Raw genomic sequence first — 110,362 nt, 5'->3', positions numbered from 1 at the left:
GTAGTCGACAAGTTCGACAAGAGGAGGCTGAGCATAAGAATCAAAACTGTATTTCTTATCACCGTCTTTATACCAGCATACCCAATGAAACCCATCCGTGCTTGAATCTCCCGTATTCACAATTCCACATTCTTTTTTTCTTGTCTTTTTCGGTAACTCATCCCTCACAAAAACACCTCTAAAGTTTTTTAATTTTAACTGTTTAGCAGACTTTATCAATTGAAAGTTAGTTAAAGCTTCATTAGGTAAAACAATTCCTTCTACATCAATCCATTGAAAGTTGATCATTTTTTTAATTTCTTAAAAAGTTTATCCGAATTTTTTTAACAAGCGATTTTTCATAGAATAGCGCCTAAAAAGGGTATACTATTAAAGGGTGAGTTAGGTCCGAGTAATAAACCAGCTCCAACAGATTGATAGCCTTTTCCAGTTTTAATGAAGAGTCCTTCACCAATAGTAGGTTTTACCCAAGGTCTTAAAAAGACTCCTGATCCCGCAGCAGTCATTTTCATTCCATTTCCATTCTTTTTCAAGTAAACGATTCCTCTTCCGGCAATTTTATCAACCATAGCAGAGCCAGCAGAAGATCATACACCTGCTAACAATCCTGTGGCGAGAGCAGGAACAACCTTTGTGGCAAGTGTACTACCTAACATGCCTAATAACGGTAAAAGAGCTCCGATGAATCCGCCTTCAATGGTTGAGTTGTATGCAATTTGTCTTTTGCTCAATTTAAGAGTGACTCCTTTACCAGCTTCATACGCTTTTCTAATTTTGTTCAATTGCGAATTAGTGATAGCGAGAACATGTTTACCGTTCAAGTCTTGATGAGAAAGCTTAATGCTAGTATCGGTTTTATCATGCATAGCTTTTTTAATTTTATCAGATTGGCTCTGCGAGATATTAATTTTGATATTTTGATAATTGCTCATTTTTTATGTATTAAAAATTATTTATTTCACTTCTCGAATATGATATCGCATTGTAATATCCTCTCCACGAAAATCAACCAAATCTCCATTCTGATCAATGATGCGAGTAACCATTGTTGAAATTTCAAACAGTTTAACAGGAAGATAAATCAAATGCATTGGTCTCTCGATGATTTTATAGCCAGGACTAACATTTGGATAAAAGGAGTAAATGCAATTTAATTGGGTTCCATTAATATAGGATGATCCGATAACGGTGTTAACGATTCTGATGGTGTTAATGCTTGAAATTCTAACGATATGATCCGACTCGTATTCGGAATTGGAATTTAATTTTCTTTTAGTAAACCCTAAAACTGAAGAGATGCTATTCTCCACATTAAAGTCAATCAAATAATTCAAGCCAAGTTTAATGGTTGATTTTAAAGTATTAAGATTGATTCCAATTTGAAGGTTGTTTGGAGAGTAATTAATTTTATTTGCAATAATATAACTTCCACGTTGAGCTGTTTTTATTGTGTTTAAAATAGACTTTTGCAAATACTCATTGATGCCTTTAATCTCATAGTTTCCTAATGGAATGATAATGTTCTCCCAATTAGCTCCATTGTTCATGCTGTATTTGAAAGAATTGTTTTTACTGTTTACATTTGGAATGCTGTTGTAAGTCTCAAGACCGAGAAAAGCCATTTCATAACTTTTTCCTTCGTCAAAAACGATTTTATCCAAAAAATCAGTGGTGATAACACTTGATTTTCCATCTACATCGATGATTATACCTGACATTTTTTAAATAAGAATTATTTTTTAAATTGTTTTAGAAAAATAAAAAATCGTCAAATCCGCTTCGGTACTTTCCCTCGTTCTTTTTAGAAGAGAGATCGATGACGGCAAATCCGTGAGGTTCATTCCAGCAATGATTGCAAAAGGCTTTAAATTCTTCTATTTTCATATCGCAGGAAACGTGATCTTGATAAATGTGATTAACGCTTTTTTGGTCTTGTTTAAAGAGGCAAATAAAGTTAGCATTTTCTCTGATGGTATGTCTTGGAATCTCGAAATAATTTTGAGCGAGGTAAAAGCAGTCAACGTTGGAATGTCTTCCTCGGATGTAATATTTTTCACACTTGTTTTGATTGGTCAATTGCAAATCGTCAAAGATCATCAAATTGTTTTTGGTTGAGTCTAAGGATTCAGGTTCAGGTACATCATCAGCCGTTTCAAAGAATTGACACTCCATATCATCATTGTCGGAATATTTTTTTGAAATTTCCTCAATAACATCTTCAGGGTTTAAATTCAATTTTTCCATTTCGTCTTGTACATCATCCGTTAACAAATCAACAATATCCTTTTTAGGAAGTTTATTTTCGAATGATCTTTTGAGTATTTTGTATTCAGGTTGAAAAAGGGATTTGCCAAAGACTTGCAAGCGGCTGTAATCTAGCCAGCCAGGTCTTAAAAGTAAATTGAGTAGTAACGTTGTTTTTCCGCAACCAGACTTTCCAACGATGATTCCTGGTATACTTCTAGGTAAAAGCGCGCTGTTGTTTCTTTTGGTTTTCCCAATTTTACATGACAATTTCATCACTTCCATTTTTTATATTTAAAAGGTTTTTATATATGTTAAAAATGTACTGCGTTAAGTGTAGAAGAGAGACTGAAACCATTCACTTGAAAAACGAGATCACAAAAAACAACAGACCTATGTTGAAAGGGACTTGCAACTCTTGTGGGATAACAAAATGCAAGTTTGTTTCATCGCATGGATCATCTTCGCATGCGCTTAGCGGAGGAGACTTGGTGGAATCGATCAACAATTTTTCAAAAAAAATAAAGCTTCCATGGGCAAAGTTTCCAGGAGAAATGCACGTTCCAGGTATGAACTTTGCAGGACCTGGTACCAATTTAGATAAAAGACTCACTTCCACGGACATGTATCAAGAGTGGAGCAAACCGGTAGACAGAGTAGACAATGCAGCATATCACCATGATTTAGCTTACAAGTATTTTAACGACAAGCAAAACAGAAATTTAGCAGATCGAATGATGCTTGAAGAAATGGATTCTATACAAAATCCTACTCAAAAAGAAATAAGCGAGCGAAAAATCATCGTTCCCATCATCAAAGCCAAAGCTAAATTTGGATTGGGTGTGAGTGATTTGAAATGGACGGATCAGCTTGCAGAGGAGCTTCATAAACCGGTGATTCATCATTTTAAAAGAAGAAGGGTGATTGTGAATGACATTGATGAAATATGGGCCGCAGATTTGGTGGATATGCAATCGTTTTCAAAATTCAACAAGGGCGTAAAATATTTACTCATGGTGATCGACGTGTTTTCAAAGTATGGATGGATCGTTCCGTTAAAAAGCAAAACGGGTCTTGAAGTGGCAGAATCGTTGAAAAAGATTTTTGGTGAAAGAAAATGCGTCAAATTGTGGGTAGATAAAGGAAAAGAGTTTTACAACAAGCACGTGAGAGCGTTGGGTGTGCAATTATACTCCACTGAAAACGAGGAAAAAAGTTGTGTTGTCGAGCGATGGAACAGAACGATGAAAGAGAGAATGTTTAAATATTTTTCAGCCAACAATACCAATAAATACATTGACGTATTAGATGAGATGGTGAAAAATTACAACAACACAAAGCACTCTTCTATCAAAATGACACCAGTGGAAGCTAGCGATGAAAAGAATAAAGGTAGGGTATGGTGGAATATGTATGGAAAGGATCAAACATTACCAGCAAAACCGAAATTTTCCATGGGTGATCAAGTGCGAATCGTAAAAAAGAAGTCTCATTTTGAAAAGGGGTATACACCGAGATGGACTGAGGAGGTTTTTACAGTGTCAAATGTTCAGCATACGAATCCGCCTACGTATAAAATCTCTGACGCTAACGGTGAAGAAATTCAAGGCACCTTTTACGAGCAGGAGATGCAAAAGACGCATCAAGACATATTCAGAATTGAAAAAATCATTCGCAAAACAAAGAGCAAGTCGTTAGTCAAATGGTTGGGATATCCAGACTCGTTCAACTCATGGGTAGATAATAATGAATTGTTAAGTTTGCAAAAATAGACACGTTGTTTTGTATGACAAGAAAAAAAATTTGAATTTTGAGTTAAATAAATTTCTTTTCATATAAAAAATAACAATGAGTATGTTAGATAATGAATTTTTAGAAGATCAGCGCGATGAAATATATGAAAGCGAAGACGATGATGTGAATGCATTAGACGAAGCTATCATATTTAGTTGGTCTAGTTCAGAAGACGATGATTCTGATGATGATAGTTCTGATGATGATTCTGATGCTGAGGATATGCCTTACAATAGGTCTATGTTGGCTGACCCTGAAGATGGTGATCCTGAGGATTTACCTTGTGATCATTACAATGATCCTGAAGATTTACCTTACAATGAGTCTATGTTGGGTGATCCTGTAGTTTTAGATTACAATTCGATGAGTGTTGAAGAACAAAATGAATATGATGATTATATATATAATGAATTGTTAGAAGATATGCGTAATGAAACGGGAGGAAACAACTTTACCATTTACATCGAAGATGATGAAAGCGTAGAATAGATTAAAGATTAAAGCGTTGATTAAAGGTTTTAAAAAAGATAAATATAGAGTGTACGCTTCTGCTGCTTAAAAAACGATAATCATTTTATTCTTTACATGTGAGGAATAAAATGATCTAAAAATTTATTTTTTAATATGTAAAAATGCATGCTCCTCACAAGTTTTTTAGAAATGTTGTATCAGCAGAAGTCCACAGTTTGGATTTGCAATTAAAAATTTTGGAAGAGAGGGTTAGAGAGTTGGAGGAAAGAAGACCAAACAACATTATTGTGTCTACGAAAACGTTAGATCATCCACCTTATTTCAACGTTAACGAACAATATGAGATTTTTGCTCAGAAAGACATTAAATTTGCTGCTCTCTCACATACAATGATAGCTTTATCCATTGGGCTGAATTTGGAGAAAGGTGTTGCAGTGATAACATTAATGAATAAAATTACTGATCAATTGAATTATAGAAAAAACGAAGTTATTATTTCAGAGTCTGTAGATGATGTTATTATGGACGTGAATAGTAACAGCAAACAGGACGTGATTGTTAAAAAAGGAGAAAAACTTTGCAAGATTAACTATATTGATTTAAAATAGTTTTTTTATTGATAAAAAAATGGAAATATTGAATGAAAAACTTTATCCAGTTCTTCCAACAGCTCCTGCAGATGAAGGACATAGTTACCGGCTTCAGAAAATAAGCGAGATACAAAAAGAGATAGAGAGTGAAAAAGCAAAAAGAGTTCATCTAAGCAAAAAGTATCATCGCGTGTTTAGGATCATTTCTAATGTAGATAATACAATGCAAACCTTATGCATTGCTTTGGGTGTGACTGGAATTGGTCTTTTATCAACCATCGCTGCTGCCCCTGTTGCGATTGCGTGTGAAGGTGTGGCTATTGGAATGGGGTTTTTATCCATTGTGGGAGGACAAGTCAACAAAAAACTAGCATTAAAAGCGGAGAAGCATGAAAAGATCAAAGTGTTGGCAGAGTCGAAATTGAATACGATTAGCGAGCACATTTCCAAAGCGTTGATGGATGGAAAAATAAACGATTCAGAGTTTCAATTGATTCTTGATGAGCTTCAAAAATTTAAATCCTTGATGGAGGAAATACGAACCAAAACCAAAAAGGGAATAGATGAAGTTACTAAAGAAAACTTGATCCAAAAAGGACGAGAAGACGCGATTCAAACGTTTAACAATTTGTTTAAGAAAGGATCAACGTAGTCGTAAAAACCAATTTATGTATTTTTCCACGTATTTTAAGAAAGGATCAACGTAGTCGTAAAAACCAATTTATGTATTTTTTTCAACGTATTTTAAAAAGATGTTTTTCTTTAAAATACAAGACCTGAATAAAAGGGATGAAATTGTGAAAGAAATTAATGACAGACGAAAGAGGATTTATCAGAACAGCATGAATGACAACATTTCAGATACGAATTTTCAAGCTGATGTGAGCAAGCTATTTAAACCCATCATCGAGAGCAATGAAAAGATGATCAAAAGCCTGTCAGTCGATCAAAAAAAGAAAAGACCTTTCGAAGTGAACAAAGTTGAAGATAAAATGTACATTGGAAAAATGGAGGTTGAAATAGATGGAAATGATATCATTGTCGGTGAAGAAAAGTATAATGGAACAAAAGGTCTTTGGGACCTGATGACTGAATTAACAATACCAAAGAGCTATACCGATGAAGATTTGCAAAATTATGAAAAAATTTTAATGGATAGTGATGCTATAAGATCTGATTCGCAACCGCATAAACCGAAATCATCAAGAAGACCAAAGTATCAGCAACTTATTGCTCCTATTTGGGAAAAAATGATGCGTATTGAAAAAGGTAAAAAAGGTCGTGGTGTTATTATTCTTCCAGGTGATCCTAATGCGTTGGTGGAAAAGCTTGAATTGAGCATAGCTGCATGGCATGCTGGAAACACAGCTTCAAGAAACGAGGCTGTTGCTATTTGCGATGAGCTGTTGAGACAAGGAGAGATTAATAAAGAGGAATATAAATCGTTAATGAGGGCTATTGATAAAATTATTTAAAAAAATTGTTTTATTTAAAAAAATGCTCATTGTGAACAAAAGAAGATATGTGAAAAAGAACGTTGTTGGTGGAGGTGGTATTGTAGACATGATTAAAAATTTCATAAAAAGAGCAGCTGCGTCAAGTGTGTCAAAAGCAACAGTGAATTTGCTTAAAAATGCTGCAACAAGCAAAATTGGACAAGAAGCGATTACAGCTGCAAAATCTGCTGGGACAGAGTTAGCCCTTTCAGCCATTTCCACTGCTAGAGATGTGGCTATTGACAAAGGTAAAAAGACCATTGAGAAATTAAAGACTGGTTCATCTATTCAAATTAAGAAAATGTCTAAAAAGAACGCGATTCGAATCCAAGACCTGGTGAAAATGGGACAGGGCATGAAAATAGTATGAAGATAGCATTTTGTTGCGATGACTTGCAATGAGAGACATTTAAATGAATTAAATAATTTTTTTTATTATATAAAAAAATGATAAGTACTGAGCGATTAAGAGTTACTGAGAACCCAGAGTATGATATTGGTATTGAAAAAGTTGATTTTTTTGAGTACCTTCCAACCAATCTCGATTTAAATTCTTCAGACACGATTACTTTTGAGATTGACTGTCAATCGATTCAAACAGTACCATCAGAGGCTTACATTCTTATTGAAGGAGTGTTGAAAAAGAGCGATGGAACCTTTTATGATGCTAAAGACAACATTGCACTGGTGAACAACGCTTTGATGTATTTGTTTAATGATGTGACTTATGACTTGTCGGGAGAGCAAGTGGAAAGAGTGATGTATCCAGGTCCAGCCACCACCATACTTGGATTGATGAAATATCCTTATGGATTTCAGTTTGCTGATGGATTAAAACAGATGTGGTATATGGATACGTCAAATCTTGTTGGAAATTCAGGATTCAATGTTAGACGAGACCACTTGTTTGCAGACACTACATCCGTTGGAGCTTTTTCGTTTAAAATTCCGTTGAAGCACATTTTTGGATTTTGCGAAACCTATGACAAAGTTGTTTATGGGTTTAGGCATACCATCACCTTTACAAAGAAAGAATGTGATGATGCGATTTATAGAGCGGAGAGCGTTAGTGGAGGAATGATCAACCTTAAAAAATTCAGACTTTATATGCCTCGCGTTGAATTGGATATTTCGAAAAAGACTGATTTCATGAATTTAATAGCTCAAAAAATCCCCATTCAAGTGGCTTATAAATCAAACAAATGTGAAAGACAGCTTATTCCAGCCGGTCAAACAGAATTTACCTGGTCGCTTGGAAGAGTTACTGACAAAAGCATTCCAAGATTTATCTTGTTCGGACTTCAGACAAACAGAAATTCCAGTCAAACAGTTAATCCATCACTATTCGACCATTGTGATGTTAGCAATTTTTACGTGACTGTTAATGGAATAAAGTATCCAAATTACAATTACGACTTGAATTTTGGAGAAAAGAGAGTGGTTATGGCTTATTCAGATGCGTTCTCTTTTGATGAAAAATATTACGGCACAAATGATCTTGTTTGTCAATCTGGGTTAACCTTGCTTGAATATATAAAATTATATCCGTTGTTCTTTGTGGATATCAGCAAGCAAAAAGAAAGAGTGGCGTCGGAAACAGCTGAATTAGTGGTAAACCTTAAATTTCGAACTTCAACTATTGCAAATACAGTTATTTTTGCAGTGGTGATTTCTGACAAACTGCTTAAATTTGTTTCAGATGGAACCAACATGACTGCTGTTTATTAGTTTTTTATCTGAATAAAAAAAATGGATAGCAAAACGGTAAAAGAATTGCGTGAATTAGGTAAAAACCATGCGATAAAAGGTTACTCGGAAATGAAAAAGGATGAGCTTGTGAAAGCAATAAAAAACACAAGACCAGTCATTGGAGAGTATTCTAAAGAATCATGATTTTTGAATTGACTTAAAGAAAATCTTGGTATAATAAAATGAGATATACAACATCGTATTTGAAAAATTTGTTGAATGAAAACGGCGTTAGTAAAACAGCAGATGATTTAATAACGTTGATGATGCTTGCGGTTGAAAATAATTTGATCAGTAAAGATGAGATTTTAGAAAGAGCAAAAGAAAAAAAAGTAAAGCCTCCTCCAAAAGAAAAAAAACCTGTTGATCCAAAATGGGAATGGCTTAGTTTAGTTAAGAAAAAGCCCATCACTGTGAGAATAACCAACATTGAAACGGGTGAGGTGACTGAATACAAGTCTCTTTACAAAGCGATGGCAGGGACTGGATGTGGATGGAGATATTTAGAGCGTCGAGATGGAAAGGTGGATGATGGAATCAAGATTGAATTTTTAAATTCTGAAAAGCTTGAAAAACGTAAAAAGCAGCAAAATTGATTTTTTAACTTTTAACATGTTAAAAAATTGACTTAAATAAAATTCTTGGCATAAATAAAAAGATGGAGAGGAAGTATGTGATTGAATTTGATACCATGGGTCGTGCGCATCTGTTTGATGAAGAAAAAGAAATTCATGCGGCTGGATACGAATTTACTGCACATGACGAGTGGGGAAGAAAGTATACGATTAGATTTGATGAAATGGGTCAAGCACATGTATACGACTCAATAAGCGAAATTTTTGCCAATTATCTTGTTTCATAAATTTTTAATTCTCCCGCGAAAAGAATTAAAAAACGGTAAAAACTTTTCGAAGAAGAAAATATGCTGAAAGTGTGCCAAGATTTAAAAAAATTGAATTGACTTAAAGAAAATCTTGGTATAATAAAAATGAGTATCTATTCTTCAAAACCAGATTTAATTGCTAAAGAGCGAAAAATTGAATGCACCGAAAAAAAATTTCTTTCCCTTAATAAAATGGGTGATAAAACTGATGCTAAAAAGCAAAAAGCAAAAACTACCGCCAAAGAGCGAAAAATTGAAAGTGGCTTAAACAAAAATCTTTCCGTAATAAAAATGGAAAGTAAAACTGTGAAAGAATTAAAAGAAATTGCTAAAGAGGAGAAAATAAGAGGATACTCTAAAATGAGAAAGGAGGAACTTATAATGGCTTTGCAGCCTCCTAGAGTTGTCTCTGCTCCTGCTGCTATTCGTAGACGAACGACTGAGGCAAGACCTTTGCCTGTTAATGCTACCGTGGTGAGGTTTGTTCGACCAGCTGTAAAAGTTTCTGTAAAACCGACAAAAGTAAGGTTTGCTGTTGGTTCTGAAAGACCTGTTCCAGCTCCAAGACCAAGGTCTAGCGACTTGATTTCATTCGAGCCTTCTACTCTCTTGCAAAATCAGGTAACAAGAGATGAACCCTCTATTCTTAACACACCGGTTGTTGATTCAACAAACGTTATTACACCTATACCTGTTCCAGCACCAAGACCTGGTTTATTTTCAACTCTGACGAGAGTTACAAAAAGTGTAGCATCCTATGTTAAAACTAAGTTTAACGATGTTAAAGAATGGATAGAGCCTTACGTTCCTGAAGTAGTCAAGAAGAATGTGAGCGAATCAGCAAAACAAATCGATAAAAAGATACAGTCTATCAAATCTCTTGTATCAAAAACAGAGTATAAACAACCCTTGCCAAAGCCAATTATAGTAAAGTTTAAAATGACTGAACATTCAGCGGAGAGTTCTGTGAGGCAATTTTCTTATAGACCTTCTTCTCGATATCAAGACATTGCATCCTTTTTTAATTTGGTGAGAGAGTCCGCCATTCAAACCATGGAAGGGGAAAGAAACACCAGAGTAAGAATTATTTTAACGTGCAAAATGAAATCTGTAAGCATGATGACTGGTGAAGAAGTGACTCGGGAAGCAAGCTTTTCATCAAGATCGGAGATTATTCTAGCAACTACAAATGTAAGAGAGCTCATGGGTGAGATGGAAGAAAAAGTATTGGAAAGTAGTGTTAAATACAATGCGTTGGGGTCTAATAGTATCCTGTCTAAGATTTTAAGGATGGATATTAACTTTACTGATTACGAGCCTCTCAGCGGTTCTTCCTATATTGAACTGTCTAAAGAGCTGAAAGACAAAAAGGCGATCATTAACATGGAAAACAAGGACAATCAATGCTTTAAATGGTCAGTCGCTCGAGCGTTGAATTTAAAAAATACGCATAACGAAAGAATTGACAATGATCTTATTTTAAAATCAGAAGAGCTGAATTGGGATGGAATGGAGTTTCCTGTCAAGATCGCTCAAATTAAAAAGTTTGAGAAAAATAATCCAACTATTAGCATTAACGTCTTTGGGTATGAAAATAAAAAACTTTATCCTTTAAAAATATCTAAATTCGCAGATCGAAATAACTGTGTTGATTTGTTGTTTATTTCAAACGAAGACGCTGACCATTATTGCGTGATTAAAAGTATGAGTCGGTTATTGTCAACACAAACATCAAATCATCAGCATAAAATGTATTATTGTAGAAATTGCTTGCAAGGCTATGACCAGGAAGAAAAGCTTCAACAGCATCAACCTTATTGTTATGACAACGATGCAGTAAGAATCGAACTTCCTAAAGAAGGGACGACTGTTCAGTTTAAAAACTATAACAAGTCTATGAGGGTTCCATACGTTGTATTTGCTGACTTTGAAAGTTTTATCAAACCCATCGAGGACAACACTGAATATAATAATAAAGAGTCGTACACCAAACAATACCAAAAGCACGTTCCAAGCTCCTTCTGCTATTATATCAAATGCTTTGACGATAGCCTTTACAAAGGAAAACCAGTCATGTACACAGCTGAAAGCGATGACGATGACGTAGCTCAAAAGTTTATAACCATGCTTGAATCAGATCTTATAAAGATTCTTGACAAGATTGATATAGTAAAAAAGAAAGTGAAAACGGATGAGGATGAAAAGAATTTTGAGGTTGCAACTCTATGTCATATTTGCAATAAAGATCTTAACGATGATAAAGTGTGGGATCATTGTCATTTGACTGGAAAGTATCGTGGAGCTGCTCATAAGAAATGCAACTTGAATTATAAACTTCCAAAATTCATACCCATCATTTTACATAATTTGTCTGGTTACGATAGTCATTTGTTCATCAAGAAATTAGGTGGAAAGCTTAATTGCATACCCAACAATGAAGAAAAATATATCAGCTTCTCGAAAAAAATCAAAGTGAGAGAATTTACTGATAAGAAGGGTAAACTAAAGGAAATATGGAAAGAGCTAAGGTTTATTGACAGCTATAGATTCATAGCTGGTAGTTTAGACAGTTTAGCTAAAAATCTAAACAACGATCAATGCAAAAACGTTGCTCAATATTACTCTGGAGAGAAGTTTGATTTATTAAGAAAAAAAGGTATTTACCCTTATGATTGGGTGGACTCGATTGAAAAGTTCTCCGAAACGCAATTGCCTCCTATTGAAGCATTCTATTCCAAACTGAATGATGATAGAATAAGCTGTGAAGACTACGCGCATGCAAAAAACGTTTGGGATGTATTTGGATGTGAAACGTTTAAAGATTACCAAAAACTGTACAACATGTCTGACGTCTTGATACTTGCCGATGTCTTTGAAAATTTCAGAGACACTTGCATGGAATATTACAAGCTTGACCCTGCTTGGTATTACACCTCACCTGGTTTGGCTTGGGATGCTATGTTAAAGCTAACTGGAATTCAGTTAGAGCTTCTGTCTGATATTGATATGCTTAATATGATAGAAAAAGGGATACGTGGTGGAATTTGCATGATCAGCAAACGTCATGGAACTGCTAACAACAAATACATGCCAGACTATGATCCTTCAAAACCTTCTAAATTCATTCAGTATTTAGATGCAAATAATTTATATGGATGGGCTATGTGTAAGCCTCTTCCCGTTAGAGGATTCAGATGGATGACTGAAGATGAACTCTCCAATTGGAAATCCATGCCTTGCATTCTCGAAGTCGACTTGAATTATCCTAAAGAGCTTCACGATTTACACAACGACTATCCTTTAGCTCCTGAAAGACTAACCATTGGAAAAGTAGAAAAGCTCGTTCCTAATTTAAACAACAAGGAGAAATATGTCATTCATCACGAAAACCTAAAACTCTATGAACGACTTGGATTGATCATTACCAAAATTCATCGAGGTATTACCTTTGAAGAAGAACCTTTTATGAAACAATACATTGACCTCAACACCGCATTAAGAGCAAAAGCTAAAAACGAGTTTGAAAAAGAATTCTTCAAGCTTATGAACAACTCTGTCTTTGGAAAAACCATGGAGAATATTCGAAAGCATGTTGATATTAAACTGGTCACCACTAAAAAAGAAGTTCTAAAATTGTCAAGAAAACCTAACTATGATAGAAATACCATTTTTGATGAAAACCTTGCAGCGGTTCACATGAAAAGAACAAACCTCTTTTACAACAAGCCAGTTTACTTGGGACTGTGTGTTCTAGACATAAGCAAAATTCTCATGTATGAACATCACTATGACTACATGAAACCTAAATACGGGGATAAGCTGAAATTACTCATGACTAATACTGACTCGCTCTTTTATGAAATCGAAACAGACGATTTTTACAAAGACATTGCTGATGATCTTGAAACCAAATTCGACACGAGCAACTTTTCTAAAGACCATCCTGCTATTGAAAAAGTTGGGTTTAAAGTAGGGTTAAATAATAAGATTATCGGCATGTTTAAAGACGAGGCTGGTGGAAAAATAATTAAAGAGTTTGTTGGACTAAGACCGAAACTCTACTCCTATAAGCTCTTTAATGAAAAAGAAGAGAAAAAATGCAAAGGGGTTAAAAAGAAAGTTGTTGATAAACACATCACTCATCAAGACTATTACGACTGCTTAATGAATAAGACAGAAAAGCATGCAACCATGAACGTTATACGATCACATGACCATGACATTTACACCGAAGAAATCAACAAAGTAGCTCTCAGCGCTAACGATGACAAAAGAATTATATTAGATGACGGAATTCATACCCTAGCCATTGGACACTACAAATTAAAACCGTGCTTTACATTTATGAGCTATAATCAACTCTTTGGTCTAGAATAAATTACGAAAAAGATACAGTTTTATACTTCTTTGCAGGTTCCGGAATGATATTAACAATGAGATGGAAATCTAATAACATCTTGAATTCCTTAAGTATGGAAAAGTATCAATGAGCCACTGTCAATGCATATAAAAAAATGTCAATGTCCCAGAATCGGCATTGTGTAGTAGTGCCATCACAAACCATCGGAAAATATCGGAAAATAAAAAGATTAAATCACATCGGAGTCACCTTTATAAACTATTTCTCACATCGGAATTTACGCATTTACGCAATTTCCGATGGCGGGATGCTCTAACCCTTATTAGAAATTGCTTAATTATATGTTACAAGATTATTGAATTCACAAAGATTTATAGCTGATTACATGATATTGATAAAATAAATATTTCTTTTTTGTATGCCCTTTAAAATTTAGATTTTTGGACTTACGCGTTTTGCTTGCGACAATGACGATATGTTCTTTAGAGTAGGTCATGTACTGACAAATTCATGAAAAACCATGTTTGTTATTTTATTTATAATAAAGTTCAAGAGAAAAAAAGATCAACAAGTTGATCAGCTTCGACAAGCTGAAGTTCTCTATCGTTTTTATGGAAAAATTTAAAGTCAAAAATATAAATGATGCCATTTGCAAAAATGTTAGGCGATTAATTTTCTTCTTTTTTAAGAGTTTTTCAAATAAAAAAGCTTCTTTTTAATCCACCTTATCGTCCAGTTCTACGTCGAACGTCGGATGTCGGACGATGCTTTTGCTTTATATGTGGATGAAGGATTGACTATGGCATTATACTCTTATGTAGTCTGGTGCTAAGACACTGTTCTAACATATATCTATCGTATCCTTTCATAACAGTTGCATAGAAGAAACGTTATCCAAGCGATCTCACTTCAGTATCAAAGTTTTCTAATTTGTTTCAGTGGTTATAAGTTGATAGGAAATAGATGTAAGTGGGATTAAAAGAAGAAGAGTTACAGTCAACGGTTCATCTTTTTCATCATCTAAAGGATGACTGGGCCACTGATGTCCATAAATCTATGAAAGAGATTAGACATGTTATTTAGGGTAAGGTTGCCGATATTGTACCGATGCCTATATTGTACTTTTACCATAACTCGTTATTTTTACAACCCACAAGAAATTTTTTAATTTGTTTTTTATCTTTGCGGAATGAAATTAAGTAGTCAACTGTTTTTTTTGTCATCCGACTGCATTAAGTCCAGAGTAAGCTCTTGTTGGATTGTTATTGGAGATTTCTTTTTTTAGGGTTTTATGACTAAGCGTATTTCACTAAAGAAAGTAGAAGATAAGATTTGTTCAGTGTATTTATGTTAAAGCATAATTTATCTAAATTGGAAATAACTAGCTAGAATTTAAATCACCTTATTATCAGTTGTCAAATTTTTTAATTAACTGAATGTCAGATTAGTTGCGTAAATTGTACCTCAAGGCAGATCCTAAATTGTACCGACAATACCATTCTGACTGCTAAAAAACGCGTGTAAAGTTTAACAAATTTCATTTTGAGATTCCAATTAAAAAAATATCCAAACTTACAGTAGGAACTTCACATCTTAAATAAAAAAAGAAAAATTCCAGTAATACTCTGGTGTTGACAAGTAGTCCTTATAAAGATGGACTCTCTAGTTCAGGTTTACCAATATCAACTAAAAAGATAGAACAGGGCAGAAGTTGTGTAAAAAGGTTCAAGCATGCAAATACATCTCTTCATAGTGAAAGCTGGTTTTGTTATCTTTGTGAAGAAAATATAAAAAAGAATAAAATGTCTTGCTTGTCAAGGCTGGTCTCATGTTGACTGTGCAGGTGTTAATCAAAAACAGAAACAATATATCTACAACTTTTGCCAAAAATAAAGTTTTTATGTATTTTATTTTGCAATATTTAGTTTGATTGTTTTTAAAACAGATATAGTATATATTGTTTTACATTATTTAGTATAACTATCTTTAATACAGAATATTACCCATTGCTGATTTTATAAAAACCATTCGTTTTAATCAGTTCTTTTAATCTCTTAAATCTAAAATCTTAAAATATTTGCGAAGTTGTAAAGTAATTGAAATCAAGAAAGTGGTACAATATTGGATTACAATAGTACAATTAAGGATCTAGTTTCCTTAATTATACTCTTGGCGCTATTTTTTTAATTTGATTCTTCGAGACTTAACGCTTTTTAAATTTTGAGTTTTTTTAACATCTTTACAACAAACAATCCATAAATTATGAAATACAATTGAAAACCCATGTTTTTCACTCAGTAGATTGCCTACGTTTTTAAATTTGCTCGTAGGGGGTACAATATCGGCAACCTTACCCTAGTCATGAAGATTTTTGCTAGTGAAACATTCGTACATGAACCAAAACTTTGTTTCCTTCTCAAGCCTCTTCATTGGTAAGACCAATAGGTAGCACACAACTTGCGGCAATTATTTCACAACCATGCTTTAAGATTTTCTGTAGAGAAAGAATGACTGGATACCATTAATACATTTTTTCAACCATAATTTTTGAAATAACAGTTAGTTTTTTCACAAAATAATCGTTTTTTGGAATGAAGGGCCATTTTGCGCCACTAAAGCATACTGAATATTAAAATTTTTTTGCAATCATAGATTGACTTACTTTGATCTTTCAGAAAGGTAAAAGTTTCTCACTGAAAATGAGCCTTTTTTAAATACCTAAAATATTTTAAAAATTCAAAAAATGGTTTTATTTACTTTGAATATATTTGTTCGTGTTAAATATTTACAAATTTTAACAGTCTTATGTTTGCGATAACTTTTCTTTTAATGATTTGTTAATTAAAAGTTTATTATCTATAAGAGTGTAAAATTGGCTAAAAAATCTAGTTCTACATAAGCTGTTAACTTGTTGTTGACTTATCGAAACTGAGGGCAAATCTCTACAATTGTAAAGTTTGACCTTTTATCTTTCCAATTTTATAAAAAAAAGTTTCAAAATTTGCCAGCGACAAAAGTTTGACAAAATAAATTTATTAAATATTCTCGATGAATCACACAATAAACTGGAATAAACTCTGAATATTTAGGAACACTTTTCAGTAAGCCAACATGTTTGCCAACGATTGCTCTTGGACTTTCTATAGCAATATTAACAAGCTTGTTGATAGATGCATTATTTTAACCAGTACTATTTCAAAGGCTTTCTTTATATCAACTCCAGGATTTGTTTTTCAATTCAACTAAATCTAGTAACCATTCTTTCACAATTACATCTGTCATTAAATTTTTAACAAATGTTGTCATTTGAGATTAACTTAAATATCTGTCGATTCAACCAGAGCTAAACTAAATGCTTTAATGCTTTTAAAGTCACTTAACAATTACTGTGCATCTTCAGCACTTATCTCAGATATTCTTCTTTTAGTTGCATGTCGAGAAGTAGGAAGTTGTGAAATTAATCTTTGGATTTTACAATTTTCAGGATCTAAGACTGAGAGGACATGTGAAATATTTTGATTTACAAGCTCTCCATCACTTTAAGAATGATTTACAAGCTCTCCATCACTTTAAGAATGATTTACTTATATGAAAACTTATATGTTAATTATTGTTTTGAGAAATTCAATTTTATTTTTCCTGTGATTTGAATATAGAAGAAAAATTCCTTAGAAAAAATATTTTGTTTCATAGTGGCTTTTACAATAGCCAGTTTATTGTTTGTTTTCTTTTTCAATAAATGAAAATATTCTGTCCAATCCTTATGAAATATCCTTTTCAAATTTTCTCTTCTTATTTTTGTTGCGAAATGAGTTTCTGTGTTTGCTTTATCTATTTTGAAACAATGGGTGTTGCGATAAAGTTAAGTTAATATTAAGCTAATATTATTTCCAAAAACAAGAGCCGCATATGCTCGTGATTCACCGTGCCTGCTTTAACCAATCAACATTTATATTATAAAAATCGCAAAAACAAATAAATTTTAAAAACGCTTTACATTCGTTTTAGGTATCTTAATTGAAAACCCTGCTTTTCTTGTTTTTATATTGTAAATAATCGAATACTATCTAAAAGTGATAACTATATCAATTTATATAAGAAACTCGTTTTGATTAGATAAAATAATTTGTTTATCATTTTGCTTAAAATTATTCGTAACAAAAGTTTTGAACAAAATAAATCCAACCCTCCTATGTGGTAGAATCAAAAAAGCGTGGTGTATGAGCCAGGGTTGCCAGATATTTTGCGATACCCGGTAGCCAGAAATATAAAATAAGGTATCCAGAAATGGCCAAAAGTGGCCAAAAAGTAGCCAAATTCTCCGTGATCGCATTGGTTTAATTTTCAAAAAGTAAATCTTACTGGCTAAAATAAGACAATCGGATAAAATTTGTCCAATGATTCTTTAGATCATATCAACATACCGTAAAAACTGTCGTAGTTATATAAATAAAATAAAAAGTTAAGTTTATTAGCTAAGTAAATAAAAACTTTTTTTATGTATTCTTAAATTATAAACTCTTTAATAGAAAACAATTATTATTATTATTATATATTTTTTATCAAATTATCTAAAATCTATAACAATAGTTTTTATTTAATTTGATTAAAAAAGGCTTTACATTTAAAACATATAAATTATACTCTCCCTCCCTCTCTCTCTCTCTCTCTCTCTCTCTCTCTCTCTCTCTCTCTCTCTCTCTCTCTCTCTCTCTCTCTCTCTCTCTCTCTCTCATATATATATATATATATATATATATATATATATATATATATATATAAAGAGAGAGAGAGAGAGAGAGAGACTGTGGCTTAGGAAGGTCAAGAAAATTAAGGGGGCTAAAACAAAAATTAAATGGGCATAAACAGCCAGAATTAAAATTAGAATAAAAAAATGATATTTTGACGACTTGGGGGGCTTTCGCCCTCCTGTTCATACCCCAGTATATAGCTTTTGCCAAATACTAATACTGACATAATCATCCATTTAATTAAAAAAAAATACTATTTTAAACTTGATTCTAATGTTATTGTCGTTTCTAACGTAATAATTCCTTTGTTAAAATATTGATAAAACATTGATAAAAAATTATTTCTTTTCATGGAATAATGCCATGTAAGTTTTTATATTGCTTCTTTTTTATATTAACTTGGGGTAAACACATTTATTGAGAGAAATAAAACCATTAGCAAAATTTTTTTTTTTAATTTTTCATTACACAATTGTTATATATCATCTTCAAAGTCATCAACATTTTCTGAAAATGAAGAGTCTTCAATTTCAGATTTGTACACTACATCTGAACTAAAATTAGTCAGCATTTTTTTGAGATAGTGAAATCTTTGCAGCACTTTCCTGAAAAAATTAGTTCTGATCTTATTCTTATAACAGCATCTAACATATTTAGTGAAATTCTATTTCTGGCTTTTGTTTTAGTGGCAGATACAAGAGAGAATATCCTCTCAACTACAGCATTGCTGACAGGTGTTATCAAACAAGTTAAGGCATAGTTTGCAAGGTTTTTAAAAGTATTATGCTGGAGTACACCTAGCCAAAACTGCTCAGTATCAGTTGGAAAGCCACCTACTTTAAATGGTTCTTCTTCTTTCCAATCTACAAATGGAATTTTTCGATACTGTTCTTCTATTAAACCCAAGTCATCAATTACTAGATGTAAAAAGGGCAGTTCAGAAACGTTGGGTCTTGATTCTTTACTTAAAATTATATCTGGATTCAAGTTCGATAAATTTTTATATGTCTCCATTGATGATGGTAGTCTAGATGTTACTTGACTATAAGCTTCATCTAATACACACAGGCATCTTTCTTTTACATTTTTTATTTTGATACAAGAGTCAATGCTATGATTGGACTTTTGTAAAAAAGAATCACATTCTTTTATAAATTTAGCACCAAAGTCAACATTATATATATTCTTTTTGTTACTGCTAAAATCATAAATTCTGTGCTTAAGGCTCATTTGAAACAAATTCATTTGTTTGTAAAGGTCACAGGGATCAGCTTTTGTTTGCTGAAATAAACTATTCATTCTTTCAAATTCCTGAACAACAGGTGTTATAAAGTGAAAAAATAGAAAATTTTCAGTGTCTGACATCAATTCTTTCAAAAGTCTTGCTTTGAATCTGGACCTAAAATTTGAAGGTGATAGTTCAGCACAAATAAAATAGGCTTTAAGCTCTTCCCAATTCACTAAAATGTTAAACATCACTTTTCCATGAGCAAGCCACCTTGTAAATGAAGGTTTTTCAAATGGAAGAGGGGCATATCGAGCTGTCTCAGATTTGGTAGCAGCATTCATTACATTAAATAAGTCCATGTAATTTTCACGTCTCAATGCACTATTATGAAACCAATGGGGTATTTCTGACAATAAAAAAGCAATATTAGAAGGCAATTTAGACACTGCATTTTCAATGCACAATTCTAATGAATGACATATGCACTTAAGTTGGATACAGTTAGGTGAAACATTTTGAATTCTCGTCCAAACAGAATTATTACATCCTATCATGTTTGATGCACCATCTGTGGCAAATCCTATACAATTAGAAAGACTCTGACCGCACTTTTTAATTTCTTCATCAAGCAAGTGAAATATATTTTCCCCTGTAGTTTCATGGACTAGAATTAATCCCAAAAACTTCGTCACAATTTCATTTTTTAAAACACTAAAAAAACGAACTAAAATGCACAAATGTTTATTTGCTGAAATGTCAGTAGATTCATCTATTATTATGGCATATTTTTTGTTTTTAAAGTCTTTAACAACATCATCTTTCAATGAAGGAGAAATAACATTTTTTATCAATCCCATACATTTAGTTCTATGGATTTTTACATGTTCTAGTAAACTTCCACGTCCATAAACAACAAAAACTTCATTCAAGTGGTCAACAGTGTGCACAGCACAGTGGCATGTCATACTTAAAGCCAAATGAAGTTCTGCTTTTTTAATATCTTCTGATAAATTTATATCGGTAACACTCTCAATTAATGGAGTACTTTGGTTGTGTTTCAAAGAGTTGTTATGTGTGACAAGATTGGTCATTTTAGGCTTAATGATGCAGTGACACCATTTGCAATATGCTCTATGAGTACCATCTTCAACCATTTGAACCCATGAAAACTTTTTCTCCCATATCTTTTTATATCGGCGATTAACATCATAAGAAGTCTTCCACTTTTCTGAAGACATAGCTGATTAAAATTTAGATACTAAAAATAAATAAAATCAAACTGTTGTTCTTGTTTTTTTTTTACTAGAATTGTTATTACTTCTTTATTTACTTTTACTATTACTTCGTTATTACTTTGTTATAACTTCTAATTTAGAAGTTATAAAAAAACATTAAACATATTCAACTATTTATATTATAATTTTTATACCTTATACCTGCATTAATAAAAATAACATTTTAAAATTTTAAAAAATAACATTATTTTACACTTAATAATTAAGTTATCATAATCAGCCTACTATAATAATCATTTTAAGAAATAAAATAATGGAATAAAAAAACCAAACATAGCTAAATTGCCGATAAGCCGATTATTTTTTGCGGTGGCCAGATTCACGGATTTGGCCACTAAATGGCCAATCTGGCAACCCTGGTATGAGCTACTTAATGGTAATGAAACTATCACCGCTGTTCGTTATCGAGAACAATTAGCCAGTTTTAATCAAACTTTAAAAGAGAAACGTCCTAAATATGTCAACAGACACGACAAGATGATTTTTCAACATGATAATGTTAAACCACACTTTGCTAATGTGGTTAAAGAACAGTGGGTTGATGGATAAATAACTTCAAAAGAAACCAATTTTTTCTGTAAGGTTAACAAAGTTCTTCAAATATTTCATATAGTAAAAAGCATCCGTGATGAAACTTGCATACTGAAGCAAAAAGAAAAATCAGGCTTTACTTAAATATGATTAAATCTACTTCGTTGGAGACTTCAAAAGAATACTTCGAGGCCGATTAAAAGTTCTTTCTGAGAATAAACAAAAGCCAAAAGGCCTAGATTAAACTCTTGTAAAGGAAGTTAAATCATCACATAATTAGAAGCAAATACTACTTCATCAGTTTTTGATGAACTAGATAACATCTTTGACTATTCTTTTACTAATGGACAACAATATTCTTACTGAATATATCCCTGTGTTTTTTCAACGTCTCGTGACATTATGTATGTAAAAAACTAAGTAGTAAGGATTTTCAGTTTTATCACCTATTAATTTATCAAAGGAGGAGGAGGGGGGGGACGGGGACGTCGAAATAATCAGATTTTTATATTTATGTAAGCTTTGAGGTTATCTTGTAAAATAATGCTTTGATGATTCTAAAAAACAATATTCAGTTATCCATCCTGATTGAATAAGTATGTTGTTACTTCACGACTATTTTGTAGTCTATAGGATTTAAAATGAACCCTTAGAAATAAAAGTAATGGAGGAAAGTTTCCTAATTCATTTGTAAATGAAATCGTGAGTAAATAACCACGTTCTGTTGAGCTAATCTGACCTATTCGGTTGACAACATATTTAGTAAGAATTGGTGATTTTTTTTTTCCCAATAACTTTATATTTTGATTGCAAACTTTCATTTTTTCAGAATAATCTTGACAAGGATCACTAAAAATAATGCTAAGAATCAAGTTAAGTATTTTTAGGATCCATGTAGAAAAGCAAACTTAAGTCTAATTCATGACAAGCTTTTCTGTCTCATTCATGAATAAGATAACATTCCATAAGATTAGATAATTTAAATAACCCTCTTATAGAGATACACATTTTATATGTTCGTTTTAGTAAAAACTTTTATATATGACTTATATTATCATCATAATATGATTGGAATAAACAACAAAATCTTTAATTTTACACTCAAAAAACCTTTAATCATAGTTTATTATTTTTTAAGTTTTATAGAGAGTGATTTGCTCCTATTGAACATCAGTGTTTTAATAAATCAAAGAAACAAATTTCGTACGAAATGTGTCCAGTTTTAAAACAAATTGATTCTGTTCATAACTCGCTTAGTTTATATATTGTTTGGATAATAATGTATTTATAACTTAGTATATTTAAAATTTTAAAAAACACAAATTTCTCTCTTATAAACGTATTTTTAAAAAAGTTAAGAATAAGAAGATAAAAACAAAACCAAATAATTAAAGAAACCAACAAAACCAAGACTAAGAGATTCAATCCCTCGATTATGAAATACTTTTATCCCTGATATATAAAACCAAACAATAAATTTTAAAAAAATCACTTTCCTATACACAGGCTTACTTCTACAAAATATAATTTTCAATATAGAAATCTCTAAAAATCTATTGTGTAAGAATCTAAAAATAAAATCTAAAAAAATTCTAAATAATACATATTATTATATTATGACATAATTATAATATATAATGTAAAATCTCATATTGATTTTTTTAAAAAATACTTTGAAAAAACAATTAAAATGAAAAATGTCAAAAAAGTTACTTAGTCAACCAGATCATTTGTTACTGAAGCCAAGACTGGATAATCAGACTTTCTCTGTTACCTTAATGTCTATAGCTCCAACTAAACTTAAAGGTGTTTTCTAATAACTGAATGAATTTTATTTGAATTAGCCACCATTTCTCAAGTCAAGTTTCATAACCTTATGCTTATTTTACTTAGGTGAGTTTTAAAATCTTGAAAATAACCTTTCTCATCTACAACTTCACCGACACAATTGTCTTCAAATAAATGGATTCTTTTACCAAGAGATGCAATAGGTACTTACACGTAATTAACTGATTTAGAAATAATATTACTTTAAGAAGCATTTTTAAAAAGTCTAAAGCAATGGCGCACTTTAATAGAATTATACATTTCTTACAGCTTTAACAAAACAAAAACTGTGCAGTTTGAATAAAAGGCCATTAAGTGCATTTAAAAATGAAAAAACTTTTTAGATATTTAAAAACAGAAATCTTTCTTTATTTCCCTTATTTATCATACAAAATAACAGCATAAATGGTAGTAGGTAACAAAATTTTGGTAAACACCTAAAACAACTCAACTAAAATATTTTTTATAATTCAGATTACATTTGATAAAAAACTTTTTTTAACATTTTAAAGAAAACAATAACTACCAAAATAAAAATGCCTCATATAGGTGGATCTGAACAAAACAGAAAAATAGTTTATGTAAAACATACACATACAGATATATATATATATATATATATATATATATATATATATATATATATATATATATATATATATATATATATATATATATATATATATATATATATATATATATATATATGTTTATATATATAATACAAAATCAAAATTAAAGTAGATATTACTTTAACATATGCACTGAAACTCAGGAGAAATATTGTTTATTAACTTTGTTCAAGTATATTTACTTTTCAAAAAGGAAAGAAAATGCAAAAACTTTTTTTGCAATGAATTTTTTTTAGATATTTTGGTAATGAATGCAAAAATATCTAATAAAATTCAATCTTGAGTTTTATCATATACTTTTGAATTTTATCAGATTTGAATTCATTACCAAAACATTTAGGTACAATACACACCACTAAAAAAAGAACACTGGTCTGTTTAATTGTATCCTTAGAACTTTTTTTTTATTAAGACTTTGTCCTTTAGTTGGATTAATGATTAAGAAAAGACGGTTTATAATACAGATCATAAGAAGTAATATCACTTTCGTTTTTAGCTAAGCTTTTTATTTTGATAGCTATCAAATAACACTGCAAAACACAATAAGACTTTAATATGTACTTGTTTCATTTTCGAAAGCCGAAACTTATTTGGCAGTTTCGTCAGAGCGATATAACAAATTTTAAAAGTTTAATCCGAAGTTTCGTTTTATGTTCAAAAGGCGTTTAGAAACAAGCTTCGCGATTTGTTGTGATTTTGAAGTTATATTATGTCTCGAAACCCAATATGGGAATATTTTTCCAAAATTGAAACGGATTCAAGCAAAGCACAGTGTCACGATTGTCGAAAGCTGTATTCTTTAGGAAGCAAAATCCCAAGAAAACAAACTACTCATGGGCTCAAATCTCATCTAGAAAAATGTCACAACCCTGAATATGTAGAATACATTTCTAAGCTTGCTAATCGTGAAAATGGAGCAAAAAAGCCTCGACTGGAAGATTCGTTTGGAACACCGTCGAACTTATTTAGTCCACAAAACATTTCATTGATAAGGGAAAAACAGAGTGTTTGGTCAGATGATCACCCTTCTGCAAAAAGGATTGATAAGTGCATCATGGATTTAATTATTGTAGAAATGTTGCCTTACACTGTGGTTGAGAGTGAAGCCTTTAAACGCTTGAACATCTCTGATTCAGCAGATTCTTATCGCTACAAACTTAAATCTGAAAATTATTTTCGCGCAACGCTCATGCCTGACACTTATAATATGGTTGTAGCCGACGTTAAAAAGCTTTTAAAAAAAGCAAACTGGGTCAGTCTGACTATTGATGAATGGACCAATAAAAAAAAATCCAGCTTTTTGGTTAACTTTACAGGTCACTTCATTAACCAAGGTGAACGCCATAAAGTAGTTCTGAACTCAATGGTATTTGATGAAGACCATTCTGGCATATACCTAAGTACAAAGTTGAAAGAAGCAATTAACTACTGGAATTTGACAGGTAAGGTTCATCTTGGAATTAGAGATAATAGTGCAAGTATGATACGTGCTATGGAAGCAGCTGATATTTCAGATCTCCGTTGCATGTCCCAAGTATTGCAACAAGTAATACACGATTCTATATTTTCACATCACTTGGTAGAAAATCTCATTACAAAAGCTACACAGATTGTAAATAATTTCAGACAAAGTGATGGAGCTCATAAATCTTTGGAAAGTTATCAAAACTCCAGTAACTCTTTACTGAATTCTCAGATAGTGGATGAAAATGTAAGATGGTGCAATATATATATGATGCTTGAATCTCTGGCAGAACAGCGAAGAATATTAAGTTTATACAATGGAGAACAAGAAGACATTAAGCCTTTGTCTGCTGCTGAATGGGACTTAGTTAATGGAGTTTTGGCAATTCTAAAGCCTTTTAATGAAGCAACAATTGAAATCTGCTCTGAAGATGCGTGTGTTTCGATTATCATTCCAATTTTAGCTATGCTTATTAAAAAGTTAGAGCCAGCAGATGAAGGTCCTGAATTGCGGCAGATGAAAACAGCAGTCCGAGATGCATTAAAACGGCGTTTTGATTCGTGTAAAAAAATGCCAAGTATGATATCCGCAACACTACTTGACCCCCGGTTTAAGGAAATATATTTAGGGACCTCTGAATGTGAAAGTGGTAAAGAAGAGATTATTGAGTTTTTGCGTTTAAGAAACGCAGTACCGGCCACTTTAGCCTCGGTACGTGATAAAGAAAAAACAGAATTATCTCTTCAAACAAATCTTTTTTCAGAAAAAGCGTCATCGTCAGAACCCTCCTCAACCCTTTGGGATGCGCACGATAACATCGGGATTGAGACTCCTAAACAAACAGCCACAAATCAAATTTCAGAATACGCACAACGCCAATTACTGTTCTATCTGAGCCAACCTAGAGTACCCCGAACAGCAAATATTTATGAATTTTGGAACTCTGGCCAATTCCCAGCTTTAGAAGCCGCAGCTAGGAAATACTTGTCGGCTCCTCCAACAAATCATGGTAGTAATCAATTGTTAAATACAGTCGCTCAAATTTATTCCGATCGTAGCAACAACCTTTGTGGCGAAAACGTGGAAAAACATTTATTTATGGCATGCAACATTCGTTTGCTTAATTTTGACTATTAATATCAAAAAGAATAAGTGTAAATATTAGTAATCAGTTGTTAGATATCTTCAAACTTGTTTCAATAATAACAGTAATCAACGGATTGGAATATTATTAGTCAAAATGCCAGCAATTCCGTTCTCACAACTTTCGTTTACACATCAGTATCACTCTGGGCAGCAGTCTTATTTTGTTGTTTAAATTTTAAAATTCAATGGTTCAGATTAGTTTTGTTTCTGATTAAGGGTCTTTTAAAACCTTAAAGTACTAGCATAAACAAAAAAATAACAATTTTTTTTTTATAAAAATTTTAAGAAGTACTTCACAAGTAGTTATTTACTAAACAAAGATATCCCCTAGTTTTATTAGGATAGTAAGTATGCATTCTTTAAATAACTCCCAAGAGGAACAATTATTTACTAACCTTAAAATACTCACAGAATAAAGCTGTTGTTGAGTCGTTGTGTTATGTAAAACAAGTTTATTGTTTCTGAGTTTTGTCGGTAGTGCTGAGATTAAGTTTCATTTCCATATTGAAAAATTATCTACTTGAAAAAATTTATTTAGAATAAATTTTTCAAGAAGTTCAAAACCTTTCGGTATGTAAACCGACAACGAAAAAGAACAACGACGAAAATTATGAACTAAAAATAAGAAGTTTGTTGTTTCTAATAAGGTGCAATACCAAAGATTCCACGGAAAAATTAAACTAGGCAAACAACCTAGACAATGTAGGCTGCTTACCTAGTTTATGGAAAGATAAAAAAAAATTTGCTTAATCCAACTGACGTTGGCCTAGTTTACAAGTTTTTTCCTATGTAAAAAGTAGTCCACTGTATGCACACTACTTAACAAAATAATCCCTGCATTTAGTAAATACGAACAAATATTTTGATAAATTCTTCATTTTCACATAAAAAAAAAATCTCAGAAAAGATGTTTATTTTAATGCAATTTTTCGTCAAAAGAATAAATGATCTGTCCACAAAATGTGATTTTATAATCGCATAAAGAAGTCACTAAATTTAACTAGACTAGAAAGTTGGTCGACTAAATTTAGTCTGACTAAAAAGTTAGTCGGCTAATTTTAGTTAGACTAAAACTAACCTTAATGCAAGCCAGTCTAAGCTTATGATCATCAAGAATTTCATGCATTAAAAAACAGGCTTAAAACTGAAAATAGATTTGAATTAAGCTGATGATTTAGCAGTTTTTGATAACATACCTGATGAATTTGTCAGCTTATTTCATATGGAGTAGTTCTATAATAGAATACAATAAAAATGTTTCGAAATTTACTATCTTCATTGAAAAGTTTGTTGCTAAAATGAAAATTGAAATTACAAAACCTCAATCTGTAATAAAAACCCAAGTGAAAATATGTGAAGTTTTAAAAATGGAAAATAACTAAAATGAACTTGTATTTCATAACTTAGGGCAATTAGCTCAGCGCCAGCTTTTATCCAATTGTAGATATTTGTAGATATTTGGTAAATTACTATATACTAACCATATTTTGGTCAGTACCATAAAAAGAAACTAGTTTTACACTTTTAATACGATAGATTTATAAAAGATATAGCGATTATTTTATCCTGACCTTGTAGAAATGTAAAAGTTTCTCATTAAAATTAAACCTTTTTTTAGTACTTAAAATATTCAAAAAAGGTTTTATTTACTTTGAATATATTTAATCATAATAAATATTTACAACTTTTAACAGCTTCATGTTTGCGATAACTTTTTTTTAAATCATTTTTAATTAAAAATTTTATTATTTTTAAGAGTGTCAAATTTGCTAAAAAAACTAGTTTGGCATAAGCTGTGAAGTTGTTGTTGACTTATTTGAAATTGAGTGAAAATCTATACAAATTATGAAATCTGACCTTTTATTCTCACAAATTTTGAAAAAACTGTTTCAAAATTTACCATTGACTATTTTAAATAGAGTTTTTTTTTTTTTGTCTAAGTTCGTCGTACGAGCCATTTTTTGACCAATGTGCCCTTCCACATCAAAAATTTCTGGATCGGTCACTTATTGCATTCTATATCCTGTTTAACATTGGGGTTTTTTCTGCACTATATATGCAAAAATAAATAATTGTGATGAAAAAAATTAATTAATGAAATTTCTGATGAATTGTTTCTTTTACTTTTATGTAATGTTTCTCTCTCTCTCTCTCTCTCTCCCTCTCTCTCTCTCTCACACACACAGACACACAGACACACAGACACACACAGACACACACACACATACACGAACACACACACACAGATAACGAAGACTTCAGCAAACCTACATTTTCCTTGGTCAATCGCCTAATTTATGTTTTGAGTGTAATATCCAATAACCATACTGGTCTAGTTCAGTTTGCTAGCAAACTGCGACCTCTCTCAAAAATACAATTAAAAATACAATTTTAAAAAATCATTATTCCAGAGGAGTGGGGAAGAAAAAAAGTGCCATTAAATCTATCAATTCAAAAAAAAAGTGAAGATTTGAAAAAAATGATCTTGCGTGTCATATGATGTTCTAGGCCAAAATAATTAATTTCTATTGGGTATATATTAGATGCCAATAATGCTGCCAAATTTATTTCTTTACAAGTTTCAATATCTTATCTGTAATACCACATGCATTAATACTAGCTGCAAATCCATAAATTACTGTAATGTTTCTGAATTATTTTTTTATTTTTAACTCTTAAGTATTATGTAGCAATTTGTAATATTCAGTGTGTTATTTGTTCAAATCTCTCGTTAATTTATTCGTTTGCGTTTTTTTATTTATATATTTGCGTATCCTCCATGCGCGATCGATGCGATCGCGCATGGAGGATACGCAAATAAGTGCCTTGTGATTAAAAACGCTATGCAACTAAGCTGTAACAGCCAAGCTTCAGCTAAAGTAAAACAGCGAGTGTTAAATTTGAGTCACTTTATAGCTAAAGAGATCATCTGACCAAACCTTACTTCTACCACAGGAATAAGATATAGGAATTTTCAGGAATATTCAGTAATCTAAGTTATTTATGCTTAAGATTATTGAACATGCAATGATAGAAATAGCTTTCTTTACAACAATGGCTTCTCTTGAAAACTTCCAACTCATCAACCTGAAGGGTAAATATATCCTCGAATATTTATTCCCCCTCTCCCCTCCCCCCCAAACATACAACATACATGCCGTCCTGAACACACATGCTGTTATTTGTAACTCTCCAAAAAAACTTGGTTAAGCAGTAGTATTAATTGTACTAAATATCTTTTTCTAAATATAAACTGTATTTTTATATTTACAATTGAAAGTGTGGGAGTAACATTTATAGCCTTTCTCTACTTAAGGATAGATGGCACTGAAGACTGACCATGTTTTTTTCTTTTTTTTTTTTTTTTACGGAGATCTGAACTTTGTCTTTTTCTCCAACAATTATAGTTGAAGGGTCCAACAATTTTGTGTTCTCCTGTTGAGAAATTCACACAGTTCTTTTTTATTACTGCAGCTGCAATCTGATTGTTTGCTTCACGTTCACTGCTAATGAACATTTAACAACAGTTAACAAAAAACAATCCATGTCTTTAAAGTTGTTTATATTTTATATTTATAAAAAACGTTCTCGCGGTTTTTTAGAATAATTTGTTAACTACACAATACAAATAAACAACCATAACAATCTCTAAAGTAATCGCGTTAGAGGTAATCTTTTTTTTTTAATTTAATGTAAAATGTATTCATTAAAACCACGAGAACATCTTTCCACTCCCAATTTAAAATTAGAATATTTATAATATTCAATACTCAATATTTTATACTATATATTTCATACTATATGATTAAGTTTTATAAAGTCATAACATTTTACTACAAATATATTTATTTGTGGGACTTTCCTCTTCTAATCAGTGATAAACAGTTTGCAAGTTCATTTTTAGACTTTATTGGTCTACATAACTTACGTCTTTTAAGCTTCCCATATCTCGTGGGAATTAAGCGAATATCGCAGTGGAAGGTAATGGAGTTTCTTGTTGTTGGACATAAAGTGATTGTCAATCTTTTAGATGAAGGGCTCTTCTATTCATAAAATAGATGAATGTGCCAAAAAACTTCTTCGTGTTGTTATGTTATAAAAATATAAAATATGATTTTTTATAAAAGGAATTTTATTTGAGTAAATTTGATGATAAACTTAATTTTTTTTCCATCAAAAAATTTTAACAAAGAAAAGATAAAACGTTGTTCAATATTTAACTAGTGGTAACCTTTAACGTTTAATCCTTTACGATCAAAATAATGAAAATATTTATATTTAAAACATAACTCCAAATTAGGGAAAGTATTTTTAATAAATACATTAAAGATTAATTTTTAGAAATAAAAAATTAACATTTTACACAACTTTTATAAAAGCTGGATATATTTTCGGACATCCGGACACAACAATTTTCGGACATCCGGACATAACAATTTTCATTTCAACAAATAAAACCACAAAAAATGATAATATGACAGTAAAAACATTTAGGTTTTTTATCATTTAGTATCACATAAAAGGGCAACACCCCTTAAAATCCAATGATCTATACTTATATTTGTTTTTAGATTCAATGTGAATATGTATGTAAGGTCTGTTCGCTGAGGTTTTTTATACACTGGGCATGCGTACAAGCGTACGTCTTTAGCAAGAGAAGTATTTGAAGCGAACAGATGTACAACAGGAAGTGCTGTAAATAACAACTTCGACTGTGATTCGATTAAACGGCAGTTTCTTCTATCCCAGCCACATCCATCTAAGTACAATCCATAAATGTAAACACCTTCTAAGGGCGGCGATGTAATATCTTCTTTAAATAGTTTTGTAACTTCATTAGCAAGAACAACTGTATCAAGCGCCCAACCTTTGTGTGCACGTGTTATTTCCTGCCGCATTGCTGTGACAAACCCCTAAAAATTTAACGAAAGATCTTTGTTAGATGATTAAATTGATGGAAAAATTCTGCAAGGAAATTTTTTCTCTAAGAAAACTAAAAAAAAAAAAAGAGCATACTTTTCTACGGAAAATTATGCATTTAAAAATAGATTATATATAAATACAGAAACATAAAAAAGCACCTGGGGATTAAAGAAGCCTGTCATCCAAAAACAGTTCGGACGCCCATGAAACAACCAACCTGAGAACTGTTGGTTTCTTTCAATTAATTCTGTTAACCAAAATCCTAATGTAGCAGATGTCCAAGATATCTAAAGAAAGAGAAAAAAAAAAAAAATAAAAATAAGAGAAATCATTACCACAAATCTCTGCTTTTAAACTATGAACGCTAAACACACAGACCTTTTGCCAAATAAATGGTACTCTGGCATTGTAAATGTTATCTAAAGCATCCCTCAAATCATCAGACATAATGATTGTTCCGTCGATGGCCAAACGCAGGTCAATTAATGTGTTTCGAACACAAGTTATAATGCGCTGAATTCGAGCTAGTTCTTGTCGAAGAAATATCGTCATAGGCAGAAACTGGCCCATTTTTTGTAAGCGTGCTTTGACCTATAATTAGTTAAATATCATTATACTATAAAAAATATTTCTCTAAAATCTTCAATATGTTTGGAATCATTTTAGTGTAATTTTTTTATATTTTAAACATTCGCATTTCAGTGTATATTTCGGATTAAAATTCTCCGCTTAAAATCAGACAACTTTGTCATAAATTCTCCGTTCTCTTGGTTTTTAATTATTTTTTAGGTTGATTCTAAAGTTGACAATTAAATGATGAAAATGTTGTTTTTCTGCTTACTTTAGCAACTTGTCTTTAAAACAAATTTTCTGAAGATCTGTATAACTTTTGACAACGCAGTGCATATTTTCTGGAAACAAATTTTTCCACAGAGCTTAAAAAACTGATTTTTAACCGCTTTATACACAGACATTTTCCTTTTTAAAATGAATCCTGAATAATAGTTTTTAACATCCATTATTATTTATTTATGATTTGGCTTTTCCAAAGTAAATCTCAAAACGATTGCAAAGGAATGTCAACAGACCTGTTTCTTTTTTAGAAATCTCTATACTAATTTTAAAGCTCATACTTTTTAAAAAGGTTACTAAAGAAATACTAGTGTTAATTTTAAAAACAAATTACCATAAGTGAAAGTTAAATACTCATGGATAGTTTAGAATCAAGAGGTGATGAACTAGTAATCCGCCTAATGATATTATAGTAAATCTAGCAAATATTGTCCCTCTCCCTCCCCCCATTTTCTTAGGTTTACAGTAAATTGCCAAAGTTTATTGAAAAAATGTAAAAACTCCATTTTTCAAACATCAAGTGGAGCCATTCATCTAATCAGATCAAAAAAGTAATAATACTTCATGCGAGACGTAATCCGAGGGCAATTTGTTGAGTATTTCTGCTGCTTGGTGGTAAACAGATGATTCCTTCGTCTCTCCTAAAGAACTTCTTGCATCTTTGGGCTGTACATTTAAGATTGTATTCAGTACATCAACAGCTGCTTTGGTTTGATAAGTTATATCAGCATTTGGATGCAAACCAAAAACCTGCACGATAATATTTGTCTTATTACAAATATACAAACCATAGCAAATCTCTATCAAGTTAAAAGAGTTCTAAATATTCAAGATTAAATAAGAACAACAAATATAACATTTCAAAACTAATTTTCACCTCAGGAGTGTCCACTGCTGGTAAATTTTGAATATGATTAAGAATATCAGTCAACTGCTCATATTTAGGTAATACATAGCCACGATGAAACTCAAACTTATCAAGCAATATGCTTTCATTAAACCAAACCATGCAAAAAGTGTTAAGGAGACGTTTGTCAAAATCGTCAGTAACACGCCCGCCATATTGTACCTCTCCGAGCATGTAACACAATGTTGTCCATGATACACCCTAAAAATTCAATAAACATAAAAAAAAGAACTATATTTTGATAACAATACATTAAATTAGTTATGCATGAAATTTAAAATTCAGTGCCCAAAATATTTTTCAGCATTTCACCTTGGTAAAATCTAGTTCATCAAGATGATTCTGAATAAATTGAAGACTGGAAGTTAAATCAGACACATTAAACTCATAAGGAATGTTCCATCCTAATGGGCCAAACTTTCTTCGTTCTTGGACAACAGTATGAAGAAAGGCAGTGGCATACAACAATGGCTTCCACTGGTGAAGACTTACTATATCTAACTGATCCTAGAAAAAAAAGCATACGAAATATAATTTTAACATCATGCTAAAAACTGTTCATGTGAAAATACAAATATACATGTAAAAACTAATATTATACAATAATAGAATTTTAAAGATGAGATAATTTGATACCTGCGTCATTCCAGCATAAGTTCGTTTTAATCCATCTTTAATACCAGAAGGTGGCTCATTTGTAAATTTTATTGAGATTTGCAGAAGGTTTATTGGGAATTTTGAATGAACTTCTGTTGTCATCCAAAGTCTAAAGTTATCATGTACTGATTCCAGTGTGGTTAACTAATAGAAACCAGCATAAAAAACGGAATTAAATTCTTAGTTAAATTATAAAAAAATTTAAATAAAATCAATTCAGATACCATATCGTACAGCTCATCCATAAAGTTAAGTCCCAAATGACAATTTTGAAGCAAAACCCATCCCCCTTCAACTGTGCATTGTTGAAGCAATCGACGTGCATGTACCTCTTGGCCTTGACCCATTGAGATGCTGCGACAACCTTTTAGAAATGCAATTTATTTAAAGCGAATTTCAAACCCATTTTAAAAAAGAACTTTTTTAAAAAACAATCCTATTTTAAAAAAATATCTAAAACCAAAAAAACAAAACAAAAAAAAGGAACAAATTAAAGTAAATTCTTACTAAGATTTTTGCGTTTAGACAGCGATTCAATTGCAGCAGTTGGATCTGATCCCATTGATAGTAAGCAAATCATTGGAGTCAGTGAATAACTTTCTTCTAGGGTGCCTTCCAAGTTCATAAAGATACCTTCTACATACTAAAACATAATTCTAAAAAGTTCTTTTAAGAATTTCGGTTACATAACATGAGATTAATCAAGGAATGGTTTTTAAGTTGGATATTTTATCTCAGTAAGGCAATGGCTTCTGCATATATTATCAAGACAAAAATGCAACAACACCTTATGTCCAATGGAAGATGCAATGTATTTTCTAGCTTGGTTTATTGTTCGGTCAGGACACCAAGCTCTGATAAGCAGAAGTTTACGAAAATGATCTAAAGCCTCGTTATAACCATCTGGTATTATCGAATCTTCTGGTGCAAAATTATCAAACCATACTTTCCAATTCTTATCATTGCTTGAAATCTTGTGAAAATTAAGATCAAAAAGATAAAAAAGGGATCAATAAAAGATTTGAATTAATCTAACTCACATCTAATGTATATTACTTCATTCAATTAAAAATTGAACACACAGACCTGATCTAGAATTTGTGAGAACTGTGTTAGTTTACTAAGTGCTACCAAATTTAACCAAGTTACATCTTGAATCCATTTTTTTGGCTTTGGCTGAACAACATTCAAGTCCAGTGCAGCTCCTCCTAAACAATCACTTTATTATCTTTTTATCTATTACTAAACTCAACCAATAAATTTTTAAGACATACAAAACAAACCTTTAACAAAAACATTAAATTCTTCTTGCTTTATCTTTTCACTGTTTAGGTCAATTTTCAGTGCCAACAACAGTGTAAAAAGAAATTTATGTTCTTCATAAAAACCTCTCATGCTGTAGCTAAAGACATCATAAGTAAGAAACTCAATTATGTTGTTGATTCGTTTAAGAGGTATAGGTGATTTTGGAGATTTTTCCAAAGAGCGATCAAAAATACGAAGGAACTGTCGTAGAGATGTTTGATACATTGTGTTGACACAAGACATTTCCACAATCAAAAAATACAAAATACTCCCACGAGTTGCCACTATGTTAAAAAAAAAGAAGTTTTACATAATAGCAAAAGAAATTTAAAATTAATAATCAAAAGGCCTTCTCCATTTATTTTACCTATATGAATTAAATAGTAATAAAATAGGGTAATGTAATGTAGTACAAAAATAACACTACATTTGCGGTGTTCATAGTATGCTACTTTTAAGATTCAAGCCAACCCAACTTAAAAAAAAACAAAAAAAAAAAAAAACAAAGTTGTAACCTGGTCTGAACTCTTCTAATGCAATGTTTATCTTCAACTCAGTTTCTCTAGCATTAGAGAGTTTTTCACTGACTTCTTCTGACATTTGTTTGGTAGTTTGAAGAACTGCAATTAGAGTATCATCATCAACTAAAGAGCCTTTGGTACTTGTTAGACGATGTAAAAGATTATCTTCTAAATCCTTCATCTTGGTCTTATTAACAACAACTTCCCTCATGAGGTTTACACGCTCACGTTCTAGTTCCTTAAATTTAGTAGTAACTTTATTAAACTTTTAGCTTGATTTTCAGATCAATTAGAAATTTAAAATATAATTCTGACCTGTTTTTCTTTAAGAATTACTCGACCCAATAATTGATCTTCTAGCCCCTTTACAGTAACAGTGAAGTCAATAATGGATGTTTTTGCACTAATTTCTGGTGTGTATGATGGATTAGGGAGTTTTGTAGTCAAGTAAAACCTGAATCCATGCATGACATCAACCTCTTTATCACCTAACCTGACCTAAGAAAAAGTTACTTATTTTCGTTTCTGAAAAAATATTTTATTAAAAAGAACCAATAATTTAACTTTTATTAATTGGTATCTGCACATAGTAAAACATTTTCTTTAAACATATTTTACTAAGAACAAAACATTTTAAAATTGTTACTCTGAATAAAATGGTTTTTAATTTCATCAAGTGGTTTGCTTCTAAAAATAAAACTCAGGGTGTATATACCTTAAAACCCCTTCCTGACCGCATATAATTCTTCTCTAAAACATTATCTAAGACCGGATCTAATTCCTCTTTTACATCTTCTAAGAGTAATGGTTTGCCTAAAGACAATGCGTCTTCAAGATGATTTCTAAAATATTTGTGGTTTAATGAAGTAGTGCACATGTCATTGTTTTTCTCTTTATTTTTTATCCAGACTTTACCTTGTCCCTTCAAAATAAAATATAAAAGAAATAAACATTTTTGCAAAAAGCTTTCTAATTTAAAAATAAAGTAACATGCAAAAATCTAAAGAAATTTTTTGCATTAACTACCTGTGGATCAATTAGCAAAGGGTACCGAGTTGCCTTTGTAACAATTATACCATTTTGAAGTGAAAGTTCATCATTTGGCAGACCCTGCAAATTCCATTCACTGATTGATGCTGTATCAGTTAAAAATGTTGTCAAACTCAAGTTCTAAAAAGAAAGTTATGTAATAAAACCTGGTGGTAAAAAAAAAAGATAAGTATAAAGTTTTTTCATAAATAATTAAAAGAAAAATTAAGGGTTTCTGAGAATCAAATCAAATCTCTACCTCATCAAAAAGAATAATATTTTTCCTCATTTCTTTTTTCCACAGCATTATAAGAGTTCTTCTAAACTCTTGATTAAATGGACCAGAATAAGAAAGAAAGGCTGTAGCTAGCAAGACATCTCCTATTAACCTTATTCAGATAAAAAAATAACGCTAAAAATATTAACAATCTCTATCTAATTTAATTTAGGTTATTAAGTAATATTGATTTTCATATAACCTTAAGTTTTCAACATAAAAAAAATGTACTTTCTTTTTATAATTATTTTAAAGTAACAAAAAACATCAATAAAAATAAATTTCAAAAGTAATAAAAGACCTGTTGATTTGTTGATCATAACCTTTGCTTTGTTCTGTCCATCTCAGTTTCTCGCCACCTAAGCCATCAATTAATGCTTTTGCATTTGTCATTCGCAAACGACATAAGTCAGCATCATTAAGAAGCATCTAAAAATGGTTACATACAGACATGACATTTGTTACATACAAACATGATATATTCAAATGCAATAGATGCTAAGTATTTAATCAAAGAATCAAAAATTCAGGTTAAAAAAAAAGAAAAAAAACATCTTATCCTTAAAAATTTTAGCTAAAAAACATTTTGTGTACCTGTTTTTCACTAATTGCATCATCAAACCTTCTTTGAGCAATATCCAATTCATACTGTTTTGCATTCAACTCTGCCTCTGCACAAGCAAGATCATTTTGAGCGTTTTCTAATCTTGCCATTTGAACAACAAGATTTGCTTTTAATGGAAGCACTTCTTTATTGATTCCATAGAAGTAAGACATAGCAATAGTCCATGCAAGTAATCCTGCAACATCCCCACATGCTTTTTTTGCAGCTTCCAAATTATAATCTTCTGCACATAAGTATGGTTCCATTAATTCTACAGTCTCTCCATTTATTGTATCCTAAAAGAAAATTCAAAAAGTAGAATAATAATTACTTTAAAGAAAATATTTAATTCTTTGATCTTTCTGAACTTTTTAACTATTTTTAATGCAATCGATTTAATACACCTTCTGAAATGTCATTAAGGACTGAAGAAACCCAGCTTGGCTCATCATTCGCAAAGATTCAGGCCATGATGGTCGCACAGAGTTTTTTTCAGTATCTATAGTTACTGGATCCAACCTCCGATTACATAAAATTAAAATACAATCCATTATGCGCATGATTAAGTGTGGTGGTTTAAGAAGCTTGCGTATGTTAGATATATGGGCTGGCTTTATTGTGTTGAGTGCTGCCTCTGCTTCATCCAAAGCTGGTTGAGCAACTTTAAGCTTATTTTCTGCCAGTAATTTATCTGTCTAAATCAAAGCACTATTTCAAACTCTTTATAAGAAATTCAACAAATATTAAAAAAAAGACAACTATAAAATGAATTAATAAAATAAAACTGCAGAAGCAAAGAAGAAGAAAGCAGAAAAAGTAATGATCAATCTGATTTTGTCTTTTGTTTGTTTAAAAAAAAACTTACAGAAATTGCATCGACAATAGTTTGAGCTTTGTCTTTTACTTTTGAAACAGCCACTTTTACTTTTTCAGCTGCTTGAGCTGTCTCAGTCACTTCCTGGCAAAATATTAAAACAAATATGAAACTAATTTAGAGCAGAAAGACAAGTGAGCAAAAAATAAATAGAAAGAGCATACCTTTAACACAGTGTCTGCTTTTTTAGATGCAATCAGTATATCTTTTTCCTTCAGATCTAGTTGTTGAGACAGCTCTACAACAGATCTTGATGCTCCTTCAAGTTTTTCAAGACCTGTTTTTATCCTGCTGGAGAGCAAACTAATCTCTTTTTGCTTTTCAAAATATACTTCTTTGTAGTTCAAGATAAATGATAAGTATGATTTTGGAGTAACATGAGCTTGCCGTCGGAACCTCTCAAAGTAATTAATGCATGTCTCATCAACAGTATGCTAATAAAGTAAATCAATTAACAATCTCTTGATTCTTTCTGATCACTATGAGGTATAAGTTAATCTAGAGTTAATCTCTTCAAAAAAAAACTATTTGTATAAACAAGTTGCTTTAAAAAGATTCATCAACCATTGACTGTTTCTTTCTTTTTTTTTTTTTAAATCAACTTTGTAATGCTAATAATAGACAACAAATAAGAAAGAAAAAATAAAAATCAAATAACAAAAAACAAATATCTCACATGAAAAACTCCCATGGTGGTTACAATTGACTCCATTACTTCAGCAGAGCTGACAACATTATACTTTGATAAAAAATGTCTAGAGACTGCAACCAATGCATCTTTTGGCCAAGGTGAAAACCAATTTATTGTGCAGCCACTTATCAAACCTGGAAATTTTAATGCTCGATTTCGAAACTTCTCTCCAACCTAACAAATAGTAGAACTATTTTTCTCACTTTTCTTCTAATACTTTTGGATTGTACTTAAAATATGATTTTATTTAGTTAATATACTTTTTTCTCTAACTTAGCATAGTATTTATTAATCATAATTTTGACATGGCAGCTGTCACATTTTACATGATGACAGCTACCATTTTAGAACTATGCAAATTTTAATCATCTATTAATCATTTAAAGAAGCTTAAAAACTTTATTCTGTGTTTTTTTTTTTAATAAACTTACAGGAGAGAAGCACAAGACAACATGTAAATTGTTCTTGGCTCTGGTAATAAAATATTCATATAAATTTTCAGCAGTAGGTGGTCGCCGTGGATGCTCTTGCTTCATAACCAACGTTAGGTCATCAGTGATTTCATTAATTTCATCTTGAGGAAATAAGTTTGAAACCTAGTAGTAAATATAAAACAAGAAAACTGTAAATGAATTTTTATGTAAATAAAAGATTACTAAAAAATGCTTCTTTACTTTTGTATTTTAAGATAAAAAGTAATTACATCATTCACACTATTTCTTAAAAGACATTTTTCTTTACAACTTTTGACAATGAAAAACTTTTAGCCAGGTTTAGTTTAAAATCAAATTTGAAATAATAATTACTCTAAATTTAGAAGTTTTTTTTTACTAAAAAACAAAACAATAACAACAACAACAAAAAAAAAACAACCAACCTCCCCTGAAGCTAACACACTGTTGATGTACTCTAAAAATACTTCATCTTTAATCTCACTATCTGTAAAGATAAATGTAACTCCTTTTCCTTGCTGACCAGCAATACGATACACTTGTTTCAAGTCATCAATAAGATTCGATGTGTTATATGACCTAAAGTAAATGGATATAGCAGATGTAAGAGGATATAGGTTTATAAAATAATCTAATATTACAAAAGTACATAAATAGTTCAAATGCACATTAGAATTTTTTTACTAACTGAACTTTGAACTAAATTAAAATTTTTGCAACAAAACATTTCACACTTTTATTCACGTTACTGTGATATTTTATTTCCTACAAACAGATCAAAACAAAACAACATTGAGAAAGTACAAACCTGGTCAAATTAATCTGAAAAGTTGAATAACCAGCTATGAAGGAAGCTAAGCGAGTCAAGCTTTGCTTACCAGATCCACCAACTCCAACCAGGAGAGCATTACCACGAGGAGTCCTTAAGATTCTTGATATTTTTACTAGATGAGTCATTGCATCCTATAAATATAAATATACAGATAAATACATGAAAATAGTAATTATAATCATAAATAAAGTAAACAGACAAACAAATCAACATTTCAGGCCTGAAATTATAAAGCAATTAGAGAATTAAAATTAAATGACCACTTGAAAAAAAATATATATATATTTTTTTAAAAAAAACTTTTTTAAAATTATTTTAGTTGTTTTAAAAAAATTTTAATTTGTTAAAGAGTTGTTTTATTAAAGTCTTAAAGTTGTTAAATTTAAAAAGTTCTATATTCACCAGAGTAAATTTTCATCACCAAAACAAAAAAACAACTTTGTGAAAAAAATTTTGAAATGTGTTAAAAACCAAGGCAGTGGAAGTCTCAATAAGTGTTCTACATGTGCTTTAGTATTTTGAAAATTTTAGTATTTTGAAAAAGCAAGGAGAGATATTTAAATATAGCAAAGATCATATAATGGGGAGAGCCCCCAAAACATTTCAAAGGTTTTTTTGTCACTGTAGTGTAAGATTACAATTAGAAAACAAAAATCAATCACAGATTGTGTGTGTGGATAAATAAAAATTCTTAGCTTATTACAAAACAGATGCAACACTGTATTTTTAAAAAAACAACCTGTTAGAAATAGTAAAAATATATTTCTATAATATATTTCTATATTTTAAGCCACCTGAAATAGTTTTTTTTGTCACCTTTACATAAAAATCTTGGTATTATGAAGAAACTAAATTAAGACCTTGAAATTTATGAAACAGTATTACATTACAGCATTACAATGTAACATATTTATGCATTTTTTATAATGACCAATACATAAAAACATTGACTTGTACTATATAATTTTTTTCTAATTAAATCAATTATTGGATTGGGTATTATAATTCTTAATTGTTTTTTTATAATTAAATCAATTATTGGATTGGGTATTAGAAAATTTAAAAGTTTTTTAAAACAGCCCTTAAAGACATCCTAAAAGCTACAGTTACTAACATGCTTGAGAATTGTAAGAAATTGCACCTTGTAAGTTTAAAAATCTTTTCCTTCATTCTTACTTGAGCTACTTTCCTGATAACTTTGGAACTGTGAGTGAAGAATAGGATGAAAGATTCTGTTAAGATTTAAAAGATACGGAACAAAGATAGAAGGAAAATCAGCTACACAATCAGTGTTAGCCACTTAATGCTGCAAGTTAAAACATTCTTAATAAAAAAAGAACCACAAGCAATAATCATGTAAGAGAAGTTTTGAAGAAAAATCAAAAAAAACTTTGCATGAGTTTTTAACATGTTTACATGTAAAAATACATCTATGTTATTTCTATTTTTATTATTATATTAATAAAATTTTTTATAAATAATGAATATAACTTTTAACTCACTTTGTTTTTTTATCATTTCAATTTTAATATGTGAATTTTTGCTTCTATTACTCTGGACAAAAAAATTTAACATTCCTAAAAAGCAAGAGGGACAGAATAGTTTTTATTTTGCAGGTCTGTGGTACTTTTAACTCTATAAAAAAAACTGTGACTTACAGTTTTCTTTGCTAAAAAGTGGATAAAACCTAAAATATTTAGTAAGTTTGTTTATAAAGTAATTTTATACATATTTTACTAAATATTTATTATCAATTTTAATTTAATATTTAAGGTTTTATCCACTTTAATTTTTTGTCAAACAAAATAGCTTTTCTGTTAATCATTCAAAATTGTTAGGAATGAGTTGGAATCTGAACATAATGAAGTTTTAATGAAACATTTTATTTTTTTTAATTAACCAACAGTAAAAAATTTTATCTTTTTAAATTAACCAATAGTTTATATTTTAACTTCTGCCATATTCTTTTCAAAGGAACAAACAAATTCATGAATAGATTGAAAGTATGAAAAATCACCTTAAAGAAAACGAGATCAAGCTGTGTTCCTCTCACTGTCTCATTATACATGTTAAGGTAGTTATTTAATGGAACCTTAATTGCATCAATTGATTCCAAGGGTTCATAAACATTGGTCATCTCTGTAGTACCTAATAAGTAAGTATAATTTCTTCAGAGAAAAATAAACAAAATATATATATATAGCATAATAAAAAAATTCCTAATTTGAAACTGAATTGAAAAACATTAAAAGTTATAGATTAGTAGCAACAATACTATTTTACCCATGGTATAAGAATTATCTTTCATAAAATCCACAAAATAAGGTTCTTTTTTTAACAATGAGCTATGCTCCATATCAAAATCTTCCTTTACAATACTTGAAATTAAATTTTCAAACCATTCTATATCATTCTTTGTAAAGAATCTATCAGAGATCACACGACAGCATTCATGCTTCCATAAATTTAAAACTACTTGTTTATTTTTTGCTATGGCAGCACCGATACTTAACATACCCTAAAATAAAAGGATTGTAAAGTTACTTCTCAACTATTTAAGAAATTTTCATACTTAAAACAGACTTTATAAATGTGTGCATAAACTAACCTGCCATATTCGAGAGAGGTCTCTTAAGTTAAAAATGTAATGAAACTTTGCTGGAGTAGCCAGTAAGTTTTGCTTAGCAGATTGCCAGAGCTTCCTGGTAGACTTTATTAGCACAAATATAAGCTGCTGAATTTCTTTAGAAAAACCCCTTTCTTTGCAAAAATAACCACAACCAATAGTCTGAAAGATTTTATCTATTGAAGCATTTGAAGGCAGGGTACAATTAAAAATACAAAAATGACGCTTTAAACGCTCAGGAATATCATTTCTTCCTCCACCTGGAAGGATCATGGCAGCTAGAAACTGAATGTCAACTACATTTGTAAAATCACCAGGTTTATCTAAACTGTACATTCCGTTGCATTCCATGAGTTGACGAACAATTTCATTAGTGATCTAAATTTTTTTGTAAAAAAAAATTTTTTTGAAAAGCTTCTTCTAAAATATATTCAAAAAAACTCACTTAATTTTTAAGTAAAAAACATTTTAAAAAAATTTGGATAAAAAATCTAATATAAGGTAAAAACAAACTTGATCTCCCCATTCATTTACAACAGGCATGTTTATATCATCGATGAAAACTGTCATTTTTCGACCAGCAGGCGGTCCATAGGTATTTCCAACACGTTTATCTACATAGCTTTCAATTGATCTCTAGAAAATAGAATGCATGTTATTATTATTGTTAATCACAAGATACTTCAAAAATGTTATGAGTATAAATTGAGTTGTAAAAAAAAAGGTAATATTTATTAAAGAAAACATACTACAAGGAAATACTTTATTAGAAAATTATTATGAATAGCAAGCTACACTGCTCAACAACATTTTTATTACTGTAATCAAAGTTACTGATCCTTATAAATTTCCACTGTTTTCATTGGTAGTAAAATTTCTTTAATTGGTAGTAAAATTAGTGATCAGGATAAGTCATGGGGACCTCATGTATGTTGTACTGTTTGTTACTCCTCTAGAAACTAGATGCATGGGAGTTATTAAAGAATGTTGCTTATAACTTTCTGGGGAATTATAAGGCAAATAACTATGTTGAATTAGTTCAAGATATGATGGAGGCCTGTTAAAAAATGTTATGCTGCATGTCTTTGAAAATGCATTTCCTACACTCATATTTGTTATTATTTCCAGATAACTTAGAGGCTATAAGTGATGAATATGGTGAAAGATTTTACCAGGAAATCAGTAACATGGAGGTGAGATACCAGGGGCATTCCCCAACAAAAATCCTATCATGATGGGGGACTATTATTGGTTTCATCATGCCACAAGTGCAAAAGAGTGTGACTGGACTCAAGATGCATGAAACATTTCTAAGTATATCCAAGGGCATTCTCATGATTGTAAAATGCTTAATACATATGACACACCTACACAATGGATAACACATACTACAATTTGGTACTGTTAATTTATTATATATATTACCCACTAAGATAAATTATAGTATGTCAGGAACTATGTACATATTCTCAAACTAATTTTCTTGTTTCTGCAGCATAAAAATTAATATCTGGGTACTAATTTTATACTGCAGAAACAAGAAAATTAGTTTGAGAATATGTACATAGTTCTTTTCCCTCTACAGGAAAATATCCATATAAAATAATCATAATGGTTGATCACTAAAAATCTGCACAAAGTTTAAGGATCATAATTTTTTCTTTTTTAATATTTTTTAAAAGTAACAAAAAAAAATTTTTATAGAGAACTTTTTATTTATTTTTTTTTTATTTATTTAATACAATATTCAATTTGATTCTATCACTTCATTTTGTCTAACACAGCCAATTAAACTCTTAGTGCATCCTACCACTTCTTGTATGAGATGTTGGGGCCAACTTTGGTCAGACAATATTTAATTCTTTCTTTTAGTTGTTGGAGTGCTTTCCGATTATTCTTGTACACAACCCCTTTCAGTTTTGATCAAAAATTTTTAATTGGCCTACATTCTGGTAAATTTGGCAGATTATCTTTTTTTGGTACAATTTAATCTTTCCAGTCTTTAGATAGTCCAATACACTTTTGGCATAATGAGAAGATGCAACATCTGGCCAGAACCCAAATTTGTCACTATAATAATGCTCTTCTATAAACAGGATGAGTCTCTTTTGAATACAATGCTCCAAGTACATAAATTGGTTGATAGCAGTGCCAGATTCTCAAAAATACAGTTTAGAGGTACCTTAGGATGAAATTGTGATCCAGACTAGTAATTTTTCTTGAAACTTTTCTTTTTGACTGCACTTAATATTTAATGAAGTCAACAAAATATTACTTGAGTAAAAATTAGCGTTTTTATTAATTGAACTGTGATCTAAAGTAAAATACAATTTATCATCAATGATCCATTCAAAATCCTGGTAACTTTGGTAGTCTACTGCAACATGTTCAAATTCTTTGCATCATTTGATCATCTTGCTTTGGAGTTTTTTGTTTTTATAGCATTTGATAGCAGACTTATTTTTAAGTAATTTTTTCACATGATTGCAAAACACTGAATTTATGACCTACTTACCTTCGAAAATTACCATCTTGATAGTCGAAAATGGTTTTAAGCTTGGCAACCTTACCTTTTGGCATTTGTTTGGCTAAACAACCACTTCCAGCCTCTCTCTCATATCTAAATTTGCTTTCAGCATGTTTAATTATGTTATAAATTGTACTTCTTGGAAAGTTAACAGTTTGGAAATGCTTTGCCATGTATATTTTCTCCTTCATATTTTTTCACCTTCATTTTAAAATATTAAATACAAAATCTTTTTGTATTTTTTGAAAACAGTAAACTCTAAGCTTAATAAATATATATAGAATGTTACATACAGTCATTTTAAAATGAGGTAAAATTACATTAAACTTTGTGCGGATTTTTAGTGATCACCTGTTACATTTTAACTCTTTGATATGCAAAGGAATTTTCAGGATTGGGCTTTCAAAAATAAGGAAGATTAGAAATTAAAGACAATCAATAACATATACCTGAAACAGTAATGGCAACGTAGCAGAAGAGAAGTTCATAACTTTGTATAAATGTTCTTCAGGAATGTATTGTGAGCAGAATTTTTTCAGCATTACTGTTTTTGCAGTACCTTGTTCACCAATAAGAAGAACTCCCTATTAGAGAAAAATCAACATCTGTAAAAAAAAAACATATCCTCCATTTTTATATGCTAAACCACCATTTTGTATGCAACAAAATCCTGATAGAAACTTTTCTGTTCATTTAATATCCTTTCTTTACGTAGATTTTCCAATGACATGTTGACAAGTTTTATCAAAAAAATTATTTCAAGTTTTATTTGACTAACTATCTCTAGTATTAGTTGACTGTTGTAGGTTTTTCATTTAAACCTGTTCGATTATCTACATACAAAACTCATTAAGTGTTTTAACTACCATTTCACTGCTTCATCTATTGAATGCACACTTTTTGTACACATTTAAAATTTTTTTATTGATTAAATTACACTTAAATTGATTGTTTACTAAGTAACTGACCTTTCCTTGCTTTGAAATAGCATCTATTAAAAAATGTGTCCTTGTATTATCAACAGTGGGTACAAGTATAGAAGAAAACTGAGGAGTAAAATCAGCTGGGTAAGTGAATTCATCAACCTAAAAACATAAAAAAGTTAAAAACCTTAGATTTCAAGTCAAAAAGAAAACACCTTAAAATCAAGTAAGATAATAGCTTACTACATTTAACAAATTTTTAACTAAGCCAGGCCTGCAAATATAAGATAAAAGAACTACCTCCTGATTCCAATGCTTCCAAAATCCATCTTTATCAACAAAGTATTCAAACATAGTCTCTTCTCCTTTTAATGGTGGAAGATCAAAGACAGACACATAATTCTCATAAATAAACTCCTCCAGCTAATTAAAAAAAAACAACATTTTTTAACAAATTATTTAGCTGCTAATAAAAGTGATGCTAATCTAAAGTACAAACCTTCCATTTACCTTTTTTCTATCAATCAGCTCTAGAACAGCTCCTATGCTCCACATTATAGAAAACACAAAAAGCCGGTTTAAATGAGCTTTATCCATTTGCTTGCTATCTTCTTTTGGGATTATTCCCATAAGAATATTAACTGCTTGGGTGATCTGATTGCATTCTAGAACCTAAGCAGTGAAATTAGTCCAGATAAGTGTATTTACTTAACATTTATACTTCGTAATTTATAAATACTATGACTTTTACAATTAGAACTTTTAATGCAATAAACTGACTTTTATTTTAGAAACTAGGTTTTGTTGCACATATAAGCGAAGATCATCAAAACAGGCTTCAAACAAAGTCCCAAAGATGTTTGATTGGATTGGTGGAAGTTGATTCAACCAGGCCTGACAAAATTAAAAACCAAATTGTTTAAATTTTAATGGTATTGTTTTTGAGATCAAAATTGTTTGTTTGTTATATATATATATATATATATATATATATATATATATATATATATATATATATATATATATATATATATATATATATATATATATCTTGCACTTACTTTAAGAATGGGTTTCCAATCCAACCCAGAAGAACTCATATATACCATTCCATTTCTTCATGAAACAAAATAAAAAAAGAAATAATAAAGTTTGAGAGCATTATTGAAGTATTCAATGATAAAATTAAATGAATTCTTTTACTATAACACATGGTAAAACTTAAAAATTGATAAATCACACACTGCTACATTTACAAATAGCAACAGCATATGACTTTAAAATAAAACATTTTCCAAGAGATACTCACCTAGAAACTGTAGCTGGGGAAGCATTATCAATATTGTGGGGTTCAAAAATAATCTTACAATATGGTGCCATAGGTATACGATCTCCATTTGCTAGAGTTAATGTCTTATTGTCATCCAAAACAGAGTTTAAATTTTCAATCCAAATTGTATCAACTGGACCATCTAACACAATCCAAACATTGTCTCCCTGGATAGTTTAAGTGAGAAAAGTAAAGCACATGTGTTGAATTAAACAACTTTAAATGTAACACTTAATCATGATTAAAATATATTTCAAAAAATTTTTTATATCTGAAATTGAAAATTAGTGTACATTTACTCAATATGCCTGAATCAAAATTGACTTTATAGGTTGATTATTAATCAATCAGGAAAAAAATATTTAATTTTGCATTACAATATGCATACATCTAATACACTTGTTTTAATTTATCACAACTTAACATCTTAAATATCAATTTTGATAAAGGGCTCAGCACACAATCTTTAAATATGCAGCATACATACGCATACAAATATATCTTATTTCCAGAGTGAAAGTAAAACCCTTTTTGAAAAACATGTCACATTTTATTAAGATGCAATCAGATTTTATTGAGCAATATTTATAACTTTAACAAATACAGCAATAAAAAGTTTTTGCTTTTTTTTTTCCTTTCTTTTTTTAAAAAAGATTAAAAAAAAAGTACAAAAAGATATAAATTCACAAAAGTTAATGTAGTTAAAACCTTTTTCAATTTTAATGTCTTTCTCCACAAGGCAGAAAATATGCCATCTGTCCAATCATTTGTTGCAGCATCTAAGCGCCCAAACATTTGTGGAGCAGTAATAGCTTTTGGATTCATTCGCATTTCACGATGTGGGACACCACATATACACATTGCCTTCATTAAAGTTTGAATACAACTTGTTTTTCCGGCTCCTGATGGTCCAAGCACCATTATGCCATGACGAACCAACTGCGTTTCATAAAGCTAAAATAAGCAGAAAATTATGCAGAAAAATGTACAAAAAAAAGTTTAATTTTCTTTATAGCATTCAACTTTATTTTAAATTTTATCAAGCATTTTGAACAAAAAGGTTTACAAAAGACAAAAACTTTTGCAAAAGTTTACTTTAAATAAAAAATCAAAGCTGCCTTTATTCAATTAATCAAGGGAAAAAAAGATTAGTGTAATACTTGCTTAACTAGTATTAACATTCAATAAATCAAACAAAACTTTCTTAAACTATATTTACCTGTATTATTTTGTCAACCCATGATGGATGATATATAAGTTTTGCTTCTTCAGTACATTTTTTTATTGCTTCTTTTATTTCAGGATGACCAGCTTTCTCCAGGGAGAATCCAGGGAATAAATCATCAATAAGACTAACAAACAATGGTTCATCTTCATCAATAAGCTTGCTTAAGTTCATATCTCGTAGAACTTGCATAAGAATCTTCTCTTCGCTATCCTATTAGTTTTTTATAAATAATTAATTTTATTAAACAGCCCAAAAAAAACCTGTTAAAGTAGAAGTAAAAATCATCTTAAAATTCTTGATAGGTTTGATAATTCTCATAAGGTTGATCATCATTTAAAAGAGAATTTCTTAGTTAATACTGCAAGAAACATAATGAAATGGAGACTTCATTTCCCAAAAAAATATTTATCTTCGTTTAGAATTAAAAGAAAAACTAAAAAAATTTACATTAGGATTGATTCTTTTTGCTGCACCAAGTGTTCGCAATACAGATAAAATATTGCGTAAACCAAAATCATAATGCACTTGTTTCGATAACTGTTGATCGCATAGGCTGTATAATGTAAAAAATTTTTTTGACAAGGTAATATTCTGAATAAAACCGCATGATGCAAGTTTCACACGTATGATAATTTGACGATCCGGTACCATCATAGCAACTGTTCTAAACTGAATTTTTAAATTCTCTGGCAGCTCCTGACGACCAGCATATCCAGGGTTCTAAATACACAAATGTAAAAATTTTGATAAAAAATCTTAAACTTTAAATTTTAGTAATGGAGTAAACAGAATTCAAACACCAGACTGATAAAGAATATAGAAGGGATTGTAAAGATGATGCTTATATTTGAGGTTGTTAAGTGATGTGTATAACTAAAGACAAGACATAATTTCAAACTGGAAAGGACAGTATAAGCATTTATTAAGGATTTGTTTCTTGAACCAGTGCAAATTTCTAGTAGAAAAAGGCCTACTTTTCTACTAAAAATCTGGACATCACTGAATATGTAAGACATCTGATCTTACACACCACAAAGAAGTAATAAAACAAAAAGTTTAAGCATTTCTAAGACTCTAAATTTTATCTAAAGGTAAATAACATGGTTCAAATAATAAATTGCAAAAATATACAAACATTTTTTTACCATTGTTAAGAACAACCCAAATTCAGGATTAAGTTTGACAATGTCACCATCTGAAAAGACAAAATCTTGTTTATGCTCTTTCTTGGCACTCAAAACAATATAAATTTGTTGGGCAGCTACAGAAAGAACTGGCAATTCTATACGATTGAATTCGTCAAAGCATCCCCAACTACCAGACTGAGCAAGTCCTTTATATATTCTTCCTAAGCCTCTATAGTCCATTTGATCAGAACAATTAAATACAACAACATACTTTCCAAGTGTTTTTCCCATATCCTGCAAGCAAACTTATCAAAATAAATAAAAACTAAGAAATACAATTTTTATAATAAATTAAATTATTTATAAAATTATATATAACTTAAAATTTTTTTCTTAATATCTAGCTTCACAAAATTTATAAGCAGATCAACACTATCTAAAAATATAATAAATTATTGAACTCCTCATTTCTCTTGTGAAAAGCTTGTGCCAGCTGGAGTGTTATATTTGTATGAACCTGCCCAAAATATGTTCAAAGTGATTTACAATCCAGCAATCTAGAAAGCTATAGTCAGCTTGCAAAGAGCTGCTTTTATCGTTGCAACCTGGTGGGACCAGCATTATCATAAATAAAATCTGTTTTAAAATTCTGTGCAGAATTAATAGCTTCTGGTATTTTTTGCTTGCAAGGTTTTTTTTTTTTTAATCCTTAATTTGGACTATCAAAATTTAACGATTAACAACAGTTTGTAGAGCTTTTAAAAAATACAGCTTGTAAATATACAAATTTTATTATTATGACTACAAGTTTATGGAAAAGTTCAGCCTGTAATAAATATGCAATAAAGATCCCACCTTAACAGTTTCTGTCTTTCCAGTGCCAGCTGGTCCAGCAGGTGCACCACCCATTGACATGTGAAGTGCTTGAGCCAAAGTGATATAACATCTTTTTAAAAAAAATACTATTTGTTAAAACAAAAAAAAAACAAGAAGATCATTGAACATAGTTCTGAAATAACAACTATTTGAAAAGACAGGGGATATGAATGGATGGTTGGGTGGATGTGGATGGATGGGTAGGGTGCTGATAGGTGTGGGTGGGTGAGTAGGTCTGGATAAGAGGGTAGGTATGAGTGTGTGTGTGTAATTGTTCTTCAAAGTTTGCAACCCTAATGCACATTGAAGTGTGACCACTCACAATGTGACTGTTGTGTCATACTATTAATTAGAATTATAACAAACTTTAAGTTAGATATATAGATAAATCTTTCTGAAAAAAATATTATAAACCAATTATCTTTGATTGCATAAAAAGAATATATTCTGATTACCTGTCAGTTAACGGAGTAATAACTAAGCGGTCAGTACAACCAAGAAATTCATTTTGATATACAAAAGAAACATTGGTGATTGAAACTAAACATTTATCAGAATCATCATTGAAGTAAAACCGTGACTGTTTTAACCATTCAAAATCTGACACTGATTTTATATGAAGAGTAACCTAATAAAAATAGAGAAACTAAACTTTTGAATTGATTACAACATTAAATATATAACATTACAACTTATAAAATTAACTAAAGACATAAAATTATAATTAAACAGTTTACTAGTTCATCAAAGATGTCACGCTGGTGCACATGAATTGTAATAAGTGTTTCAAACTTTGTCCTTTCTATTTGTGTTATGTCTTTTGTTGTCACATCGATAAGCTCATTAAGTACTGCTAAAAAATATTCATTTGTTTGTGCCATAATCTAAACAAAAAAATTACACAAAAATTTCAAATGGAAAAACAAAAAAATTGGTTTCTCCATTTTGAAAAAAATAAAATTAAAAAAGATTATAGAAAAATAATACAGCACAAAGTTTATGTTTATAATTACATAAAGAAAAAAAAAAAAAACACAAGTACAAAATAACAATAAAAAAAACATCTTTTTAATATAAAAAGATGGTCAAGGCATGTAAAAAGTGAGCATCTTGTTAAGCCTTACTTAAAGTGCACAAATTCAAATATATTACTTTTAGATGTCCAACATTAAAAATTATGAATCAAGATAAAAGCCATTTAAAAGTAGGGACAGAAGAAATAAAGTAGGCTTTAAACAAAATTAATGCAGAAATGTCAGTTTGAAAAGCAAGTAAATTTTAGCATGCACTTTTAAAGTCCACTGTGTACTTTTTGCATTTTTAACAGTTATAAAGTATGCACACAAAAGAATAGTTTAAGAGACTCAAATGAAATTTGGGAAATTTCAAAGTGGTTTTCTTAGTTAAAAGGGAAAGTTTTTAAAATGTCAGGACATTTCACATACCTTGACCATAAAGAGATAAAGTAAATAACCTTTCTTTCAATCTTTGATTTAGAGATTGCAAATTCAGATTTCATTGTCCATAGCATTTGTAAACCAAGCAAACCAACCTTTTATCAAATATTTTTGATCAAATAGCAAATAGTAAAAAAACTTCTTTAAATTAATAGAACTTTTGATTGAACTTTATAAATTGAACTTAAAAAATCAGTGAACTTTACTTGAGCTGGATATCTGTATAGGAACTTCACTAGTTGAAAGTTTACATCTTTTATAGAACATTTTGCCATTCGAATAACATAATGCAAAGAATCTTTAGCTTCAGCTAACAAAGCACCAAGCCAAACTTCAACATTACCCTATAAAGTAATTGATCTAACTTTTGTAAATTATATGTATTTGTGTGAAAGATTTTTTTGTATTTACAACATTTTGCTAAAGCTTAAAATAACAATAGTTTTAAGGTACATACCACAGCTAAAACTGGATTTTGCAAAGTGATTTTCTCCCCTTCTTTTGAGCAGATATCAAGTACTTTGTCATATTGCTTTTCATCAAAAGAAACACGATTCACATTATCAAACACAGCAAGTAAATGAGACTGGATAGTATGTGAGTCACTTGCTTGCCCAAGTATTTCTAGTAATGCCGGATCACTCACAAAGAAAAACCGAGGAAATACTAAACGCTTTTTCTCAAGGTATCTGAAGGAAATAATAATAGCTTTAGGCTTGTTGGAATTTTTTAATTCTCTCTCAAAAAAAAAGAAAAAAAAATATAAGAAAATTTGTGTAAAATTATGCTACAAATTAGAATTTTAAAATGATCATACCCACTTAATGATTTTTGACACATCTCTAACTGTTCCAATAAATGAGGAAGAAGTTGAGTCAGTGTATCATCACCTACACAACATGAGACAACGTTTGGGACTTCATGTGCACGATTCATTATTTTCACCCATGACTTGTCAATCTGATTAAACCTCTTGGCTTCCTGAACAATAAGTAATATTAAAATAAAACAAATTTTCAATTTCATTTACAAATTTAATAAAAAAAAACACAACACGAAACCAATTTTATTTGCATCATTAAAAAATTTATGCAAGCCAGTAATACTGCACTCCACATAATATATATAATTATATAAACAAAATGTATGTAAACAGACCATTGGTAATTGTTTAGCAATATCTCCTCCAACAAAAACTGCTTCTAAATAAACCCATAAATTTTGGACAGAAAGCCATTTTTCAACATTTTCTATTGTATTTGACAAATCCAAAATCCACTTCTGAATAGTAGTCTTCATTGGAGCATTATATCTGAAAGATATTCGAAGAAAACAATTATTTGTAACTCAACATTACCTGGAAATGTTTTGGATTTGCGCTTATTGATTTATTGTAAAGCACTAAGGTCTCTAAAAATAATCATTTAAATGATCACTTTTACTTTTCTATTTTTAGTATTTTACAATACAAAATTGTTTTTACTTTGTGTCTATATAACTACAGCAAAATTTCAAGACAAAATCACAATAAAGATGAGTATAATAGTTACCTATTACTTAGCAAAGATCCAAGAACCATTAAGCTGTCTTCCATAATTGAGATGATTTCAGAAGTTTCAAAACCTTTTAGCAACAATTCACCCCTTGACTTAAAGGAGGAAAAAGTAAGCTCACGAGTGTTCCACTCCAAAATAACTTGTTGTAACTTTGCTTCAATATCTCGCTCTTTTACTGCAGAAACGCATATATCCTGTAAAAAAAAAAAACGAAAGTAAAAAAATGAAAGAACATTAAAAATTAACCCTTTTGAAAAGTTCAATTTTATGATTCATTTAAAAACCAACCTCAATATCTTCTTTGTATTTTAATAAAGGAGCTTCCATCAGACATCGAAGTGTAAAAAAATCACTAGAAATCATAGGAAATTGGTGATTGGTTATAGAAGATATCTGCTGCCAATGTCTTTCTTTTAATGCAGGATGAGACATCATTTCAAGAAGAGGACAGCACTCACTAAAATCTTCAATTGCTTTACTTAGTTCAATAAATACCGGCCAAGACTTCAGATCCTCAGGCAATCTCTTTGTTCTGAAAATTATAATTTAAAAATATTTACACATTTAAAGTAAGGAACAAATTTATACTTAACCAAAAAAACATCAAAGAAATTTACCTCCTTTTGAAATCTAGGAGCTCTAAACTAATCTTTTCAATATTGACCTCAGACCATAGTATTTCATGGTACCTATTGATTGAGTCAATAAAAGAATTATGCAGGGTATATAAAAGAGTGAGCAGATCAAGGTCATGCTTTACATGCTGCAATTCTGAATACTCTGTTACAGGCATGCCAAACAGCTCCTCTCCACCTATTTTATTGAAAAAATAGCAGAGTTGTAAGAGATGATAAAAATAATGTTTAAGATAATAAGCTAAAGAAATAAAACAAACTTTACCAGAATATGTTTGGTACTTTCTCCATAATTCATCAAACTTTATTTGAAAAATAGACAACCTTTCAGTTGCTTCATGAGATGCAATCCCCACAACCATCGGGCCCCTTTGTAAGAAAAATACATTCTACAGGTTTACCTTTTGAACTTAATAATAGGAAAAACAATAAACCTGCAGAATTGATAAATTTCTTTATTGTTTAAAAAATCTATTGTCTTTTTTAACAATATCATAATAAAATGTAGAATCTACTATAACCAAACCAAAACAAACTATGTCATTCCTAATACCATTTGACTTGTGCTCTACAAAAGTCATTTTATGATGAAAAGTTTTACCTTATTTGATGAGACTATGTTTAAATACTTACAGTAGATTAAAAAGAAATAACCTTTGTTAAAAAAATGAATTTTAGAGTAAACTTCATAACATGTAAAACAGTTTAACTGGCAAAAAAATAAGCGCAAAAAAAAAACAAAAAACAAAAATTTACCTTTGGAGATAGTCTTTATAAAATGAATCAACAGCCTGCTTGAATATTTGTACTCCAGATAGCAAATTTAGTTTGAACTGGGGTTGTACTTTTTGAAGATTCTCTTGAACAGATGATGCCTAAAAACAAAGCTTAACAATTTTTCAACTACTTAAAACAATAAATATGCTTGTAAGAATCATAGATATTACAACCAATGATAATGCAATAAAATACATATATACAATTTTTTGATTTGTCTAATTTGGTTTAATTTAATAAACTTCATACCAATTCTTGCAATTTCTTCCATGCATATGTTAAACTGTCAACATGTTCATTGTCAGTATTAAATTGATTTAATCCATAAATATTTAGAAGCGTGTATGACTCTTCAATTGGAGAAATTTCCATTTGAATCCTAAAAAATTTTTAAAGCGTGTTATTCTTAATATTTCCAATCAATTAAATATATCAGAAAAAACAAACCAATAAACTCCATTTTTTTTAAATTTTCAAATCTAAGTGTTATATACCTTATTTCTGCTTCCCTTATATCAGCAAGAGCAGCCATACTACTTCTTACATCATCAAGATCATTAATTGGACGATTAAGACGCTTATTGGTATTACCAATAAACTGGAAAATACTCTTCATACTATGATTAGCCTGAAGCAAATCAATACTTTTATTAGAACTGTAAGAATAAAAAAAAAGTTCATGCATGTAATCAACCAATATTAGTCATCATATTTAGTCAAATATACCTTTTCTGCTAATGCTTTTCCATAAGCTTGCTTCCATGCTTGAGTTTCAGTTAATAAAGCTGCTTTTAAGGGGATTGCTGAATAAAGTACTGGACCAATTACATAGTTATCTGGTAAAAGATCAATTGAAATTTCAAGGGTCTTGTAATAAGAAAGAATTGAAGCAAACTCTTCTAAATGTGGATTACTATCCAAAAATTTTGCTACACCAGATTTTGGTTCCTAAAAAGTTATAAAGATAAATTATAAAAAATTCAAACAAATAGATTATTTTCTAGACACTAAAACTTGAGCATTTATTACTAAATACCTATATATAGATATATTATACCTACAGATAGATACTTAAATTATATACCTCTTTCCAGAGCATCTGAAACTGCTTAAACTCATCAAGAATATTTGTTGCTTCTGGCTTTAATGAACTAATTGAAGAACTTAATATGGATACCATCTTTATTACCTCTTTGTTCTCTAAAACCATTTTGAAGACTGATTTTATCACTGTAGATGAACCTAGAAGTGTAATTTTAATAAATTAGGAATGCTAAGAATAATTTTAAAACTAAAAAAAAAGTTAACTAATACAAAAATATGAGTATTTAAAAATCAAAAAATCTAGTAATAAAAGTAAATAGAATAATTTTCTGGTAATAAAAGAAAATAGAATGACAATCTATTGCAAAAGATTTCAAAAGTAAGCATTAAGAACCTTTTCCAGCATCATCAGCCATATGGTTTGTTAGAGGGTAAAATAATTTGTGGTATTTCCACTCATAAAGATTTTCTGTTGTCTTCAAAATCACTTGGACTGATTTATTTAGCCATTGTTGGATGTGCTCTAAACTATCCTTCAAAACAACCTGTGGAATCTCTAAAATGATTGAACCGCTAAAAAAGGTTTTATTAAGCAATTCTATTGAATTTCGACTTGAATACTGTATTTTCTTTCTGAGAAATTCCAAGGACAAGCGAACACATTCAATAATTGCTTCAATGGTTTTCATATTAAAATGAAAAATTAGATTCCAATAACAACAAGGATCACATTCCAAACATCTATTTCCTTTGTTTCCTTTAGCACGTACAGAATCAGGTATAAGACATGGATACATGTCTTTTTCACAAAGTTCCTCAAGCTGTTTTGGCTTGAGATGTTTTTTTATCATTTCAATGAGTGAAAATGTGTGGAATTCTGCTAATTCACAATATCTGGAAACAAGCAAAACATTAAATATAATTTGATTGAAAAATATTCAAATTTAAAATTTCTATAATTCTAACTCTAAAAAAAAAAATAAAACTAAAAAAAAATTCCTTTAAAATATAAATTTTAAATAAACATACAAACTTAGAGTCTCTGATTGAGATTTGCATAACCTTTCAGTAGAAGTTAAAAACTCTGCTGCCTGCATTATATTTTCTCCAAACTCACACAGCTGCATATTTTTTATATTTTCCAGGGTAGTTTCAATCCCACAGCTTAATATATCATTAACTCCTTTTACAAGAAGATCGAATGTCTGCAGTGATCTTTTGACAGTATGTAAATCTGGATACAAAGATATTTTTTACAAAAATTTGTAAAAAATAAATTTAGATAATTAGTCACTGTATTTAAGTAGTTTTACTTAAATACAGCAACTAATTATCAATTATAAAATTAATTAAATATCACTAGTGTAGTTAAAAAAAAAAAATATGGATATAAAACCACATTTTATCACTATTGTTAAAGAGAGCGATTTGAAAAGTGGTTTAAGTTATAAGAACTAAAACAATAAGTTAAAATTCTATCAATTTAAATTTTAGCTATCAACAATGCTGATCTTTTTGCAACTTACAAAGCTGTAAATATGGAAAACTTACAATTTTCAGTATTTAAAGACAACCATGATAAAACTGATGTCCCTGGCTTAAAAACATTCTCTATATTTCTTATTATAGGTTGCATCAACGAAAATAAAACCTCAGGTATCTTAGACTTGATTGTTGTGAAATCCGAAACACACTTGCACATAGATTTATATAACACTTTTATTTGAGATTCACGTAACTGTAATTCGATTGCTGCTTCAGGGACCTTTAAAAATGTATACTGAGATTTTATTATCTTCATGGTGAAAATAATAAATCAAAGAAATCTTTACAACCATTCTACAAATAAGATCATTCAATGTGAAGTAAGAAAACCGGTTTTGAAAAGTAACACTTACTTCTAATGACATTTTTTGTATATATTTGACTTCTTTCATTAACTCAAATATTTGTGGATCAAAATTCACATGGAAAGCCTAAAGAAATATAAGAAAATTCAAATAAATTTTTGTAAAAAAACAACATTATTTATACCGAAATCTCTGATTTTTTTTTTAATCAAAAAAATATTATTTAAAAAAAATGCTTAGTGGTAATTTTGAAAATTTTTCATTGCAGTTTTCAATACACATTAATGAATTATAACAACTTGTATAAAAACTAACAAAACTTTAGAAAGTGAAATTAAGAACTGAGTTATAAAAGAAATACTTAATTAAGCATTTTATTTTTTACCTTAGTGTCAGGGTGCCTTACAAGCAAAGAAGCATTTAAGCTCAATTTCACACAACCAACTGTTTTTATCCAGCTTTGGTAGTAAATCATCTAGACAAAAAAATATTTTTCAACATCCTCATTATCAACAATCTCATCATCATTAGCAGCAGCATACACCTCAAAACCAATCAAAACTCATGCTAACCTATTGTAGTTTTTAAACAAAGAAAAGTTTTCATATAATTATCCGCATCAGCAGCATTTACCTCAAATTCAATCAAAACTCGTGCCAATTTATTGTAGCTTTTTACAACTTTATTTGCTTCAGGGGTCTGTAAATTTTTAAAAAAAAAAAAAAAAACACAAAATAATCATAATAACAAGATAAAATTTCTTTTGATTACAGTAAAATCAAATGGTGTCTTTTATATATGCAGTAAACTGACAGTTGTGATAGTTTGCAATAATATATTGGTAGCATCTCAGTAATGATAATATCTCACCTTAAGTAAATCCTCACACTGGCTCAGAATTTCCATTGGATTCCCAATTTGTCGAAACAATTGTCTAGACCAAGCAATTCTATTGGAAATCTTAAAAGAAGTTGTTAACAATAAATAAAAGTCCTATGCTATAGTTCCAAAGTTAAAGATAGTTGTTATCTATTCATTTATTTTTTCTCTCCCTCTTCTTCTTTTTTTTTTGTTTGTTAATGAAATAGTAAATTTTATTTGAAACAAATAAGAATCTAAACATAGAATGATAAGATGCTGAATACATGTAGTTTTTACAAATAAAACTAAAAGTTTAAAGCATTAAAAGTGGTTTGACACATTTTCTAAATATGGATGCTAGCTCTACTGAATATTGCATCATTAGCTAAATACAACTTATTTTTTACTCTTTAACAAAAATATAAATAGCAATGTCCTTCTTTAATACTTACAGGTGGCATATTGCGATAGAGAGGAGGATTCTCCTTTTGTTTTTGATAAAGCTTTTTTACATGATCAATCTCTCTACAAATTAATATTATATCAATATTATCATCATTATCATTACTGTTATCATTATCAATACTATCATTGTCATTATCATTATCAATATTGTCATTGTCATTATTGTCATTGTCATAGTTGTCATTTTCATCATTGTAGTCATCATCATTATGCAAAACAAATCTATATATTATATGATTTTCGATATATCTTACTTTGTAAAATTGAGGAGTACTTTGTGGTACTTATCCTTCAAATTTAAATCTATGTCAAGTAGTTTTTTAAATTTATCCAAAAATTCTAAAGCTTGCATTGTCTAAAAAACAATTAATGCTAAAAAATTTCAAAATACAATAACTAATGTTATAAACTATAAATTGAAATAACTTCAATGAATCTCACTGTAAATGACTTTTCAAACCAAGAGTCAATAAAATTCTGTAGTTGTACTTGAAGCGAATTAACACCCATTTTAAACTTCTCTAAATCAGCATCAAACTGGAGAAAAATATATATACACGTTATTCAAAAATTATTTTTAAAACAACTATTTTTTTTTGTATAAACAAAATAAACAGTGCTGTTTATTTTGTTTATACAAAGAAAAAATGCCTGAAGACAGAACTGCTCAGTTCTGTCTTCAGGCAAAAGACTGGGACTTATTAGAAAAAAAAAAGTTAGATAAGACTGTTAAAAGAAAAAATATTTTCTTGTAAATGTTTCTAAAACAATATGGTTAAATAAATGAAGTTATAAAACTTAGGCTTTCATACATCATTTTTTCGGTGATCTAGAATATCATATTGCTTATTTTTAATGCTGGAGACGAGATCCAAATAATTTGATAGAATACCTTCAATACCCTAGAAATAATATTTTAATAAAATGAACCAAGAAGATCAGGATATTTAAAAACTCATTAAAATTAAACAACAGAATTGTCATACTGGCAATTTTCATAAATGCTAATTATGCAACTAAAGTCCAAACATGTCCAAAACATGTAAAAGAAAAATTCTGCAATAATCAAGTAAAATAATGAAAACAGGAAACATAAGGAAACAAAATGAGACAACTTAAAGGTACACCTCAATTCTAATACTTTGTAAAGAAGACAGGTCATCTATTGTTTTTAACAACCCATCAATTTTTGTTAAACGTATACAAAAGGCATCAAACTTTCCGAAGATATAGTTTTCACTAAGAAAAAATAAAGAATTTTTTAAAAAACCTCAAGTTTTCATTGCTAAATTACATTACCAAAAAAATCTTTAAGTACAAATTCAAAATATAAAATTAAAAATTTTAAGATTTAGAAAATACTATGAAGATAATCAAAAAAATATACAAACAGATTTGGAAAAGTTAATGTGAGCACTGAGAGCAGAAGATATGATCAAAATTACTTTTAATTGTTAAAACCTTTCCAAAATTGCTTTTTGAGAAGCATGCTATTACCCTTGTGTTTTGAGTAGTGATTTGCTGGATGTACATATGGTTAGGTAATAATTGGCATTTCCCATTTATCATCCAACCATACATTAAATTGAAAAAGGCATCCATTGCACAATTAGTTTTGAGATCCTCCAAAATAAATAATAAAGTGATTCATGTAATAACTATTAATGCTACCTGAACTCAAATTGCTTTTCATTGTGGCTTTCTTTTAATTTTTTCTTAGTTTTCTGAAAGCTGTTTTGATACTCTTCATTTAACTTGATACATTCATTTATTTTCAATGTGATGACACTCCTATAAGAAAGATAAACTCTTTTAGAATTTGCTTTCAATGTGATGACGTCGTCGTTTGAGGAAAACAAATGAGTTCTTTTACAATTTATAAATAAGAAACTCAATTTAATATCTTGATAAATATGATGTAAACAACCTAGGATTGGTCCAAAGCACTGTAGAATCATTTCTAATGTAAGACTTGCATGATGAAATCATTTGATTAGTGATCTTTGCAAATAATGATGTCATCCTTTCAGCAGTGTTATAATGTTGAGAGACACTATATATCATTTGAATTCCATTCATCAAAGTGTTGAGATGCTCAACCATCTTTAACTAAAAAAAAATTTATGTATTTCATATCATAATTCCACTAAGTTAAATGAAAAATACATAATATTGTAGCAATAACAATTTTTCAGTGGGTGATAATAAATTTTAGCTATGTATCATTTACATCTTTAAAACAAACTAAAAAAATTGATATTGAAAAACAAATTTTATAGAAAGATTTAAAAGTTATCTCCCACTTAACCATTTTAGATTTACATAAACTGATCAAAAGCAGTATATAAAGATGGTATATACCTAAAATTAGACTTTTATAAGTTATTGTATTTAGCTTTTTTAGCTATAATATTTTAATATAAAAAAAAATTCATAAACAAAATTTAAGCTTATGAACTTTTTTATTATTTTCTGTGCTTTTTTATCATATTCAATTTTGTTGTCATTTTTAACAAATTATCATGAAACTACTATTTATTGTTTGTGATCAGTTTCTTGGTTTTAAAACTACTTCTAAACAAAAAGCTTAAGTTCATAGACCTTCAGCAAACAAAAAGGAAAACAACAATAAAATCAAAAAGTTAAATACTATTTGATTTGAAAAAAATATTTTAAAATATTGAAAATTTACTGGAGAGCATTTTGTTAATGGAAGAAATATCTTTTCCAAGGTACTTAAGTATTTCATATTATCCTTTGCTTCATTTGCAACATTAGTTATTCGACAGTCAAGTTCCTTCCAGCATTTAATACTTTGGGACTTTGCTGCATACAATACTCCAATTGCTGCACGACAATATGAGCTTTTCACTTGACCAAGTAAACTGTATAAATAGAATATTACAAATGCTATATTATACATGTTAATACAAAAATTAAATGCTAATGCAAATAGTAAATATTAACACAAATAGTAAATAAATGAATTAAAAATGTTTTTATAAAAAAGGATTTTTAGTGCAAGTATTTGTATCAGAAATTTTAAACTAATTCTAGAACCTGTCAAATTTTGACATTTTCTTTCTCCAGTAAAGTAACTCTGCACTTGGTCCAATATCATCAGCTTCTTTCCGAATCTAAATCAAAATTATTTTCAAAAGATTTTCAAAAAAATTCAAAAGATTATTAAAAGATATCATAAATATTAAGTTAATGTCAAATAAACATTGAACATTTTAAAAATGAGCATTTCGAAAGATTCAAGTATAATTTACATTTGCATTTAAGAAAAGTGTTCTAAAAACTAGCTGTTGTTCTTTATTTCAAGATTTAAAAGGCATATCCTTACAAATTCAAGCAAATTTAAGACTTACTTTTTTAAAAAAATAAGGCTAAATTCAAAAAAGCTTGAAATCAATATTTTTTTAGAAATAACATTAAATAGATGAAAAAGTTTAACTTTAAGCACAATAAAAAAAAAACAATTGGAATGCCAGGTAAACTTTTTATAAATAAAGATTACCTGTTCACTTTCAATTAGTACTTGTTCAATTTGTTTAATCCAAACCAAAACAAGCTTTTCAATTGAAGTAAGCAGGTCTGTGTTTGATGCTTTTTATAGATTATAAAAAACAATTATTAATAAAAGTTGGTTTTTTTTTTAGTAATTTAGTAGTTTGAATAAATTCAATTATGAAATAACTTGAAATAAATGATTTATTATCAGTGTAATGTTTATTATTTACTTCTAATACAAACCAGCAGTGTTTACAAACCCAATTTAAAAAGATGCATTATAACAATATTTAATACCTGCAGCAATATAATCACTTGGTGAATGCATCTTTCCAAGTGAAGTGTGTAATTCCCCAGCACTTAAACATAACCTATAACACAATGTTAAAAAAATAAAAAGATATTTGAAAACAAGAAACTTGGGAGTTTTTAAAATTCAAAATCTCCCAAGTTTTTAAAATTTAAGAATTATTTTAAACTTGTTTTATTTCTTTTCAGAAAAATGTTTTTAGTAAATAAAATACTTTTGATACATATATGATTACATTTTGAACTTGTGTCATTGGTTTTTATGTATTTACCTACAACTTTGCTAAGCAATAGAAACACAAAACAGGTGCTGGTGTTGTAAAGGCTGTGGATGGTTATGATTTATTTGTTATTACCAACATCTTTTTAACTTAATTATAAAGTAATTTTTATTGTATACCTTCCATATTCATTTTCTTTTGCCATTGATATTTTATTGGTAAATTCAGCAAGTTGGTCAACAAATTCAGAAGCTTCTTTTTCAGCAACATCACCCCAATCCTAAAAAAAAATTTCTAAGTACTTCATGTAAAAAAAAAAATACCTTTAAACAAATAGTTTTTTTTGTGTAGTTTATACTACTTTTCTAGCTTTTGGATTGCAGTCTGTGTTTTTTTAACAACTTTTTTACTAATTCTAAAATTGATTTGTATTAATTCTAAAACTGATTTGATATTATGCCTAACTTAAATATTCAAATTTAGAATACACACCTTGATTGACTTAATAGATGGAACAAAAACACTTTGCAAAAGTGACTCTATACCACTGAGGAGGCCACCATTCGAACAGTTTATGCTCATAAAATTAGTTTCCTGGTGGTAAAAATACATATCAGAGTATTATTATACTGTCAAAATCAGACTTTTTTGCAATTGAGATTAGTAATTGATAGATAAAATTATAGCAAGAGTTTTTTTTTAATTATTTCTAAGTTTAGAAAGAAAAAAAATTAACTAAAAAAGTTCTCTTAATATTTTACCATGACATTAAAATAGTTTTTAAATCTTTTCATTTACAAAATATAAACATTGAGCTTGGTACTTTTTCTATTTCAGCGATTGCAAGTTAGTGATCAGTAGAAGTTAGTAACTGTTAGAAACAAACAAAAGAAACCTTAATTGAATATACATGGATTCCTTAACATTTGACATATAAAAATCTATAAAAAATCATAATTTTTTAAACTCAACTCTGTAAATTAAAACAGCTATACAACTTTTATTCTGTTTTGAAGTAAAGATTTTAACAAAGTTTTAAAAAACTTAGAAAAAAAATTTTCATAAGTCAAACATAAAAGCAAACTGTTGGTTTTTAAACTACACAGAACTATGCAATACCTGTGCAATATTTAATGTTGTTATATATTCAGCTGAAGCACGTATAAAAATCATGCAGGTACCAGTCAAACGCTAAATCAAAGTTTAATAAACAATTGAAAAACTTAATCCTAATAGAAACATTTACATATGAATTATAAAACTTTACAATAAAAAGAAAGCGTTAATGTTACAACTACAGTTACAGTCATAAAAGATACACACTATTAATACCTGGGAAGTACCAGATGCAATGAACAACTGGTTTGGTGCATTTGAAGATGAAAGATTCTAAAATTGTATTGAAAATGTCTTCTATGATTCAGTAATTTTTCCAGGACAAATTTAACTTATAGAGACAGGTAAAAAAAATTAAATCTTAAGGTTTTTAATGAAAGTAAAAGTTTATACTCAACCTACCGTAGATGGTTGGTAATAAAAAATTAATGTTCTCATTCTTTTCTCAGAAAAGAACTTTTCAATCAAGTCAAACTAAAAATTCAAAAACAAATTTAGTTACATAAATATTTTTATTTTAAAGTTTAGTAAAGCAAACATTTCTTAACAACAGGATAATTATATTAAATAAGTAGCTTATATAACACCCAAAGTTTATAACTCTTATTATTCTTTTTTTTTAGCCTTGTAATTTTCAGACAAAATTATACATGATTGTATTATCAAAACTCTAAAAACAATTTCAAGCAATAAAAGTCACCCAAGCTTTGAAGGAAAGTTTTTTGCACTACATAGTACAAACTTTACCTTTTCATCATTCAGCAATTGCTCTTGCACTGCTTGCTCATCAAGAAAGATTTCTTGTGAAATCTTCAAGCACAAATATAATAATAAATAACTATAGTATGAATAGTCATGTAAAATATTACATACTTATAACTTTAAAAGGGTCAAACAAAACAAAATAATTACCTTCATAAATACATAATTGTGTCTATCATCAATCTAAAATATAAAACTTATAATATTTTAGTTTTATCTAAAATATTTACATTATCATTATCACTACCATAGTCACTATAATCATAGGGTTGCCAAACATTCAGAAACACTAGGCATCCTTAAGTCCAACAGGCAACAGTCAACTATGGTGCTCTTTTCCCAGGTAAGACTATTTTAGTCTTAGGATTAAGAAAACTTTGCAGTTTTTTTTACTAAATGTCAGTACATACTTATTAATATACTTAAATACATTTGATATATCTAGGAGTATAATTGGTTTGCTTTGTCATGAGCAGAATTTCAAAGCCTAAATTTTATCATAGTTATTCTTGTAATGTTAAATATAGATTAAATTTTACTGATATGCACTAGGATAGAATGGCTCTAAAAAAAATATATTTAATTACATAAATTATTCATGAGCTGTGCAATTCAAAAAAAGTATTACATCATGGATAAAACAGAAAAGCCTTTGATTTACCTATAGATGACTTATGTACTCTGAGTCATTCTGATATGCAATTGTTAGAAAAATAAAACTTCAATAAACAAACAAACAAAATTGGTGAAATCTTGGCTGAAATTTAGGTCAGCATTTATCTAAGATTTACCTCAATGACAACTTATGAACTTAAGCATCTTTGTTACCCAGGTCTCAAAAACAATGTCAGGCAAATTGTACTCCAATTGGGTATTAAAAACTGCAAATTGTGAAAACAGCATAAAATACAGAAACAATGTTGGGTTTATATAATCACCCAAGTTTTATATAAAAAAATTCTTAAGAATTAGTTACCATACATCTGCACTTACATTTGCTCTATTTGATTCGTTCTTTTGAGACCTTCCTTGATGTAATGCTTTTTTAACATCTTTTGTATCATTGAATATAACAGATGATCTCCGCTAAAAAAATTCTAAGTTATATTACAGAATTGGTTGTGTGAATTATATAAAAACAAAAGCAGATTTTATATATATGTTATACCATTTTTGCTTTTAAGCTATTAAGTGCAAGGATGAAGTCTCTTTGACATGTTAAGATTTTCAACTAAAAATAAAAACTCCATTAACAAAATTATCATCATTATTATCATTATCTTTGTTTTCTTCATTGTTTTCATCATATATATATATATATATATATATATATATATATATATATATATATATATATATATATATATATATATATATATATATATATATAATGATGTTTTACAAACTTATGTATATATATATATATATATATATATATATATATATATATATATATATATATATATATATATATATATATATATGCATATTATGCATAAGTATGATAAAGATATTCTATTTGCAATTTTTTAAATTTATGTATTTGAAAGAGCTATACATCACGTGTGAAGTAACAGCCATTTTCGTTGCTGATCACATATTCTTAGCATTAAAAGAAAAGTTGCTTTGGAAACCGTGAGACTCTTACGGGGATTTCTACAATTTAAAAAACAATCCTTTGGATGGAATCACATTGAAGCCGCATAGACTCAAGAATATACCCGAAAACAGAAATATATTTCGTTAAAAATTTTTTGTATCATTTAACTTTTTTGAAGGCAGTTTAAAAAGAGTCAAAAATTCTATGTGCTTAAAAATTGTTTGAAAAATTGAAAATAAATGTGTCGGGGGTCTTTTCAAATAAATTACAAGTGTGACTTTAGTTTCGTTAGGGCCATTTTTGGCCATGTGTGCGGTATCTATCATAATCTGTTTATTCAAAAATCGATAAATACTATTATTAATTGAGACTTATTATATATATATATATATATATATATATATATATATATATATATATATATATATATATATATATATATATATATATATATATATATATATATATATATATATATATATTAATGCAGCTACATACAATAAGTATATAATAAGCTTTTTAGAGTAAAATATGTCTATTAGTAATTCTAAGTTAAAAGTGCATGCTCTTTAATTGAAATTACTAATAGACATACTTTACTCTGAAAACGCATGGAGAAAGTGTTTGAAACTTGGTCAAAATCAGTTTACGTTATGCTATAATTCGGACAAGATACTATTTTCAGTGCGTTTCAATCGCATTAAATGTAAGCAGAACTAAATAATTAAATACCATGGAATCTTGTAAAATATATACATTTTCGGCTGATTTTGAAGGGATTCAGAATAGGCTTTTAAACCTTTAAAATCTCTTTTCATTTTGTAAGCAGACACTTCATCAGCTTATTGAACCAAATTTGTCATAGTGTGACCAGAACAAAAACTTTAAAGAAAAAATTTGTTGATTGTTATTAACCATTATTCATGATTTTAGTATGAATATTTTACTCAGCTCTATCTTTACCCTTCTCTTTATGATTAAATACTTGTATAAAGTAGCTTGTTACAAGTTTTCAATTCTTTAGGAGAGTAAAGATACGTATGCGACAAAATTATTCATACCCCAAGCATATTAATAAACTTTGTTTCCATATTCTAACGTGTTTATTCATTTTGACTATGAAAAAATAAATATGTGTAAACATGATAATAAAAAATAATTTTGTGTTGATATTTATGATGTTAAGTTATTATTTTTGGTTATATTTAGTATATAACATTTAAGTGCAATTTTAAATACGAAATAAGTATTCATACCTATTAAATTATTTATTGCTGTAAGTTTATTTTTTTATTATTTTTGCTGGTAAGTTATTTAATTTGTTTCTCTGCACTACAGACGTAAAATTAAGGAAATTAGTGTTAAGGTACGACAAATGACAAAAAGAGACTTTGGGTATAGAAAAATTTTTGAAAACATATAATAAAGCAAATTTTTGAAAACATATAATAAAGCAAAGTAACGGTATAACATCTTTTATGATAGGGTATGAAAAATTTTGTCGCTTTCTGCAGATGGAATTTGTTTGATTTAAAATGAAGTTAAAATATTCTAAGTTTATTAGCAGCATGTAGTAAATATGTTAGTATGCAAGTAGTAAAAAATAATTTTGTCGCATACTGTATGTCCTCTAATTTATGCTATATATCAATTAGTGATTGCCAAGGTTCCGGCTTAGCTGGACGACCGTGCGCTTACTTAGATTGACGCGTAGTTAAGATGAAATAAACTTTTAAAACCAGTATACAAAAATAAGATGACATTTTCAGAAAGTATAAACCACGCAAACAACTTTTTGTTAAAAGTTTAACAGAAATCAATAATCGAAAAGGGGATTACTTAATTTCTAAATCGAGTCCATATATCTTTGTTAAACTACAATCCTCAGTTTAGATTCACTTTAAAACTGTTTAGGTGTAGTTTTTAAACAAAAGAAGGTTCTTACTGATTGTCATTCAGCCAATCTTTTAAAGGGAAAAAAGATTTATGCAGAAATACAAATATTCTGAATTTCATGGTTCCAATTTACAATAAAAGAAAATTAAATTAAATTTATATATAAAATAAACATTTGGGAAAAATAACTTTAAATGTTTATTTTAACTTTCTTTAAATTTTTATTTTATATATACAAAAGTTGTCATTTTTTAAATTAGAACTTTCTTACTTCTTAGGTCACACCTCGGAATTTCTCTGAAAAAAACGCATTGTTCCTAGAAAAATGTGAAAACACAGCAAATGATGAAAAACATGGAAAACACTGCTTCAGTGTTTTTTTTGTTTTTTTTTGAACCTAATGATAAAACATATTCGGCGTATATTGAAATTCAAAATGAAATTGTTTGTGGAGCTAAAAACACTTTTTTCGAAAATTGATGTGAAGTAGCTATATTTTGGTGCTCTGTTGGTTTGTAAAAGCAACGCTAAAAGATTTTTAAGAAAATCTATAAAAGGAGGGATATATAATGCTAATTTTAAGAAAAAAGTTAATGATTTCAGAAGCAAGGCAGAGAAACACGTTATTTGAAGTTTCAGCATGTAAATGCCTGAAGCCTTTTTTAGAATCACTTGTAATCGACAAAGAAAACACCACAAAAAGAGAAAATTTTCCTAACACATTAAAGAACAGAAAGAAAGATGGCTAATGGAGGAATTGACTTTCGAACTTCAAATAAAAATGCTAAACTTATAAAAAGGAAAATCAAATTTCAAAATTAAAAGGAAAAAAAAAGTTTCGAAGAGCAGCAGCACCTTGGAGAAACGAATGTAAAGAATATTTCATCAAAGTCCTGAAATTGCATTTTTGCTCCACCCTACAGCACAGGAAACTAACTCACATCTTGAATTAACTTTACGGTTGATTTTGTTTTCAATAGTAAAACATTAACAGCCTGGTTTTTTCTGTTAAAAAAAAAAGGCTTTTTGGTTTATTATAGACGAGAATGTTACTCATGCGAAGCATGCGATTTCTTGTTATGAGTTTTAGTTTTATAACAGAGTTTGCAACTACTTTTTCAATAAAAATCTTTGTTGTTAAAGAAAAAAGTAATTGAAAAGACGAACTTTCATCGAATAGTGAAAATTGAATTCCTCAATGTTCTTTGCAAAAAATGTATTAACAAACTTGTGTGGCTATGAAAATAGCCGTTTTTGATTTAGACGATACTAAGCATGAATTATAATGCATGCGAGCTTCGATGCACATAGAAAGCTAGATATGGTAGTAGTCAAACAGAATGTGTTGTTACAACCTGATTCCATAAGTGAAAAAACCGATGTTCGGAAAATCTCTGCATCCACACGCGATTTTAAACAAGAACTAAAAAGCTCAACTGCAGGTTAATAGCCACAAATTGATTTTACAGATTATTTTACCAACTTGATACTTTCTTCGACAGAAACAGATTCTTCTATTTCAACAATGTACTCTAGGCCGCCTATTGGGATCAGGGTTATTGAGGAAACATTGGACGCAGATATCTCTGCAAGATTGGTTCCGATCAACAACTGTGTTGTCGTTAAGCTTCTATTCCAAACGTAAGTTAAGCTTAATACTTGCCACAATTGTAGGTGGAATTTCTCAAAGAAGCTGCCTTTTCTTATGCTGAAAGTTTTTTTGCAACGCTCAACTGGACATCTCCAAATGATTTGATCGATTGATCCATTCTTTATTTGCTTTGTGCAGGGGAAGTTACATGCACTACAATTCGTACTTTCATTGAGTAAACCTTGAGTTCTGCAGCAGCGAATTGAACCTTCTACATCTTGAACTTTGCTCCTTTTTGTGTCAAGAAAAGGGAGTCAAAATAGTTTATTTTTAGTCTTCGAAGAGCCATGAAATGTAGAAAAATGAAGAAACAGAAGAAAAAAAAACTCTCCGCGGGAGTTAACTTAAAATATTAAAAGAAATTCAATAGTTTTAAATACATACATTTTTAATTCTAAAATTTTAGTTGTTTTAAGGTTTATTGTTAGTTCATAATCAATAAATGAATTTTTCAATTTATTACATAGAAGCTTTTAAAAGATATTCTAAACAATAAAGTAAGAATCCTGCCTAAAAAAAGTGGCATGATAATAATTAGATTTTATTTAATTCCCCTAACATTCTATTCAAAAGCCGGTGTTACCGCAAAAGAGTTGCAGTAAAATTGCGGTAAAAATGTGTAATACGCTTTCTTACCGCGTAATGCGTAATACGGATTTTTACTTTTACTTAATTTACACAGCTGAAATTAGAAATTTTTATTTTCGCTTTTTTATAGCAGAAAGTGTAACAAAGTTTAAATTTCCCAAAAAATATCAGTAAAATAGCGCAAAAAAGGATTTCAGATTTACGCATTTTTACGCACTTACCGCATTGCGGTAACGCCTGTGCTTAGTTTTGTTATTCGAAATCTTCATTACAAAAATAAAAACCAAGTTGATAATACTTTTAAATGATAACTTTTAAACAAAAATAATCGCTCAAGATGGTGAATATTAGCGCTTTGTTGTACAATTTTGTACTTTTAACTTCAGATTGAGCACATTATATTGATTTTGAGACCTAGGTTTTTATATGATTCTTAATCAGCATAAAATTCTCTATTCCCTTATCTATCATAAAAAAATAGAGAGATGGGAGAGGGAGGGGGGGAGAAAGTGTAGTTGTGTAGAAATGTTTTAAACTTGAACACAAAAAAAGACAAATACCATGATATTTCGTTAAGCAAGGTTTTTAATTCTAGTAATTTGATATTGAAATTCCCCTTTAAGTTTTCTATTTTGTCCTCAAAAACAGGCAAAGGAAGGGAAGTGGAAGAGGGGGAGAGAGAAAGTGTAGCAGCGCCAAACTTTTTCATATTTTAGAGATAGATTGCAGTAGGTTTAATCCATCAAAATTTAAATCTTGTTACTTGTAAAGCCACTGTTAAATTATTGTTAACAAATTAAAAAACAGGTTTTCTTAATTTTCTGTTGTGCTGGTTCTATGGTTTTTAAGAGTTTAATGAATACAACTTACTGAATTAATAATGTACACATAAAAAAGTGAAATTGATAAAGTAGCGTAAATGCATAGTAAATCCTCCTTTAGAAGAAAAGTTGCTCTAAGTCATAAACAAGTTTAAAGAAATCTGTCTTGATAAAGGTGATTATATTGTACTATAAATTAAACATTATTTCCAAAGGAACACATGAACACCAAAACTAATCTTATTTTATAATGTTATCTTTAAAAAATACTGTTTTCAACTTGTTAAGTAACTGAAAACTAAACTTTGGATCATTTTTAATTTTTTCACTGTAACTGTAAAAACTCAAAGATAAAGAATACTAAAATTGAGAGTAATACTGAATTCCTCAAACTGAAAAAATCTTTTAAAAAAATTCCAAAAGAGCAGTTTGTTAAGTCTAGATTTCAATCTTTAAAATGAGGCTAAGAGTGAAATGCACTTTCATCAATATCTCAAAAATTGTGATTTTCAGAGCTAGAGCTTTTTTGAAGCAGTTAAATCTAGGATTGAGTAATAGTATTAAAAGTTGCACAATCAAATTATTGAATTAAACTAATTCAGTAATGTGTACTTAGTTTTACATTTTAAATGAAAAGATGTTTTATATGCCAATTAAATTAAAGCTGAAATTAATGTATTTAATAACTTGTATATATATGTATATATTTAATGCTCGTCTTACTTTTAAGTTTGTTTTAGTTTTTATAAAATGGGAGCATTAATGAAGTTTTATGATTTTCAACTATTAAAACCTTGGGGAAAATACTTGTTGCCTCAATTGCGTAACTTTGTGGAAAAAAATAAGGTAAAAAACCATCAACTATTATCAAAGATAATCTAAATTTTGATATGAAATATAAAATTATTTATGTAATCAAATTTACATTATAGCCAACAACATCAAAACGACCTCCTTCAGCTTTCGCAATGTATTTAAAAGATAGAAAGGAACTAATTACAGAAAAAAGTAGCTCATCTGATCCTAAAAATGTAATGAAAATAGCCTCTGATATGTGGAGAAATGAATCAGATTCTTTGCACCAACAGTACAAGCAAAAGTATACACAAGAAATGAATGAGTATAAACAAAATTTACCTGTAAGTAGTAAACAGAATATATATATATATATATATATATATATATATATATATATATATATATATATATATATATATATATATATATTAAAATTTGTACTTTTTAGTTTAAATTTTATTATTAAGCTCAAATATATAAATACAAACTTAATACTAATATTTAATATATAAATACAAACTTGGCCTTGGCCTAATCTCATTAGAATCAACAGTTTTTGTATGAAATTTTTATTTTTGCTTAAGTTAAAACAGCTATTACATTTATTAAAAATGTATATTTAGTAAATACATTAAATTATTTCTTACATTAAATTATTTCAGTTCTGTAAAGCTGGCAACTGTATGACCCTCTTAATTTATAGGACAATATTCTGTGAATATCATCCTATTATTTGGGAGGGTCATACAGTTGCCAGCTGTACATTGTTGTCTGTTCTGCTCAGTACTTTTTGTTGATATTTTTGCAATTGATAAGGTCTTATTTTTTACAACAAAATTTAATACAGACATTTGCTGCTCTTAAATTTTTCATAAACAGCATCAAAGTCTTGTATAAATTTTATCCCATCTTTCTGCACAATCATTAACAAATATAAGAATCTCAACAGTATCAAACAATAAAGAAGGGTCCTGATTAAGAAACAAAATGTCAATGTTAAAAAAATTTAAAGTATAGAACAATCTAGATGTTGCACTTACTAGCAATCTCAAGTTGCTTCCTCAAAGGTCTAACCTTTTTTTTCATAATAATTTCAAATTTCTTTACTGTCATATTACTGTCTTAACATTGACTTTGAAATTTAAAATTTTTCTTTTAAATTCAATTTCTACAAAACTAAAGCAGTACTTTAGTTAAATACTACAGATAGTGCTTTATTGCTTTGTCTGCATTTGTTTTACAATATTTCTAAATATTTTTTTAAAAGAAATCTAAATTATTTGACGAGGTTGAAGCACTACGTGGTGCAGCAAATCACTGTTGAGTATATATTAATGCAATAATCATGCTAAAAATTACTTACTGTACTTAATCATGCTACACCACTTTAATTTGATTCTCTAAATAATCAATTGAAAACACTTAAATTGAATGAATGAGTTTTGCAATATATATGCAGTTCTACAATATATATGGAAGTTGCAATACCTTTTAGATTTTTCATTTTGCTGTACTCAAGTCATCTTTATTTATATTATTCCAATTCTGTTTAAATTGCATGAAAATTGCAATATCTTATCCAGAAGTTGTAATTTTCAAGCAACATAAACAGAAATGGAAAGAAAAAAAGTAATAAAGGAAAAACAGTTTTTTTTATTTTTATAAAGCAAAGCAAAGCCAGCAGCCAAATCATCTAAGTTTTGCACAAAAATAACATGTTTGACAGATTTTTTTGTAATTGATATAAAATAAATAAGGGTAAAATTTATGAAATGAATTGGTATGCTATTTATAAATCACATAAAAATTGAATTAAATTAATCAAAAATAAAACACTCATTTAGTAGATATAAGTCAATTAATCACAATTATTCCTGTGTAAATTGTTGTTTTTATGGTTTTCTTCTATGTGGGTAATTGAAACAACATGTTGAAGATTCTACCAGTCATCTGTTGTTATATGTCTTATCCACCTTGATACCTTTCTTTTATCATTTTCATATCTTAATAAAACTTCTCCCCTTGTTCTTCACTCAAGTTAACATGGCCTTTTGGAAATCTTTCCAAAACAGTATACCCTTATGTTCATATGTGGATGATGCATTTAAATTTTAAGAGCACATTTTATACCAGTTCTTCATAATTGTTTGCTCTATTGTTATCATGGAAGTTCTTGAGAATCATGGTAGTATTATGACAGACAGAAATCTCAGTATTGGTTATGAATTTGTGTTAGATCATTGAATTCTTCTAGAGAAAACTGCTGGGTTGTTGAAGAACTTCCTTTATGGTTGCCTTCACAGTTAACATCTAAGTTGTTCTACAAATCCAATTTGTTCAGGAAATTCTTCTGTTTGTGATAAAATTCACTGTGCTGATTCTACATAGGTATACCCATGTTTTTCTTGTAGCGATTGAAGCCTTTTACAATTGCATCTCAAAAGTAACAATCATCGTGGTTTTTTTCTGTGCCTTTCATACTGGATGTACACCAAGTCTTAAACTTTTCATTTTTCCACTAATGTAGACACCCTACACAAGTTAAGCATACCTTATGGGAAGCCCTGGATTTACCTTACCCAAATTTCATACCAAAAACTATGCAAGATATGCTTGCTTTACAAAGTAAGTAGCAGTTTAGGCATCTTTTGAGGAAATCTCATTAGTTTTCAGGATAAAAAAACAAATAAAAAAAATTTTTTTAGTAGAAGTTTTATCATACATAAACCTTAAATTTATTAAATAGCTGCGTAAAAAAATGGTTAAGTATGGGTTGATAAAATATTATGTTATGTAGTAAAATAATAACTTTAAAATACTTTATCTTAAAAACTTAAGTAAATTTGAATTCAAGCAACTCTAAAAAACTTAAAATTGGTACAGTCAGGATCAAAAGTTTGGAACATTGTATAAAAAAACACAATTTTCATTAAATTATTCATTTATTTTATCAAAATGTATTAGTAACGATGATAATTGACGAAAATAATAACTTTGTACTATTAGTAAAGGTTTTATGAATTTAATATTTGGTATGGTGTCCTTTAGCTTTCAAACAATTAGCTAGGCGGGTAGGCATAGAATGAATGAGTTTTCTCAAAGATTCAGGAGTCATAAGTTTAGTCTATACCTGCTTAATTTTTTCTTGAAGATCATATGAAGATGAGGGTCGCAGTTTCTGGACTTCGTTTTTGAGATAGTTCCAGCAGTTTTCAATGGGATTGAGGTCCGGTGAATTACCAGGCCAGGGACCAATGACATCAACCCCATTCTCACGTAACCAACTTACAAGCTTGGCCCAGGGTGCTCCGTCATGCTGAAACTTGTTGGTATTCGTGATGTTCATGAATAATTTAAGTTTTTCTTGAAGTATATCAAGATAAACATGGCTATTTATTGTGGTGTTAGGAGGCATAAACCATAAGCCACCACTTTGATTTGCTGTAATGGCACCCCATATCATGATTTTAGGGCAATGTTTTACAGTCAAAAGCAAATATTTGGGGTTGTATTGTTGACAAGGTGGGCGCCTAATGCTTGTAGAATGACCACCAAATTATTTGATTAATGATTCGTCGCTAAATATTACATTCTCCCAATCTTCCGCTGACCAGTCCTTGTATTTCTGACAGAAGGCTATACGGTCTCTAATATTTTTTTGAGAAAGGCAAGGTTTTTTGCTGCAACATGGCTCTTTAAATGAATTTTTTTGCACAAATGTCTTCTAATGGTCACAACACTTGGTGCAATACCTGTGAAATTTCAGAAGCACTGGCAAATGAATATGCTTTTGCATAACGGTGCATGCGATTATCTTCCCTTTGAGTAGTTACCTTTGGTCGTCCAGTTCTAGCTTTGCTTTTAAAATCACCAGTTTCATGATATCTCTTTAATGTTTTTATAATACAGCTATGTGTTACATTAAAACGTGCAGTAATAGAAGTCAGTGTCAATCCTTGTTCACATAGAATAGCAATCTGAGCACGTTTTTCTGTTGTTAATTCATTAGTTCTTCCCATAATTATTATTTTAATTTTTTGCTAAAATAACAACAAACTATGCCTAAAACAAATTTAAATATTTATAACATAAATTATGCATGTATATAATATTAATACTCAAAATTTTCAATTAAAAAAAACATATTTAAACACAATTTTCAAATTTTATGAAAATTTTTTAAATGTTTCAAACTTTTGATCGTGACTGTACAAACATCCTTGAAGTGAAATTTTTGATGTTGTTGATTTTAGTTTCAGTTTAAAATGAGGAGGTATATAACATCCCATTCAAGTCTTAATTCCTAATTAAGACTTGAATGGGATTTAATTGAAAGCATTTAGCCTTAATTACTTTTTTGTTGTTAAAGTTAGAAATATAACTATTACTTTATTTTCTTAATTTAGGTTATACCGAAGCGTCCGCCAACTCCCTTTATTCTGTTTTCCAATGATCAAGCAAATGCTCTACGAAACAAATATCCTGAAATTGCTAAGAGAAGTAAAGTAGTTTCTGAAATGTGGAGTAATCTTTCTCATAGTGAGAAAGAACAATATGCGAAATTGTACAAGGAGAAAATGATTCTATACCAGGAAAGTTTAACTGATGAAGATAAAGAGGTAATTAAGGAAAAGAAAAGTAAATCAAACGAACGCAAAGCAAATAAAGAGTTGAAAAAATATGGCCAAAAAGCTCTTTCTGGGCGCCCTGTTCCACCCTCTAACCCTTGGTTGCTCTATTTAAAGGAAAACATACTATCCGTACCCCAAGGCGAAAATAAATTTGCTTTTTTAAGTCATAAATGGAATGGGTTAACAGCTTATGAAAAAGCTGTTTATGAGGAAAAATATCATGTTTTAAAAAGACAGTATGAGAAAGACCTGCTTCAATGGCAACAGAAGTATACTTAATAATTTTTTAAAACACTTTGTTTAACATCAAATTCTTTGTATATTTAAATTCTTTGTGTATTTGGTTAAAATTTTGTTGGCATGCTATCATCAAGTTTAATCATTTTTGAATCACCCGTCCAAAATTGAGCAGAATTTTCGGAATTTCTCATTGCGATAAAGTATTGAGTTTTTTTCAAAAAACATGACCGTGATTTGAAGTTTTTTATATTTCTAAAACCAGAATAACCCAGTAACAATCATGGTACACTCATATAAAGCAGACAGTTATGAGAATAATCTGATATGGTTAGTTTTATTAACTTTATATAAATTATATCCATATATCAAAATATGGATTTGTTTGAAATTCTCTTCTAAAAATCAATGAAATTCACGATATTCAACTTAAACTATTATTTGCATAGCTGGTTAAAACAAATATATATTAAAAGGAACTGTTTCAAACGAACTGTTTTTTTATAGTCCGTTTTCGTGACTGAATATGTTTCAGTTAAACTTCTTAATTGATTGTATTAGTAGTGTATATTGTAGTTGTATGGTTTATCAAGCAACCTAAAAAATTGCGAAGAAGTGTATGTTTTATTTTTATTATTATTATTTTTTCATTAAAACGTGATTTTACTGTTTTTTTAAAGTAACATATTTACGAAAATAATTAACTTCCATCTTAAACTTCCATCATCCAGGAACAGAGGTTCTAAGGTTAAAGCAAACAGTTGATAAGTTGTTAACAAATTTAATGATTTTTAAAGAGTTTTTAAAGAATATCGACATTGTTGAAACTCTGAAGATATTCTGCTCCTGTACGGTATTATTAAAGTACGCATTGTTTAGCTTGTAGCCTAAGTTTCCCAAAAAATCCATCAAAGAGATTTAAAAATAAAAAGTATTTTAAGTCTAAAAAGGTGTATCTAAAAAACAAAGCTTATTTGCTCTTTGAAATAAAAATCTTCGTCTGTATTTAAGAAAAAAAAAAAGGATGATTTGTATTAAATACGTTTTCAGTGTCGCATTGAGGGCAGGGTTTTTAACTTTTAAACTATTTTCAAATTTCAAGTTTCTAAGTTGAAGTTGGTATTTTAATATAATTTGATCAGAGTTAACCACAATGGTATAGTGGTGTTTTTGAAAAGTATAAAGGAAATCGTTTACAAAATTATTACATACATAACAAAATATACTCCATAACTGGATTTTTAATTAACCATGACTGGATTTTTAATTGTATTATTTTTACGCATTGCGCATGACAAAATGAAAAGGAATTCTCCGTAAAATGTTTACTATTTTCCAACCTAATAACTTGATTTTGCCTCAATAACTCGAACTAAAATTTTGAGTTATGTAACAAAAAGATTGCTAAGGTATAAACATAATTGTTTGAAATCGTTGTAAATCTCATCTAAATAATCCCTGGAGAGTTATTAGCCGTTTACGTTGCAACAACGATTTCATATACGTGCGTTAGAGGCCTTAAGGGAATTGCCATATTACAACTTTTAAATATCATAATTATATCATTTAGGAAAAGCGCACGAACTTTTATGTAAATTCTAAATCTAAAGTTTAAACTTACGTTATGCAAATTTAAAATTAAAAAGTGTTTAAACTAGTGTTGTTATCGACTTCGACTAAATCGACTAATAGTCGAAATTAGTTGACTTTGAAAAATCTAAGAGTCGATCTAATCGACTTTGGATTTTCTACTTGTCGACTAAAAGTCGATTTAGTTGAAAAATAGTACTTATACATGTATTTCTAATATCTTTTTATTTGATTGAACATTATAAATCTTTTTAATTTTATTTTGTTAACAAAAGCAAATATGACTGTTAAATAGAATGTAGTTTTTTCAGAGCCGGAATAAAATATTTACTCCCCCCCCCCCCCTTCCTTTCATATTAAATTAAAAATTAAAATATTGTATCTCCCTCAATCATATTAATTATTGAATGAAGATGCTTTTAAACATCTTCATTCAATAATTAATAAGTAAAAATTTGAATAGTAAAAGTTTAAAAAATTCTACGTTCAAAATTTACTATTTAAATTGTAAACAAAAACATTTAAGTAGCTTTTGCTACAGGTAGGCTTTATTCACTTTGAGAGGGCTAATAATTTATATGAAACATTTCACCGTGTAGATGTAAGTGGTAATTCGCAAATTATGTCACGCAAAAAACTTTTCAGATCCCCCTCCTCCCTTTTCCACAAAATGTCACAAAATATCAACCCCCTATCTTATCCTGAGGATTTTAATCCCTGTAAAAGTACTTTTGGGGTTCTAATCCTTGCAAAAATATTTCGAAGCAAATTTTAGAACCTTAATTATATGGTTATCCTGATTGGCACTCAAAATCAATAGATAAACAAGATTAAGATTTTTTTTTTAAAAAACTAACAACGGATTAACAGAAGGACTAATTTTGCAAAGCATGCTTTTCTTTCGGAGAATGCAAACGTCAAACTAAATGATCTAATTCTTTCTATTTAAATCAAAGTTAACAACAAAGTAGAAAATTTGAAACCTGTCAACAAGTTTTAGTGACATCTTTTTTTAAAAATTACTGCATTTTATGTGCTTCAAATAGCATAATTGCAGTGTGCAATAGAACACTTGAGGATACACACGCCTATTCAAAAATAAAGACTTATGTTTAAATGTTTGTATACAACAGGGTTGTTGGAGCTGGGGGTAGCAACTTTAACACTCTTTTATTTGAGTTGTAATTTGACAGTCTGAATTTAGAAACCAATTGTCCTTTGATACTCATTTATTCTTTTTAAATGACGACATCTTGTATGAGAGTTGAATAAATTTAATATATGAACTTCAATAAATACGAATTCTCTCAATACTAATTTTTTATTTTATCTAAGAAATTTTCGCTAGATTATTGATACTAGCATCTTCAGCTTTAATTACAAATATTATTAAATTAAATTACAAACAAACATTAACGGTAATGTCACTTTTTAATGGCTTCTTTAAACTTCGCTTTAGTTGGGCTTCTTTAATATTTCGTAGGTATAAAAAGTATGGCGTCCAGAATTGCGTTTTTACATATTGACCGTCATCTAAATTCATACCTCCATTTTTAGGTCCGCATTTGTTGAACTGAATTTCGATTGCCTCTCGAACTTTTCTTTCAAATTTTTTGGGTTCTACTTTTAGCGTCATTTATTCTTGTTTAATATTTTAAGCAAAAAATAGTATCAATTGTTCTGGTTTAATAATATTTAAGTACTTTTTTTTTGTGCATCTTTCACCCATATACTTAAATAAAAAAAAGAGTAAAAACAATCCTCCGGCAATAAAAATTTTTTAAACTCAATAGATTTGTGATATGACGTAGTAAACACGCACTAGAAAAGATAATCTGGCTTTACTTCCTACAATAACTTTTTTTTAAGTGCGTTAAACCCTATATTAATAAACATCAAATTTTGATCACAGAAAAAGACCACCAGACACTTAAATCGTAAACTTTTAAATCTTTTTTAAACTTAAAGTAACTAATATTCCGTTAAAAAAATGCAATGATTTTTTCTGAAGCTTTGGTATCAAACATACTTCTGTTGGTGCTCTTAAAAGAAAGTAGTAAGATATATTCTGGTTTTACCTGCTCGGGTTGAAATTTTAAAATTAAAAAAAAAACAAGTTTATTGGCGAAAATAATTATACCAACTCTAACCATGCTTGGAAAAAAGTATCTATTTATTTTTATCATGGCTTCATTTTTAACATTCTGTCACTCTAATATGAATATACATCGTGCTTTACCTGGCAGCCCACTTCATAGAAGACAAACAAAGTATTTATCAAAAGATTTACATTTAAAAACTGAAAGTACTTCTAAAATTATCATCAATAATGAAGATGAAGAGGAAGAAGAAGAAACTGATGAAAGCTGGGATAATTACCGTCAAATAAAACGTTTGGAAACCCCGTGGTTTTATGCTATTTCTGCAGCAGTTTTAGTTGGTTCCACCGGAGTTTTTCCTCTTTTGCTCTTTAAAGCTAATCCTGGTCATTCCTTAAAAGAATCAGGTAAAATGATAAAAAGAAACCTCCCTCCTAAATAACTTGTAAAGTTTTGAGTTTCTAAAGCCAAATTGTGATTTTATGTTTTATACATACATACATACATACATACATACATACATACATACATACATACATACATACATACATACATACATACATACATACATACATACATACATACATACATACATACATACATATATATACATACATATATATATATATATATATATATATATATATATATATATATATATATATATATATACATATATATATATATATACATATATATACATATATATACATATATATATATATATATATATATATATATATATATATATATATACACAAAGTATTTATCATATGTATATGTATATGTATGTATGTATGTTTGTATGTATGTATGTATGTATGTATGTATGTATGTATGTATGTATGTATGTATGTATGTATAAATTTTATGATGTAAAAATTTATATTGATTGATAAAAGTTTATGCTAATTTTAAATTTTTATGTAATTTAAAATAAACATAAAATTTTGTCAATTGATATAAATTTTTATGTAATAAGACTTTTACGTAAAAATTCAACTGCTGATGTCAGTTAGTTTTAAACTGTTTTTAACATTCAAATAATTTTATGAACTGATGACTATTATTCAGTAAAAAAATTTCTTATAATAAATTCTATTTGTTTTAAAAGAATTCATGTCAACATTCAAGTCATATATGTATAAAAGTTTGATAAGTCTTATTGTTTTAATTAATTTTATATATTGTCAGTTTCTCCTGCTCACTTAAAGATCTTACTAAGTTTTGCTGTTGGTGGACTGTTAGGTGATGTGTTCTTACATCTTCTCCCAGAGGCTTGGATGTTTCTTGCAAAAGGTAACTTTTTGATGCTTGTAGGCTGTTTATAAATGTATTTGGGATTGGTAGATCATTGGTATAAGAAAAAATATTTCTTCATAAATATTTTTTAAATTTTTTTTAAAAATTATTAATATGATATTAACAGTAATATTATACCAAAAAAGTACTTTATTTATGGTCAGCTATTGAAGTTCTTAAATTTACTCAGAAGATAAATATTTATAGCTCTGTAAGTAATTGTTGGTTTTATTTGGCTATATAGATACAAGAACACATACCAGTCACTTTAAAGTTGGTCTTTGGGTAATTGTTGGCTTTTTTTGTTTTCTTTTGATTGAAAAAATCTTTGCAGAAGAAGAAAAAGTCAGAGATTTTGAAGAAAAAGAAAAAAAAAGACTTGCAAGTAAAAAGGTAAAATTGATCAATAAAAAAGAAGTATTGTAAATACATATTGCCAAAATATAGGATTACAATTATATTACAAGTATAGGAAATTAATCAAGAGAAACATAAATAATCAGACATTCTCAAAAAGTTAAATGTATAATTTGAAAAAAAACTGAATTTTTTTTTTTTTTTTTTACTAATTTAACAACTAAATTCCTATACTTATATTGTGTATAATGTTTTGATTATATATTTCTATAGCTCTTGGTTAAAGCTGAAGCTGTTTTAAGTAATGATATTTCAAAACAAGACAAGCAATCATTTGAAAGTAACTTACAACAACTACATCAAGATGACAACATTGAATACATTTCTGAAGGTTAAAAAAAAAAAAATTATTTTTAATTGTTTACCATTTGTTTAAAAAGTATTATGTAAAGTATTTAGTAAAGACTTCAAACAACATCAAGTATCAAATGGAAATAAAAATAGATAGATCATTAATATGGTTGGAAGTAATAAAGTTGTAAGAAAGTGATCAAGAAGCAGAAAAGTTTTAAGATATCAAAAATGAAAATTTAAAACTACTTGGTTAACAAACAAATTTGTATATTATTATTTTTCTGTCAATAGCTAAGAGGTTTTCAAAGCTAAGTTTGCTGGATATTCCTTAAAACTATGTATTTAAGTTTTATTACATGTTTTTCAGATGAAGATGTTTCTGAAGAGAAATATTCTCAAGGAAAAATAAAAGTAAGATTTTTGCATAATTTTCATATCTCTTAACACTATTATTATTATTATTATTGATATTACTTTCTACAAACCTTTGTTAATATTAGTTGTTTTATTTACAATGAATAATATTTACAAAGATTTTATAAATCCTTTGAGTGTAAATTTTACAGGCATATACTGTAAATCTAGAATCTATATAGATGCTTTCTCTTTTTTAACAGAATCTTCTCATGTAGATGAGAAACAATGTTTGGGCCAAAAAAAAGGTTTTTCTACCAGTATCTAGAGGTATACATGGAAATATTTTTCAAAAAAAAAAAAAATCATAAAGAAAAAGGACATTCTAGAAACTTACATATTTCTGTTTTTGATGACAGGTGATTAAAGATCCATTAGGTTTTTCTTGTTAATTTTACTTAAAAATTACTAAATTATCTTGAATCTGTGAAAGGTAACTAAATAGTTAAAATTAAGTTTACTAAATGAAGAAATTTTTTTTCAAAAAAAAGTACAAAAAATATGGTTAATATTCTGGGTGATGCAAATCAAAGCAATTGGTAATGATATTTTTATTGGTATATATTCTATAAAATATTTTTGTAATTTATGATTAAAAATTTATTATTTCTGTTTAAAGAAATGGTTAAAAAAAGCATGAGAGTCTTTTTAAGACTCAGAAAACATTTTATTGAGAACTATGATCCAAAAGTAGAAAATTCCAGCATGATTTGAACTGATTCTTAACCAGTCTTTTAACTTTTGCCTTTTTTCTTTTTCTTCAACTTCAAATTTCACAGACAAAAGGAGCAAAATCTGGTAATCCATATAAATTTACATATCTCCACAACTCATGGAATGAGAATCCATCAAAAATCAAAGAAGACTTATCTCTAAATATATGAAAAAGTAAAAAGAATCCATCAAGATCAAACAAGGTTTCTTGGAATCTCTTAACATATAAAGATAGAAATAATAAGTACTTAATTAAATGTAAAAGAAAACTCTCTTGAATCCATTAATATAAGAAATACAAATAAAGATCGAAGAATAAACCCTAATACAGTGAAAAAAGCAACAAGATATCATGTACTTTTTCAATATCTATAAAGCTACTGTGTTTACCATGTATGTTTGCATTCTACTAAAGAGGTTTTATTTTTTTTAAAAAATCTTTTTAAATCATTTTTTACTTGAGCAGCAATATTGATTAGATTGAGCAGACTGAATTTTATTTAATTTTGAATAATTTTAAAAATTTTAGAAAAAATTTTACCCTCACAATGTGTTATTTTAATAAACTAATGTATCTTTTAATCTTTTTAAACCGAAGAATAGCTTTTTAAAACTTAAATGTACAATAATAAACAACTAAAAATATTAAAGATACATCACCATTTTTTTTCTTTTTAAATCTGAATCAGTTACAGTTTAACTAAGTTTTTTAGAATTAAAGTTCTAAAAGTATAATCTAAGAAGAATTTATTTATTTAAAGTCATGTACCAACTACTTATCATTTATTTATCTCTGATTTGAAAAATTAAATTAAAAAACATTTGACAAATGTGATCGTTTAGGTAATTGGTTACTTAAATTTGTTAGCAAATTGTATTGACAATTTTACGCATGGTCTTGCTGTAGCTGGCAGCTTTATGGTCAGCATTCCTGTGAGTACTTTTTAGTTTTTTGATTTTTTTAAAGTTTTTTTTTTTTAATAAAAAAAAACAACATGCAGATTCTAGCTGTTATAATCTGTACTGTTTCCTTTTAACAAAAAGGTATATTTGATTTTATTTCAGGTCAAACTACCAACTTTTTTGGCTTTTTTTTTTTTTAGGTTGGTTTATGTACCACACTTGCTATTCTTTTACACGAAATCCCGCATGAAATAGGAGACTTCGCAATTTTACTTAATGCGGGTTTTACACGATGGGACGCTGCAAAAGGCCAAGTAAAATTTAAATTCACTAATTAGATTATAGAATAAAGGAGTTATTCTAACAACATAAATAAGTAGCATTAGGCCAGTATGTAACAATGATGATTTTTATGCTTTTATACAATTTCACTTCTTATAGGAAAAAAAATTCTTATTTCCTTGTTAGTTTTTGACAGCATCGGGAGCAGTGTTTGGTTGCATATTTGGTTTATTGGCTGAAGAAGCAGGTTTAAAATAGTTTTTACTTTTTTACGTTTAAAAAAGAAAAAAGTAATTGTGTCGAAAAAAATTTTTAGTAATAGATAAGGAAGTGATGTTGTTGTGTTTTTAGGTGACTCTTCAGCTTGGGTACTGCCTTTTACATCAGGTGGTTTTCTTTACATCGCCATGGTAACAATTGTTCCCGATCTGCAAAAAGAAGACTCACTTCGGTATATTTGATTTCTTTGCGTATTTCTCAATGATCGATTTTGATGGTTGATTTTTCTTTTTCTAACTTTTTTACTTATATTTGTATTTTAATTTTTAGCGCGTCGTTGCTGCAATTGATCTCCTTATTTTGTGGGTTGTTGGCTATGGCATTTGTTTCTTCGTTGCACAACTGAGCAACCAAGTCTTCGATAGTGAGGTACCGAATTTGGACTTTTTTATGAATTCATCAGGACGGGAATTTAATTAAAAAAGCCATTTACGGTGTGTCACAAATATTCGAGCGGCTTGTTTATGTTAGAACATAAATGTAAAATTTTACGCAGTGACTTCTCACTGGTTTTATTTCACCTTTAGTTAAGTTCGACATATTATTCATGTTTATGCAAAATATTTTATTTATTTTGTAAGTTTATTAAAATACAACACTGATTGATTTATTTTTTATGAACAAAATTATTTTTGAGTTAAACACTATATTTTTTTAAGCTTTCAATCATGAAATCAGATATAGTTTGTACTTGTGATAGAATTAACGCAGTTTATTTTTACGAAATCAAAATATGATAGAATAAAAATTCCAAATAAAAATTCCAAAATATTTAATACGAATTTTTTTCTTGGTTTTGTCCTGTGATCAGTTTTTGTAACCCCGTTTGAATATATTTATTATGAGAAGTGAGAAGAAGAAGAGAATATATATATATATATATATATATATATATATATATATATATATATATATATATATATATATATATATATATATATATATATATATATATATATATATATATATATATATTCTCTTCTTCTTCTCACTTCTTATAATAAATATATTCAAACGGGGTTTTTATTTCAAAAATTTTAAAAATACCTGAATTGTATGTTTCATATCCTCCGCTATATTTTCCACTACGTAGAAATGATTTAGCTTTATGAACTACAATTAATGTGTGGGATATGAAAAGCTACCATACTTCATTACTTTTTTGACGAACCTCATTAACGCTCAAATTTTAAATAAAATTCACATCTTTTATACAAAGCAGCAACAAGTACTTTATCAAAAGAGTTGAATATCGAAAGAGGAGGTATTGAGGTATTGAATATTTTAAGTCCGCCGGGCGATGCCTTGTAGACTTGCCTGAACCTCTCCAAGGAAGACCCAGAAGCACGTCGACCCTGAGTTTGCCTCCCCTTTGAGGAACGGGCGGAAAAAAAAGAAAAGTATCAGTTTAATACAAGCACGCCGGCCTAGCCAGCTCGCTACACTTGATCTTAGCCATTAGGCCGAGAAGCGAAGAGGAGTGCTAACTATTTTGTCTGGGAGAAAAAAAAAAAAAAAAAAAAAAGAGATGGATCAAATCTAATGGAACTACGCTCAGACTTGTGATTAAATTTAAGAACTGCTATGAGGAAGAGATTTAGTTACACAAATAAAGAATAAAAAAAACTTATGCGTCAACTATTGCGTGGGATAATGTTTCATATTCTAACATCGGTCATAAATTTTGAGTCTGGGTTCAACATATTTTTTTTCTTAAACGTTACTAAATTTTTTTAACAAAGTTTTAACCGGAAAAAATTGGTTTTATAATTATCTTTTCTTTTTTATATTTTTTATTAGATACGATGATAAAACAATTTTGTTATGAATTTGAATCAGTTTTATACAGCGGATAAAATAGAATTAGCCTCACCATGTGCTGATCCAATATTTTGTAAATCTGTAAACAAGTTTGTGCGGTACAACTTTTGTATCCACACACATATAATTACTGTTACAAACAACAACTTTTTAGATTATAATATAGCATAATTAAATTGCGGAACATTTGATAAAACCATAAAATGTATAATACTTGATATTTGCGGTAACAAATAGAATTAGCCTCATCAATTATTATTTTCAGTTTACTTGTATATTTTGATCTGGTGATACGCATTTGTGAGTTAGTTTTATTATTATTTGTAAGTTAAACAAAGACAGTGAAATCAGTGCTCATAAAGTTTTTAACATTTGGTTTTTGATACCTTTATTTGAAATGGGACGTGGTAAGCGTTTAACGAATGAAGAATTAGCAGTAATCAAAGCATACAAAGATACAGGCTTATCTAATCGGGAAATTGCAAAGAAAATTAAAAGATCTCCAAAAGTGGTTAACAATTACTTCAAGATTGGCGTTAATTATGGAGCCTATAAGGGAAGTGGTGGCAAACGTAAAATTGATAATCGTACTAAATGAGTTATTGTACGTCGTGCTGCTGCTCAGCACATGACTGCATCTCAAATTCGTGCTGATTTACAATTACCTGTATCTGTTCAACGTGTGAGACAAATCTTACATGAAGATCCAAACACAGTTTGGAAAAAGCGTAAACCAAAACCAAAACTTACTGCTCGTCATAAAAAAGTTAGATTACAATTTGCGAAAGAACACATGTCTTGGCAAGAAGAGTGGCATCAAGTTCTCTTTAGTGATGAAAAAAAGTTCAATCTAGATGGTCCTGATGGCTATCAATATTACTGGCACGATCTTCGAAAAGAGAAAGAAACTCGGATGAGTCGTAACTTTGGGGGTGGAAATGTTATGGTTTGGGGGGCTTTTTCCTTTGCTGGAAAACTTCCACTGGCATGGATTTCAACAAAAATGAATTCACAGGACTACATTGACTTATTAGAAATAAGTTTACTTGAACATGGTGAGGAATTGATGGGTGAAACTTTCACTTTCCAACAAGATAATGCTACTATCCATAATTCAAAACTTACAAAAGCTTGGTTTAGAGAAAAAAAATATTCACGTAATGGAATGGCCCGCACGTAGTCCAGACCTTAACCCAATTGAAAATCTATGGGGAATACTTTCTAAAAAGGTTTATGAAAATGGTAAGCAATTTGAATGCACCTTGGAGCTGAACACTCGTATCAGAGAAGCTTGGAATGAAATATCTATAGAAACTATCCAAAATCTTGTGACTAGTATGTCAAACCGCATATTTGAAGTCATTAAAAATTCAGGAAGCTATACTAAATACTAAATGAGCGAAAAAACAAAATATTTTCTTTATTTTTTGTATATAACGCTAATGAGGCTAATTCTATTTTCTCCACAAATTGAATATTTTTAATTTTTTTTTCCATTTGGAATTAATTAAACATACCAATTTATAAACTTTTTAGTTGTAGTAGAAGTAACAAGAAATAAAGTAGATTTCATAATTGTTTACCTGCAATTTTTGTTAAATTAGAACAAAAAATAAAGGTGAGGCTAATTCTATTTTCTCCGCTGTATATAGAAAATAGTTTAAAACAATCATCTAATGTAACAGAATATATAAAGAAGTTTGAAAATGAATACGTTTCATACTACTTTTTTGATTGAATGGCTTTTCTCGCAGTTGCCCCCAAACATAGTCCCCCATCATTCTTTGCTTGGTACGCCTTTAATGACAACGTTTAAATTCCATCACACTTTGATGAAAACGTTTACTGTAGTACTTCCAAATTGGCTCCTTATTCGGAAGAACAAGGTTTTATCTTAAAAATTGGTCCAAGAATGGTCTGGATTATATGATTATTTCCATTAAAATCTTTAAAATTATCTGCTCTGTTGCTTTTTAAAATGGCCAGGTCTACTTTTTATACTTAAACTCCGAGCATCATGTTACACTTTCCTAATTTTATTTAAGAATTATGGAATGAGCCAATGGAAGTGAAGGGTATTAATTTCTATAATGAAAAAGGACCGCTTTTAAGGTTTTTGTAGAACTACCTATGAAAAGTAAGAAAGAATTTATGAGATTCTAATTTATTCAAAAAAGTTATTTCATCATTCCAATAACAAAGCTCTGTCGTTTTTAGTTAAACACAAAGAAAAATCTTCCTGAAGCTTTCTTTGAATATCTATGAAAACATTTTTCTCAAGAAAATTTCAATTTTTCAACCGGGAAAAATTTGTAAAGTTTACAAAAATTTTTAAAATTTGAAAAATTTACTTTTAAACAGTTTAGTTATTTAAGTAAGTCTTTTGAGTTAACGAACTATAGTTCACAAATTACTAATTTTATCGCGAAATCCTTGCTGTCTTAGTCGGCCCTAAACCTTTTTGATACAAGCGTTCTAGATGAGGTGGTAGAGAAAAATTTTCGCTAAGTACGACTGTGTATGACATACTGACTATGCAAAGTTTCTCACAAATAAACGAAAGATTTATTTTTTGAAGCAAGTAGTTAGAAAATAATCATAAAAATAGACTTAAACACATTTTTTTATTGATTGGTGCAATAAATATAACTATAATATTGTTAAAATGTAATGTTTTTTGAGTACGCTACTTTTATTGGAAGCTTTCTAAAACTTTCATTTTTTATATTAACAAACCCTCTTGTGAGGTTTAAAGAGGCGGCAAACAAACCCAAGCAGAGAAGGAGTAAGGATGTGTGAGGTTTTTAGTAGAGCTATTGCATTCTAAATTGTTCTTAATAAAAAAATGGAAAAACGCTGGATGTAAATATTATCCAGGTGCTGATGTTTACACATTAAGATAGCTCTCCAACGATCTTAATGAGTAAACATCAGCAACTGGATCAAGTAAAAAATATATAGAACAAAGTTTCTTCTAGATTGCAGTATCATTGTAAACTGTCAAGGTACTTTGTCAATCATTAATTAGAAATGATGGCAAATGGGAAGATGGCTGAAATCCTCATCGAAACAACAAATTTATTCAGTCCTGTTTAATTTTTTAATGTTTTCATAAATAGGGTGGAGAAAGTGCATAAAAAGTTTTAATCTTGGGGCAAAGATTTCAGAACGGTTTATCAAAGTTATATCTTTGGATGTGTAGAGTATCTTCTTTACATTTGCTATAGTATACAATTCGAAAAGTAGCAAGAGACAAGAGTTCGAAAGAGGTGAAAGAAGAAAAAAGGTTAAGAACTCCTGAGATTTGGGTAAATCTACAATTGAATTAAGTTTAGCTGAAGATTTAATCAAATTGAGAGGCTCTGTTACTAGTAATGACAGGAACACTAGAACAAGATTTTTCAAGAATATTGTTTTAGAAGTTTTTGGAGTAGCTGCTTGTCAAAAAGTTATTTACCATCGTGTCCAGCAAGGAAGAAAGTTATGCTCACTAACTCTAAAGCTTGGTTTCCAATAGTTGTAGAAATGTTGTACAAAAATCGTGCAACGTTCGTTTCGTTTGTTGTGCGTTAAATTGTTGTGCAACGCAATGTTTCCATTACATTGAATTAGCGCAAAAAACTTTCAAAAAAAAACAGTGTAAACAAACAAAAAATGGCCGTCATAAAAAAAAATCTCACTCTAAATTATCTTCTTTTTGTTACACTTTTAATTTTAAGACGCCGAAAAAGGGTAAAGAAAAGAAAGCATATGTTTTGGGTCAGAGAACTATTTAAAAATCGCGTTAAGCAAGGTGCGTTTAGTTCTTTGGTGCAAGAAATGATGCTATTTGGTAGGGAATTTTTTTATCGATACTTAAGAATGTCTCCTGACAGACTTGAACACCTTTTGTCATTAATTGGATCTTCATTAACGAAAAAGTATTGTCCCAGTAGAGAGTCTATATGTCCATCGCAAAGATTAATTATTACAATTCGATACCTGGCTACAGGAGAATCACAACAAACTCAGTCCTTTTATTTCCGAGTTGGCAGAGCTACAGTTTGTAATATAATCGAAGAAACTTGTTGTGCTATATGGGAAGTTCTCAAAAAAATATTTCTAAGAGCCCCAAATGACATAAAAGAATGGCAAAACAACATTAAAGAGTTTAATCAAAATTGGAATTTTCCACAATGTATAGGAGCTATTGATGGAAAGCATGTACGCATTGAGGCTCCAGCAAAATCGGGTTCTTCTTTTTACAACTACAAAGGATTTTACAGCATGATTTTATTGGCCATTTGTGATGCTAAATATTGTTTTACAATGGTTGACATTGGGGCTTATGGAAGGGATAATGATGCTGCCATTTTAAATGCAAGCACATTTGGTAGAGCATTTAATGAGGGAAATTTTCATTTACCAGAAATTTCTGAAACTGATCCTAAAGTTCCACCAGTCCTTGTTGGAGATGATATATTTGCACTTAAACCATGGTTAATCAAACCATAGCCAGGTAAAAACCTTACTATTCAGCAAAGAGTTTTTAATTATCGCTTATCAAGAGCACGGAGAACAATTGAAAATAGTTTTGGAATTTTAGCTGCTAGATGGAGAATTTACAAATCTCCAATTAAAGCAAAACCGTCAAAAGTGGAAAATATAATAAAGGCTACTGTCTGTCTTCACAACTATTTGCGTTTAACAGATGGAGCACATTATATCCCTACTGGTTTTGTTGATAGTGAAAGTACTTCAGGAATTATACAAGGAGATTGGAGAAAAGAATTACAAGCTCAAGGATGTTTGCTTAATTTCTCAAAATCAAAAAGTAATAGATCTGTTTTTGATGCAATTGCAATAAGAAACACTTTTAAAGATTATTTTAATTTATGTAAAGGAAGCCTTTCGTGGCAATTGGACTATTTTCAATCATGTGGCCACAATCCAGTTAATAACTAGAGTATCTGTAATATACTTTAATAAACTTTCTTTTGAATGACAATATGATATATTTAACAAAGCAATACTTTTTTATTTTTATAAACTTTAGATATGCCCCAAAAGTTACTTAAAAGTTAGTAAAAGACTTATGTTATACCTCGGTTAGTTGGTTAAAGAAAATAGTATGGCTTGCCCTACTCGACACCCAAACATCGAGCCTTTAGGCGCGCTATTATTCGAGCAGTGGGCGATTTGCCAATTCATGAGGTGCGTGCTGCGATCGTTGATTGGCCGTACGAACATCGCTTGTAGCAGAGAGCAAATGGTGGCCATTTCGAATAACTTGTTCAACCATTTATAGTTATTGAATGACTCAAAAAATTTCGTTTTCATTCTTTAAAGCAAAAAACCGTGTACCAAAACGTTTGAGACTACTCCGTATAATAATTACAATAAAATTTATTTTTTCTTTCACTAATTTGTTAATCACTTTCTTTTCCGTTCATTCATTTTCGTTTTCTTCTATTCATTATAAAACAAAGAGAGATAAAAAAAAAAAAAAAAAAAAACGTCGTTCAAATAAATAATAATTCTCAAATAATTCCTTTACAAGATGTGAAATTATGTTACGAAATACAACACGTCCTATAATGTACCCTTCTACAAAAAATCTCGCAGGAGAATGTCTTGTTTAAAAAGAATCCCGAAGTTTTAGCATCTACTGAAAAAAGTTATTAGAATTTACAAGTCTTAATTTAAATACACAAAACCTTTGAAAATAGTTCCTTTACAAGATGTGAAATTATTTTACAAAATACAACACGGCCTATAATGCACCCTTCTACAAAAAATTCTAAAACCCTTACAAAAGAACATACAAAGTTATGAAAGTTAAGACCAATTATCATTTTTTGAAATCCAGTTTATAAAAAAGCTAATATTTATTAAAAAGTTTTCGTTTTTCCAAATAAATATATGTCGAGAACCAAGGCTGGAAATAGCGCATGTGCAGACGACACCGGGTTAGTTAATATTGATGACATTGCTTATATTGAAAACTTGAGGAATAAAGCAAACATAAGATTTATCCATTTCTAAACTTCATTTGTATGAAGATTTGTATCAGTTTATATAGATGTTGATCTTTGTCTTTCTCTTAAAATTCTCTCCCATATTCTTGATCTCGGCCCAATGCTAAGTAAAGAAACATTTTTAGAGACAAACGAATCAAAAAGCAGTAATATTTCTATTAAATAACTTTCATAACTGAAATACTCGTCGTATGATTGAGAATTTGAAGGAAGAAGATCACTGGTACACGCTTTTCTTTTCGCTTAACTTTTTTTTTCACCATAAAAAAATTTTGATACAAAAATACGAACTAATTTTGATACCAGAACGAAAAATATGAAATAATCTTAACTTAAAGAACAGGACATCTACCTTAAAAGGAATATTAAGTCATGGAACCTTTTTAAAATACCAACCTTATTCCCAGATCTTTTAAATCATCTTTAGTAAATCGACAAGAGACGTCCTCATAAGTACAGTGGTTTAAATGAAACTAAATGTAAAACATAAAATCATTTAAAACCAAAATTGAAAGCAATAAGGGCATCCAGTTATCTCATTGTTACTTGTACTAAGTTTTTTTTTGAGATTTGAGACTAAGTACTAATTGTGACAACAAAACTGAAGAAACAAAATATGCATTTCACGATTTTTTTTTTTTTTTTTTTTTTTTTTTTAGATGTTGTAGGGAAATTTATACCAATATTATAAAAGAAATAATTTTAAAATTTCCAAAAAAATGTAAACATACTTTTTTTATATCACTCTGAGGAATTCCCATAGATTCCAGCCAGTCAGTAATTGCACTGTCTTTTTCTGTTTCTTCAGCAGCATCAGTTGACTCATCTGACTGACTACTAAAGTTTTAAATACAACCCACAAAAATATCTCAAATAGTTAATTCATAAAGCTGAAAAACAAACAACGATATTGTAAATGTTAAAAAATAAAACTTAAAAAACAATATTAAAAATATTCATCAAAAAGTCTTATGTTATAGGCAAAAGTTTAAACACTATTTGAAGCATTTCAAAATCCGTATTTAATGAAATTTGTATCTTTGGAAAAAAGAAGGAACTTACTGAGCCAGCTTCAGAGCACCTAGACTTGCCATGTTCAAGTGCAAAAGTTTATTAAACGATTCTTGTGCTTCAACTAGTCCAACTAAAATTCTAAATGAGAGCATAAACTATTTCAGCAAAAGAAATAATGAGAAGCATAGCAATTTCTTTTCTTACTTATTACCTATTTTTTTATTTATCATTTTTGCCCTATTATTGGCAATAATGATAACAACAATAACAACTACAAAAAAAAGTGGATAAAAATAATTACCCTGTGCTTTCTTCTGCAAGAATTTTATATTTCTCAAGCAGAGTTGATCGATCATCAATTTCACTTTCGCGACTCATAAACTTCACATATTTCTTTTGATTGGGTAAATCAGCACCAGTAAAAGTGTTCTCACTGCCATTTGAACTTACATGTGGCTTTATAACTAAAAAAAGACACTAAAATTATCCTAAGTATATAAAATAAAAGCAATCTTTTTAAGGGATTGAGTTTAAAGCTTTAAAACAAAATTTCTAAAGGTTTCAAGGTCTTTTAAAAAGTTATTGTTGCACATTCAGAAACACACATGTAAAAACATAACATATTTTTAAAAACAAAAAGTCATACAAATATAAGAATTATAAATCTTCTCAAAACAATAAAAATAGAAAGTTAAATTTACTAGACTGGTTGATTACTTTCATACAAAATCAAATTGATGAAATGCCAAAGTGCAAATTAAAGCCAGAATAGGTCAAAGAAGGAGCTTTAAATAGGAGTTGGTAGTTGATTAATGCCACAGTTACTTTTAAAAAAATGGATATAAATTAATTATCTTTTGAATTTATAAATCTTCAATGACAATTTCAGTAGAAAAAAATGGTTTGTACTGCCATATTATGCAAGCAACTGGTATTTTTGTTCAAGGATTGCTTTAAATAGCCAATAAATACAATTTAAAGACTTATCAACAAGCCATTTTAACAAAGAAAGCAAATGCTGTAAAGTTAGAAAAAAAAGCACTAGTATTTTATAAACAACAGCTATCATTTTTATTCCATTACTTGTAATTTCAAAAAAACTGTTCTGAAATAAAACTTCTTGTAAGATATAATATCTTTTAGAAATAATTAAAAAAATCATCAAAACAAAAAAATTTAACCTTTTCATAATTCTTTTTTTTTTTGATTCAGTGCAGTTTTTTGATACACAATATTGAGTTGATCATATAAAATATACTTTTTAAAAATGAAAAATGTCTTCAATTTTAAAATCTTTTAAAAAATAAATTAAGGAAATAAACCTGTGCTTTTACAGCCTGCCTTTCAAACATTTTTTTAAAGGTTGGGTCTTTTTTTTCTATTGACGCTTAACTAAAGCTTTAAATGTGTTTTATTTAAACAAAATTAATATAATTTGTAGAAGTTTTATAGCTCTACTTAAAACCAACTTCATTTCACAAATGTATAAACAAGTTTTACATATAAAAAGTAATAATATTAATTTAAATAACTTATAAATATATAATTGCAATATATATTTTAGTACATAAATAAAATACATAAAGATTTTTTTTCACACAGATTTTGTATATTTTTCTTAAGCCACTCCTGTATATTTTTGGTTGTAAAAGAAGAAGTTTCCTAAGTCGCTCCTGTATATTTTCAGCTGTATAAAGAGAAATTTCATCCTAATAGAATACAGCCTTTAGCATGAGGAGGATAGGTAAAACTAGTTCTTTACTCAACATGTTTTTGATAGAAACATGTTAGGTTTCCGATCAGGATAAACAGAGGTGGGTGCTTGGTTCTGAACAGAAACCTGGTACTTTCAGATATGCCCTCAGGACTCATGGAACTGATATATAGATCAGTCTTACTAGATACAAATTCCACAGTAAAAATACTTCTTATCATCAGATCAAAATACAAGGCAGGCCTTTCTTGTCATGGTGCAAACTGAATTGCACAGAATCTGGCCTTTGACAGCCTTCTTTGTTGTTCCACTTCAAGACTTTCTTTTAATAAGATCAAACGTATAATCAAGTTATAATGTTGCAGAGTCTTTTTAATCATCTCTAATCTTAATATAATATTATTAGCCATAATGTCCAAGGATCTTATAACAAGATCAGAGATGCAAAATTCAAAATGCAAAATTTAACATTAAATGTTGAATAAGTTAACAAAGTTTAACATAAAAAATGGTAAAACAAAAAAAAAAAGATGTTTATTCAATTAGAGAACAACAATCTGAAAAATGAACATCAGAAGGCATTTTTTTTTTTTTAGAAATGGGTGTTTAAATCTATATGTTCTAAAATCAAAATGTTTTTTTTTCATATTTGAACTTGAATGCTAAGCAACTGAGGTGGGATACTGTCATTTTAAAATAATCACTTGTTATTGTTTTTGCTTTTTTTTGTTGCATTAATAAAAAAATAAAGTAAAACATTTTGTTAAAGGACAAAAATTTTTTAAATTTGGGTTGAACCTTGATAAATTATTGCTATAAGCTGTTCAAAGTAATTAAAACAAAGATAGTTAATTTTTGTTTTAATTACTCTCAAGTAATTAAAATTAAGTATTTTTGTTTTAATTACTCTCAAGTAATTAAAATTAAGTATTTTTGTTTTAATTACTCTCAAGTAATTAAAATTAAGTATTTTTGTTTTAATTACTCTCAAGTAATTAAAATTAAGTATTTTTGTTTTAATTACTCTCAAGTAATTAAAATTAAGTATTTTTGTTTTAATTACTCTCAAGTAATTAAAATTAAGTATTTTTGTTTTAATTACTCTCAAGTAATTAAAATTAAGTATTTTTGTTTTAATTACTCTCAAGTAATTAAAATTAAGTATTTTTGTTTTAATTACTCTCAAGTAATTAAAATTAAGTATTTTTGTTTTAATTACTCTCAAGTAATTAAAATTAAGTATTTTTGTTTTAATTACTCTCAAGTAATTAAAATTAAGTATTTTTGTTTTAATTACTCTCAAGTAATTAAAATTAAGTACTTTTGTTTTAATTACTCTCAAGTAATTAAAATTAAGTATTTTTGTTTTAATTACTCTCAAGTAATTAAAATTAAGTATTTTTGTTTTAATTACTCTCAAGTAATTAAAATTAAGTATTTTTGTTTTAATTACTCTCAAGTAATTAAAATTAAGTATTTTTGTTTTAATTACTTGAGAGTAATTAAAACAAAAATACTTAGTTACCTTCTGTTATGTCTTCAAGTGTTTTTTTGACAGCATTTCTGATAAGATCATCTATTGCAAACAACCAGTGAGGTAAGATGTGTACATGAAGACGAAGTATATCTGAGATCTGTACACAAAAAGATTATTAATAATTGCCAAAGAAATTGTATAATATACATAAAGTACTATGAATGAACTCACAATATCAGCTATGAGATGGAAAGCGAGCTGTATTTCATTCAACACATCATCCCCAGGATGATCTCTTTCGATTGGACCTTTTTGTAAAAATGAAGGTAGGATTTAAAAGTAGAAAAAACAGATGAAAAACTGTTCAATTTTAGATTTCAAATTGCATCAACAAGAAATTGTAACAAATATTAAAAATACTACTGCAAAATAATCTTATTTTACTTTTATACAATCAAAAACTGTTTTTCTAAAAAATAATTACTAAGCTAAAGAATTAAAACAAGGAATAATAGTAAACTATAGAAGCCCATTATACCTATAAATTCCTTTATATCAACATCAGAAGGGTTTTCAATATAGTGTGTCAATGCTTCTAACAAAAGTGCGCAAGCAGTTTCTTTCAAAAAACATAATGAACTTAAGTCATTAATTTTTTGCATCCAGCTATCAATGATCTACATAAAATACATGAATAGTTTAGATGAATACATAAATATTTCTCATTAAAAATATTTACATTTTAAAGATTCGCCTATTTTTAAAAGTTATAGTGAAGTAAATTAAAAACTCAGTATCATTATACTTAATTTAAAAAAGATTACTTCATCTTTTAGAAAAATTAAAATGTATGTTGTATATATAGATGAACTGCAAAGATTTCTAGTGGCAAAAAAAGCCAGTCATCCCTCTTATCCTTCCAATACTTCAAAAAAGATTTGATAGATTATAAATTAAACATAAAAAATATCATGGTTTAAATGTAAAAAGTGGAAGGAACCAGAAAAAAAAACACAAACAGGATAAAAACCTTGAGACTTTGTTAAAAGCAAAAGATTCAGAAAGATGCAATTATAATACTTAAGTAAAAAAATGCTTTCAAAAATTCTGTTTCAATAAAAATAACAAATTAAATATTTTAAGAAGATGAATCTTACTTCTTGCTTATAAGATTTCATAGATTTAAGGAGAAGAGCTTTTCGCTCATGAGCTTTGTTTACTTGATAGAAATCATCTGAGGAAACATCAGATAACGAAATCAAAGATCCTGATGAAGGACTATCTAGACTATTTGTTCTCAAAGTTTTGCTGAAACAAAATAAAATAAATGTCTTAACAATAAACTTAACTACTTTTAGTTAAATTTTCCCTTATAACACATTAAACCACAAACCTTGTTTGCCTTAATAACATTCCTCCAGCTCTTTTTATTTTATTATGTTCTTTGATATAGGATCCTGTAACATCTTTACATCTAGAATAGTGCAAATATATTAATGATATATCAGAAACATCAAAAACAGTTTATAAAAAGAAAAGAAAATCACAATAATTACTCAGTCCAAGTTTCTTGAAGATCAAGTTTACTTGGAGTATTTTCCTTTGATGAATCAATGCCAGTAAAACTTGAAGTACTAGAAAAGCTGCCTGAATCATCAAGATTTAGATACGATTGTTGTATACCTGGATCTAAAAATATTTTTTCTCAATTGAATTAAACTTCTTAAAGTTGAACATTTTAATAATAAACAAATTTTAAAAATGTTCTGGCAAAAAAAATATCTTCTTTTGAATTATTTTTTTTTTTAACCAGAATTAGTACCTGATATGGTTCTAATTGGTGCTTGAACAGTTAATTGGTTGGAATTTCTCTGTTTTTTTTTCTTGTTACGCCTAAAAAGGAACATTCAAAACCATTTTAGTTATAAATAAACAAACTTTAATAGGGTTAGAAAATTCAAAACTCCCCAGCTTAAACTTTTTACTGTAAAAATTTAAACTTGTCATTTGTTTTTTTGCTTTTTTCTCTGAACTCTTTACAATTTTTTTTTTAACTTGTATTTTTACTTTTTGGCCATAAAAGTTGCAAAAAAAAGTAGTACTCCAGTTAAAAATTAAATTTTATGAAATAAAAATAGATGCTTACACCAAAATAAAAGGATCATTTAAGAGCTCTTCTGCAGTTGCACGTTCTTGTGGGCAAGGTTTAAAACATCTAAAATATATTTTTACTAGTTTTATGTTTTTAATTCTGATAACTACAATTGCTCTAACTGATCAATTAAATGGACATGGAAATAGAAATTGAAGTTCTTAATTAAAAAACACTAAAAACCTTTTAAGGAACTTCACTAATGCCTCTGAAGCTTGTTCAGGGATATCAGGATGAGTCTTAAACATACCCACTTTAAATATGGCTGCAGCTGGTTCAAGCTTTAAGGGAAACAAAGGAATCGGAATTACAGTAGTGGTTTGATCAAATAATAGTTTTTTCTGATTGTTTAAAATTCACAACTCACCTCAAAAAAAGGAGGTTTGCCTGTTGCCATTTCTATCACAGTGCAACCAACACTCCATATATCTGCCTAAAATATAAAAAAGAGATTGTTATATGTAATAGCTGCAAATTTATACACGATAAACACAGTCACTTTCACTTAAGTAAGTGTATCAGTAATCAAGTATATAAGTTGGGTTTTTAAGGTTATTTTTCTAATACAAACCAATATTTTAAAAAAAAAGCGCAAAAGTTTTTTTTATAAAGAAACTTACCTCAGGACCATATCCTCTTTGACCTTGATCTATAACTTCAGGTGCCATAAACTGCATTGTACCTGAAGTTTCAAAAATTTAGTCACCAACAGCATTAAAAACATTTCATAAAAACCAGACTAAAAAAGAAAAATTACCAGCAAAAGTTTTTGTGTGAGGATTTATACCAGCAAGACGCTTTGATGTTCCAAAATCAGACAATTTACAACAACCACTGTATGTGTTAACTAAGACATTGTCACCTTAAAAAAATGAGGTACATATCAATTGAAAGGTTTTAAGGGTTCAAATTACTTGTTTTTGCAAAAAACTAAGCCAAACAATGATACCTGACACAGCCAAAGTAGTGTTTTAAAATAATTCATTATTTATTTAACAAAAAACCCATTTTAGCTTATTGCTGTAAAAACCAGAACTTATATACCACATAATAAAATAACAAATTAAATTTGTATAAAACCTATTTGGAAATTTCTACAATACAAATAAGTTACAATTTAATTATTTATACTCATAAGAACTTATTAAACCTTTTATATCACGATGAACAATTCTTTGGCCATGCTAAAATTAAAATTTTTAATTTATTTCCTTTTTTTTTTTTCTTTTGTAAAAATGCATGTAAACAAATAAAAGAGTACTTGGTAAAATCTCCCACTCACCAAATATTTGACTCCCTCCAAGATTTGCTGACTATAAAATGCCATCACACTTTCATTATCAATAAGAGGCCCCCATTTATCAATTACCAAAGAAGATAAACTTCCTGAATAAAATATAATTTATTTAGTAATAAAGCATAAAGAAACGTTTTTTAGGCCAACAAAACATCAAAGGACCATTATTGTAAAAAAGCACTTAATTGCACAAATCAAACTGCTTATAAAAAGTTAAAAAATATTTCTCAAGTGTATATACTTAGGTAACCACATTTCAGAAAAAAATGTAGAAAGAGATAACCTACAATTATTATAAAAAAGAAGGGTGTTAACACAAACCTCCTGGAACCTGTTCCATAAATATTTTACAGAAGCCATCTTCACTTCTTGAAGTTATATATTGTACAATATTGCGATGACTAATTTCTCTGTGTAAAGCTATTTCCTCATGAAGTGGCTGTACTTGGCTAAATAAAAATCATATTTCAGTTTCATTTTAAGACCAAAACATTTTTAGAAACAAACTTTAAATTTATGGATAATAAAAAACGTCTCATATTTTTTTAGATTGGGAACATTTTTTCTAGATGCACTTTATTTACAAAATTTTATAAAAACAAAATTTATGAACACCTAACATCTAAGAAACAATAATACTTAAGAAAAGTAAAAGAATTTTAGCACTCCTTTCACCTAGTATCTCTCTCTGGAATTTCTTTGACAGCAAGTTTCACATTTGTTGATAAATCTCTAGCAGCATATACTGCACCAAATGAGCCTTTGCCAAGACAGATCCGATCACCATATGCATCATATTCATATTCATACTAAATAAAATTGTGCAGTAAAATCAAAAAATGCAAAAGACATTTAAAATTTATTTACTAAAACTTACCATTTAAAAAAATAATTATGATACAGTGAAATCTTTTTATAAAAAATTGGACAGGAAAGACTAAGACTTATGCTCAGATTTCAACATAAAAAAATTTCTCTTTTAAACTGTAACAGATTCAGATGCATGATCAACTACATATGTTCAAGTTAAAATAACATATCAAAATAAATATACATGTGGGTTTTACACTCCATTAATACTAAGATTTATTGTTTACCAAAACTAAATGATTGAAAAAAAAAACAACTAAAGTTGTTACTTGCAACTCATCTTGGTCATCCGGATTAAAGTATCCATCAACACTGTCTAAGTATTTTGAAGAACTTGATAAATTATTGACAAGGCTGTAAAACCTGGAAGCATTTATAAAAAATGAAAAGTTATAAATAATGAAAATGAGATGAGGTCATCCTCCTCCTCATTGTTGTCGTCATTGTCATCATCATCATTATCATCATTGTCGTTGTCGTCGTCATCGTCATAATCATCACTGTCGTTGTCATCGTCGTCATCGTCATCGTCATTGTCATCATCATCATCATCATCATCATCATCATCATCATCATCATCATCATCATCATCATCATCATCATCATCATCATCATCATCATCATCATCATCATCATCATCATCATCATCATCATCATCATCATCATCATCATCATCATCATCATCATCATCATCATCATCATCATCATCATCATCATCATCATCATCATCATCATCATCATCATCATCATCATCATCATCATCATCATCATCATCATCATCATCATCATCATCATCATCATCATCATCATCATCATCATCATCATCATCATCATCATCATCATCATCATCATCATCATCATCATCATCATCATCATCATCATCATCATCATCATCATCATCATCATCATCATCATCATCATCATCATCATCATCATCATCATCATCATCATCATCATCATCATCATCATCATCATCATCATCATCATCATCATCATCATCATCATCATCATCATCATCATCATCATCATCATCATCATCATCATCATCATCATCATCATCATCATCATCATCATCATCATCATCATCATCATCATCATCATCATCATCATCATCATCATCATCATCATCATCATCATCATCATCATCATCATCATCATCATCATCATCATCATCATCATCATCAGAATATTATAAACCTAAAGTACCTTTGTTGATGGTGGGATGTAGAAAAGAAGATTTGAAAATCGTCTGAATTCTTCTGCACATATAGAAACAAGCAACGTTGATCTTTCTTAAATGTGCTAAAGATTTCATAATAATAATTCTTTTTAAGAGTTTATAATAATAATTATCTTAAAAAATCTTTCTGTCAACTTTTTTGCCACAGTTTAGTCAAATATAAACATAACTTTCCTGCAATTAATAAAATTTCTAAAATTAAAATTTTCATAAATTTTGATAAAAAGTTTGTTTTAAGTTTATGGATACGTTAAACTTTCAAATTTTCTCAAAACTCTGGAATTTTCTCATCAGCATTTACATTACTAAACAACTTTTTACAGAAATAAAGCAAATAAAAGATTAATTGACAAAATAGTTATAATTACAGATGAGGATAAAGTAGAAACCAATTTAACATACTGTAGGTCTGCCCTTTTAAATTTTTTTTTTTTTTTTTTTAGTTTTTCTGCATATCCTGCATAAATATTTATATTCACTTGCTGTAACTTAGATTATAAAAAATTATTGAATTAGTGAACTTCTTCATATTAATTGTAGAGAAAAATTTTCCTTGCAATTATCAAGATGTCTACATTATAAATATGGTTACTTCTTTATGTTGCTGTGAAGAAAAAAGTACTACCTAACACCTTTAATCTCACTGGCACTAAATGTCCAAGAGTGTATTTTCTAGACCAAATAGAAAATTAAATTACAAACCAATCAACTCATAATGTGAATGCAAACCATAACATAAATTTGAATGCAAACTATTTCATAAGATTTATAAGGTTCAAAATTTAAAAAAAAAAAAAAAAAAAAAAAAAAACAAGATAAGAGATGAATCTTTAAAAGTAACCTTGCAGGTGTCTTTCAACTTTTCAACGTAGTGGCACTCAGGTGTAGCATGCCACAATCGTATTGCCTTAAATAAAACTTTTGGTATAACAGAACAATCAAGAATATCAAGTAATCTAATTTTAAACTTTCAAAATAAATCCCAGTTGAAATAATTTGCAACAACAATTGTAATTATAAGATATAAAAAGCAGAACATAATTAAATCACTTCATTATGAGGTTCATCAGGAGACACACCAGTATTAATGAGAATGTAGCTTTCTGAGTATTGGTTTCCAGGATCCAATATTAAAACCTTTCACAAACAGAAACAAAAATTAACTAGGGATAGAAAACAAAATTTTACTTTTATCTGATCTGCAATATATAACAATGAAATACTAGTACTTTTAAATTGATATTAATGGCAGTTTTCTGCCAGTTGCTCAGCATTTATTCAGCTTTTTTTTTAAATCAAATCGGAGTTAGTGTAAATACTTCAATTGCTGTTTTTTAAATATTGTTAGAGAAACAAAAAGCAACTTAATATTTTATTTTTCAAATCTATGAACTTGAAATTCATTTTGATATAGGAGAGTATTCTAGAGTTTTTTTTTCAATGATTTTATTTTTTTATTATTACTATTTTTTGCTTGTTTTATTACTCTGTGTTAAACTTTTAACAAACTCTAACAATATCATTTTATCTAAGAAATTAGGGCTAAGCAATATATAAATATCAAACTGCATAACACAAATGCTGTTCTATCCTGTCAAGTAAGGAGCATTTTGTGAAAATAAGCAAATAGAGCATTTTTAGGTCACTCAAGATCAATAACTGTTCTTTTTTTTAATGTTAAAATTTCAAATTTAATATTTCTTAGTAAAGAATATTCATTTTCTCAAGTTAAGCATATACAAGTCACTATGACAATCTTGATGTGGAAGTCTTAACAATACCATTTAAAGGAAACACCATGTCTAATATTAAACTCTAACTGATTTTTAGATCATATAACAGTCATATTTGCTCGTTCATACAAATTTTGCTTTACCAACTGCTAAAAATTATAACAAAAAAAAAAACAAACAAAAAAACAAAGTGGATTTGAGTGTTGACATACTGGGAACTTAGTTTCATCTTCAACTTCCTCAAACATGGCTGCTTTTGAGAGAAAATCTGACCAAAACTTATATTGCTAAAAAGATATATATTTAAAATATTAGCATTAAAATATTACAATATTAAACTCAATAGAACATAGGTTAGAAATATATGAGGAATAACATAAACAAAGCTTTAAAAGATTTTCAAGCTAAATGTTGTTAGCAATTTACATAGCAACTATAACTAAGTATATTTTATATTGTGGTTTTAGTGCAATTCTTAGAAAGACTCTAAGAAATATATTTATTATCAACACAATTTTAATGTTTTTTCAATATCATGCTAATTTATTTATCAACAATTGATAACTGTTATTTATTAACAATTGTTGATATAATAATAATTATTATTATTATTACTATTATTGTTATTATTATTATTATTATTATTATTATTATTATTATTATTATTATTATTATTATTATTATTATTATTATTATTATTATTATTATTATTATTATTATTATTACTATCACTATTATTATCATTATTATTATCATTATTATTATTATCATTATTATTATTATCATTAATATTATCATTATTTTTATTATAAAGGAAAAAGTGAATTCGTGATACAATAAAGATATACAGTAATTTATAATAAATAGTAAATAATAATAATAATAATAATAATAATAATAATAATAATAATAATAATAATAATAATAATAATAATAATAATAATAATAATAATAATAATAATAATAATAATAATAATAATAATAATAATAATAATCTAAGAGAAATTAAAGTTTCAAATTTTATTTTTAAAAAAGAGGATAATGCTATCTAAGAGAAATTAAAGTTTCAAATTTTATTTTTAAAAAAGAGGATAATGCTATATATTGGGCACCTCACGAGTTAATTGACACAAATCTTCTTCAGCAAATTTCATGTGCTTTAACAACAACATGTCTTTCATAAGTGATCGGAGATACCAACTTGGTGGATCAAGTTTAAACATTTGCTGACAAGCCAAAACAGAACGAGGAAAATCTCGTGCCAGTATACTGGTTAAAATGAACCGTCCAACAATCCAAAACTCTTCTAATGTTTGTAAATGACCTCTGCGACCAATCAAACCATTTAAAGTCATGCCTAAAATTAAGTGAACAACTTGTTTTAAAAGATAAAATTAAGTGAACAACTTGTTTTGAAAGTTAAAATTTATAGCCAAATATTGAAGTAGAACTTAAGACCAAAATTTTAATGAAAAATCTTTTTTGAAAAACCATAAACTGAATGAAGGAGAGGATAGAGAATGAAACCACAAGATAATTGATTAGAAGAACTACTTAAATAGAATTAGCATTTGACATTTATTTATAAAATTTGAAATGATTTTCTTACAAACTCTTTGTAGATCATCAGAGTTTCTCATCTCATGACCAGCTGCAACAAGAAGTAAAGCTAAATTTACACCAGAAAAGTCTGATGGTTGAATTTCAAATGAAGCTTTGTACCTAAATAAAAGATTGCAGAGAGTAAACAAAAATATTACATAACCCTTATAGAATACATAATTTTGAATAATCCTGTTTTTTTATTTTTCTTAATTCACATGTATATTTTAATGAATATCAGTTTTTATTCTCATGCATGATGATAGTAAAACTTTCTAATTTTTCCACTTTTCAAAATTCAAAAAACTTTTAAACTTTATTTGACAAACTTAAATATAAACAAAATGATGCTTTGCTACATTTCACATGAATTAAAAGCAAATGAGAGAAGTTCTGATGCTACATTTTACAATTTCAATAATTTGGACACTCAGCTTCAATGATGTATCAAAAATATTTACCCATTAAGTTTTAATCAATAAATTAACATTAATTTTGGAATAATATTTTTTATAATAAGTTAAAAAAAATTCTCTTAATGCTTGAGTATTAATGCAATCCCAAAAATAATATCTTGGATTGGTTGCAGCATCCAAAGATAAATTAAATACATAATACTAGGTTATTCATGGCCCTCTAACTTACAAGCCCTATTCACGAGTTTAAAATGAAAAGGTGCATATAAACACAAGTCTAGATTGCTGTTGGGAGTTTCATATCAGGGATAAAAAGAGATTTGAAAAATGAATAACAATTATTGAAAACTCTTCACATTTAACTTGTAAAAGTTATTATTAACTTTATTACAATTTTATAATACTATTAATTTGAAAATAGATAGCTTTGTAGCAGCTCTTAGGATACTTAATAGTGATTATAGTAGCAGCTCTTAGGATACTTAATAGATAGCTTTGTAGCAGCTCTTAGGATCTTAATAGTGAGCTTTGTAGCAGCTCTTAGGATACTTAATAGTGAGCTCTTGAACTCTTGCTTGAACTAACAATTAAAAGTTTTTTTCTCCAAAACATGAAACAAAACTTTTATTGCTGTCAAAAAACAAGCAAATACTAATTTCTTTATTGATAAAGTATTTGAAGTTTATTGGGATAATTAATGATGTCTTTTGCTAAGCTATTTTGCTGGATTGCAGACCTTTCTGTATGCACAATAACAGAAAATATAACAAATAATTATTGCAAATGAAATGTTGATCAACTATCAAGAAAAAATAGCACACAAATTGGCAACATTTTTTCATTAAGTTTAATTACATTGCAACTTTGTCAATATAATGAGAATTTCAAATGATTATAAAATGCGATGCAATTAAAATAGATTAATTTGTCTTTACAACTAATGCTGTTTTTGTGATATCCAGTTTTGTTATTAGACAAACTGGTTTCCTATTTTTTTTAAGAGTATGGGCTTCAAATATTATTGGTTTTACATCTTCTTTGGGAATAGTTGCTGTCTTCTCAACTACTTTTTTCATATTACTTGTAGCAGTAGATTATTGGACTTGCCATGTGTGATACCAAGACAAGATTTTTGAAGGATTGCTCTTATTATGCATTTATACTATTTTTGGATGCAGCAGTGAAATCCAAACAACAATTTTTGGTGCTGCAAAAGTTGAAAGAAATTATTTTTTTAAAATTAGAAAGACTTTGCCAGATGTTAATTAATTTCATAATTAAAACTTAATGTCTTAATTATGAGAACACTCACGCATTATTACCTCATCAAATCCTTACGAAAAAACAGTTAAGTGCTTTATGATGCAGCATTAAAATGTCCAAAATATTCTCAAACACTGTTGTGTATTTTTATTTCAAAATATCACAACTATGCTTTGGCATAATGTTTAATATATTATGTTTAACATATTATCGACTATAAATAAAATAAAGTTCAACTTAAATTGAAACATAAAAGATATCCTGAAAAATTTTTTTTGATGATTTGATGTAAAATGATCTTTTGTTTGGGGATTGTTCTTTAAATTTTCTGAAATCCAATATAGTCTACACTACGCTCCAATCAGAATATTTTGACCAGGATAATATTGAATACTATGATGCTTGTAGTTATTCTTAGCACTAGAAATATAGTTTCAAATTGTATTTTGTGCTATATTATATACAAAGACAGAATTCATTTGAAAAAAAATTACCTTTTGTGCTGTATTAAATAAGAAAAAAATAGTTTCAAGTAAATTCAAATTTTTATTTAATGACATGACATTATACAGGAAAATCATTGAATGAGAGTTGAAAAACTTTTAAAGAAAAGTGAAATAAAGTGGGCTAGTTCTAAACATACAGAAAATAGTAAATCACATGCTAAAAAACTCACTTTAAAAAAAAAAAAAAAAAACACTATGATGTACCAATATTTCTAAACTCTTCACATAGTAATGAGTGCTAACATTAAATTGTTGTACAAGTAATAATTTAAACTTCACAGATAAAAAAAAAAAAATGTAAAACTTGATAATAAATTAATTGCAAGTTAACAGAAATTTCCAGAAAACTTAGTGATGTAAATTTTTTAGAGAAAATGTTTTTCTAGAAAATTAACATCACTACTCCAAATTGACTACTTAAAATATCTCTGACAATTCATTTAAAAACAACTTCAATAATTGCTGAAAATAACAAAAACACAAATTGATTGTTTTAAAATTATATAACAACTTGGTTCCTAATTTAGAATCAATTAGTTCAAATTCTGATCTAAAAAAAAAAAACACATTTGTCAACAATAAAAAATCTATACCACTTTATTGCTTCATCTCTGCATTTTTCATCAGTATATTGAGAGTCATAATACATGTCTTTGTAAATACGCCCTGCTTGACAGAGCAAGTCTGGTGAATTAGGTTCTTTATCGTTTATTAGCTTAAAAAAAAGAGGTATTTATATCTGAGAGGATTTTGTCAAAGAGATAACAGAAATAATTGAAGTAAAAAAGAAAAAAGAAAAAAGAAAACAATTACCTTGAGAACAACGGCTAGAGCTTTTTTGCGCTTTTCTGGATCTTCACTTCTATAAATACAAAGAAAATAGTCATTCAAAAGAAGAAAATGAATAACAGGGGATGCAAAAAAAACCAATATTTCATATTTATCGATTTAGAGCAAAATACTTTACCGATTTAGAGCAAAGGCATAGACTTGCTGAATAGCTCTGTTTTGTATTTCAAGATGGTTTTCTGGAACACTTTCAACAATTTGAACAACTGAGTCATATGCCTAAGAAAAAATTTCCAAGATCTTTACATTCATAAAGAAAAATAGTAATATTAAAATGTTTGTT

General features: G+C 28.8%; 6 protein-coding genes across 11 annotated transcripts in view; 3 read left to right on the top strand and 3 right to left on the bottom strand.

Annotated features, from left to right (window-relative positions):
* Positions 1 to 18,776: 18,776 nt before the first annotated feature.
* On the bottom strand, positions 18,777 to 27,152 carry LOC149891111 (uncharacterized). Its single transcript, XM_090082303.1, has 2 exons — positions 26,858 to 27,152; positions 18,777 to 23,774 (listed from the first exon to the last, which is right to left on the bottom strand). Exon 2 carries the CDS (start codon positions 20,802 to 20,804, stop codon positions 18,903 to 18,905), a length of 1,902 nt encoding a protein of 633 aa, XP_089938429.1. The 5' UTR covers positions 20,805 to 23,774; positions 26,858 to 27,152; the 3' UTR covers positions 18,777 to 18,902.
* Positions 24,561 to 26,453, top strand: LOC145202178 (zinc finger BED domain-containing protein 4-like). The gene is made up of 2 exons (XM_090082037.1): positions 24,561 to 25,965; positions 26,080 to 26,453. The coding sequence occupies exons 1-2, from the start codon at positions 24,561 to 24,563 to the stop codon at positions 26,451 to 26,453; spliced, it is 1,779 nt and encodes a 592-aa protein (XP_089938163.1).
* Positions 27,153 to 30,758: 3,606 nt separating the features above from the next.
* Positions 30,759 to 67,272, bottom strand: LOC145180577 (dynein axonemal heavy chain 5-like). 3 transcript variants are annotated; one of them, XM_090081244.1, is made up of 86 exons: positions 67,151 to 67,272; positions 66,761 to 66,823; positions 66,586 to 66,678; positions 65,743 to 65,775; positions 65,578 to 65,640; positions 65,233 to 65,304; positions 65,047 to 65,103; positions 64,834 to 64,905; positions 64,207 to 64,308; positions 63,894 to 63,994; positions 63,482 to 63,555; positions 63,192 to 63,280; positions 62,729 to 62,805; positions 62,361 to 62,553; positions 61,596 to 61,777; positions 61,340 to 61,459; positions 60,796 to 60,907; positions 60,481 to 60,570; positions 60,110 to 60,205; positions 59,923 to 60,023; positions 59,656 to 59,728; positions 59,213 to 59,302; positions 58,976 to 59,041; positions 58,728 to 58,817; positions 58,391 to 58,468; positions 58,044 to 58,257; positions 57,522 to 57,726; positions 56,887 to 57,386; positions 56,533 to 56,690; positions 56,175 to 56,396; positions 55,943 to 56,076; positions 55,698 to 55,827; positions 55,428 to 55,546; positions 54,937 to 55,040; positions 54,654 to 54,849; positions 54,325 to 54,568; positions 54,031 to 54,230; positions 53,639 to 53,792; positions 53,298 to 53,461; positions 52,938 to 53,169; positions 52,687 to 52,824; positions 52,498 to 52,575; positions 51,761 to 51,907; positions 51,479 to 51,651; positions 51,003 to 51,093; positions 50,166 to 50,441; positions 49,468 to 49,740; positions 49,012 to 49,230; positions 48,501 to 48,746; positions 47,772 to 47,959; positions 47,524 to 47,578; positions 47,243 to 47,356; positions 46,973 to 47,134; positions 46,763 to 46,885; positions 46,508 to 46,624; positions 45,989 to 46,123; positions 43,526 to 43,648; positions 42,995 to 43,390; positions 42,670 to 42,904; positions 42,404 to 42,534; positions 40,363 to 40,517; positions 39,980 to 40,133; positions 39,534 to 39,698; positions 39,088 to 39,276; positions 38,576 to 38,845; positions 38,403 to 38,495; positions 37,942 to 38,232; positions 37,528 to 37,833; positions 37,235 to 37,362; positions 36,916 to 37,045; positions 36,654 to 36,797; positions 36,343 to 36,549; positions 35,943 to 36,125; positions 35,622 to 35,865; positions 35,085 to 35,390; positions 34,888 to 35,009; positions 34,589 to 34,774; positions 34,309 to 34,444; positions 34,026 to 34,165; positions 33,781 to 33,945; positions 33,457 to 33,651; positions 33,115 to 33,345; positions 32,799 to 32,987; positions 31,764 to 31,976; positions 31,544 to 31,672; positions 30,759 to 31,375 (listed from the first exon to the last, which is right to left on the bottom strand). In XM_090081244.1, exons 2-86 carry the CDS (start codon positions 66,761 to 66,763, stop codon positions 30,965 to 30,967), a joined length of 13,605 nt encoding a protein of 4,534 aa, XP_089937370.1. In that variant the 5' UTR covers positions 66,764 to 66,823; positions 67,151 to 67,272; the 3' UTR covers positions 30,759 to 30,964. The 3 variants fall into 3 exon arrangements, 2 of the variants coding, with proteins under 2 accessions (XP_089937370.1, XP_089937371.1); XM_090081245.1 differs by lacking the exons at positions 65,047 to 65,103; positions 65,233 to 65,304; positions 65,578 to 65,640; ... (2 more) ...; positions 66,761 to 66,823; positions 67,151 to 67,272 and adding an exon at positions 64,476 to 64,585 and having other exon boundaries at positions 64,834 to 64,885; XR_016450581.1 differs by lacking the exons at positions 30,759 to 31,375; positions 31,544 to 31,672; positions 31,764 to 31,976; ... (11 more) ...; positions 36,343 to 36,549; positions 36,654 to 36,797 and having other exon boundaries at positions 36,945 to 37,045; positions 37,942 to 38,228.
* Positions 67,273 to 71,643: 4,371 nt separating this feature from the next.
* Positions 71,644 to 78,429, top strand: LOC145180490 (uncharacterized). The gene is made up of 3 exons (XM_080055389.2): positions 71,644 to 72,994; positions 73,081 to 73,287; positions 77,353 to 78,429. The coding sequence occupies exons 1-3, from the start codon at positions 72,899 to 72,901 to the stop codon at positions 77,854 to 77,856; spliced, it is 807 nt and encodes a 268-aa protein (XP_079911515.2). The 5' UTR covers positions 71,644 to 72,898; the 3' UTR covers positions 77,857 to 78,429.
* Positions 78,320 to 86,884, top strand: LOC145180220 (zinc transporter ZIP13-like). 3 transcript variants are annotated; one of them, XM_090081794.1, is made up of 10 exons: positions 78,320 to 78,431; positions 82,698 to 82,802; positions 83,050 to 83,198; positions 83,436 to 83,553; positions 83,884 to 83,927; positions 85,488 to 85,577; positions 85,748 to 85,861; positions 86,016 to 86,076; positions 86,181 to 86,280; positions 86,379 to 86,884. In XM_090081794.1, the coding sequence occupies exons 2-10, from the start codon at positions 82,787 to 82,789 to the stop codon at positions 86,452 to 86,454; spliced, it is 768 nt and encodes a 255-aa protein (XP_089937920.1). In that variant the 5' UTR covers positions 78,320 to 78,431; positions 82,698 to 82,786; the 3' UTR covers positions 86,455 to 86,884. The 3 variants fall into 3 exon arrangements, with proteins under 3 accessions (XP_089937920.1, XP_089937919.1, XP_089937921.1); XM_090081793.1 differs by lacking the exon at positions 78,320 to 78,431 and adding an exon at positions 81,266 to 81,910; XM_090081795.1 differs by lacking the exons at positions 78,320 to 78,431; positions 85,488 to 85,577; positions 85,748 to 85,861; ... (1 more) ...; positions 86,181 to 86,280; positions 86,379 to 86,884 and adding exons at positions 81,271 to 81,910; positions 84,134 to 84,266.
* A 6,544-nt stretch (positions 86,885 to 93,428) lies between these two features.
* Positions 93,429 to 110,362, bottom strand: part of LOC145202026 (mitogen-activated protein kinase kinase kinase 5-like) — a 19,808-nt gene continuing 2,874 nt past the window's right edge. The window contains exons 4-35 of one of the 2 annotated variants that reach the window (XM_090080771.1): positions 110,198 to 110,298; positions 110,044 to 110,092; positions 109,824 to 109,945; positions 107,053 to 107,165; positions 106,556 to 106,800; positions 105,656 to 105,730; positions 104,761 to 104,847; positions 104,552 to 104,617; positions 104,336 to 104,382; positions 103,677 to 103,772; positions 102,740 to 102,833; positions 102,276 to 102,409; positions 101,922 to 102,049; positions 101,586 to 101,689; positions 101,454 to 101,487; positions 101,061 to 101,165; positions 100,924 to 100,985; positions 100,671 to 100,736; positions 100,487 to 100,584; positions 100,298 to 100,366; positions 99,974 to 100,044; positions 99,708 to 99,840; positions 99,545 to 99,625; positions 99,309 to 99,459; positions 98,690 to 98,828; positions 98,383 to 98,459; positions 98,200 to 98,308; positions 95,262 to 95,424; positions 95,009 to 95,098; positions 94,678 to 94,783; positions 94,343 to 94,419; positions 93,429 to 94,049 (exon numbers count right to left, since the gene is read on the bottom strand). In XM_090080771.1, the coding sequence (XP_089936897.1) occupies positions 93,983 to 94,049; positions 94,343 to 94,419; positions 94,678 to 94,783; positions 95,009 to 95,098; positions 95,262 to 95,424; positions 98,200 to 98,308; positions 98,383 to 98,459; positions 98,690 to 98,828; positions 99,309 to 99,459; positions 99,545 to 99,625; positions 99,708 to 99,840; positions 99,974 to 100,044; positions 100,298 to 100,366; positions 100,487 to 100,584; positions 100,671 to 100,736; positions 100,924 to 100,985; positions 101,061 to 101,165; positions 101,454 to 101,487; positions 101,586 to 101,689; positions 101,922 to 102,049; positions 102,276 to 102,409; positions 102,740 to 102,833; positions 103,677 to 103,772; positions 104,336 to 104,382; positions 104,552 to 104,617; positions 104,761 to 104,847; positions 105,656 to 105,730; positions 106,556 to 106,800; positions 107,053 to 107,165; positions 109,824 to 109,945; positions 110,044 to 110,092; positions 110,198 to 110,298 (3,159 nt within the window). In that variant the 3' untranslated portion in view covers positions 93,429 to 93,982. Of the gene's footprint in view, positions 94,050 to 94,342; positions 94,420 to 94,677; positions 94,784 to 95,008; positions 95,099 to 95,261; positions 95,425 to 95,643; positions 95,785 to 98,199; positions 98,309 to 98,382; positions 98,460 to 98,689; positions 98,829 to 99,308; positions 99,460 to 99,544; positions 99,626 to 99,707; positions 99,841 to 99,973; positions 100,045 to 100,297; positions 100,367 to 100,486; positions 100,585 to 100,670; positions 100,737 to 100,923; positions 100,986 to 101,060; positions 101,166 to 101,453; positions 101,488 to 101,585; positions 101,690 to 101,921; positions 102,050 to 102,275; positions 102,410 to 102,739; positions 102,834 to 103,676; positions 103,773 to 104,335; positions 104,383 to 104,551; positions 104,618 to 104,760; positions 104,848 to 105,655; positions 105,731 to 106,555; positions 106,801 to 107,052; positions 107,166 to 109,823; positions 109,946 to 110,043; positions 110,093 to 110,197; positions 110,299 to 110,362 lie in introns of those variants that run through there. The other variant, XM_090080772.1, reaches the window with a different exon arrangement.

Source organism: Hydra viridissima, unplaced genomic scaffold, assembly GCF_058129835.1.
Source record: "Hydra viridissima isolate aposymbiotic clone 2 unplaced genomic scaffold, HvirCarnegie_v1 scaffold_3, whole genome shotgun sequence".
NCBI classification, from domain to species: domain Eukaryota; kingdom Metazoa; phylum Cnidaria; class Hydrozoa; order Anthoathecata; family Hydridae; genus Hydra; species Hydra viridissima.
This window is presented reverse-complemented; position numbering and strand designations above follow the sequence as displayed.

Coding starts and splice junctions, on each gene's coding strand:
- LOC149891111 (XM_090082303.1), bottom strand. CDS start 20,804: ATGTCTTCAGAAAAGTGGAAGACTTCTTATGATGTTAATCGCCGATAT.
- LOC145202178 (XM_090082037.1), top strand. CDS start 24,561: ATGTCTCGAAACCCAATATGGGAATATTTTTCCAAAATTGAAACGGAT. Junction 25,966..26,079: donor GACCTCTGAATGTGAAAGTG/GTAAAGAAGAGA, acceptor ATCTTTTTTCAG/AAAAAGCGTCATCGTCAGAA.
- LOC145180577 (XM_090081244.1), bottom strand. Junction 46,124..46,507: donor CTATTTCAAAGCAAGGAAAG/GTCAGTTACTTA, acceptor TTTCTCTAATAG/GGAGTTCTTCTTATTGGTGA. Junction 34,775..34,887: donor TCTCACAAATTCTAGATCAG/GTCTGTGTGTTC, acceptor AATTTTCACAAG/ATTTCAAGCAATGATAAGAA.
- LOC145180490 (XM_080055389.2), top strand. CDS start 72,899: ATGGGAGCATTAATGAAGTTTTATGATTTTCAACTATTAAAACCTTGG. Junction 72,995..73,080: donor ACTTTGTGGAAAAAAATAAG/GTAAAAAACCAT, acceptor TTTACATTATAG/CCAACAACATCAAAACGACC. Junction 73,288..77,352: donor AGTATAAACAAAATTTACCT/GTAAGTAGTAAA, acceptor TTCTTAATTTAG/GTTATACCGAAGCGTCCGCC.
- LOC145180220 (XM_090081793.1), top strand. CDS start 81,556: ATGCTTGGAAAAAAGTATCTATTTATTTTTATCATGGCTTCATTTTTA. Junction 85,862..86,015: donor GGGACGCTGCAAAAGGCCAA/GTAAAATTTAAA, acceptor TTTCCTTGTTAG/TTTTTGACAGCATCGGGAGC. Junction 86,281..86,378: donor CAAAAAGAAGACTCACTTCG/GTATATTTGATT, acceptor TTTAATTTTTAG/CGCGTCGTTGCTGCAATTGA.